Below are 144,179 nucleotides of genomic sequence, written 5' to 3' on the forward strand. Positions count from 1 at the left end.
AACTCACACAGCAGAAGTAATTATTTCTCAATTTACCATGGAATAGAAACTCACTTCCTGTTCTAGTACCCTTTTCCTTTTCCCCTTTCAGAGGAATTTACCTTAGATTTCTCAAATGTGACTCAAGACTGTTGAAAGCTGCGATAGCAGTTTCCCTTCATACTGTTAGGCTTTCATCAACAGTGGGCCACTTGTGAGCATCCTTTTTTTATATACATCAAATGGGCATATGTAATTCTCACATCCCCTAGGTCATAAAACTCTTTGAGGGGTGTAGTGCCCACATGTTTTCCTACGTCCTTAGTCTTGGCACACAGTGAATCTATAAGGTATTTTGATCAACTTAATCAGGCCAGCTACTAGCCCATAGTTCAGAACAGCTCGGGCATGGAAAGGGCACTAGGCCGCTCTGTTACATTTTACTTTTCTGAATGTATTATACCCCTGAGAGTGGTGTTGCAGGGGGTTGTAAGCCACAGTGTGAGTGACGGGAACTGAGTCCAGGTCCCCTGCAAGGGAAGGTGCACCTAACACACTCAGCAGAGCCTTTCTTCCAGTCTCCCACCCTGAGTTTTCAAAATTGGAATTCTCTTCTCATTTTCTATGATTGTCTAATCATTGACACGTAAACCAACCACACACACACAAAAAAAAAGGGATGTGCTAAGTGCCATCAGTGGTGGTCTTCAATTATTCTATATCTATTGTTATTTACAGAGAGAAGTGTAGTTTAAAAATTCCTGCGACTTATCAAATGAAATATTTATTTATATTTTAAACAGCATACTTGTAGCTTAATACATCCAGTGTACAGACAGGCAACTAACGCAAAAATCCTCAGAAATGTGATTTCTGTCCCTCCAGAAACAGGCAGAGATTTCTTTAGAAGAAAGCTCTACCTCTCTTTCCCTAAACCCTGTGGGCTTCATCCCCATGTCCACTGGTGAATAAGAATTACAGTTTTACTTTGCTACTTTATTCCTTTCTTGATTTTTTTAAATTTATTTTGTTTTTTAATTAAAATCATTTTCCCATTCCCTCTCCTCTCTGCAATACTTCCTATGTAAACTTTCAACCAATTGATGTGTCTCAAACCTGTAGTTTAGGGCCTCCTACTTTTAGTTGTTATTTCTACAGAGTCACACACACACACACACACACACACACACACACACACACACACGGGCACGCACGCATGTACACATTCACGCAAGCGAAGCATACACCTAAATATAGAAAAACAACCTGTTCAGGCTGTATACCCAACTCTCAGCATTCCTTGCTGTCTTATTTTTTTTTTCTTTTTTTTAAATTTTTATTTTTTTAAATATTAATCACAGGTTATTTACTTTGTATCTCATCCCTTCCCTCATTCCCTCCCAATCCCATCCTCCCTCCCTCATCTCCTCCCTTAGTTTCTTAAAGTTCTTTTTTTAATGCTGAGGACAAAGAGATTTTTAACATGGCGGTTGTGTTTTCCTTGCTTTGATCTTGTTTAAGAGGGGTTATTGTTGAGACTTCATCATTGTAAATTCACTGCCTTTCTGCCCTCCTTCCTGTCTCTTTCTCCTTCCTTCTCCCCTCCCCCTTCTTTTATCCTTCCTTCCTCATCCCTTTTCTCTTCCTCCCTCTCTCCCTTTCTTTCTTTCTTTTTTCTTTCTTTTTTAAGTCTTACAAGTCATTGCTAGACCTCAGACTTGCTATGTAGGTCAAGCTGACCTGCATAGACTCATAGACATCTATCTGCCTCTGTTTCCTGAGTGCTTAAAGGTATAAACCTCCAAGCCTGGACCAGCCATGACATTTTTAGAAGAAATAGACATTCTTCACCTACTTCTTAAACTCCTTCTACCACGTAACTGAGAGGGCCCTTGAGCTTTAGTTGCAGAACTTGTATTGCACATGGATCAGTTGGGCCTAAGAACACATGGCCACTTTTCTGTACATTAGTACTCATAGTAAGTAATTTTTTTTTTGACGGTTGGCTTTTAAGCTTAAGTTGGAGTTCAGAATTTTCATAAGTGATTATAAAATTTTAATGTTTCTCTTCTGCATGCAACAATACCTTTTCCTATTGATTGTAGCCAAAAGAAAAGCTGTTAAGTATTCAAAATGTGTGTGCAATATTTGATATCATGACAATGGAATATTCATTGAGTCTATACATGTCATTAGGCTTCAAAGAAGGGAAAGAAAATCTAGAAAATACTGAACTGATAATTTTTTCCATGAACAAATAAAAATTCTAAAATTTTTCTCAAATAAATTCTCACTCTTTTGGTGTTCCTAAATTAATATTTTCTGATATATTTGATTTTAAAAATACATTTATATTTATATAAATTTATATTATATTAAATTTATATTTATATTATACAATATATTTATAAAATATAATGCAACTAATTCAATTATCAAAGTGAATCTTTTTTTTTAAAAGATATTTATTATGTATATAGTGTTCTGCCTGCACGTACGCCTGCGACCCAGAAAAAAGGCACTAGAGCTCGTTATAGATGGTTGTGAGCCATGATGTAGTTCCTGGGAATTGATTTAAGGACCTCTGGAAGAGAAGCCGGTGTTCTGAGACCTCTGTCCATCACTAAAATGAATCTTTTACCTGGTTTATAAAATAATGATGCCTTAATATGATTTTGATATTTTCCTTTTAATAGTAGACATTATAGTCAACTTAAAAATGTTGCTGGCTAGAGTCTTTCAGATGCACTCAGTAGACTCCTGTCATACGTTCAATGCACATCCCATCTGTCTTTCTAAACGAGGATTGATCATCTTGCCCCATGTCCGCTCAATTAATTATCTTTTTTAGGTGTATAGATTTCATTATGTTTATCATATATAGGTCTATATAAGTGAGTATATCCCATGTTTGTCTTTCTCCTTCTGGGATATTTCACTCAGAATGATATTTTCTAGATCCCACCATTTGCCCGCAAATTTCACGATTCCCTCATTTTTGATTGCTGAGTATTATTCCATTGTGTAAAAATACCACAATTTCTGTACCCATTCCTCCGTTGATGGACATCTGGGTTGTTTCCAGGTTCTGGCTATTACAAATAAAGCTGCTATAGACATGGTTGAGCAAGTATCCCTTTTGTGTACTTGAACGAACTTTGGACTCTAACTAGCAGTGTTTTCAAAGCAAAGACTCATGACCAAACCTTTGGCAGATTACAGGGAATCATAAGAAAGAAGGGGAGTTAGTCTGATGGGGAAAGGATAGGAGCTCCACAGGGACCAAATATATCTGGGCACAGGGTCTTTTCTGAGACTGACATTCAACCAAGGACCATGTATGGTTATAACCTAGAACCTCCACTCAGATGTAGCCTGTGGTAGCTCAGTAACCAATTGGTTTCCCAAAGTGAGGGGAACAAGGACTATTTCTAACAGGAACTCAATGACTGGCTCTTTGGCCTCCCCACCCCCGAAGGGAAGAGCAGTCCTGTTAGGCCACAGAGGAGAGCTTTGCAGCCAGTCCTGAAGATACCTGATAAAACAAGATCAGATGAATGGGGAGGAGGTCCCCCCCATCAGTGGACTTGGAAAGGGGCACGGTGGAGATGAGGGAGGGAGGGAGGGACTGGGAGGGAATGAGGGATGGGGACATGGCTGGGATACAGAGTTAATAAAATGTAACTGATAAAAAAATAAAAAATAAAAAAAATAAAAATAAAAATAAAAAAGAATGTTGCTGGCTTATATTTTCTGAGAATGAAACAAATTTTTCCACCATTCCAGTGTCTTTTTAAGTCAATTTTAAAAATTTAAACATTGCTTTTCTTATTTACTTTTTCCTTTCCTCTAGTAGTTTTCTTAGTTTCTCTCTATTTTCCTTCCCATCCTGACCCACCCCCTTTCTGTCTCTCTCTTAAAAACGAATAGGCTTCTGAGAGATTATAATAAATATGATACATACAATGATAAGACAAAAGAAAAACTAATACATCAGAATAGACAAAACAAAATTACTGAAGGATAAGAGCCAAGAAAAAGAGGCAATAATTCAGCAGATACAAAAAAAAAAAAAAAAACTGTAATAATCACTTGTATTCTATCTAACCACAATGGACTAAAGCTGGACCTCAACAACAACAGAAATAGCAAAAAGCCTACACACACATGAAAACTGAACAACTCTCTACTCAGTGAGAGCTGGGTTAGGGAACAAATAAATTAAAAAAAAATAAATACTTCCTAGAATTCAATAAAAATGAAGGCACAACATACCCAAATGTATGGAACACAATGAAAACAGTGCTAAGAGGAAAATTCATAGCACTGAGTGCCTTCAAGAAGAAAGTTGAAACATCTCATACAAGCAACTTAATGGCCCATCTGAAAGCCCTAGGGGGAAAAAAAAGCAGACACATGCAAGAGGAATAGATGGCAAGAAATAATCAAACTCAGGTATGAAATCAATAAATTAGGATAAAATAAAACTGTTCAAAGAATCAATGAAACCAAGAGCTGGTTCTTTGAGAAACTTAGCAAAATAGACAAACCCTTAGGCAAACTAACTATAAGACAGGGAAGAACTATCCAAATCATCAAAATCAGAAACGAAAAGGGGGACATACAATATTTCAATTTCTTAATTTAAAACTTTTGTTTATGTTATGAAAATTCCACCCATCTGTTTCATGTATCTTGATCATATTCTTTCCTAACTACCACTTTCCAAACCTATCCATCCTTAACTCTAACACATTATCCTTCCAACTTCAAACAGTCTTTGCTTTTCATGATCCACTGAGTCCAATTAGTTTATATGAACTTGGGGATTAAAACATCCAGTGTGACCACTGTGATGCCGCAACCTGTGAATGGCCATATCCTTAGGGTTAAAAAAGAATTCTAACTGAGCTTGACTTTCTTACACAGAAAAATTGAGAAAAATATGTAAATATGTGAGTCAACAATCAAGCCTTCTAAAATACCATTTTGAGATGAACTATAATGATAACATGCATAATTAAGGTACTATAAAAACACAAATCTAAAATTTTTTTATCTGATTTACAAATTCTTCCTCACAGAATAATTTATTTGAAAGTAAGTGACTAGCAAGATGCTTTGCATACAATATGTTTAAACAAATATGTCTGATTTCCAACCAGCATTCTCAGATATACTAATCTATGATTCTATAGAGAGAACAAACATATTACAATCTAAATGCATGCTTGTCATACTATATTACAATTACAGTTGTAATATTGGACTTTGACAATATGTTAACTTTTAATCTTTTTACTTTGTTTTGTTCTTTTTTATGTAATACTTTATTTGAAACAGTGTCTTGATAAATAAATACATATAATATATTTGAAACTTTATTTTAATTATTTAATTATTTTTATCTTGTTACTACAGAGGTAACAGCAGTTAATTTCTCATAGGTTGTTACACATAGTGATTTAAGTTATATTATTATTATTATTATTATTAATGTTACTAATTACACTTTATTCACTTTGTATCCTCCCATAAGCCCCGGTCCCACCCTCCTCTCCTCCTTCTTCACGCATGCCCCTCCCCAATCCCACTGATAAGGGAGGTCCTTCTCTCCTTCCTTCTGATCTTAGCCTATCAGATCATAAGGAATGGCTGCATTGTCATCTTCTGTGGCCTGGTGAGGCTGCTCCCCCCTCAGGGGGAAGTGATTAAAGAGCAGGGCAATCAGACTATGTCAGAGGCAGTCCCTCTTCCCATTACTATGTAACCCACTAGGATACTGAACTGCCATGTGCTACATCTGTGCAGGGGTTCTAGGTTATCTCCATGCCTGGTACTTGGTTGGAGTATGAGTCTCTGGGAAGATTCCTGTGTTCAAATTTTCTGGTTCTGTTGCTCTCCTTGTGGGGTTCCTGTCCTCTCCAGATTTGACTGTTTCCCACTTCTTACATAAGATTCCATGCACTCTGCCCAGCAGTTGGCCATAAGTCTCAGCCTCTGCTTTGATAATCTGCAGGGCAGAGCCTTTCAGAGGCCCTCTGTGGCAGGTTCCTAGGTTGTTTCCTGTTTTCTTCTTCTTCTGATGTCCAAGCTCTTTGCCTTTCAGGATGGGGATTGGACATTTTAGTCAGGGTCCTCTCTCTTGATTAGTTTCTTTAGATGTACAGATTTTAGTAGGATTATCCTAAGTTATAATGTCTATATGAGTGAGTATATACTGTGTTTTTCTTTCTGCTTCTGGGACAGCTCACTCAGGATTTTTTTTATTATTTTTATTATTAGTTACATTTTATTAACTCTGTATCTCAGCTGTATCCTCCTCCCTCATTCCATCCCAAGCCCTCCCTCCCTCCCTCATCTCTTCCCTGCCCCTTTCCAAATCCACTGTTTGGGGAGGACCTCCTCCCTTTTATCTGATCTGTTTAGAGGGCCTCTGAAACACTACCTAACAGTGTATCAAAGCAGGTACTAAGACTCATAACCAAACCTTCAGCAGAGTGCAGGGAATCATATGAAAGAAGGGGCAGTTAGTATGACGTAGAGAGGATAGGAGCTCCACAAGGACCAAATATATCTGGGCACAGGGGTCTTTTCTGAGACTGATACTTGACCAAGGACCATGTATGGATATTTGAAAGTTTTAAGAAGCCTAAAATTTAAAATAAAACATTTTAATTTAATATTTCAAGGAATACATTTTAAAGTGCATTTGTAATTGTTCATAGGTTCATCTTTAAATTTAGTCTTGTTCAAATTTAGTCTTCATAAATAACAAGATTCTTTAGTTACATATTTAGCATGTGTCCTTAAAAAATGCAATATACATGTTTGTTTTTATGTGAAACAACCCCAATAGGCTTATGGGTTTGGACATGTGGTCCCAGATAAGGGTGTTAGGTTATGGCTTGGGTTTATGGCTTGTCTAGAACAGAGGATGTGTGCACCTTGACTGTAAGAACAGTGACTGTAACATCAGTTTGTCATTACAACACATCTGGCCGCTTCCACATTTGTTATGATGTAGCAAGCCACACTGCAAGCTTCTGCCACCAAAAGCAGTTGTTCCTATCATAATGCCTTCTTTGACATGATAGAATATATTCTCAAACTGTGAGTTAGAATAATTTCTTTATTCTTCAGTTACTTTTGTCAGGCTCTTTGTCAACGTGACGAGGAAAGCAATTACTATAGTCTGAATAGTCAAATAACAAAATAGTTAAAATGTGTAAAAATTTCTTATTTTTAAAATATCAAAATGAGTCATTTAAAATTATATAATTTATCATTCATGATAGTATTATATCAGAAAAAAATGGGGCAATTTTCCACAGATTTTTCACCATGCTGAATGGCTGTATAATTTTTGACATACGTTTGTCAGAAAAGAATTGGAATAGTACATACTTTCAGCTCCAGAATTGAAGAAATTGTGAGAACTCCTTTTCTCCTTGGTCTTCTGTCAGAAATTGGTCTGTGTTAAAAGAGGGCACTAAAATGAGTACATTTCTAAGGTGTCATCTTCCCAAGACCTTCATCCTGGGTGATGTGCTGCATATTGAAATACACAGAGGGTTCTTCCCCAGGGAAAGTGACATTTAATCCCCTGCTGGCATTATGAGCAAATGCTGTCACTGCTGCACTCGCAGGAACACAAGTCTATTTCTTCTCAACCGATTCTACTAATAGATATGAAAGGCACTGGCACTCTCCCTGTGAGAAATATTGTCTCTCTAAAACACTCAGAAGGTGGCACAGTGGGTGATCTTTTCAAAATCACACTGACTGTTAAGAAAACAATCAGAAAATCCTCCTTGGGGGCTTGCCTTAGCATTCCTTTCATGTAAACATATAGTACCTCACTTTAGTCAGGTTTCAGGCCAAATGATAAATTGGTAAATTTGTCAAGAGATTATTATAATTTTTCTGAAAGATTTATTAATATTTTAGAAGTTATTTAGCCATAAACAATATATATACATAATATATACACACATATATATACATACATATATACATAGCCATAAACAATATATATGTATAGCCATAAAAAATATATATATAAATATATATATAAATGGTTTTCCTAAAAGTAATTTATACTTATCTGAAAATCTGCTGTGCATACATGTAGTAAATATAACTTAACAATATATATGCAGTTATTTATTCATGTTATTTTATGAAATATAATGACCATATTTCACAATCTAGGAGCCAATGAAAATTGCCTCAAGAAGTGCTTTTTATCTCAGTTGTCATTTGATGTGTATTTGTGTATATGGGCACACACATATGTGCATACATCTAAACACAGATTTTATAAGACAAGCAATTCAGTTTTCACTGGTATGCATTTAATAAATTACTATTCATACTAAAATAATTTGAATAACTTGTTATGTGAGTCTGATTGATATTAAAGATTATATTTTTTTCCATTGAAGCTTTAAAATATCTCTGTGGACTTGAAAAATTAGGTACATTTCTAGAAAATAGTATTTTCTTTGTAATGAGATGAGATGAAAAAGAAAAAAAAATCGCTTGGAGTGAGGAAATGATTTTTAAAAAGTTGCTTCGGTGTGTAGGATGCACTCTGTTAGAAGAATAAGAAATGATCAGTTTGCCCATGATAGTCAGGGTTGAGCTGAAATGTCTTCTCCAGGCTTTTTGCTAAATAGTGGTACTGTAAGCTGTGTGCTGTTAAGATACCAGATCTCCTCATGAAAGACCAGTTCCTGTTTGGAGTGAGCCCTGTCAGACAGTATCTTTCAAATCAGAGACTTTTGAAGATTGTTTCCACTGCAGGTAGCCGTCTTGTTCAAGGTCACATTACCACTGAAAAATCAATGGAGGAAAATAATAGCAGTCCATCTTGCTGCCATTTTGGACAACTTTTAAGAGGCCATTCTAAGTTCTGAAGCTTTCCATGTTGCAGTTCTAGCATCTTTTATGTGTGTGTTATAGCCTGAGCCTTCTCTGCTCCTTGCAGAATTATCCTCCTATACTTTGGGCTAATCAAACTTATAATTTAGTATAAATAAGTTTCATCAACTTGCATACTACAGTGAGAGAGCTACTTCATTTGGGGTTCCAACTTTCAAGAAATTGGAAAGAGAAGCTGTTTTTGAGAAAATTTTCGAGTACATTTTTATCTTGTCTTTGTGATAGGCAACTTTATTTAACAATAAGAAATATTGTTGACCAAAGATAATAGAATGAACCATTGAAATAGAAAGATGTTCATTCTTTTCCAGTTCCATTAAACTTTGGGAGAGAATATAATTTGTCCATTAGAAAAACTTTCTTTTTCATGATAATTTTTCTCAAAATAGATTTCCCATTTGAAAATCAGTAAGTCAACCTCAATCGCCTTTATTTCAAAATCACTGAATAGTTCACACTGCTGTGGCTGCAGGATCTTGGGAAGGTAATCACTTATTTCTTGTCTGTGTGTGTAATACTGCAGCAAAAGCACAGTGTTTTACAAAATAGTTCCTATGTTTAAACACAAGCCTTTTCCTTATTATCATTTCGTGAAGTGGTTAGAGATGTTGAAAGAAAATAAAACAATTCCAAATATCAAAATAATCATTCTAGAGTTAAGAAACATGGGCTCAAAGACAGATAATTCTACTGATTAGCTATTTTCCATTTACAAAGTCTCTGTTATTATGTTTTAATGTTTATTGAAGATTAGTTTCTTTCAAAGCATCTCATTTGATTTTTATTAATGTATGTATGCGGATTTGGCTGAACATGTGCATGTGTGTATAGTTGTCCCAGAATGCTGGACGATTGTGTCACATTCCCTGAAGCCTGAGTTACACGAGGTTGTGTTTTATCCCATGTTGGTGCTGGAAGCCAAACTTGGGACCCCCGCAAGACTAACAAATACCCTCCGCCACTGCTTCATTTCCCAAGCACTATCGTCTGTGATGATTTACTGACACGTAGCTTATGCAAGTATTCAAAGATTTCACAGACCACAGCAATAGAAAACTATATTTCCAAGGACTTTCAATATTATTTATTAGTGTTCTGAAATTGTAGTCAATGAATTTAAAACAGTTTCATTCATAGATATATATCTCTCCAAATCTCTCTAGTTTCCCTTCCCCATCTTTAGACCCAGTTTCATGTCCCTTTACTTTTATTTTTGTTATTAATAAACCAGTGTGCTTGATTATTGCATTACACATGTGCACGGGTTTGTGACTCTTTACTGTGGCATGAGCAACCATTAGCTGCCACCAACTGCCAACAGCTTCTCTGAGAGGAGTAGCGCCTCAGAGCCACTCTCCTGTGCATGCGTTAATCTCAACGGGCTGTGTTCTGTGCAGGGAACCATTTTTGCTGTGAGGCTCATATAGGCAACAACCCTGTCATGTCCAAGCACCAGCATTTCACAGTTCTCTTCTTTATCTACAGGTGTTTTTTTCTATCCACCCACTTTTTTCTCCAATTTAACTTTGTATCTACTGATAGAAGAGGTTGCTTATTTAAGACCCTTTCTGAATTTGTGCTTGCATTTACTTTCCTATTTTTTACACAGCAAATAAACTGTAATTTATTAAAAAATAAATAAATACAAAATTTAAAAAATGATAAGGGCAATGATCATGAATACTATACTGAGCAATACAAAACAGACAAAGCATACATTGTTTATTTTAAATAACCATTTACAAATTTAAATATATAGTGAAAGACATACATATTTACCACAAGCCACGATTTTTTTTTGAATCAGTAAAAAAAAAAAAAAATGTCAGAGATAGTGAAGCTTTATATTTTGTGGTGTTTGTATGTCTATACATCTTGATCAATTACACCTTGAATTAATTGAATTCATACAATATAAAAATGTCAGAGATAGTGAAACGGTATATCTAGTCATTGCTACATGCTTGCATACCTTAGTAAAATTAATTGAACTCAAAGAATACACAGTCCTGAGAAATACATCTTAAGTAATAATATATTATAAGGAAAAAATGTATCAAATGGAGTTCTTATGGATAAACTAGCTTAGGAATAAGCCATTGTTGAGTTTTGGTAGCTGAAGGGAAGAAAAACTTGTCGTTCTTCTTCAGCCTTTTAAGAGAAGATAGTACAACATACTATTTGGGCAGGAAAAGAACAATACGTACAACTAAGTGTATATAACTGTATCATCCAAAGAAGGTCTAGCCATCTCAATAGCTAACTTAAATACAATTGCATTTACTTTCACATTAAAAATTTTAAACAAAAATATTATATTGTATCACTGGTTTCTGTATATTTACAAGAGACAGGTATTAATAATCAGTGATTTTATGTCGCAGACATTAAACCTAGGCATTACAGAAAATAAATTCCATGAAATGTAATTAAATATATTATTTAATACACTATATAAACAATTTTATATTGCTTTTCATGATATTGCATGTTAAAATACATACATTTAAATTTCATTTATACAAAGTTCAAAGTACACAATTGCTTTCATTCTAATTATTTTATTACATCTTAATAATAGTTATATTGTTGATATTGCATCTATTGAATCTTTTCAACAGAATTTGGGATAGCAATCATTTTTTTTTTTTCAAATCAGTTCTTAAGGGCAACTTACTCCTAAGGTCTAATCATGAGAACAGCAAGGTGGCTCCGTGTGTAAAAGTATTTGCCACCAAGCCTGAGGACCTGTGCTGATCCCTGACCTACATGGTAGAAGTAGAGAACTGACTCCGCCAAGTTACTCTCCCACATCCACACTCATGTCATGGCACACATGCAACCCTCCCCACATACCACACACACATAAATGCAGAGGCACAGGGTTATTAGTGTGACGACATTGTGAAGAAGTCAGAAAATAAAGAGTCATTGTGTCACATGGTAGTTCTTTCACTACTGTATGTAACAATGCAATACTTGAAATCGGATACAATAAGGATTTTACACAACAGAAATCAGGAAACATTTTAAATCAAGGCTAATCCTCATCTTCTTCAACCAGACACAATTTTTAAATGTTTACTAGAACACCAACATAAACCTTTTACTTTGTTCCTTGTATTACCCCGAAGGAATCATACTTACTGCTATACTTAGGTGATGGAAATGCACAACAAAATGCTTCCTCTTTTGATGACTGCACTTTAAGTCTATACATTCTAGGTGTTGGAGACATTTACCAAAAGGCAAGTTTTGCTTCACAGGTCTCTCTTGAATTCTACTTTGTTTTCTATATTGTAGTTTATGGACATACTTACTATCGAAAAGGAACTAAAAGTTGTTACAGTTACCTCAAATATGGATAAGTTCCATGTACAACTTGTTTTTTTCCTCCTGACCTGTAAGAAAAATGAATAGATCTTTGGCTGTCTGAGACTCAAAATAGGATGAAAAACTATTGTTATTTTCTATGATGCTTGAACTTCTCTCCTACTTACTTTCTTATTACTTCATTGTATCAAGTATGAAACCTCTCTTATGAAACTATAGTATTTGCAGAGAAATAGAAATTTCATTACAAAGTCACAACACAAGTTAGACCAAGAAAATGACATTGAGGGAGAAGAAACGTACTAGTCTGAGAAAAAAAAAAAGAAGACAGTATGAGAGAAAGAAATGTGTACTTAGAACACAAAATGACGTTCTGTGTTAACTTCCCTCTCCCTGTTAAACTAAATGATGTCTTTGTCCAGATGTGTGTGTAATATCTTTCTTAGGAGACTCTGATGAATACAAAAGTAGGAATTTTATGTCCTCTCAAATTTTTATGACTATTCATAAGTTCTTTGCATGGGATTAAAATTTGAGAATAGATAGGCACAGATCACAAATGTTATAAAAAGTATTTAGGAAATATGTTTTGTCTAAATGGATTTTATGGTTTTGATACCTAGAAACAAGAGATGAGTACCTAATTGATCACATATTTATGCTTGAAAAACGTCTTTTAGTTTTGTTAGTATAGACTGGCCTAGAACTCCTTTTGTAATGCAAGGTAATTTAGAATTCTTTTTTTAATTTATTTTTATTTTTATTAATTACAGTTTTTCACTTTGTATACCCCTCGTACCTCCCTCCCTCTTCTACTCCCACCCTCCCTACCTCTTCTTCACCCATGCCCATCCCCCAGCCCACAAATAGGGGAGGTCTTCCTCCCCTTCTTTCTGATCCTAGTCTATCAGGTCTCATCAGGAGTGGCTGCATTGTCTTCCTCTGTGGCCTGGTAAGGCTGCACCCCCCTGAGGGGGCAGTGATCAAAGAGCAGGCCAATCAATTCATGTCAGAGACAGTCCCTGTTTCCAATACTAGGGAGCCCACATAGACAATGAATGCCATGAGCTACATCTGTGCAGGGAGGGGTTCTAGGTTATCTCCATGAATTGTCCTTGGTTAGAGTATCATTCTCAGAAAAGACCCCTGTGCCCAGACATTTTGGTTCTGTTGCTCTCCTTGTAGAACTCCTGTCATCTCCAGATCTTACTATTTCCCACTTCTTTCATAAGATTCCCTGCACTCTGCACAAAGTTTGGCTATGAGTCTCAGCATCTGCTTTCATATCCTGCAGGGTAGAGTCTTTCAGAGGCCCTCTGTGGGAGGCTGCTCTCCTGTTACCTGTTTTCTCCCTCTTCTGATGGCCATCTTCTTTGCCTTTCTGAATGAGGATTGAGCATCTTGTCAGAGTTCTCCTTGATTAGTTACTTTAGGTATACAGATTTTAGTACTTTTATCCTCTTTTATATGTCTAATGTCCACTTATGAGTGAGTATATACCCTGTGTGTCTTTCTGCTTCTGGGATACCTCTCTCGGGATGATCTTTTCCAGTTTCCACCATTTGCATGCAATTTTTAGGATTTCCTTGTTTTTTATTGCTGAGTAATAGTCCATTGTGTAAGTTTACCACAATTTCTGTATCCATTCCTCAACTGAGTGGCATCTGGACTGTTTCCAGCTTCTGGCTATTACAAATAAAGCTGCTACAAACATGGTTGAGCTAATGTGCTTGTAGAATTCTTATCAATGCTCATGTCTCAGCATCATGAGCATACTTGTTTTTTCCATCCATAGGAGGAGTTTGAATTGGAAATTAGGCAAGAGAATATGAACCACTAAAAACTGACCTAGGACACATGACAGCCATTTTTTTTATACCCAAAACTGTATATCTAGCATCTGATCTTCTGGGGTTTTATCGTTGTGGAAAACAGGTGCCAGGTTTTGGGTAGAAGATTATAGAAATAAAGCAAATGTTCTATCCTGGTTAGGAGTTTGTTGTTTTTGTTTATTGGTTTGTTTTGTCAATTTGATATAGGCTAAGAGTAATCTGAGAGAAGAGAGTTCAAGTTACAAAGTGACCACATCAAACTGGCCTGTGGGGAAAGCCAATCAGGTATTTCCTTATGAATAACTGATTTGGAAAGGTCATGATCTAAGAACCTCTCAATAGTACTTTAAGTTGTGCCCCTGTTTTTCAGCACATTAATTTTTAGGAAAAGATTTTACATAACAACCAGCAATCCCTATTCCAAAATTCATTTTCCTTGTTTCATGGTGAGTAATGTTCCCATTCCCAACGGTAATGTATTTTGTGTGGTTTTTTTGTTTGTTTTGTTTGTGGAGAAACCTATATGCACTTCACTTCTGAGGCTTTTATTTTCCACTGTGCTTGGTAGCACTTATACCAGGTTTCATGTGTACTAGATCCTAAGTAAAAATGCAGCTGGTCAATTTTATCCTGTTTTTTTTTTTGTTTGTTTGTTTGTTTGTTTGTTTTCTAATGAGTCAGACTTAAAAGAGCCAAGATTCTAAATGGAGAGGAGGGGGCCTTCGGATGTTATGCTTGTTATTGCTCAATATTTCTGGATGGCAGAAAAATTTATCAGTTAGAAAGTCTGTGGATAGCTGGTTTTAGACTCAGTGTCTCTCCCTCCAATTCTAACTGCTAATTCATGTGTAAATACTAAGCCACCTCAAGAAGTGGCAATGAATGTCATTTGATATCATGTGCACCATGTGTGGTGAACTAAACTCTGTGATACATGCAAAGATCAGCTGTGGCTCGCTCTGTGTTCCTGCATTTCCCTCCTCTATTAAGAGAAAAGAAAACCAGCTGAGGATGGCTGCTATGGTTCATTGGCTTTTTATAATTTGCACTTATATCTTTCTGTCAGCATTATTTCCCTTGGTCTATCATTTGCAGCAAACAGATTAGTAAACACCATTAGCTAGAGTCTAGTAACTACAGTCAAATTATCTTTGACCAGAGAAATCACTGCACCAGAGATCCTTTACTAATAATGTGATCTAACTGTTCTGCTGAAGAGAAAAACTGGGTTATAATTACTGAATTACCAAGAATTCGTCAAATAAGTTTCTAAATAGCAACATCTCATAAAATGTATATACCACTTAATTACAAAAATGTGTTCAGGCAATGTTTGGATAACAGAGGTCTTTATGCCTAGTAAACAGAACCTGAGGATAAGTGGTTAGGAAAGTCATCATCAGTTCATGAGCCCTGCACTCTGTGTGGATATGCAAAAGTTCTGAATATTAGGAAGTACCTAAAGTCTATAACTGTATTTCCAAGATGTAGAATTGAACTTAATTCCTCCTTCATTTGCAAATTTATACTCTAAAGCACAGAGTCTAATTCATCGGAAATACTTAAACAAACAAACAAACAAACAAACAGAAAACCACTTTCCCCAATACAAATATGTAACAGAAATAATTCAGAATTTTCCATTCATTAGGTAGCTTCAAATGAGATTCCTCTAAAAGTTTATCCCAGTACATCTTAAGAAGGAAGTAAGGACTATGTGTGGAGAGGACCTAGAACCCCTGTTCAAAGGAAGCCCATTGGCTAATCACTTCCCAAGTGGGTTCCCTAGTAAGGAGTACAGGGGCTGCCTGTGACATGAAATAGGTGGCTGGCTCTTTAATTGCTTCCCCCTGGGAGGTGCAGCCTTGCCAGGTCACAGAGGAAGATGATGCAGCCAGCTTTGATGAGACCTGTTCGGGTCAGATAGAAGGGAGGTGGCCCTTCCCTATCACGGGACTAGGGAAAGCACATAGGGGGAGAAGAGGGAGGATGGGTGGAACTGAGAGGAGACAAGGGATGGGGCTGCAGTGGCGATACAAAGTGAATAAATACATTGTAAGAAATAAAAATGTAAATAAATTTTTTAAGTAAAATTTTTAAAATTGTAAAAAAAAGGAAAAGAAGAAAAAAAGTAGATCAGAAGGCAGTCATTCATGTTTTGGGAAACAGCGCTATTCTGTGAAAACTACTTACAAATGTGAGGTCAAAATAGACTTAAGCGAATAAGATACTTTAAAAAGCAGCATTTGATCTCCTCCCCACCCCTGAGGGAGGAGCAGCCTTGCTAGGCCACAGAGAAGGACATTGCAACCAGTCCTGATGAGACTTGATAAGTTAGGGTCAGATGGAAGGAGAGGAGGGCCTCCCCTATCAGTGGACTTAGAGAGGGGCAGGGAGGAGATGAGGGAGGGCATGTGGGAGGGAGAGGGCTACAGCTGGAATACAAAGTAAATATACTGTAATTAATATAAAAAATTAATTTAAGAGAGCAGCATTTGGGGCTAATAGCATAATTGTTGGTTACCTCATACACAGTGTTTAATTACACAATTCAAGACTGAGAGTTAAAAACTAATTGAATAAAGTATATTTAAAACAATTTTCTACTTTTGATAATGTCAGTTGCTTACAAGGAAGAAAAGAGCTTTAGAATGAGCCCAGTGATATGTCCTTTAGGCTTTTGAGATAAAATAAAACTTTTTGACAATTTTGTTTTATCTTAAATAAGGGGCCTGAATGATGTTTTTTACATTCATTTTACAGAGAAAGATAAATTTGCAAGAAACAGAAGTTTGATAAAAAAAATCAGATATATATTTTTACTTAATTACTTGGATTTCTTAAAGTTTGAATTACAATTTTTCAGGATGTTGGCTTATGCCCAATCTTGGAGACTCAACTTACCCTGAAACATTCAGGGTATTATACTTAATAGATCTATATGTCAATCATTTTGTTGGCCAATGTGTCCACAGGGATAGACATTTGAGAGAGAAAATTGAACTTTGTACAAGCGTTTCATTAGTTTATTGGAGATTCTTTATATTTACTCTCATCAGCACAAAACAAAAGGAACTATGCATTATTGATGCTTCAACAACTGCAGGCTGAGGTAGCTCAATTGTTCCCACTCTTCCTTTTTTTGTGACAGTTGTGTTCAAGGCTTCCCATTTTCCCAAGTACTACTTTAGCTGTATCACACAATTTTTGATGTGGAGTGCTTTCGTTGTTATTAAATTCTAAGTATTGTGCAATGTTCCTGGCTTCTTGATATGTAACTCAGAATTCAGTTGCAAATAGAAACCATTTTCAAATAGCTGTTATAAATAACCGAAATAATACTATTGCCATAGCACCTCAAGTATATTGAGTTTAAATAAGGTTTGTGCTGCTGTCTGCAATCCCAAACACTAATCTACCCAGGAGTTTTATGGAACAATGAACCCTAACTTTAAAAGCAAGCCTTTGTAACAATGATTTTTTAGACTAAATGAACATTTTAACGTTGATGTCTGCCTGTATTGGTAATAACTATTTTTATTGAATATAACTGTAGCATACTGACTCCCAAAGAAAATTCAAGATGCTGATTCTAGTCCTTTCTATAAATATTTTATTTATATAGCTATATGGAGATATCTTAACAGAAAACATATTCCAAAATTCCTATGCCAGGGCTTTCCTAGGCAAATTTCTCTGCCTGCATCTGTCCCAGGCTCCTCACTTGATGTACAAATGTAAAGGGACAGTGCCTATAGTTAATTCAGTGGCCTTAAACCCTGGACCAGCACTTTCAATTTTAGTTTGAAAGACTAGTGGGTGGCAGAAAAATGATGAATTTGAGCAGATAACCTGTTATCTCATAACTGGGTATATTCTGTTGGTCATATCTATTCTTTCTTATGGAACAAAATTGCACTAGGAGGCAGGTCACCCAAGTACTGAAACACAAATGAGAATACAATCAGATATCTTTTAGTTAATAAATGTGTCATCGTCAAGATTGTTATGGTTTAATTCCCTAACTACTAAATCAGATCAGAATATAAGTACACATTGTTTATCAGTGCATATTTTTTTGTATTTTTTAGCTTTATTTTGTTATTTAATTTTTTAATTTTTTTTAATTACAGTTTATTCATTTTGTATCCCCCCTGTACCTCCCTTCCTCTTCCCCTCTCAATCTCACCCTTCCTCTTCCCCAACTGTGTCCCTCTCCTAGTCCACTGACAAGGGAAGTCCTCCTCCCTTTCCCTCTGAACCTAGTCTATCAGGTCTCATCAGGAGCAGCTGCATTGTCATCTTATCTGACCTGGTAAGACTGCTCCCCTCTCAGGGGGAGGTGATCAAAGAGTAGGCCAATCAGTTCCTCTCAGAGACAGTCCCTGTTCTCATTACTATGGAGCCCACTTAGACACTGAACTGCCATGGGCTACCTCTGTGCAAGAGTTCCAGGCCATTTCCATGAGTGGTCCTTGACTGGAGTATCAGTTTCAGAAAAAGAACCCTGTGCCCAGACTGTTAGGACCTGTTGCTCTCCTTGTGGAGTTCCTGCCCTCTCCAGGTCTTACTATCTCCCACTTCTTTCATAAGATTCCCTGCACTTTGCCCAAAGTTTTGTTATGAGTCTCAGCATCTGGCTCAATACCCTACAAGGTAGAGCCTTTCAAAGGGTAAGCTCCTGTCCTGTTCCCTGTTTTCTCCCTCTTCTGATGGCCATCCTCTTTGCCTTTCTGAATGGGAATTGAGCATCTTAGCCAGAGTCCTCCTTCTTGATTAGCTTCCTTATTGTGTAAAATACAGATTTTAGTATATTTATCCTTTATTATAAGTCTAATATCCACTTAAGAGTGAGTATATACCCTGTGTGTCTTTCTGCTTCTGGGATACTTCACTCAAGATGATCTTTTCCAGTTCCCACCATTTGCCTGAAATCTTCATGATTTCCTTGTTTTTTTATTGCTAAGTAATATTCCATTGTGTAAGTTTACCACAATTTCTGTATCCATTCCTCAACTGAGTGGCATCTGGGCTGTTTCTAGCTTCTGGCTATTACAAATAAAGCTGCTACAAACATGGTTGAGCAGATGTACTTGTATACTTGAGCATCTTCTGGATATGTGCCTAAGAGTGGTATAGCTGGAACTTGAGGAAGCGCTATTCCTAATTGTCTGAGAAAGCTAGCACAGGAGACAACTTCCTGAACAGAACACCAACAGCACAGGCTCTAAGGGCAACAATCAATAAATGGGACCTCATGAAAATGAAAAGCTTCTGTAAAGCAAAGGACACTGTTATCAAAACAAAATGACTGCTTACAGATTGGGAAAGTATCTTCACCAACCCTCTATCTGATAGAAGGCTAATATCCAGTATATATAAAGAACTCAATAAGTTAACCAGCAACAAATCAAGTAATCCAATTGAAAAATGGGGTACAGAGCTAAAAGGAAATTGTCAATGGAGGAATATTGAATGGCAGAGAAACACTTAAAGAAATGTTCAACATCCTTAGTCATCAGGGAAATACAAATCAAAAGGACCCTGAGATTTCACCTTACAACCATCAGAATGGCTAAGATGAATAATTCAAGTGACAGCACATGCTGGAGAGGATGTGGAAAAAAGGGGAACCCTCCTCCACTGCTGGTGGGAATGTAAAATTATACAACCACTTTAGAAATCAATCAGTACATATTTTAATTCTATCATTTCATGCTGAAGGTATATACTGTTCTTTTTCACTCAAATCAAGTCTTTTCATTCCTTTCCTGTACCTTTAATAAAACACCATGATCAGGGTAACTTACAGAAAAAAGGGTTTTTGGTGTTTATGGTTTCAGGAGGATAAGTCAATTAGTGAAGGTATGTATGGTGCAGATACAGTAGCTGGAAGCTGATAGATAACATCTTCAACCAAGAGTATAAATACAGAGAGAAAGAGAGCCAACTAGAAGCCGTTATAAACTCATATAAGCGAGACGAGCATTTCTTCTTAGAGCACAGACTTCTGAAAACTTCTTTACTGAATGCAGTCTTAATGTGTTGAAATTAATTCAAATTCAGCTGGAAATTCAGCCCACCTCCTCTCTTCTATGATGGAATTTTCTCACTTATGAGCACTTCACCTTTCTGGAAATTTGGTTGAGCACTGCAGAGTTCCTTATTCTCTTCACAGTGACAAGTTGGGGGTTGCTCTGTTAAATGGCATCAACTACAAGAATAAGCTGATTTGATGAAGCTGGAGAGATACATTCATATATGGATACTGTACTAAGTAATTGGGAGGAATTTAAATACCATGTCCATCTCGTAGAATCATAGTGATAGGTTGTCCTCTAGGGCCTACGATCTGTCTGACCACATGTTCTTGGCCCCGCTGGGGTTTCATTTTAACGAGTGAGTTTTAGTTCCAAGCAAAAATGATTACGGTTACTCCACTTAATATTAATTTGACTATTGTACCAATGGGCATATCTTGCTAAACAGCCATTGTTTTAGTTTGTAAGGTTCACAGATGGGTAAGACTGTTGATGAATTTTGTTTTTCTGTGTCATGAACAGTTCCTTCCAACATGATGAAAGTTAGACAGTAGGGTTGGCAATTGTTAACGAATGCCAATTTGATGCTTCCCCATGATGGTCTATGGTATTTCATGTCTCAAGTATTTGGTGTCTTCAGCTTTTCTCTGAATACCATTGCTTCTAAAGCATTCCAAAAACTGCCTCTTTTATTCTTCTGGCCCTAGATGAGTTTATTGATGCTTAAAATAGATTGATTCTTAGAAGTTTGTTATCTTTTTATGTTGGAGACAGAATTAGTGCAATATTTTGTGTTAAGTATCAATTAAATGAGGGTCTCATGCTTTCATAATAGCAAATTTATATTAACTAAATGATCCCGAATGTTTTAAAGCTACACATCTCATGCAGCTAATACAAGGTGGTAACTAAAATGAAGTCTTAACACAGCTCTTACTAGATAAGAGTGTTGGGTTGTGTTTTTACACTCTAGTTTTATTGTCCTAAAGCAGTGTCTTTTCCAATTACAAGCCACCATTAGAGGCAATTATTCAAAGAGAAAATGATTAGAACTGAATGTCATGCTAGTGTGCCCCAGAGTTAAAGAGGTAAACATTAACTTGTTTCTATTTACGAGCACAGAAAAGGAGAAAATAAAACTGAACTCGGAGTCATTTTTTCTGGATAGTTACTTTGTTTTGTCTGTGTGTATGTATGTAAGTGTGTGGAGGGGAGCATGTTACAGTCTTCTGCTGGGAATTTACTTTTGGGATGTATTTTCTAGTAGACAATATCAAGACTAATGTTATCTTTTAGATATATCACAAAAGAAGACAAGAGATACAATGAGCTATACATAAACTTTAAGTCACCATACTGAGCATTTGACATCTGCCAGGAACTTGATTATACAGTGAACAAAAGTATGAATTCTAAAAAAAGCAATAATTATCTGTGAATATTCATATGTTAATATTTGGAAGAGAAAGTTTGAAACTTCCATTGAGGTAGTTCTATTTTTAATAAACTACTTGATTATTTCTACTGAAGACCTTTTATGTCTCATAATCAGACATCTATATCATAGGCACTAGCAACATATGCTCTATGTAACTTGTTATCTGAAAGAATTCTAGTAACAAGATACAAAGTACCTCCATCACCCATCACATCATAAAAGTAAGAACTTCACCATATTTTATGTAGTTTTATAGGAGCATCTACATTAACTTTTATATCTGACTTGGAAAAAAACTGATAGAAATATTAGCAAATGTATAGTTCATATTCATTTCCTTATCAGACACTTGATAAGAAAAAGCCATATTCTCTGATCTCCAGAGTTATTAAAAAATAAAATAAAAATGAAACTTCAAAGTGAGCACTTCAAGTTACTTTTTATTGTCCAGAGATAAAAATGAAACTCTAAGCATAAATTCAATGCATCTACTGCCTAAAATGTAACTTTTGGGATCTCCATTATAAAGCTAATAAAATAGTAAAACAGGGAAGCAATTCTGATCAATACAGTAAAGATAAAAGAGTGACATCAAAGAAAATGGTGGACCATAGGCTTTCAAACATACTCCCATGGTAAAGCAAGGAAAACAAGGGCAGACAGTTTCAGAACTAACTTCATTGGATTTCATTACATTGACTAAAAACATATTGCATTCCAGGAAGCATTGATTAAATATATGAAAAGACTGAATCTTAATAAGAATGAGTAACTCTATGGTCTTTGCTTCAATTCTGTTCTCCTATGTTCTATTATGGCCATCGAAACCAAACTGAACAATGGCTATAAACTGAGCAAACATTTGCGTGAACAAATAGGTTGGAATTCTAATATTCTCAGGAAGGCCTGTGCTATTGCATCTCTCTGCTTCCTCCATAGACCAACAAAGCTTGACCTGATACAGAACTTCTTTTCCTTAGTGATGAATGTAACAATTAATTGTTAGTCATGACTGAGAGTACATACAACCTTGGAAAACAATGAGCTAAAAATGACCCAACCTAAAAAAAAAAAAAAGCTAAAAAATATAAATTCTTGAGGATTGTCCAGAGCAGAGATATTTATAAAATGACCATAAAAGGTCTTGGAAAACTGTCATGTATGGTACAAGCTGCACCTCTGCCCTGTCTTGTGTTCATGATTGCCAAGGGTGTTCTAGCAGTGTTAATCTGAGGCTGTGTAAGCATTAGTTTAAGACAAAAATACACGTTTTAATTAAAAAATTTATCTGTTCATTCAATTTACATAGTGATTGTAGTCCCCTCCCTCCTCTTCTCCTGGTCTGTCTCACCTTCCTTCCTCTTCCCCCATCTCCCCTAAGCAACGGGGGGGGGGGAATCCCCTCCTACCCACCCACCCCAGCTCATCAAGTTGCATCTGGACCAACAGCATCCTCTTCCCCTGTGGCTTGGTGAAGCAGCTCTGTCAGGAGGTAGTGATCAAAAAGCAAGCAACAGAGTTCATTTCAGAGACAGTCCCACTTCCCTTACTAGGGAACCCACATAAAGCTTGATTTCATCATCTACTGCATCTGTGTAGGGGGATTAGGTCCAGTCCATGCATGGTCCTTGGTTGGTGCTTTAGTCTCTGAAAGCTACTCTGGACCCTGGTTAGTTGGCCCTGTTGGTCTATTTGTGGAGATCCTGTCCCCTCTGGGTCCTTCCATCCCCAACTTTTGCACAAGATTCACTATGTTTCACCCCTTGTTTGGCTGTGAGTCTCAGCATCTGTCTGAATCTGCTGCTAAATAAGTCCTCTCAGAAGACAGCTGTGCTTTTAAATTTCCTGATTGAATATAGGAGATAATACCCAATATATACATCTAACCATTTGTCCACACTATGGAATTCTGTCCAATCATCATTTGACTACCAATCTAAATGGTGTGTGTATATATACAACAAACAACTGGCCCAACTGACCCTATTTAAATGTCTGTTTTGATCTCTATTCTATTATTTTGATCAAAACATTCAGACCATTTAGCATGCTTATTTTGAGTTACTTTTTAATGTTGCTATTAGGTAGTTGGAATTCTTCTTCAATATTGTTATTTTATAGTATTATTTCTACTTTCCTATTCACTTACATTTCTATAAATATCTGAAAGTGTTTATTACTGTTTCAAGGATTTGCTGATATTCTTATCAAGACTGCATTTGCTGAGTACCTCATAAGAATCATCTTCACTTATAAGATTTTCTTACCTACAGCTATTGTTTAATTTATTGTTATTCTAATGTTTTCTCATCATTGTTTCATAAATTTTTATATAGATGGTTCACATATTAGCACACATTGATACTTCATATTTCTTTGATTCTATACATATCAATAAATATTACTGATGAATAATTTCTGACAATTTAAAAATATGAACAGTTTTGTATGCTGATACGGAATCTTACACCATTTTAAGCTTAGTCAGTATTTGAAAGAATATTTTAATAGATTCTTTGAGATTCTTCTGTGTAAAGATTCATGATATTTATAGTTTAAGTTCCTCTAACTTCTGCTTTCTAATGCTTTGTTGTTAATTCACTAGAACTTCTCAAACAATATGCTCCTGCTCCATGTGTGATTTGAAAAACAGTCTCTAACAGAAGAGGAAAAAAAACACTGAAAACGATTTGGTGAGTCTAATTCACACACCTGTCTTGTGAAGTTTTTGCTGTCCAACTGTTGCTGGTTTGTTTGTTCTTTACCTTTTTATTGATTCTTTGTGAATTTCATATTATGCACCTCAAACGCACTCATCTCCCCACCCATTTGTAACTTCCCTCCACTGTTGAAACATTTCCTCTCTACCTGTTCCAAGTGGCAAGTATCAAGAAAGGAAGACCAGCTCTCCCAAGTTCTCACACTCAGGTGGCTAACCCATGCCCTCTGTCACCAGGATCAGCTTTACTGTGCTGCCTATGGCAAGTTCTTGCTTTTAAGATCAGCTTTTTCTTGTAGTTTAAATTGCCCGTTGCTTCTGCCAAGACTTTTAATGTTTTTAATGTATTACAATATATTTACTTTGTATCCCAGCATTAGCCCCTCCCCTTCTTCCCTCCTAATCCTACCCTTCCTCCCTCTTCTCCAATGCCCCTCCCCAGCACACTGAGAAGGGGGGGTGGTCCTCACCTTCCATCTGACCCTAGCCTATCAGGTCTCAACAGGAATGGCTGCACTGTCTTTCTCTGTGGCCTTTTAAGGCTGCCCCCACCCCCTTCAGGAAGAGGAAATCAAAGAAGAATCCACTGAGTTCATGTCAGAGACAGCCCCTGTTCCCCTTACTCCCTAGTATCTACTTGGATACTGACCTGCCATGGGCTACATCTGAGCTAGGGTCTTCCTTACATCCATGAAAGGTCCTTAGTTGGAGTATCAGTCTCAGAAGAAACCCCTATGCCGAGATTTCTTGGTTCTTTTGCTTTCCTGTGGGGCTCCTGTCCCCTCCAGGCCTTTCTATCACCCACTTCTTCCATAAGATTCCCTGTACTCTGCTCAAAGTTTGGCTATGAGTCTCAGCATCTGCTTTCTGCTGAGTAGGGTCTTTCAGTAGTCCTCTGTGGTAGGCTCCTGTCCTGTTTCCTATTTTCTCCATCTTCTGAGGTCTATCCCGTTTGCCTTTCTGAATGAGGGTTTAACATCTTACCCAGGGTTCTCCTTCTTGCTTAGCTTCTTTAGGTATATAAATTCTGGCCAAACTTAAGGTCTAGGTTTTCATTTGATGTTACAGATAGAACATAGAAAAGAAGACAATACAGCACTTATACCTGTACTCAAGCCTTCAGGTGGCTAAAGATGGTGATTTGTCCTTTAAGTTATTGGTGTTCATGCTTAATATTAGCACCGAGCCTTGTTCTTAACTTCAGATCAAAATATTAAGAGAACTATATTAGAAAACAAAAATATTAAGGACCACCAACAAAACTAAGCAAACAAACTCTTTATAAATTCTCTGTGCATTTGGTAAATTGTGACATCTTTCCTAAGTCTACCTGCTTCAGAATTCTTCAGCAGTTGAATTTCATTTCTAGTCTATTTTTTTTTTTAGAGTAGTAGCAGGAAGGCTACAATAAACTTATTCTTTTACAAAGCACAAGTCATATATTTACATAAAAATACATATAAACCCTGAAGACAAAAATAAACAAATCCTTTAACAGAATAAAGACAAAGTATTATCCACTTTTTTTATATAAATCTAATGTACTTTGCACAGAAAATCAGAAAAGGCGCTTAGAAAAATGAAGATTCAACTTCTATACAGTTTATGAAGTTCAGTGGTTTTATGAACATGTAGCAATAAGGCTGTATATTTTAGTCATTAAACTGAAGAACTAGTTGTTGACTGGAAAATGTTATTAATAACTTTTTATGAATAGGAACATGGCATGAGACTTAAAACAATATAATACTTTAATTAATTGAGGTATGAATCTGAAAGACTTCCGTTCCAATAAATAAAATATATTATTATTTTTGCTCCAGGCCCTCTCAATCACAGATCACATGATTTCGTTGTTTTTCTTCAATTCTCCTAAATTTCTAGCCCTTATCATCTCTGCTTCCTCATCCAAGGTAGTCCCTGAGCCTTGGGAGTACAGTATTCTGGGTGATGGACATCTCCCTTTTGTAACTAAGCACGTCCTGACACATTTCATGCATTTTGATCCTGTACTGACTGGTTTTGTGTCCATTTGACACAAGTTAGAGTCACCAGAGAGGAAGGAGCTTCAATTGAGGAAATTCCTCCCTGAGATCCAGCTGTAAGGCATTTTCTCAAATAGCGATCAATGGGGAAGGGCCCAGCCCTTTGTGGGTGGTGCCATCCCTGAGCAGGTGGTCCTGGGTTCTACAAGAAAGCAGGCTGAAGCCAGTCCTGATGATACCTGATAGACTAAGGTCAGATGGAAGGTGAGGAGGATCTCCCCTATCAGTGGACTCAGGGAGGGGGATGGGAGGAGAAGAGGGAGGACAGGACGGGTGGGATTGGGCAGGGATGATGGAGGGGGCTAAACTGGGATACAAAGTGAATAAACTGTAATTAATAAATAAAAGTAAATAAATTTAAATGAAAAAGAAAGCAGGCTAAGCAAGCCATGGGAAGCAAGCTAGTAAGCTACACCTCTCCATGGCCTCTTCGTCAGCTCATGTTTCCAGATCCCTGCCCTTTTTAAATTTTTATCCCAACTGCCTTTGGTGATGAGCAGTGATGTGGAAGTGTAATGAGAATAAGACCTTTCCTCCCCAATTTGCTTTTCAGTCATGCTGTTTCACCGCAGCTCAACGGTAACCCTAACTAGGACAGATCAGTTGTGAATTTCTCTATTAAACACCCTGCACTGTGCAGATAATCTCTGATGAGGTCTGACAGTTGCAGTAGTCTATGGAAAGAGAGGTAAAAATTTAGACGAGAGTTTGATGCTATGTCATTTAGTGAAGTGATAATAAACTCATTCCTGTGGCTTGTGAGGTCCTGAAGTATGGGTCCCTGGTCAGGCTTCCATTTCTAGGTATGCATTTCCTCCGGTGGAGTGAGCCTTAAATACAATCAGGAAACTGTGCTTATTCCATGCATTCCTGTTAACGTCACATCCATGGATCTATCTTGACACACCAATCTTTCTTATAGTTGAGAGTATTCACAGCTGAGTAAGACTTTTCCCCGCTTCAGACTCTCTATCATAATCTGGTCATAGGAAAGCCAGAAAATAGGGAGAAAGCATGTGTGTGTATTAATATATGTGTGTGTATTAGCTCGTGTGCATGTTGTATGCAAACATGTTCATAACCTCCTGAATCCATTTAGCTTTGATCATATGTGCAAGTGTCCAGAGTTGACTACTTGAGACTGGACAATCCAGGAAGCAGCTAATTTATTTGTTTCTACAGCCATTTTCCACCTGTAGCACTTTAGCTAATATTAAGACCATGTAGAATTTCTCCTGTCAACACTGAAATATCAACTGTTGTCATTATGTTCTTGTTCAGATAATTACATTGCTGGAAGTTCATTAGTGCATTTCTCCTGTCCTGACAAAAAGACAATATCTAACAACAGTTTTCCTAGATCTCTGGCTCTTATAGTGATTTCTCCCTATTCTCTTTGATTTTTCCTGAACCTTAAATTTATTGGTTGTTGCATGGAGAAGGGAGAGGAAAGGAGGGATTGGGAGGGGAGGCAGGAGAGAGCTACAGGAGAAATACAAAGTGAATAAAGTGTAATTAGTAAAAAAAATTAAAAAAATAAAGTTATCTTTCTAAAACATTTTGTTTCTCATTTTCTCTCTTAAACCAGCTATCATCCAAAAAAAGTGAGACTTAATTGTATTATTATTTTTTTTCTTTATTTATTTTTTTTCTCCCTCCCTCATCTCCACCGTGCCCCTTTCCAAGTCCAATGATAGGGGGAACTTCCTCCCCATTCGTCTGATCCTGTTTTATTAGGTATCTTCAGGACTGGCTGCAAAGCCCTCCTCTGTGGCCTAACAGGAATGCTCCTCCCTTCGGGGGTGGGGAGACCAAAGAGCCAGTCATTGAGTTCCTGTTAGAAATAGTCCTTGTTCCCCTCACTTTGGGAAACCAATTGGTTACTGAGCTACCACAGGCTACATCTGAGTGGAGGTTCTAGGTTATATCCATACATGGTCCTTGGTTGAATGTCAGTCTCAAAAAAGACCCTGTGCCCAGATATATTTGGCCCTTGTGGAGCTCCTATCCTTTCTGTATCAGACTAACTCCCCTTCTTTCTTATGATTCCCTGTACTCTGCCAAAGGTTTGGTCATGAGTCTTTGCTTTGAAAACACTGCTAGTTAGAGTCTTTCAGATGCGCTCAGTAGACTCCTGTCATACATTCAATGCACCTTCCATCTGTCTTTCTAAACGAGGATTGATCATCTTTTTTAGGTATATAGATTTCATTATGTTTATCATATCTTATAGGTCTATATAAGTGAGTATATCCCATGTTTGTCTTTCTCCTTCTGGGATATTTCACTCAGAATGATCTTTTCTAGATCCCACCATTTGCCTGCAAATTTCATGATTTCCTCCTTTTTGATTGCTGAGTAGTATTCCACTGTGTAAAAATACCACAGTTTCTGTATCCATTCCTCCATCGATGGACATCTGGGTTGTTTCCAGGTTCTGGCTATTACAAATAAAGCTGCTATAAACATGGTAGAGCAAGTATCCCTTTTGTGTACTTGAACGAACTTTGGGTATATACCTAGCAGTGGTATAGCTGGGTCTGGAGGAAGCACTATTCCAAATTGTCTTAGAAAGCGCCAGATAGCTTTCCAGAGTGGTTGTACCAGTTTACATTCCCACCAGCAGTGGAGGAGGGTTCCCCTTTCCCCACAACCTCTCCAGCATGTGGTATCGCTTGAGTTTTTCATCTTGGCCATTCTGATGGGTGTAAGGTGATATCTCAGGGTCGTTTTGATTTGCATTTCCCTGATGGCTAATGACGTTGAGCATTTCTTTAAGTGTTTTTCTGCCATTCGATATTCCTCTGTCGAGAATTCTCTGTTTAACTCTGTTCCCCATTTTTTAATTGGATTACTTGGTTTGCTGCTTTTCAGCTTCTTTAGTTCTTTGTATATACTGGATATTAGTCCTCTGTCAGATAAAGGGTTAGTGAAGATTCTTTCCCAATCTGTAGGCAGTCGTTTTGTTTTGATGACAGTGTCCTTTGCTTTACAGAAACTTTTCAGTTTCATGAGGTCCCATTTATTGATTTTTGCTCTTAGAGCCTGTGCTGTTGGTGTTCTCTTCAGGAAGTTGTCTCCTGTGCCAATGAGTTCTAGGCTGTTCCCCACTTTTTTTTTTCCAATTGATTTAGGGTATCTGGTTTTATGTTGAGGTCCTTGATCCACTTTGACTTTAGTTTTGTGCAGGGTGATAAATATGGATCTATTTTCATTTTTCTGCATGTAGACATCCAGTTGGTCCAGCACCATTTGTTGAAGATGCTGTCTTTTTTCCATTGAATGGATTTGACTTCTTTGTCAAATATCGAGTATTCATAGGTGTGTGGATTTATTTCTGGGTCTTCTATGCGGTTCCATTGATCCTCCTTTCTGTTTCTATGCCAATACCACGCAGTTTTTATTACTGTTGCCCTGTAGTACAGCTTGAGATCAGGGATGGAGATACCTCCAGATGATCTGTTGTTGTACAGGATCGTTTTGGAGATTCTGGGTTTTTTGTTTCTCCATATGAAGCTGAGAATCTTTTTTTCAATGTCTGTAAAGAATTGAGTTGGTATTTTGATGGGAATTGCATTGAATCTGTAGATTGCTTTTGGGAGTATGGCCATTTTCACAATGTTAATCCTACCAATCCATGAGCACGGGAGATCTTTCCATCTTCTGATATCTTCTTCGATTTCTTTCTTCAGAGACTTGAAGTTTTTCTCAAACAGGTCTTTTACTTGCTTGGTTAGAGTCACAACAAGGTACTTTATGTTATTAGTGGCTATTGTGAAGGGTGTTGTTTCCCTAATTTCTTTCTCAGCCTTTTTGTCTTTGGTATATAGGAGGGCTTCTGATTTTTTTTAGTTGATTTTGTATCCAGCCACTTTGCTGAAGGTGTTTATCAGCTGAAGGAGTTCTCTGGTTGAATTTTTGGGGTCGCTCATGTATACTATCATATCATCTGCAAATAGTGACACTGACCTCTTCCTTTCCCATTTGTATCCCCTTGATCTCCTTTAGTTGTCTTATTGCTCTGGCTAGGACTTCAAGTACTATGTTGAAGAGATATGGGGACAATGGGCAGCCTTGTCTTGTCCCTGATTTCAGTGGGATTGATTTAAGTTTCTCTCCATTGAGTTTGATGTTAGCTATAGGCTTGCTGTATATTGCCTTTACTATCTTTAGGTATGTGCCTTGTATCCCTGATCTCTCCAAGACTTTAAACATGAATGGGTGTTGGACTTTGTCAAATGCTTTTTCAGCATCTAAGGAGATGATCATGTGGTTTTTCTCCTCCAGATTGTTTATGTAGTGGATTACATTGATGCATTTCCATATGTTGAACCACCCTTGCATGCCTGGGATGAAGCCTACTTGGTCATGGTGGATGATATCTTTGATATGTTCTTGGATTTGGTTTGCAAGTACTTTATTGAGTATTTTTGTGTCAATGTTCATAAGAGAGATAGGCCTGAAGTTCTCTTTTTTTGTTGGGTCTTTGTGTGGTTTAGGTATTAAGGTGACTGTGGCTTCATAGAATGAGTTTGGTAGTGTTCCTTCTGTTTCTATTTTGTGGAATAGCTTGTGGAGAATTGGAGTTAGCACTCCTTTGAAGGTCTTGTAGAATTCTGCGCTGAAGCCATCTGGTCCAGGGCTTTTTTTGGAGGGGAGACTGTTAATGACTACTTTGATATCCTTGGGAGATATAGGGCTATTCAGACTTTCTACCTGATCTTGACTTAGTTTTCGTAGATGGAATCTTTCAAGAAAATTATCCATTTCATTATTTTCAAATTTTGTGGCATATAGGCTTTTGTAGTATAACCTAAAATTGTTTGGATTTCCTCAGTGTCTGTGGTTATGTCCCCATTTTCATTTCTGATTTTGCTGATCTGGATAGTTTCTCTCTGCTTTTTAGTTAGTTTCGCTAAGGGTTTGTCTATCTTGTTGATTTTCTCAAAGAACCAGCTTTTTGTTTCATTGATTCTTTGGATAGTTTTATTTGTTTCTAGTTGATTGATTTCAGCCCTTAGTTTGATTATTTCCAGCAGTTTGCTCCTCTTGGGTGTATCTGCTTCTTTTTTTTCTAGGGTTTTCAGTTGGGCCATTAAGTTGTTTGTATGTGATGTTACAAATTTCTTCTTGCAGGCACTTAGTGCTATAAATTTTCCTATGAGCACTACTTTCAATGTGTCCCATAAATTTGGGTATGTTGTGCCTTCCTTTTCATTGAATTCTAGGAAGTCTTTAATTTCTTTCTTTATTTCTTCCTTAACCCAGCTGTCATTGAGTAGTAAGTTGTTCAGTTTCCATGTTCGTGTCGTTTTTTTGTTGTTTCTGTTGTTGTTGATGTCTAGCTTTAATCCATGGTGGTCAGATAGTATACAAGGGATTATTTCAATCCTTTTGTATCTGTTGAGGCTTGCTTTGTGACCCACTATATGGTCTATTTTGGAGACTGTTCCATGCGGTGCTGAAAAGAAGGTGTACTCTTTTGAGTTTGGGTGAAACGATTTGTAGACGTCTATTAGGTCCATTTGATTTAGGGATTCTGTGAGTGCTTTTATTTCCCTATTTGGTATCCGTCTAGTTGATCTGTCCCTTGGTGAGAGTGGAGTGTTGAAGTCTTCCACTATTAAGGTATTAAGATCAATGTATGATTTAAGCTTTAATAATGTTTCATTTACGATTGTCGGTGCTCTTGTATTTGGGGCATAGATATTCAAGATTGTGATGTCCTCTTGGTGGATTTTTCCTTTGATGAGAATATAGTGGCCCTCCTTATCTTTTTTGATTAACTTGGGTTGAAAGTCTATTTTGTTAGATATTAGGATGGCTACTCCAGCTTGTTTTCTGGAACCATTTGCTTGAAAAACAGTTTTCCAGCCCTTTACTCTGAGGTAGTGTTTATCTTTGTTGCTTAGGTGTGTTTCTTGGATGCAACAGAATGTTGGATCCTGTTTCCTTAACCATTCTGTTAGCCTGTGTCTTTTTATTGGTGAGTTGAGTCCATTGATATTGATAGATAATAGTGACCAATGCATGTTAGTTCCTTTTGTAATGGAGTCGGTGATCTAACCCTGTTTCATTGCTTGTTTTCTTTTCATTTTTGTTGGGATCTTATCTGTATGCCCTGTTTTCTTGGGTGAATTTGTTTTCATTGGATTGGAGTTTTCCTTCTAGTATCTTCTGTAGGGATGGTTTGCTGTGCAGATATTGTGTAAATTTAGTTTTGTCATGGAATATTTTGTTTTCTCCATCTATGTTGATTGAAAGCTTTGCAGGGTATAGTAGTCTGGGTTGACATTTGTGATCTCTTACAGTCTCCATGATACTTGCCCAGGCCCTTCTGGCTTTCATAGTTTCTGATAAGAAGTCTGGTGTGATTCTGATAGGTCTACCTTCATATGTTACTTGGCCTTTTTCCCTTGCTGCTTTTAATATATTTTCTTTGTTCTGTAGATTTAGTGTTTTGACTATGATGTGACGTGATGTGTTTCTTTTCTGGTCTAGTCTATTTGGAGTTCTGTAGGCCTCTTGTATATTTATGGACATCTCTTTCTTTAAGTTGGAAAAATTTTTCTTCTATGATTTTCTTGAAAATATTTTCTGGACCTTGGAGTCTGGAGTCTTCTTTTTCATGAATTCCTATTATTCTTAGATTTTGTCTTTTCATAGCATCCTTGATTTCTTGGATATTTTGTGATTGGAACTTTTCTGATTTTACTTTTTCTTTGAGAGAAGTATCCATTTCTGCAAGTGTGTCTTCAGCTCCAGAGATTCTCTCTTCCATCTCTTGTATTCTGTTGGTGATGCTTACTTTTGTGGTTCCTGATCTTTTCTCCAAGTTCTCCAGCTCAAGGGTTTTCTCATTTTGTGTTTTCTTTATTGATTCTAATTCTGTTTTCATGCCTTGCACCATTTCTTTCATGTGTTTGAATATGGATTCCTGTCTCTCTACGATGGCCTCTATTTCTTTTTTCATTTCCTTTTTATATGCCACTCATTTTTCCTCTACTTGTGTATCTATTTGTTTGGCTATGTTTGCCTGTGTTTCTTTAAGGATATTGCCTATTTCTTCTTTCTTTGCCTCCATTTGACTGGCCATCTCTTTGAAAGACTTGTTCATTTCCTCCTTATGAGCCTCAAATAATTGGGCAAGCATGGCTTTAAAATCATTTTCCTGTGCTTCTGCTGAATTGGTTCCATCGATTTTGGGGTTTACTGGTGAAGTCATGATGTCCTGATTTATGTTGGAAGTGTTCTTTCGCCTACCCCTGGCCATTGGCTTATCTGAAACCTTCCCTGTTTGTTTTTGGATTCTGCAGATCAGACTGGTGCTGTCTCTCTCTGGTGTCTGGAGAGTTCTTCAGGAAGCTGAGCACTCTCAGTGTGTGCTGAGAACTAGCTGTACAGGCAGGTCTCTTGGCAGAGATCTTGGTATCCGGGGCTCTCTGCTCTCTGGTTTGGCCCTGCTTCTTTGATGTGCTCCACCAGTTCTGTGCTGCTGTCACTGCCAGGTTCTGAGGTCTTGCTGCAGCTGGAGATTTCAGGGTGGTCACTTCAGCAGGGATGGAGTAACCAGGCTCTCTGTTCTCTGGTTTGGCCCTGGTTAGTCTTAAACTGGAGGGCTGTAGTGCCCTGCCTGATCAGTGCTGCTCCGTCGCCAAGTCCCGCTGTAACTGGAGACTGGGTCGCTAGTCCAGATGCTTTCTGGGAAGTCCTGGGGTCTCTTTGTTGTGCTCTAGAAGCTTCGGAGGCCCAGCGCCTGGTGTGTCCAGGTTGTATGACGTTTCTGCCTGGTTTTGGTGAGTATATAGTGTATTCTCGGTCACTGTGGGATTGGGCGGGCCATACTGTCAGTGATGGCGATCCTGTGAAGCTAATATGGTGTCTAGCAGATTTCATGCCCTGGGAGGATGGTGCAGCAGCTGCTTGAATCTAGGACTCCGGGACACGTACTTCTGGCTTTTGTCTGCCGCTAAAGGGCTTGGGGCTCTGTCTCAGTGGCTGTATACCCCAGGCAGTTAGGTCTGTGCTGAGAAAGATGAGTCCGCTCTGCCGCTGTGCCAAGGAGAAAGGAGGTCTGGGGGAAGGGAGTGCCGCAAGATCAAAGGATCATTTCTCTCCTTCCCCAAACATGTCCCCGTGTGACCGGAGACCAAAGTTTTCACCTCCTGCGATGTTCCCTGTTGTTCAGAAAGCCTCACCGTGGTTTTCCTGGGTTAGGGGTCCTTCCAATATCCAACTCAGAAGTTCAGGTATCCCACCACTCAGAAACTGTGTGTGCTAGTCGCCATCTTGGCTCCGCCCTCCCAATTGTATTATTTAACAAGCTTCACAGCACAAGAACTGAGCAGTTATTACCCTATTCTTAACCCTCTAATCTAATTTGGCCTCCTCCCTGCATACATCCCAGAAATACCTTTGTAGCTTTCCTGTTCCTGCTGTCTCCTGGACTTCTACCCTTGGCTAAATTCTCTCTTTTTTCCACTAACTCCTCCACCCCTGGCTGGGAGGAGGATCTTCAGTACAATTAGACAGCTGTTAGTTACCTCAATATAAAAGTGGTACTATTTCACAATTGTAGATATATTGCTGTTATTGTCATTATTGTGATTCATAAGCTTTACTACATAATCCACTTCATAAGCAAGGTGATTGATCCTCTTGCTTGAACGCTTGTGTAGTATCATCTTCAGACACGTAGAGTGTTACTTATCCATCTTTTATGTCCGTCTGTGTCCTACTGTCCCATTTGTCTCTCCATCAAAACCTTCCTCTTCATAACTCTGCTTTCCCATTCATATCACCCATGCTTTAATGTCTATGACCCTTGCATATGATCTTTTTGCTCCCTCCGCTTTCCCCTTTCTAGTGTTCTCTGGCTTCTACATGCATGTAGCACTCGTTTATAAACTATTTTATTTAGGGCGTTTAGCTCTTAACGTCCTTTCCAACGTCCTACCCCTAGTAGTAGGTTAACAGAGAGAGAGGGTCCCGTTATTTCTCCTTGCTGTTTAGGGTTAAAAGGTCTTTGGAGACTATATCAATCTCTGCCAACATCAGATACAACCAGCAAGCAGCCTTCTCCAAACCACTGTACCCTGACATGTCTCTCTCCATATGTCTGCTCCAAATAGCCACATCCTCCATCTCTCTAGTCTCTCCAAACTGCAATATGCCACATACCAAAACTGCCTGCATCACCTTCTCTTTCTCACCTCTCAATTTAAATCCTCAGAGCCCCAAAACACACCCTTCTCCTTGATGAACATAAAAGGCCATTACCAACTTGCAAAAGCCACGCTCTGCTTGAGACAGTTAACATCTGTGGACAGACTATAGCATAACCAAAATGTCACACTTAAAATGAAACATGTTTACATAATATAAACTGAGTTTACAAAGAAACCAAAACTTCTATTACACAACTGCTCCAAGTTAATCAGAAAGTTCTAAGGATGGTACACTAAGACATTTTAAAATAAAAGTTCATTTCATGGGTGTTTTCAGGAACATAGGGCAGGATCAGATAGAGGGCCAGTGTCCAGTCTCTCTACAAGCCTTTAGGCTCAAGTAGTGATCTTTTGTTTCTACTCTGCATGACCATAGGCTTGCTTCCAATTCTGTGTTATCTGATATGATGGCAGGTTCACCATCAAGTCATTTTTCTTGTTCAACTTAATAGCAACACATCAGTGTTGGAAAAATTGACAGGTGTGAATGCCTCTGAGAGACACAAATGTGACTAGAAGTTAGAAGTCAAATGCTAACTTAATTTTCATTGCACAGTCCATGGCTATTTTGGATCTCACATAGTGTATGTATTCTCCTTTAATATGCCGTATGTTTCAAAAAGCTGAAAGTGTTTTCAATGTGTTTACCCTAAAACAATAATGCTGTTTAAGTTCGCTTTCTTAACCTGATTCAAAATTATGTGGTGATTATTTATTAAATTACCATATAATGATGCATAAGTAGATACAATTTATGCCCAAATAAATGTATTTGAATATTGAAATTTCAACCAAAAATTATATGAATTTAAACCAGTAAGTATTTAGGAGCTGGTAAAATCTAGGAAAAAAAAAAGGAAAACATAAAATTAATTTGAGAATGAACTGAGTAAGTCTTCATGGAAGAATTAAAGAAGGGCTAAAATAATATTGAATAACTTTAAAAGCTGTAGATATCTGGTTTACGTGATGTGAGGGCCAGACTGGAAATGAGAATGCTTTCTAAAACCTCTCCATCTTCCTCTCCCTTTCTTCCTCCTTTTCCTCTCTCTTTTTCCCTTCCTCTCCCCTCCCTTCCCTCTCTCTGAATACGTAATTATACGTAAATGAAGAGCAATAATTTCTTTTTCATGGAATTTTGGAGTCTTAATTAAATGAGTGTACTTATGTAAACTTTTGATGGTGATGAAACTCTGACCTTAGCAATCATTACTGTTATCCTTACTATAAACACACTGTAACGGTTATTTATAATGGTCCATTTGGTTAGACTGATATGAGAGATTAATGAAGCACACTTCAGAGTGGTCTGTGAGAGTTACAGGGATATAGCTTGAAATGATAATGTTATGAGGATTCTATCTTCATAAATGAATCAATCATGTGATCAGTCTATAATATGATAGCTTATTGGGAGAGGATGAAAATAGTGTTGCCTATTTAGAAGTAAGGCATTGGGATAGTCCCTGGAACTGTATCATGCCTTGATATCTTTCTGAATCCTCCTTTCTCTGCTTTTTTATAGTTGTGATGTGCCCTCTGTATTTGAATATGCCTTGCTTACAATATTGGCTTGAATTTTCTAAAAATGAGTCCCAAAATAAGTAATTCTTCTGTTTAAGTTTTTTAATTCAGACATTTAGTAACAGTGATGAAAAAATTATTAACTCAAATATTATTAAATAATATTTTATTCATATATATATATATATATATATATATTGAGAATTCATCATCTTCATCTTGTTCTGTGGTAGCTTCATGTCTTCATGTTACATATTTCTCTCTGGTCAACACTCACAAAAAGTTGTTAAATTAAGATTTCTTCCAAAGCAAGAAATATTTTCTTTTGTGATTTTTTCATTAATAGTGCACTACAAGAAAAATGTATATGTGACAAATAAACTATACTTCACAGTTAAGAAAAACTATACATAGTCAAGACACAAAAGTAATCTTATATTTTAAACTTCCTGACATACTGAGATACCTATTAAACACTGCACAAATATTTCAAGATGTTTCCTTGTTTACATTTTTTCAAAAGTTGAAGGCTTCTCTCTGTTTTGGTGTCCTGCTGATAACAATGTAGATGCTTCAACTCCCTCTGTAGCACTCTGTCTGTCTTCATGCTGCCATGATTGCCTCCATGGAGATAATAGACTAAACCTCTGAAATGTAAGCAAGCCACAAATAAATGTTTTCCTTATAAAAAAAAAATTGGGGAGGCAAATTTCGAACTGAAAACATGGATTCCACTACCTAGAAGTGTAATACATTTGATAGTGCCTCTGTTATTAATATTATTGGAGTTTTAGTGTGTCAGTAATCCTATTAGATTTGGCTACTTCTTCCAAGTTGAAAAAATAAACAAACAAATAAAAAGAACCTTTTCATTTTGGTTCCCAGAAAAGAAGCAAAGAACTCTTAGTACTGATTTTTAATGATTATGTTTACTGATATTCTAGAAAAAGGCAAAGCCTTCTCCAGATATTTCATATGGTAATTGAAGGGTATTAACTCTTTAATTTGTCCACAGTGGGATCATCCAGGACACATCTCCAACCTTTTTCCAAATGATTATAGTGTAATTTTGGTCTCTACACACAATGTGAGCTAAAATTTACTAGAAAATAGTACAACCTTCTGATTTTAAATATATCCTAAGAGTTTGGCATCATGAGAGTCAAAGTGAGGGTGTGTACATTATGCCCTAACTATTCATTTTCCGCTAATTTTGCCTTGGGAAAGCACATAATAATGTAGATCAATAGGATCATGGACATGGAATAAGAAGTTATACTTTTTATGGTACAAAAACTTGGGACTTGTCTTGGCTTTGATTCTTCATGCTGTATTCACTTTGAGACACGGACAAAGTGTTTCTGGTTTAACAACTTCCAGCCTAAATAGATTTATTTAAACAACAAGACTTTTTAAATATATTGTTATAAAAATCAGTAGTTTGATCATTCAATATTAAATGTTGAAGATTGAAATTGCTTCATTAAACACCACTATTATATTCGGCTGTTATTCTATGATCCATAATCAAAGATAAATAAAAATACTCTTATATCTTTAAAAAGCTATAACAATTACATCTTTTCTATCCTCCAGCCCTTCGCTTCTGCCTCTTCATTTGCTCTCAAACTGCTGTTCTTTTTTTTTTTTATTTTAAGGATAATTTTTTTTAAGGAACCTACAATTTATTTGAGGTTAATTTTTCCTATTAAAATTTTGTGTGATTATGTTTTTTCTTTTTTTTCTTTTCCATAATTTTATTTTTCTCATTAGTTACATTTTGTAATTCTGTATCCCAGCTGTATCCCTCATTCCCTCCCCATTCCCACCCTCCCTCCCTCATCTCTTCCCTGCCCCTTTCCAAGTCCACTAGTAGGGGAGGACCTCCTCCCCTTTCATATGACTCCCTTTTGTCAGGTATTTTCAAGACTGGCTGCAAAGTCCTCCTCTGTGGCCTAACAGTACTGCTCCTCTCTTGGGAGGTGGGGAGGTCAAAGAGCCAGTCATTGAGTTCCTGTTAGTAATAGTCCTTGTTCCCCTTACTATGGGAAACCAATTGATTACTGAGCTATCACGGGTAACATCTGAGCAGAGGTTCTAGGTTTTATCCTCTCATGGACTTTGGTTGAGTGTCCATCTCAGAAAAGACCCTGTGCCCAGATACGTTTGGGCCTTGTGGAGCTCCTATCCTTTCCACATCAAACTCCCCTTCTTTCATATGATTCCCTGCACTCTGCCGAAGGTTTGGTTGTGAGTCTTAGTATCTATTTTTGAGCACTGCTAGGTAGAGTCTTTCAGATGCTTTCTGTGGTAGACTCCTGTCATACATTCAATGCATATCCCATTTGTCTTTCTAAATGAGGATAGATCATCATACCCTGTGTCTGCTTTTTTGATTATCTTCTTTAGGTATATAGATTTCATTATGTTTATCCTATCTTTTAGGTCTATATAAGCGAGTATATTCCATGTTTGTCTTTCTCCTTCTGGGATACTTCACTCAGAATGATCTTTTCTAGATCCCACCATTTGCCTGCAAATTTCATGATTTCCTCCTTTTTGATTGCTGAGTAGTATTCCATTGTGTAAAAATACCACAGTTTCTGTATCCATTCCTCCGTTGATGGACATCTGGGTTGTTTCCAGGTTCTGGCTATTACAAATAAAGCTGCTACAAACATGGGTGAGCAAATGTCCTTATTGTATACTTGAGCAAATTTTGGGTATATGTCTAGCAGTGGTATAGCTGGGTCTTGAGGAAGCGCTATTCCTAATTGTCTGAGAAAGCGCCAGATTTATTTCCAAAGTGGTTGTACCAGTTTACATTCCCATCAGCAATGGAGGAGGGTTCCCCTTTCTCCACAACCTCTCCAACATGTATTTTCATTTGTGTTTTTCATCTTGGCCATTCTGATGGGTGTAAGGTGAAATCTTAGGGTCGTTTTGATTTGCATTTCCCTAATGGCTAATGACATTGAGCATTTCTTTAAGTGTTTCTCTGCCATTCTATATTCCTCTACAGAGAATTCTCTGTTTAGCTCTGTTCCCCATTTTTTAAGTGGATTACTTGTTTTGCTGCTTTTCAGCTTCTTTAGTTCTTTATATATACTGGATATTAGCCCTCTGTCAGATAGAGGGTTGGTGAAGATTCTTTCCCAATCTGTAGGCAGTCGTTTTGTTTTGATGACAGTATCCTTTGCTTTACAGAAGCTTTTCAGTTTCATGAGGTCCCATTTGTTGATTGTTGCTCTTAAAGCCTGTGCTGTTGGAGTTCTGTTCAGGAAGTTGTCTCCTGTGCCAATGAGTTCTAAGCTGTTCCCTACTTTTTCTTCTAATAGATTTAGCGTGTCTGGTTTTATGTTGAGGTCTTTGATCCATTTGGACTTTAGTTTTGTGCAGGGTGATAAATGTGGATCTATTTTCATTTTTCTGCATGTAGACATCCAATTAGACCAGCACCATCTGTTGAAGATGCTATCTTTTTTCCATTGAATGGTTTTGGCTGCTTTGTCACAAATTGAGTATTCATAAGTACATGGGTTTATTTCTGGGTCTTCAGTTCGGTTCCATTGATCCTCCTTTCTGTTTCTATGCCAATACCATGCCGTTTTTATTACTATTGCACTGTAGTACAGCTTGAGATTGGGAATGGAGATACCTCCAGATGATCTGTTGTTGTATAGGGTTGTTTTGGAGATTCTAGGTTTTTTGTTTCTCCATATGAAGCTGAGAATCTTTTTTTCAAGGTCTGAAAAGAATTGAGTTGTTATTTTGATGGGAATTGCATTGAATCTGTAGATTGCTTTTGGCAGGATCGCCATTTTCACAATGTTAATCCTACCAATCCATGAGCACGGGAGATCTTTCCATCTTCTGAGATCTTCTTCAATTTCTTTCTTCAGAGATTTGAAGTTTTTCTCAAACAGGTCTTTCACTTGCTTGGTTAGTGTCACCCCAAGGTACTTTATGTTATTAGTGGCTATTGTGAAGGGTGTTGTTTCCCTAATTTCTTTCTCGGCCCTTTTGTATACAGGAGGGCTTCTGATTTTTTTGAGTTGATTTTGTATCCAGCCACTTTGCTGAAGGTGTTTATCAGCTGAAGGAGTTCTCTGGTTGAATTTTTGGGGTCACTCATATATACTATCGTATCATCTGCAAATAGTGACACTTTGACCTCTTCCTTTCCAATTTGTATCCCCTTGATCTCCTTTAGTTGTCTTATTGCTCTGGCTAAGACTTCAAGTACTATGTTGAAGAGATATGGAGAGAGTGGGAAGCCTTGTCTTGTCCCTGATTTCAGTGGGATTGATTTAAGTTTTTCTCCATTGAGTTTGATGTTGGCTGTAGGCTTGCTGTATATTGCCTTTACTATGTTTAAGTATGTGCCTTGTATCCCTGATCTCTCCAATACTTTAAACATAAATGGGTGTTGGACTTTGTCAAATGCTTTTTCGGCATCTAAGGAGATGATCATGTGGTTTTTCTCCTTCAGTTTGTTTATGTGGTGGATTACATTGATGGATTTCCATATGTTGAACCACCCTTGCATGCCTGGGATGAAGCCTACTTGGTCATGATGGATGATATCTTTGATGTGTTCTTGGATTCGGTTTGCAAGTATTTTATTTAGTATTTTTGCATCAATATTCATAAGAGAGATAGGTCTGAAGTCCTCTTTTTTTGTTGGGTCTTTGTGTGGTTTGGGTATCAAGGTAACTGTCGCTTCATAGAATGAGTTTGGTAATGTTCCTTCTGTTTCTATTTTGTGAAATAGTTTGAGGAGAATTGGTATTAGCACTTCTTTGAAGGTCTGGTAGAATTCTGTGCTGAAACCATCAGGCCCAGGGCTTTTTTTGGAGGGGAGGCTGTTGATGACTGCCTCAATTTCCTTGGGGGATATAGGGTTATTCAGTCTTTCTATCTGATCTTGACTTAATGTTGGTAGATGGAATCTATCTAGAAAATTGTCCATTTCATTTAAATTTTCAAATTTTGTGGCGTATAGGCTTTTGTAGTATGACCTAATGATTGTCTGGATTTCTTCAGTGTCTGTAGTTATGTCCCCCTTTTCATTTCTGATTTTGCTGATTTGGATAGATTCTTTCTGCTTTTTAGTTAGCTTGGCTAAGGGTTTGTCTATCTTGTTGATTTTCTCAAAGAACCAGCTTTTTGTTTCATTGATTCTTTGGATAGTTTTATTTGTTTACAATTGATTGATTTCAGCACTGAGTTTGATTATTTCCAGCCTTCTGCTCCTCTTGGGTGTATCTGCTTCTTTTTTTCCTAGGGTTTCAGTTGGGCCATTAAGTTACTTGCATGTGATGTTATAAATTTCTTCTTGAAGGCACTTAGTGCTATAAATTTTCCTCTGAGCACCACTTTCAATGTGTCCCATTTATTTGGGTATGTTGTGCCTTCCTTTTCATTGAATTCTAGGAAGTCTTTAATTTCTTTCTTTATTTCTTCCTTAACCCAGCTGTCATTGAGTAACAAGTTGTTCAGTTTCCATGTGCGTGTCGGCTTTTTGTTGTTTCCATTGTTGTTGATGTCCAGCTTTAGTCCATGGTGGTCCGATAGAATACAAGGGATTATCTCAATCTTTTTATATCTGTTGAGGCTTGCTTTGTGACCAACTATATGGTCTATTTTGGAGAAGGTTCCATGAGGTGCTGAAAAGAAGGTATACTATTTTGAGTTTGGGTGGAAAGATCTGTAGACGTCTATTAGGTCCATTTGATTTAGGGACTCTGTAAGTGCTTTTATTTCCCTATTTGGTTTCTGTCTAGTTGATCTGTCCTTTGGTGAGAGTGGGGTGTTGAAGTCACCCACTATTAGGGTATTGTCATCAATGTGTGGTTTAAACTTTAATAATGTTTCATTTATGAATGTGGGTGCTCTTGTATTTGGGGCATAGATGTTTAGAATTGTGATGTATTCTTGGTGAATTTTTCCTTTGATGAAAATGTAGTGCCCCTCTATGTCTTTTTTGATTAGTTTTGGTTGAAAATCTATTTTATTAGATATTAGGATAGCCACTCCTGCTTGTTTTTTGGGTCCATTTGCTTGAAAAACTGTTTTCCAGCCTTTTACTCTGAGGTAATGTTTATCTTTGTTGCTTAGGTGTGTTTCTTGGATGCAGCAGAATGTTGGTTCCTATTTCCGCACCCATTCTGTTAGTCTGTGTCTTTTTATTGGAGAGTTGAGTCCATTGATGTTGATAGATAATAATGACCATTGAATGTTATTTCCTATTATTGTGGAGTTGGCGATGTTACTGTGAATCATTGCTTGTTTGCTTTTGACTTTTGTTGGAAATTATCTTTAACCTATGTTTTCTTGGGTGTATTTGTTTTCATTGGATTGGAATTTTCCTTCTAGTATCTTCTGTAGGGCTGGATTGCCGTTCAAATATTGCTTAAATATAGTTTTGTCGTGGAATATTTTATTTTCTCCTTCTATGTTGATTGAAAGCTTTGCTGGGTAAAGTAGTCTAGGTTGGCACCTGTGGTCCCTTAGAGCACACATGATCTCTCCCCAGGCTCTTCTGGCTTTCATAGTTTCTGATGAGAAGTCCGGTGTGATTCTGATAGGTTTGCCTTTATATGTTATTTGGCCTTTTTCCCTTGCCGCTTTTAGTATCTTTTCTTTGTTCTGTAGATTAAATGTTTTGACTATGATGTGGCGTGAGGAGTTTCTTCTCTGGTCTAGTCTATTTGGTGTTCTGTAGGCTTCTTGTATGTTTGTGGACATCTCTTTCTTTAGGTTGGGAAAATTTTCTTCTATGATTTTCTTGAAAATATTTTCTGGACCTTGTAACCTGGACTCCTCTTCTTCTTCAATTCCTATTATTCTTATATTTTGCCTTTTCATGGCATCCTTGATTTCTTGGATGGTTTGTGTTTGGGATTTTTCTGATTTTATTTTTGCTTTGAGAGAAGTATCAATTTCTGTGAGTGTATCTTCAGCACCTGAGATTCTCTCTTCCATCTCTTGAATTCTATTAGTGATGCTTACCTTTGAGATTCCTTCTCTTTTCTCTAAGTTCTTCAGTTCCAGGGTTTTCTCAGTTTGTGTTTTCTTTATTGATTCTAATTCTGTTTTCATGTCTTACAACATTTCCTTCATCTGTTTGAGTGTGGATTCCTGTGTCTCCAAGATGGACCCTATTTTTTTGTTTGTTTCCTCTCTTAGTGCCTCTGCTTCTGCCTCCAATTGTTTGGCTGTATTTGCATGTGTTTCTTTAAGAGCTTCTTCGTTCACCTCGTTTGTCTTTGTTTCTATTTGGGAGGCCAAATCGTTAAGGGATTTTTTTGTATCCTCTTTAACTGTTTGAATCTCTATGACTATTTCTCTGAGAGATTTTTTGGTTTCCTCTTTATGTGCCTCAAATAACTGGATAATCATAGCTTTAAAATCATTTTCTTTTTCTGTTTCTGCTGAGTTGGAGTGTCCAATAATTTTGGGGGTTGCCGGTGCAGCCATGATATCTTGATTTGCGTTGGTTGTGTTCTTTCGCTGACCTCTGGCCATTTGGTTATCTGTCGTGTTCACTGTTCCTGGATTCTGCAGGTCAGACTGGGTTTTCTCTGCTATCTGGAGAATTCTTCAGAAGAATGAAGGTCTTGTGAGGTCTAGTGGTTTCAGTGTGTGCGTTGGTTATTCAGCTATACCTGTAGAAGGAAAGTTCGCAGGCGCAGAAGGGAAAATGCGGGGTAGCGTGTGTTTGAGCGTGTGCTTGTGGGTGTGTCCTAAGGGACAGGGTGTTGGTGAATGAAGAGGCCTTCAGTGTGTGAGAGGGGTGCTTTGCAGGCACTGAAGTTTTTGCAGGAGCTAAAGGATCGCAAGCGCTGTTGTATAATGCGTGCGTGTATTGATTTTACCGGTCTGCTGGTCTTTGGTGTCTATTCAGCTGGTTTTCTGCCACTGAGGGGTTGGATGTCCCATACAGTCACTGGCTGGGCCGCCCAGTGTAGTCTGTGCTGCCACTTGCAGGCTTGGGATCTGGGAAGGGTTGTACTGTGGGTCTGAGTCTCTGTGGCTAGCACCGTATTGGGCATGCGCTCTGGCAGGATGGAGTTTCCCCAGTGTGTGCACTCCTGCAGAGCCGGGTGGTGGTGGTAGTGGGGAGTGTGTTCAGCGGGTCAAGAGCTAGGCGAGAGGGCTCTAGGTCGGGTGTGTTCTCCTCTGAGTGGTGGCGTTCAGCAGGCCGTTACTGCTCTCCGCTGCGGCTGCTGGGTCTGGAGCCCTGCCTCCGCCCGTCTTGGGTCCCAGGCACTGAGCTTTGCGGTTTTGATATCCAGGAAGAATTGTATTGTGGACCTGAGTCTCTGTGGTTAGGGCTCAGTGGTTGGAGCTCTGTGATTGGGCCTGCGCTCCTCCTGTGAGGAGGTTTCTGGGGTTACTGCGCTCTGGCCGCTTGGGGCGTGAGCTCCACTGCACTTCCTGCTGTGGTCTAAGCTGAGGGATCACGTCAGCGGGATGGGGGAGGGGACTATCCTCGGGACCAGAGGGCCCCAAGCGGGACATGTCCCAGGAGGGGGCGGGTGTTCAATGGGTGGTTACAGCAGACCGCTGCTGTAAGGGGCCCGGAGCACTGTCTCTGCTGCCTTGATCTCCTGGATGTGAGTTTTGTGCTCAGCTGCCTGGTGCTGTGTGCGGGTTTCCCCTCGGGAGGCCCGGACAAGGGAAGCGCCCTATTTCCTTCCCGGAGAAGTCCGCGCCCGATCTAAATCTACTAGCACTCCACACTTCTGTGGTGGCTCCTCTCCTTTAGAAAGCCCCACAGTCCAAATTCTAGCTTTGATTGACTCTCCACTCACCAATTACGGAGATTCATGTCTTCTGCCTCTCCAAAACAGTGCGCTCTGCTCGCCGCCATCTTGGAGTCAGGATCACTGCTGTTCTTTTATGTTTCACATACACACACGTGTGTGTGTGAGTGTGTGCATGTGTGAATATATATATATATATATATATATATATATATATATATTAGGACTCCAAAATTCCACGAAAAAGAAATTATTGCTCTTCATTTACATATAATTATGTATTCAGAGAGAGGGAAGGGAGGGGAGAGGAAGGGAAAAAAGATAAAGGAAAAAGGGGAGAGGAAGATGGAGAGGTTATAGAAAGCATTCTCATTTTCAGTCTGGCCTCAATTTCTGAATAAAGTAGAATGTTTTCCATCCACCTCATTAAAAGCTGTCGTATACATGAGTTTGCCAGGAGTCTGGCATACTCATTATTAGCTATGTCATTCATCTTTAAATAGTAATCATTGGTTATCAAAAAATTACTCACAACGCTTCTACGTAAATGATCTCCCGTTTTCCCAAATGTTTCTGAGTATGGTGCAAACAAAATAATGATGTAAATACTATTGAGGAATGATTTTAGTTTATGACAATTTAGATATTGACTAAACATATTCAATCTTTCAGGCACTGCATCAATGAATAAGGAGGAAAAGCCTGTAAAAAGGAAACCTTTGGAATTTTTTATTAAATTATTTTGGGTAGTAAGATATATTATGAATATCTTTGAACATGTTCAGCAAAGCTATGCACTTGAAACTTTGATTTTTTACCTCTGTAAAAACAACAGGGAACACCCTAAAACTGAAATCTTTCATGCTAGTTTTACCAAAGATATATTCTTGGAAGGCAAATTTGCTTCTAGAAGTCTGCCAATTTCTAAGACATTGTATTTTTGTATTTCATCCAGTAAGGACACAATTTGGTTCAATTTTCATTGAGGAACATTTGACAATATCTACACTATCTCTACTACCTTTTACAATAATCTATCATTCTTTATGTATGTCACATTTTCAAATTCAGGTACTGGGATCTAGGTCAACCTTTGTTTGACAAAAAGTCATTTAAAAAATTTTTGTCAAACTCATAAAATGTTTGGATAGGTGGTCAATGAAACAGATTTTTATTTTCTTTCATGACTATTCATTGCAAGGTTTCATCACAGTTGCACCAATTGTGTCAATAGTATGAAATTAGTAGGAGCTCTGTCAAGACAAAGATTACATTAGGCAGTTTGTGTTCTTTATTTCTGAACAAATGGACATGAAAAAACACCTTCTGTCAACAGAGTAACAGCCAAAGACATAGGACATACAGAACACAAAAGCCAGTGTCACTGCTATTATTGGATGTTTCATTTTTCTCATAAGAGTAGTGATTTGATTCTATTATTAATACAGCAAAACAATGTTTTAAGATAATTCTGTCAGATCTTATGCAGCCAAAATCCTCAGGAAATAAAATTGCAAATCCCTATAACAATCAAAAAAGTTAGAATGGTAGTATGTTTTATCCCCCAAAATAATATATCTGGATTTACTTAAATCTAAAATAAAACATTGAGGAATGGGCTGAGGGATAACTCAGTCAGTAAAGTGCTTGCTATGCAAGTGTCAGGAACCCGAGTCCAATTCCCAGGACTCCTGAAAAAAAGCTGTAGACATCAGTGAACATCTGTAATGTGATAAGCAATATCTCAAAAAATAAGATGGAGAGTGAATAATAAAGACACCTTTGGCATTGAAACTTCTGTCTGTCTGTTTCTCTGTCTTTCTCTTTCTACACACACACACACACACATACACACACACACACTCACACTACTTTTAGGACACAGAATACCATTGTTACCTACAAACAAAATAAAGATTTTAAATATTTAAAACTAGTACAACGTCTCATGCAAAACTATGCAATGTAGTTTTCCCCAAAGTGTATTTCAGCTGAAAAAAAGTGGGATGTAGATGATGAAAACATTCTAGCTCTTCTTTCTTAAATAAAGCCACATATTGTCCATTACTGGCAACTGGAATCATAAATATCAGCACTTGGACATGCACTGTACTAAAGAGTTAATTGAAACAGCAACTACAAAACCAAAACCATACCAAGAATATTTGTTTTAGTTTGCATTTTTTGTTAAAAAAAATTTAAATGCAATGTGATTAGTGCCTTACTGACACATGATTGTCTAAATTCAAATTCCAAATTCCAAGCCTTTAAAACTAAAGCCATCTGTTAGTCATTAGCCTTTTAACTACTGACTTGTAAGTTCATCTATAAAATCCAGCCAATATCCATGTAATCTCATTCTGAGCTGGCTGAAATGCCTCCTAATCTGGAGACAGATTGGGTAACTATTCACATCAAGTTGAATTGAATTTGGAAGATACAAATTTTGCTGAAGTAATAGGGAAAAAAATACATCTAAATTTCAACCTTCATTCTCAACACAGTAAGTCAATTAAAGCAAAGTATAACCTCAAGTGATATTTCCTCTCATCATTTGTCACAAGATAACTGGAGAAAGAACAATGCAAAAAGGCTTTACTTGGACTCATAATATGAAGGGTGAAGTCCAACAAGGGGGCAAAGCCATGACGAGTTTATGGCAGCTGAATGTATTACTAATTCCTGATTGAGAAGTAGAATGCTCTAGTCAGAAACAAAGGTGTTCAACCTATTCTTCTCAAAGAACTTCCCCCAGTCATCCACACCTGCAGTCCATGCCTCCTTCCCTAAAGCATTCATCACCCAAAGCATCACATCGTTCAAGAATCAATCAACCATACAAACACATGAGCCTGTATGGGAAAGTTCCTATAGACCACTATCTAATAGTTAATGTTTTCTATGCTGTGGTGTGTGTGTGTGTGTGTGTGTGTGTGTGTGTGTGCTGGGGAGTGCATTCATATTTATGATTAGTACATATGAAGTTTCAAAACTTTATAAGTGTAATAGGTATAGAAGAAAGTTGAAATTTTATTTTTAAATTTATCAGAAAGAACAAAAAATACATACCCTCTCTATACTCCTTTTCAAATTTAATGAAAAAAAATAGTCACACATAATATATCTAAAAGGAAAGTGGGTCTCTTAAACAATATTAAAATAATCAAACTTATTTTCAAATTTAACTAATATACAGAATTAGAACATATGGCTATGTACATATAAGGAAAGAATAAATGTGAAAGTACAAACAAAATCTCATTAATATTATGAATAAAAATTACATATATTTAACAAGTTAAGTACTTATAAAGTATTGAAAATGTAGGTGGCACACACTTTTAATACCAGCACTCAGGAAGAGAGGCAGGTGTATCTCTGTGCATTTGAAATCAGCCTGGTCTACAACAAACAGACAAATAAAATAAAACAAAACCACAAGACAAATTAAACTAGTTTATGCTTAAATGTTGCTGTATGAAACACTGTTCCTAAAGAAGGAAAATTTCTCACACATTTGAACTCAAATAATAAGAGACAGACAGCAATTTAAAACAAGTAAATCATGAAATTTCCTGGTAAATGGTGGGAACTAGAAAAGATCATCCTCCCTGAGGTCTCCCAGAAGCAGAAAGACACACGTGGTGTATACTCACTTATAAGTGGGCATTAGACATATAATATATGATAAACATACTAAAATCTGTACACCTAAAGAAGCTAATCAAGAAGGAGAACGCTGGATGATCAATCCTCATTAAGAAAGCCAAATAGATTGGACATCAGAAGACAGAGAAAAGAGGGAATAGGCCAGGAGCCTACCCCAGAGGGCCTCCAAAAGACTACCCAGCAGGTATTGAAGCAAATGCTGGGCTCATAGCCACACTTTGGGCAGAATGCAGGGAATCTTATGAAAAAGGGGGAGATAGAAAGACCTGGAGGAGCTGCACAAGGAGAGCAACAGAACCAAAAAGTCTGAGCCCAAGAATCTTTTCTGAGACTGATACTCAAAACAAGGACCATGCATGGAGATAAACTAGAACACCTGCGCAGATGTAGGCCATAGCAGCTCAGTCTCCAAGACTGTAGCCTAGTAAGGGGAACAGAGGCTGTCTCTGACATGAACTCAGTGTCATGCTCTTTGATCACCTCCCTCTGAAGAGGTGGTGCGGGACATCCTTACCAGGCCACAGAGAAAGACAATGCAGCCACTCCTGATGAGACCTGATAAGCTAGGGTCAGATGGAAGGGGAGGAGGACCTCCCCTATCAGTGGACTGCGGGCAGGGCATGGGAGAATAAGAGGGATGGAGGGCAGGATTAGGAGGGGATAAGGAAGCTAGCTACATCTGGGCTAGAAAGTGAATGAATGAATTGTAATAAAAATAAATTGTAATAAAAATAAATTGTAATAAAAATAAATAAATACATGTAAAAAATGAATGCAATAATAATAAGAGAAAGGAAAAGTAAAATCTATTTACCAAACTTACAGCTTAAAATTCATACAAAATGGAAGTAGTGAATAATAAAATATATTGTTTTATCTTAGTATATTAGTAGAATAATAATTTTATTATATAAAAATTATAATAAATCATTTGTAGAAAAAAAAACACTATTACTGTAAGCTGTGTTGAGTGATCATGGTGAGCAATGCTGTGTCACTCAGCAGCAGGCCGGAGAATAACTCCCATAACCTGGGGCTTGCAGAAAGTTCCATAAATAAGCACATTGTCTAACCAGTTATAATATAATAAAAAGGGGCTGGAGAGTTGGCTCAGTGTTTACGAGCACTTTCTGCTCCTCCAAGGACCTGGGTTCAATTTCCAGCACCCACATGGCAGCTCACAACTGTCTATAATGACAATTCCAAGGAGTCTGACACCTTCATACCAGTGCACATCACATAAAATTAAATAAATTATTTAAAAAGATATTAAAAATAAAAATATAGTATTGGCCAAAAATGAAAGATTAATGAAACAATGCAAAGTACAAAAATAGGCTTATGTGAATATGCTTGCCTCACCTTTGACAAAACATTAAAACACCTAAAATTAAAAATGTAAATAATTTCAATAACTAGTTCTAGAACTATATTTTGAAACTAGATACATACTCCTCATAAAATTTTCTAAAATTATCATAGGCACACAACTATATTATAAAGCTATAAATAGCCTACATTTAGAAAATGTGAAAATCAAAACTAATCCTATATTTGATGAAAGACAAGGTTCCTGGAAGAAATAAATAACAAAATGGATCTATAAAATGAAATTATGTGATCAATGAATGATACAAAAATGAGGAAATATTCATGTTTTCAAAGAAAACATTTATGAATTTTACATTTGATAAATGACTGTCTTCTTTTTTATTTATTATTTTTATATTAATTACAGTTTATTTACTTTGTATCCCAGCTGTAGCCCCCTCCCTTCCAATCCTCCCTCTCTCATCTCTTCCCTGCCCCTCTCTAAGTCCACTGATAGGGGAGGTCCTCCTGCCCTTCCATCTGATCCTAGCTTATCAGGTCTCTTCAGGGTTGGCTGCAATGTCCTCCTCTGTGGCTTAGCAAGGCTGCTCCTCCCTCGGGGGGAGAGGGAGAAGGTCAAAGTGCCAGCCATTGAGTTCATGTCTGAGACAGTCCCTGTTCCTCTAACTAGGGAACCCACTTGGATACTGAGCTGCCATGGGCTATATCTGGGCAGGGGTTCTAGGTTATATCCATTCATGGTTCTTGGTTGGAGAATCAGTCTCAGAAAAGAACCCTGTGCTCAGATATATTTGGTCCTTGTGGATCTTCTGTCCTCTCCAGGTATACTAACTCCCCCTTCTTTCATATGATTCCCTGCACTCTGCCCAAGGTTTGGTTACGAGTCACAGCATCTTTTTTGATACACAGCTAGGTAGAGTCTTTCAGGGGCTCCCTGTGGTTGGCTTCTGTCCTGTTACTTGTTTTCTCCTATTTTCAATGTCCATCCCATTTTTCTTTCTAAGTGAGGATTGATTATCTTACCCTGGATATTCTTTCTTGTTTGTCTTCTTTAGGTGTACACATTTTAGTATGTTTATCCTATCTTATAGGTCAAGTACCCACTTATATGTGAGTATATACCATGTGTGTCTTTCTTCTTCTGGGATACCTCATTCAGGATGATCTTTTTCCTAAAATATACAAACAACTCTTAGATTTGGAAATAAGAAAATCAAAATATGTTGGAAAATAAGCACAAATTGGGAACATTTTTTCTTTCAAATAAATGAAGAGTATGCTACACCATCCTGTAATAGGGGATTGTAACTGACACAGAATATTACTTCATGCCTATTCTAATGGTAAAAAGCCCAGCATATAATCAAGATCAAATGCTTGCCAGAATATGCAGTTGCTGGTTGAAGTAATACAAACAAACAAACAAGATGCTTTGGGAAACATTTGACAGTTTCTTACAAAACTGAGAAAATCATGGTCCGATGCCCACTCTTCGACACTTACTCACGTGAGTTAAAAACACATCCACAAAACAAACCTATTACAAAGGTTACACATTTTATTCAGAATTTCCAAAGCTTAGGAACAACTAGATTGCTCTTCAGTAAATGAACTTTTAAATAAACTCTGGCAAAAACAGAGCATGTTATTGAGGTGCCAGGGTGAATTGGCACCCCTTAAAGGTCCCCTCCTCTTTGAGAAAGAGAGAGGGGGATTTTTTGGGGTGGGAGAATAGAAGAGAGAGGATTGATCAGTCTGTAAAGTAATTAAATTAATATTTTTTATAAAAGGACCTAGTTACAGTACATTAAAATATAATATATATATATTATTTTTTTAATGTGAAATGACTGTTTTATGGTTTCCCGCTTCAGATATTCTAAATGCTCAAAATGATGAGGAGTAAAACAGTTTCCATTTGTTGGGGATTAGGAAAATTGGAGGGGCAGATGGTTTTAGGGCAGTGATTCTCTGTGATGCTGTACTGGAGATAAATAGCATTGTACACTTATTTAAACCACAGAAGACATAGTACCAGGTATGACCAAAGCAAAGTCTAAATGACTTTTTTTTTTCAACTTAGTTCCTTCAACTGAAACACATTTCCTTCTATTCTGTGGAATGCTGCTGTTTAGGAAGCTTGTGAATATATTTAAGGCCATCAGCTACATTTTTATGTGAATCTTAAACTCCTTCTACAATATAGTCTGTTTACCTAAATTAAACAAAAGAAAATAATTTTTAACTCTCCCTAACCATTTATTGAAATTGTAGAACTAAAACCATTGTTAGTCTAAATCTTTAAATCTTCAGTTAAATCATTTAAGTAACAATTTTTCTATTTAAGGACAACTAAAAACGTGTCCTAGAAAAGTCTTATGTAAACACTACACAAAACAGTTTTAACTTTTATTGATGTTCTAAGATCCCTAGGGATAGAATAGTTCCGCATTACTTTACTGTATTCCAAACCGAACACGTAATCACTTGAACATGAGATGTCTTCCGGGCACATGCTTTGAATGTCTGACCCACAGCCAGCAGCGAGTCTTAGAAGGTTGTAGAAGCGATGGGAGGTGTCTAGCCCGTGAACGAGGTCACAGTGAGACAAGCTGTGGGAGGCTGCACGCCATTCATCCCCATCTACTCCTCCTGCCCTCCGTCCTGGAAGCCAAGGTGTGAACTACACTCCATTACCCGTCCCTGACTCCCTAGGCAGACGTTTCTGAAATCCTCATCCAAAATAAATCCATTCAGCGCTAAATTCTTTTTTCAAAGATACTTTACATATAGTGACTATAAGGCTAACTAAAATACAGACCTAATGGGGACTTGGAAAGAATGATGGCTGGATCTATTGATTTCCTGCCATCCTCTAAGGATTGTATACTTTTTCTAATGACATGGTTAGAAAGTGTCTGTGTGCATTTCTTATAATTCAAGTTTGGTTTTAGTTATTCAAATGTCCTGTAAGCTGTAGAGATATATCCATGAGTAGATTACTCTAGAGTAAAACATAAATGACTAATTTTGATGAATTAAATACTCAATATTTGAAAATAAAACATTTGCTTTCTCACAACTCATGATGGAGTCTTCAAAAAGCATTTGAGTTCAAATGAAATCATAAGTATTTACATCTTGAATCATTATATTAATCCGGAAACTACACAATATAAATTAAAATGAAAAATCTGTATTTCTGGCTTATAGGCAAAAAATTATTTTCAGTGGCACACATGAACTTGATAGTTGTATATAATTGTACAAATCTTGGAACCAAATGAGACACAATCAGTCTTACTTGTGTCTCATATATATTTTTTTATTTTTAAAAATTTATTTATATTTTTATATATTACTGTTTACTGTAATATATAAAATATAAAATATATAGCTGTAAGCCCCCTCCCTCCTCCCCTCCAAATCCCACCCACTTTCTCTCATCTCCTCTCATGCCCACCCCATAGTCCACTGATAGGGAAGATCCTCCTCCCCTTCCTTCTGACCCTAGTCTACCCTATCAGGTCTCATCAGGATTAGATGCATAGTCTTTCTCTCTGTGGTCTGGTAAAGCTGCTCCCCGTCAGAGAGAGGTGATAAAAGAGCCAGCTACTGAGTTCATGTCAGAGACAGTCTCTGTTCCCATTACAAGGGAACCCACTTGGAGAATGAGCTGCCAGGGGCTATATCTGTGCAGGGGTTCTAGGTTATCTCCATGCATGGTCCTTGTTTAGAGTATCAGTCTCAGGAAAGACCCCTGGGCCCAGATATTTTGGATCTGTTGCTCTCTTTGTGGGGCTCCTGTCCTCTCCAAGTCTTCCTATCTTCTCCTTCTTTCATAAGATTCCCTGCAATCTGCCCAAAGTTTGGCTATGAGTCTCAGCATCTGCTTTGATATCTTGCTGGGGAGAGTCTTTCAGAGGCCCTCTGTGGGAGGCTTCTGTCCTGATTTTTTTTTCATGATATTACTCACAAACACCACATAATATCAAAATTATTACCTATAGGATATAATTAAAGAAATGTAACTTGGTTTCACATTGGAGAATCATAAACTACTCTGCATGAATTCTCAAAAAATTCCAAATTTGTTTTGTTTCCCTTCAAAATGTAAATATCAAGCAAAAGTTAGGGTTCTGAAGTAGACCATTTTAGATTGAAGACCAAACAGTCTTTACAAACCTTCCTAATATTAACAGATGTCACATTTGCTTATGAAATCTGGAAGCAGATGGAGGCATCTTATTGTAAAAAGTAATTCATTTACTATCTACTTAGTTGATTCTAATTTACAAGTATTCCCACTATTTTTTGTACTCCTACTTAGAACAAAATATGCTATTTTCTGATTATTGAAACATATGTCTAATGTTTGCATTTATCTTTGCTTTTGAGTTTAACTCTTTCTAGAATATTAAGCCAATGGTGGTAATAAAACAATAGAGGCACATAAAACACATCTTGTATTCTAAGAAAAAAAAATGAAACAAAATAGTAAAACTTCAAGTCACTGCTTTCCAGTAGAAAAATCACCCCCACTTCTGCCTTGTAATTATTAAACATTTTTAGTTTTCCTTCAGTCTCAGGTGATGGCTAAGGGTCCAATGCTAGACAGGTTTTTTTAATTTTAATTTTTTTCTTATCAGTTACATTTTATTAACTCTGCATCCCAGCCTTGTCCCGATCCCTCATTCCCTCCCAGTCCCTCCCTCCCTCCCTCATCTCCACTGTGCCCCTTTCCAAGTCCACTGATAGGGGCGGCCCTCCTCCCCATTCATCCTATCCAGTTTTATCAGTTATCTTCAGGACTGGCTGCAAAGCCCTCCTCTGTGGCCTAACAGGACTGCTCCTCCCTTCGGGGGTGGGGAGGTCAAAGAGCCAGTCATTGAGTTCCTGTTACATATAGTCCTTGTTCCCCTCACTATGGGAAACCAATTGGTTACTGAGCTACCACAGGCTACATCTGAGCAGAGGTTCTAGGTTATATCCATACATGGACCTTGGTTGAATGCTAGACAGTTTTTTAAATATTCAAAGGATTCTTTTTAAAAATCAAAATTTTGTTTATATATGTATATATGCATTCATATATTCTTTATATGTAAATATATATTCTATATATGTGTATATATGTAAACAATTTATATATATATACACATATATATGGTCAGTTGCATTCAAGTCTGCTGGCTAAATGATCCAGAGAAGTCATGCATGCATGATCTTAAAGTAAAGGAGTTCTACATGGGGAGGGGACTTCCTGTGCCATAGTTGTCATTCCATTCTTAGTTTTGCTGGCATGTAGGGTAAAGGCTGGCCTGGTTGCCTATGCTGGAATTAGATCTGATTACAAATGACCATGTTTCATTGTGACCTTATGTTTTTGAAAAGTTGTGAAGAATGTAATAAATTTGAAAACCTTCTCAAGTACCCTGTAGGCTCCCATCGGTGCAATTCACAGAACTGAGGAATTGTTCAGGATAGGCAAGGCAGCCCTAATGACTTCTGTGAATAGCCCGATATTGTCTGATTGACAGTTCCAGATGGAATCGTGTCTTCTGGTTAATGCAATGAGGAAGAGACAAAGATACAAAGTCTCTGATGTGATAATAATAAAGTGTTGTTGATTTTTTGAACATATCACCAGGTGTGGGGCTACCATTACTATGATTCAAACAGTATTGAATGTCAGAAGATAACACATCAGCAAATTACCTTTAAACCACTAAGAAGAATGAAAATAAGTTCTGTTATTTGTTTGTAGCTATTATTAGAACACTGAGAAAATAAACTAAATGAAATTATATGTTTTAGGCTAGTTTGCAAGTAACGTTATCAGAAACCACTAACTTTCTGCCCTCTTATTAATATAAAACTCATTAACTCCACATTATTAAAACACACAATAAAGTATATAGAATAAGTAGTAATTGAGTAGAAAGTATTTTGTTTTAGAAACTGTAACCTCATAAGTTTATTTACCATTGTCCTATAGCATAATGATTTGCTACTCTAATTTGGTCTTAATATAAACCCAAAGGCTTCCTAATTTATATTTCTTTGTGAATAACAAAATAATAAATATTAATAAACAATCTGTACTATTTTATTTTTTTCTAGTCCATCACTAATATTGCCATATTTAAAAACAAAAACAATCCATTCCCTTGCATGCAGCCTTTGTGTAGAGTAAGACGATGTAATGAAGATGACAAACTACATTAGAGATACCATCTTCTCAGAATTTGGAATTACCTACGGATTCTTTTGAGAGTCTCCTGTCTTTTGAAGTTTGCACCCTGGTGCCCTTTTCTGTTTATCACCTTATCTTCTAAAGACACCCATACTTCTTGTTTATTCCCTAGCCTGCAACCTTGGAGTGTTGGCTTCTAAGAACTGCATTCTTGTTCTGGTGACATGACTAGAAAATGGTCTGTGTGCATTTCTCATAGACTCAAATTTAGATTTTAGGGATTTTAATATCCTCTACGCTCTTAAAAGAGTTCTCTGAGTGGTTTATCTTCTTTCTGAGTTAGAAGAGAAATGGCTATTCTTGATAAGGTAAATACCTACTGAAAGAAAATAAAATATTTATTTACTTTTTACAGCCCAAGAATTATAAGGCCCACTTGAACTAAATTTATTTGAGCACTGATGACAGGACAGTATTTTATCCTATCACAATTTCCATGCTATTTTATACTTTGACAGATCCATCATGCATTCATTTTATGTATATATGATACTTTGACTAAATTTCCATGCATGTGTGACAATCACATCAGCCAAATGTTATGTATTCTGTACAAACACCACAATACAGGTTTTCTTTTCTTTCTGTTTTGAGGGAGTGGTATTAGATTTTGTTTGTATGTTTAGTTTTTGGTTTGGGATTTGTTTATTTATTTTTTTTGAGGCAGATTTTCTCTAATAGAGTTGGCTGTCTTGAAACTTACTTTTTCTATGAGTTGGGGACTTCTTGTTTAACAATGTCATTTGCTTTAAATCCTTTCTCTGCCAATATCCCTCCTGTTTCCATGCACAGGTTATCTTCTGAGTCACCTGCTTTGCCATCTCACAGAGCCCTGTACCACCGCAAGCAATAATGAGCAAAGATAGTGTAGGAGGTTTGAACTATGGACACTTTAAGGGAAATAAAAGAGGTTTCTATTTCTGTTCAGTGTTGGGATATATTTTTAAGCATGTCTTTAACATTTTGTATTTCTTAAAGACCTTGACAACACCTCATTGGAATGATCTTACTACAATATTTACCCATGCCTTTGTTCTCATATAATATAAAATTTTAAAAATAATATAGTCATTTGTGCTTTTGCAGAGACCAATAAACAGTGTTAAATTCAGTGGATGTCTTTGGTCTTTACTTCAAAGGTACATTAGAAAAATAAAACAAAATAAATATTGAAATAAATACTGGTATTGATTATATAAATGTGGAAGGAAGGATACTAGGGGCCAGATGAGTTGAGGACAGCAGGAGGGCTTGTCCCACAGGGTAAACCAAGGAAGGCTCATAGGGGCTTACAGAGACTGGTGGCAATCGGGGAGGCTGCATGGGTCTGTGCCAGGTCCTCTGCAGGTACATTATGGTTGTATAGCTTCATGTTCCCGTGGCATTACCAGTGGTAGGGATGGGGTGTGTCTGACTCTTTCGCCTGATCTTGGGGACACTTTTCCTCTTCCTGGGTTGCCTCGTCCAGCCTTGACGAGGTTTGTGCCTAGTCTCACCACATCGTGTTATGCAGTTCTTATGCCTGGCAAACCTACACTTTTCTGAAAGAAAACAGAGCAGCAGTGGATCTGGGGAAATGGAGAGGTGTGGATGTGGGGGACTGGAAGGAGTGGAAGGAAGGAACGTGGAATCAATATGTCTTGTATTAAAAAAAGAATAAATTTAAAAAGGAAAGAAAAAAATATTTTTAAATCAATTGTGAATGGCATGTTATGCAGCAATAGGGAAACAAACAACCACAAACACCCTTTCTGGAATGTACACATGTTTACAGTAATAGCACCTACATTTTCCTGGAATGTACACATGTTTACAGTAATAGCACCTACATTTTTCAATTAAGTCCTAAAACGGTATTCACTATGAGATATATAATTGATTTAATATAACATTTGGGTAAATATAATTTAATTCATGCCTTGATTGCATTCTTCAACGACATTAGAAAATGAATGTGATTTAAAATAAGGTCAGTTTTAATAAAATATTTAGTGTTGATTTCGTGAGTGTTAAAACCACCTCTTTTATTTGTAGTGGAAATTGTTGAAGTTCAAAAGGATGATGAAAGGAGACAGAAAGTTTCAGCAAAACCTCAGAGAGAGCTGTCATATTTTTAAATAATTTAAAGATGGCATTTTCAAGGAATACAATAGAGATTTAAAAGCAGTACATTTTTGAATTGTATTATATTTTATTTGCCCTTTGTTTCTTATTTGTGGCTAATAAAATTCTTCACATTTCTTTTTTTATTTTTTTAAATAATTTTTATATTAATTACAGGTTATTTATTCTGTATCCCAGCTGTAGCCCCCTCCCTCATTCCCTCCCAGTCCCACCTTCCCTCCCTCATCTCCTCCCTGCCCCTCTCTAAGTCCACTGATAGGGAAGGTCTTCATCTTCCATCTGACCCTAACTTATCAGGTCTCATCAGGACTGGCTGCAATGTTGCACTGTCCTCCTCTGTGCTCTAGCAAGGATATTCCTCCTTCGTGGTGGGGGTGGGGAGGTCAAAGAGCCAGCCACTGAGTTCATGTCAGAGACAGTCCCTGTTCCCCTTACTCTGGAACTCACTTGGATAATGAGCTGCCATGGGCTACTTCTGAGCATGGGTTATAGATTATATCCATGTATCGTCCTTGGTTGGAGAGTCAGTTTCAGAAAAGACACATGTGCCCAGATGTATTTGGTCTTTGTGGAGCTCCTGTCTTCAGGTCTTACTAACTTCCCCTTCTTTCATAGGATTCCCTGCACTCTGCCCGAGGTTTGGTCATGAGCTTCAGGTTTATTTTTAAAAGTGTTTGGAAAAAGTTACGTTCATAAAACAGAGAAAACACAAGTTTTTAAAATGATTGATTATAGCAGGAATCTAAAGATGAAGATTTTATATTATTAATTACAATTATCACAGTGTTATAATTTTTGAATAAACTGAATTAAAGTTTATTATACTAATTCTGAGATTTAATAAATTAAATAAAATTAAATTTTAGTTTTATTTAAATTTCATCATGCATTTCCCATTGTTAACTTTATTATTCTAACTCATTTAATAATAATTTTAATAAACATAGAAGTCCTGTTTACTGCTTACAGGTTCGGTTGTCTTAAACAGTTTAATAGATATCTAGGCAAGACTCACAGGGGCTCACAGAGAATAAAGTGATAATTATGGAACCTGCATTGGTCTGTGCTAGGTCTTCTGCATATACATTACGGTTTTATAGCTTTGTGTTCCAAGAAAAACTTAACAATTGAAATATTAAGTATAACCTAACATGCTTGACAAGTAATAAGAAAATTTTCATTTCATCTGTGCAGGGGTTCTGGGTTATCTCCATGAATAGTCCTTGATTGGAGTATGAGTCTCTGGGAAGTTCCCTGTGTTCAAATTTTCTTGTTCTGTTGCTCTCCTTGTGGAGACCCTGTCCTCTCCAGCTCTTACTATTTCCCAGTTCTTACCTAAAATTCCATTCACTCTGCCCAACAGTTGCCCATCAGGCTCAGCATCTGCTTTGATAGTCTGAAGGGCAGAGGCTTTCAGAGGCCCTCTGTGGTAGGTTCCTAGGTTGTTAGTTCAGAGTCCAATTGGGTTACATAGTAATGTGAAGAGGGACTGCCTCTGACATAATCTGATTGGCCTGCTCTTTGATCACCTCCCTCTGGGGGGGAGCAGCCTTACCAGGCCATAGTAGAGGACAATGCAGCCACTTTTGATGTGAACTGACAGACTAAGATCAGAAAGGAGAGGAGAACCTCCCCTATTAGTGGACTTGGGGAGTGGCATGCAAGCAGAGGGAGGAGGGAGGGTGGGATTGGGAGGGGAGGAGGGAGGGGCTTATGGGGGGAATGAATAAAGTGTAATTGATGTAAAAAAATATATAAAAAAATAAAAATAAATATTTAAAAAATTTTCATTTCATGCTATGGATAATAAAATTAAATATCTCTAAGTTAATATAAGAACTTAAGCTTTTCGTTACTTAATTGGCTGAAGTCCTCAGAAAACTTTTTTTGTTACTGTTCTAAAAAAGTAAAAAAAAAAAAACATCATGATGAAGGTAACTTATAAAAGAAAACATTTAACTAGGGAATTGCTTACAGGTTTAGAGGGTGAGTCCACAGCCATTGTGGTGGGGAGGCATGACACTCAAACAGTAGCTTAGTGCCTACATTTTGGTCCATGTGCTGTAGGCAGCAGGGGAGGAGGAGGTAGAGAAAGAGAGAGAGAAAGTCTGGTTCTGTCATGGGCCTTTGTAGCCTCAAAGATCACCCAAGTGATTCACCTTCTCCAACAAGGGCATACTGCCTAAACCATTCTAAACAGTTCCACCCAATAGTAAATAAGCATTTAATTATGAGTCTATGTGTCCATTCTCACTCAAACCAGCATGATTACAAAGTTATTCTCAATCTATTTTCTAGAAGTTGCCTAAACAACCTTATCTCTCTCACATGCCAGAATTTCAGTATAATGATGTAAAGTATATGAAAGTGTACATAAAACAAATCATTGATGCTAATGTAATACAAAGGTCTAGTAAGCTAGACATAGATGGGAACAGGACAAAATCATCCACGATATTATTTCAAAGAATGTTGTTGCAAATTCTAGGCTTCCACCCTAAGAATATCTGGACAGGGGTGGGGTTTAAGAATGAATGTGTTTTCCATGTAACCAGACTATATTTCAGTGTCATATTTTAGGAAAAGATATTCAAAGGGTTCCCAGTTAATATGTAAATAACATTCACAAACAAATATTAAATCGTGATGGTTAGTTGGAGACAATTATTTCCAAGCCTGTATTAGCAAAGGGAAATTTTCCACAAAAGCAACACTAATCATGAAGCTCAAGTTTCAGACATTGGGCACCCTGTATACTGGTTGTCAAACTGACAGATACAAAATGCAGACAATTTGCTATACTCCACACAGATGGAAGAAACAGACAAGAACACCCAAGAGTCTCATCTAAAGCTTTGATTAAAATAACCTGCCCAATAGAATAGTAGACTATTCTGAAAACTTTCAAAAATAATTTTGCACCATAAAAGCAGTAGAAATTATATAAACCAACAATATAAGTAGAAGGAGAAGAAAAGGAACATAAAAAGGGAGAGGGAGAGGAAGAGAAAGGGAGGAAGAAGTTGGTTTTTAGTAGATAATAAATACAATTTTTGAAGTCTTAATAGAGACCTTGAGTAGCTGAAGTATTATATTCTTATACTTGATTGGAAAAGATCAAAATTATACTCATTCTGATTCCATAAATCAGTAAATGATTTTTAGAACTTCTTTAATAAAAATGTGTCAGAATTTATAAACACATCATGTAGTTTAAAAATTTTAATCACTACTGCAATAAAATTATATTATAGTGCAATGGTTAGTACAGAATACAATATGAGTATATCAGAGTCAGTTTTGTATAGTGTCCCATCCAGCGGGAGTTCAATGGGTTCCTAAGGAGGGGCAAAAAGAATGGGATGGGACGAGAGACACAAAGAATGAGAACAAGTCTATAATCTGATGCAGCTCTCGTTTATTTGAAAAATTTCACACAACTTTATAGGGAAAAGGCAGGAAGGGAAAATGTGTCAGCCAAATAGTTTACAAAAAATAACAGGGTGGTTGATGATGACGCAGAATACCACAAGAATGTTTACTAAAAGAGATACTAGAAGAAGGTCAGCTAAGATATCTCAAAATGTCTAGCCTGATGGACAGATGTCTCATAAGTTCGGGAAATTTAAATCTCTCACCCACAACCTTGTTGCAGCTGTCTGTAACTTTCCACTAGCTGGCCTCGGCTGCCAGCAGTATAGTTGGCAAAAGCAAGGTATAATTTAATGTGACATTTTGGATAAATAAGTTAAAATAAATGTACTAGTTGATTATATATCTTAAAAATAATAAATATAGATTGTTATCACCAATATCTCAAATCATTCAAAGCAACATAAATCACATTAATGTATATTATAATATATATTATAGGAATACATAGTGTAGTTAGTTAGTGTCTTGTATTAGGCAAGACATTATTTTCTAAAAACAGAAAAAGGTGAAAATAAAATGTAGCCTGTTAGATAACGGAGTACCTCCATTGTAGAAGTCTAAGAATCTCACTGCAGCCAACCAGTAATCTAGCCAATAGAGATAATAATAATAATAATAATAATAATAATAATAATAATAATAAATGGTTAATAAGTATTAGAAAATTAATTATAACAATTTAATGATAATAAACGGAAGCTAATAATAATAAATGGTAGGTGTTAATAATAATAATAATATTGATAATAATAAATGGAAGATGTTTCATTCCATTGTTCATTATAATTTGTTACAGAGCAGTATAAAAATTAATGCTACTTGAGGAAGAGAATTTCTATATTGACCTGTCCAAATGCACAGATATGGACGTTCCCATCTGTTAACAGCAGCATTTCATTTGCTAAGATCTATGATTTCACTTCATCTCCTATTTATTCCCCAGGAATCCTGATAACTCCTTTACTTGCAAATTACTTCTCAGCCTTGCCATCTCATCTGCATATGAGTTATTTCAGAACTTTCAATTTTAATCGTCCACATTCATGATCTGATCCTTCCTCCATCTACCGTCCTCTTCCATTTTTCATTCTCGTCATTATTCTTGCAGCACTACCACTTCGATTACAGACCTATGCATCACGTTCCTGACAGAAGAGCTCTTTTTTGGATGTCCAACAGGTATCCCTAGGGCAATAGATCCCTAACAGTTGTCATCCATTCCTGATGTTTCCTCATCTCAGAAAATGGTAGCAACATCCATTCAGTTGATCAAAAGGGAGCCAGTCCAACACATCATCTTCCATCCAATAACTTACCGTCCTACATATACTATAAATCTCCTACCTGCCTTCATTTTTCTCTTCACATCTTCCAACACTAGTATTTTCAAAATATCACCTATTACCTCAATAATTAAAAGAGCCTGAATGTTTTCACCACTTTGTAACTACAATAAAACTTCTGAGTAGTTATATAGAGCATGCATTTAATACCAAGAACATTGAAAGTGACTAATGTTTTAATTTAATTCTTACAATTCGACCTAGCTCATAGATGTGGAACTGAATCCTGAAGAGGTCAAGTTACCCACAGCAAACGCAGACAATGCTAGAGCAATTTGCCAGATTTCAGCACTATGGCTGTTGCTATTAGCTGGTAATTATATTGTTGCTTTATTTTCCTGCTGTAGGACCCGGAGCTCTGAAGGTAATGTTGAAAACTTTTTTTTTAATAGTTTAAAAAATGGTATTGACAGAAGCTAACTAACTGCCTCAAACAAGTTTTGAATGACTAAACTTAAGAGCTCAGGTTAGCATTCACTATAATCTTTGAGCATCGCTTTAAACTTAGTCAAATCATGAAAGAAAAATGAATACTGAAGAGTTCACTTTGTTTCTACTACAGTGTTGCTGAAATAGCACTCAATTCCCTAAATCCAAGCCACTTATTAACGTTTTAAATGACCGCTCAAATATTTATCTAACACTGGTTATGAAGAAAATACTGCACTAAAGAAGTATAATAGGAAACCACAGGGGCATCTTTCTACCACTTGGTGTATTACTTTTATTGGAGGGAAGGGGAGACAGTATGATGTTTTGGTTACTATTGATTTAATTTTAAGAGAAGAGTGTCATGACCTAAGCTGAGAACGCTTCCAATGTAAACGATGATTGGGTTATTTTTGACCACAGTTAGGGAATGAGTCATTTAATTTAAAAACTGCCAGTACCAAGATCTGTGTTGCTTGTCCATTGTGTGTGAATTCTGAGGAGAGCCTGTGTAAACATCTCATATAAAACACACCTCATTTCAGAACAATGAGTGGGGTGTCTTAATACCTAAATTTTCCTGGTTGGTGAAAGAATAGATTTTGAAATGCATGCTCTCCTTTACTGTCCAAATAAATAACTACCTGGCAGGAGAGATGCCATGGTCAAATAAATCTGGAAGGAACTGCTAACTAGTTATGAGGTTTGGGCCTTGCCCTACAGAAATGTTTATGCTCTTTGTGGAGGTAAGGTGAACATAGGTTAAACAATGAAACAATTTAGAAGCAACAATTTATAAGGTGAACAATTATATACAAGGTGACACACGAGAGATTCAATACTCCCGTGTGGCACACTGCCTTGTTAAATAGTTTCCCACACCAGCTAGCTTACTATCTTCTTTCTTTCATCAGACACTGCCTCTCTTAACATTGACTGACTCATGATCTATTCTCATATCCTGTTCTGTTACTGTCAGCGGCTCTCAGCAACTTAGAAGGAAAACTCAGCTGAAGAAATCCTATCATGTGGGATGTTTCTGAGCTCTTTTCAGTTTTATTTAGTCTCGAAATAACTCCAGCCTTTGTGTGACTACTTAGAGCTGTTCAGTCCCTCCCTTACAAGGTTATGCATTGAATCACTGGACAGTTCAAGCTTCTTTATTTTTAATCTCATTCCTTTGAGTTAAATTTGCCATCAGAGCATACAATGATAGATTTCAGCATCATTTTCCATTTCTTCTCATTTTAACTACAAGTTCAGAAAACATTGAAATAACTTGTGGCTTTTGTTTTACGTAGAAGATAAGAATCACAGTTCACTAATTCGTAAATTGTTGAGGCAGTGTCTGGCCTAATTCCTACCTTAAATATTTTTTCATGAAATTTCAAACAGATAATACAGATGTGAACCGAAAATGTGTTCAGAAGTGAATTGTCAAATGTAAAGATTTATGATTTCTTAAGATTAACATAGACTAAAAACATAGATTTTATAACTGAGAGAATTGATAACACTTCTCTTCACCCCAGTTTTTGTGTTCAAAATGGGTCAAAATAGATCATGTTAGGTTTAGCATGAATGTCCTCACACTAAATGCTTCATTTCTAAGCCCTGTAGATTTTCTAGTATTCTTTTATTTTCTTTTATTTTTCTCTCGCATATACATCCCAACCACAGTTTTCCTTCCCTCCTGTAGGCTTAGATTTTTAAAAAAACCTACTTCATTTGGGTTCTTAAACATTTTACATCCCTGCCAACCCACTGACCAGATGTAGGAGACAAAGAAGGATATTAGGAAAAGGGGTTGTAAACTTTTCAGACGGAGTTCCTTGGGGTGATTTCACTCATTGTTTTCTGGATACCATCAATCCTGTCAAATGGCAAGCACCAAACATCAACACATATCAACAGCAGCAACACAATTCAGCAGAAATAGCAAAACTCAGTGAATTGCCAGGAGTGGGCGAAAGCCACAAGAACCGGCCTGTGTCTGGAGCATTTATCTCTCCGAAATGAAGTGTACAAAAACAAAGACCAGGAAAATGATATCAACTCTTGCAAAGCGTATCGATGCAAAAGCATTGTTTACTGTCTGTGGCTTCTATTTATCTCTTCTCAGTGTACACACAAAAACCCCTCTCCTCTCACAGGAAAGTTTCCAGCAAAACATCTCAAGTCCTCTCAGAAGTCTGTTTTTAGCTAACAAAGATCACCAGTCTGTTTTCTGCAGCAGAAAAACACTCCCACATTCTACACTTGGGACCAAAACAAACAAACAAACAAACAAACAAAATAAATACATTCATGTGACACAACTGAGTCTTCAAAGGAACCAGAAATGCCCATCTCACCCTCTACTCCTTCCAGTTCCTTCTCCTTCCACTCTCCCCCAGATTCAATCTCGTTTTTCTCTTAAAAAAATGACAGGCCTCCCAGTTCTAAAACAATATATATCTTTAAAATATGTATTTATGCATTTATAAATGTATGTATAAATGTATTTAGTTTATTCAATGAGAGTGAGTGGACAAATGCATAGTTAATACATGGACATGAAAAACACCTTACTTTTATCTCATTCCACGATGTGAATTCTGGGGATTGAAATAAGATCATCTCACTTTGACAGCAAACACTATTAAGCCTTCATCCATGTCACAGATCTAGGGCTCTTGATTTTTATTTCTTCCCCATCTCAGCCTTCATCATTTTAACAGATGAATGAAAGCTGACCCTCCTGGCTACACTGACTCCATAGAGCAATCTTGTATGACACCATATTTTCCATTCCTGGAAGCATCAAAACCTAGTGCATATTTACGGTAAATGTGTCTTTGATGAACAAATAGAACAGTGAGTTTTAAACCTTTTTTTGTGGTATGAGCTAGGCATGGTCATGCAAGCCTGTAATCCTAGCACTTGGGAAGGCAGAGGCATGTGGAACTTTGTGAGTCTGAGGCCAGCTGGTCTACAAAGCAAGAGCAGGACATATACATATGGCTATACATGCATGCTTATATGCAAAGATTTGGGTATAGTGATAATGATCATATCATATAATATGTTATAATTATCATATAAATTATTGCTTTTAAAGGGAAAAGAATTATGTTATTTTTGTTTTTATAACTTTTTTTTGCTTTTTTTCTATAATTTTATTTTTCTCATTAATTACATTTTGTTAATTTTGTATCCCAGCTGTATCCCTCATTCCCTCCCCAATCCCACCCTCCCTCCCTCATCTCCTCCCTGCCCCTTTCCAAGTCCACTAATAGGGGAGGAGGACCTCCTCCCCTTTCAGGTGATTCCCTTTTGTCAGGTATTTTCAGGACTGGCTTCAAAGTCCTCCTCTGTGGCCTAACAGTATTGCTCCTCCCTTGGGAGGTGGGGAGGTCAAAGAGCCAGTCATTGAGTTCATGTTAGAAATAGTCCTGTTCCCCTTCCTATGGGAAACCAATTGATTACTGAGCTATCACGGGTCACATCCGAGCAGAGGTTCTAGGTTTTATCCTCTCATGGACTTTGGTTGAGTGTCAATCTCAGAAAAGACCCTGTGCCCAGATACATTTGGTCCTTGTCGAGCTCCTATCCTTTCCACATCAAACTCCCCTTCTGTTTTTATAACTTTAATCTTTTTTTTTTTTAAATTCAAAACAGGAAAATTTCAGGTGTGAAAATTCCACTGTGGCATTCCTTTGTAATGTGTGAAGTTCACAAAACTCAAACAAGGCTCTAAGAGCAACAATCAAAAAATGGGACCTCATGAAACTGAAAAGCTTCTGTAAAGCAAAGGACACAGTCACCAATACAAAGCGACTGCCTACAGATTGGGAAAGAATCATCACCATCCCTTTATCTGACAGAGGACTCATATCCAGTATATATAAAGAACTAAAGAAGCTGAAAAGCAACAAACCAAGTAATCCACTTAAAAAATGGGGAACAGAGCTAAACAGAGAATTCTCTGTAGAGGAATATTGAATGACAGAGAGGCACTTAAAGAAATGCTCAACCTCACTAGCCATTAGGGAAATGCAAATCAAAGCAACCCTGAGATTTCACCTTACACCCATCAGAATGGCCAAGATGAAAAACTCAAGTGACAACACATGCTGGAGAGGTTGTGGAGAAAGGGGAACCCTTCTCCACTGCTGGTGGGAGTGTAAACTTGTACAACCACTCTGGAAATCAATCTGGCGCTTTCTCAGACAACTAGGAATAGCTCTTCCTCAAGATCCAGCCATACCACCCAAAAGAGGCTGAAGTACACAAAAAGGACAATTGCTCAACCATGTTTGTAGCAGCTTTATTTGTAATAGCCAGAAGCTGTAAACAGCCCAGATGCCCCTCAACTGAAGAATGGATGCAGAAACTGTGGTACATCTATACAATGGAATATTACTCAGCAATGAAAAAATAAGGAAATCATGAAATTTGCAGGTAAATGGTGGGACCTGGAAAAGATCATCCTGAGTGAGTTGTCCCAGAAGCAAAAAGACACACATGGTATATACTCACTCATATAAACATACAACCCACTAAATAAACCCACTAAAATCTGTACATCTAAACATACTAAGTAAAAGAGAGGACCCTAATTAAAATGTTCAATCCCCATTCTGAAAGGCAAAGAGGATGGGACATCAGAAGAAAAAGAAAACAGGAAACAACCTAGGAACCTGCCACAGAGGGCCTCTGAAAGCCTCTGCCCTGCAGACTGTGAAAGCAGATGCTGAGCCTAATGGCCAACTGACAGGCAGAGTGAATGGAATTTTATGTAAGAAGTGGGAAATAGTAAGAGCTGGAGAGGACAGGGTCTCCACAAGGAGAGCAACAGAACAAGAAAATTTGAACACAGGGAACTTCCCAGAGACTCATACTCCAACCAAGGACTATTCATGGAGATAACCTAGAACCCTGACAATGCATCCACTTCTGATGAGAACTGATAGACTAAGACCAGAAAGAAGGAGAGAAGGACCTCCCCAATCAGTGGACATGGGGAGGGGCATGCATGCAGAAAGGAGGGGAGAGGGTGGGGCCGGGAGGGGAGGAGGGAGGGGCTTATGGGTGATACAAAATGAATAAAGTGTAATTAATAAGAGTTAAATAAACTCAAACAAACTGGTGGTAGCAGTATGTAAACATGAATGCTAACCTTGGTAAACAAGAGAGTTGGAAAAGAGAGATTAGTGTACTCTCTGCTTGGAGTATCCACGTGAAATAAATTAAAAATCATAACTGCTATTAAATTTCCCTTTTAGACTATTTCATAAATGCTCAACAGGAAGAAAGCACCCCATGATTAAATATAAGCTCAATAGATACATTTATTCCCCCAAATTTTCAAGGCACAAAATTATAGATTAATTGTCAAGGGCTGTGACCTTAGCAATGAGAAGATCCAACAGCATTTTTTCAAAGGAGTTTATAAAGATGTTATTTTTAATGTGCTAACAAGGAAAGAGCAAGGATATATGTTGTTTATTTTTTATCATTTTTTTTGCATAAAATTCTATATACTAGTTTAGAGTCACACAGATAAGAGACATGCATCTCTGAATAATTTAAATTTTTAAACTGTTAAACTAAGTAAAATTTTGTAAGATATCTGGAGTAGATACTTTTCAACTTTGATAAATACTTTTTTCAAAAATAATAACTTTCATGAGTTGTAGTTTTTTGGGGTTTTTTGTTTTGTTTTGTTTTGTTTTGTTTTTTTCTACTGTTTGTAATTATCCATCCATGTTCTGCCTTAAAGTATTGTATATGCAAGAAAATTACAATATGTAACCTAACAGGATAAATCTTGTAAATTCTGGTTTAGAGCTGGTCTTGTGTGTGTGTGTGTGCACATGTGTATGTGTGTGTATGTCTGTGAAGAAACCACACATGAACTTAGCAAAGTGCCTCTTTGTTTCCCAATATAAACTGCACTGGACCCAGCTACACTAGCTACTTAAGTGTCAGAACTGAATTTAAGTTTTGCCTCCTTCTCTGAGTGCTCTGGAGGAGATAAGTGGACTATATATATGTCTATCAGCACTAAGGAGTTTTCCACTGTATGCACTGTAGAATTCACTTTTCATTTAATGTTTCTGAGTAGTATGAGTTTGTCTATGGTACCTAACTGGGGGGTTAGCAAATACAAAATTTTCTACCTTATCACAGAATTTTGAGGTAAAATTTCTCAAATATTGGAGAATTAAGTCCATTGATATTGAGAGAGAATAATGACCAGTGGCTGTTACATCTATTGAATTTGATGTTGGCTGTGGTCATATGGTTGTGTGCTTGGTTGCTTTTTGTTTTACTGTAGTGGGGTTATTTATTTCCTGTGTTTTCTTGAATGTAGCTAGCTTTCTTGGGTTGTATTTTCCCTTCCAGTGTCTTCTGTAATGCTGGATTTGTTTGAAGATATTGTTGAAATTTTTTTTTTGTCATTGAATATCTTGTTTTCTCCGTCTATGAGGACTGAGAGTTTTGCAGGGTATAGTAGCCTGGGCTGACATCTGTGTTCTCTTAGGGTCTGCATGATATCTGTCCAGGCCCTTCTGGCTTTCATAGTCTCTGTTGAAAAGTCAGGTGTGATTCTAATGGGTTTGCCATTATATGTTACTTGGACTTTTTCTCTTGCAGCTTTTAGTATTTTTTCTTTGTTCTGTATACTTACAGTTTTGATTATTATGTGGCGGGAGGATTTTCTTTTCTGGTCTAATTTATTGGGTGTTCTATAGGCCTCTTGTATTCTTATTGGCCTCTCCTTTAAGTTGGGGAAATTTTCTTCAATGATTTTGTTGAAAATATTTTCTGGGTCTTGGTGCAGGGAATCTTCTTTTTCCTCTATTCCTACGATTCTTAGGTTTTGTCGTTTTATGTTGTCTTGAATTTCTTGGACGGTCTGTGTCAGGAATTTTTTAGATTTAACATGAATCAAATGGACCTAACAGACATTTACAGAACCTTACACCCAAACACAAAAGAATTTACCTTCTTCTCAACACCTCATGGAACCTTCTCCAAAATAGACCACATACTTGGTCACAAAGCAAGCCTCAACAAATACAGGAAGATTGAAATAATCCCTTGTATCCTGTCTGATCACCATGGAATAAAGCTGGACCTCAGTAACAACAGAAATAGCAAAAAGCCTACACATACATGGAAACTGAACAACTTGCTACTAAAAGACAGCTGGGCCAGGGAAGAAATAAAGAAAGAAATTAAAATCTTCCTAGAACTCAATGAAAATGAAGACACAACATACCCAAACTTGTGAGACACAATGAAAGCAGTGCTAAGAGGAAAGTTCATAGCACTAAGTGCCTTCAAGAAGAAATTTGAGACAGCGCATGCAAGCAACTTAATGGCTCACTTAAAAACCCTAGAAAAAGAAGAAGCAGACACACCAAGAAGGAGCAGACAGCTGGAAATAATCAAACTCAGGGCTGAAATTAATCAATTAGAAACAAATAAAACAATTCAAAGAATCAATGAAACCAAGAGCTGGTTCTTTGAGAAAATCAACAAGATAGACAAACCCTTAGCCAAGCTAACTAAAAGGCAGCGAGACACCATCCAAATCAACAAAATCAGAATGGAAAAGGGGGATATAACTACAGACACTGAGGAAATCCAAGCAATCATTAAGACTTACTTCAAAAGTCTATATGGAACAAAATTTGAAATTTTAAATGAAATGGACAATTTTCTTGATTGATTCCACTTACCAAAGCTAAATCAGGACCAGGTAAATCAATTAAATAGTCCTATATCCCCCAAGGAAATAAAAGCAGTCATCGAAAGTCTCCCATCCAAAAAAAGCACAGGAACTGATGGTTTCAGCGCAGAATTCTACCAGACATTCAAAGAAGAGATAACACCAATTCTCTTCAAACTATTCCACAAAATAGAAACAGAAGGAACATTACCAAACTCATTCTATGAAGCCACAGTCACCTTGGTACCTAAACATCACAAAGACTCAACAATGAAAGAGAATTTCAGGCCAATCTCCCTTATGAACATTGATGCAAAAATACTCAACAAAATACTCGCAAACCGAATACAAGAACACATCAAAGATATCATCCACCATGACAAAGTAGGCTTCATCCCAGGTATGCAGCGGTGGTTCAATATACGGAAATCCATCAATGTGATCCACCATATTAACAAATTGAAAGAAAAAAAACCACATGATAATATCCCTAGATGCTGAAAAAGCCTTTGACAAAATCCAACATCCATTCATGTTTAAAGTATTGGAGAGATCAGGGATACAAGGCACATATCTAAACATAGTAAAGGCAATATACAGCAAACCTATAACCAACATCAAACTGAACGGAGAGAAACTTAAAGCAATCTCACTGAAATCAGGGACAAGACAAGGCTGCCCACTCCCTCCATATCTCTTCAACATAGTGCTGGAAGTCCTTGCTAGAGCAATAAGACAGTTGAAGGAGATCAAGGGGATACAAATTGGAAAGGAAGAAGTCAAATTATCACTATTTTCAGATGATATGATAGTATACGTGAGTGACCCCAAAAACTCTACCAGGGAACTCCTACAGGTGATAAACACCTTCGGCAAAGTGGCCGGATACAAAATTAACTCAAAAAAATCAGTAGCCCTCCTGTATACAAAAGACAAAAGGGCTGAGAAAGAAATTAGGGAAACAACACCCTTCACAATAGCCACAAATGACATACGGTACCTCGGAGTAACCCTAACCAAGGAAGTCAAAGACTTGTATGAAAAAAATTCAAATCTCTGAAGAAAGAACTAGAAGAAGATATCAGAAGATGGAAAGATCTCCCATGCTCATGGCTTGGTAGGATTAACATAGTAAAAATGGCCATCTTACCAAAAGCAATCTACAGATTCAATGCAATGCCCATCAAATTACCAACACAATTCTTTACAGACCTGGAAAGAAAAATTCTCAACTTCATATGGAATAACAAGAAACCCAGAATTGCTAAAACAATCCTCTACAATAAAAGATCTTCTGGAGGTATCTCCATCCCTGATCTTAAGTTGTACTATAGAGCAACAGTTTTAAAAACTGCATGGTACTGGCATAGAAACAGAATGGTGGATCAATGGAACCGAACAGAGGACCCAGAAATAAACCCACACACTTATGGACACCTAATATTTGACAAAGACGCCAAAACCATACAATGGAAAAAAGATAGCATCTTCAACAAATGGTGCTGGTCCAACTGGATGTCTACATGTAGAAAAATGAAAATAGATCCATACTTATCACCCTGCACAAAACTGAAGTCCAAGTGGATCAAAGACCTCAACATAAAACCAGACACATTAAATCGGCTTGAAATAAAAGTGGGGAATACCCTAGAACTCATTGGTACAGGGGAAAACTTCCTGAACAGAACTCCAACAGCACAGGCTCTAAGAGCAACAATCAATAAATGGGACCTCATGAAACTGAAAAGCTTCTGCAAAGCAAAGGTCACCGTCATCAAAACAAAGCGACCTCCTACAGATTGGGAAAGAATCTTCACCAACCCTTTATCTGACAGAGGAGTCATATCAAGTGTATATAAAGAACTAAAGAAGCTGAAAAGCAGCAAACCAAGTAATCCACTTAAAAAATGGGGAACAGAGCTAAACAGAGAATTCTCTGTAGAGGAATACCGAATGGCAGAGAAGCACTTAAAGAAATGCTCAACCTCACTAGCCATTAGGGAAATGCAAATCAAAACAACCCTGAGATTTCACCTTACACCCATGAGAATGGCCAAGATCAAAAACTCAAGTGACAACACATGCTGGAGAGGTTGTGGAGAAAGAGGTACCCTTCTCCACTGCTGGTGGGAAAGTAAACTGGTACAACCACTCTGGAAATCAATCTGGTGTTTTCGCAGACAAGTAGGAATAGTGCTTCCCCAAGATCCAGCCATAACACTCCTAGGCATATATCCAAAAGAGGCTCAATCACACAAAAAGGAAATTTGCTCAACCATGTTTGTAGCAGCTTTATTTGTAATAGCCAGAAGCTGGAAACAACCCAGATGCCCCTCAACTGAAAGATGGATGAAGAAATTGTGGTACATCTACACAATGGAATATTACTCAGCAATGAAAAATAAGGAAATCATGAAATTTGCAGGTAAATGGTGGGATCTGGAAAGGATCATCCTGAGTGAGTTGTCCCAGAAGCAAAAAGACACACATGGTATATACTCACTCATATAGACATACAACATAGGACAAACCCACTAAAACCTGTGCATCTAAAGAAACTAAGCAAGAGAGAGGACCCTAACTAAAATGTCCAATCTCCATCTGAAAAGGCAAAGAGGATGGACATCAGAAGAAAAAGAAAACAGCAAAAAAACTTAGAAACCTACCACAGAGGGCCTCTGAAAGCCTCTGCCCTGCAGACTGTGAAAGCAGATGCTGAGCCTAATGGCCAACTGATGGGCAGAGTGAATGGAATTTTATGTAAGAACTGGGAAATAGTAAGAGCTGGAGAGGACAGGGTCTCCACAAGGAGAGCAACAGAACAAGAAAATTTGAACACAGGGAACTTCCCAGAGACTCATACTCCAACCAAGGACTATTCATAGAGATAACCCAGAACCCCTGCACAGATGTAGCCCAGGGCAGTTCAGAGTCCAATTGGGTTACATAGTAATGTGAAGAGGGACTGTCTCTGACATGAACTGACTGGCCTGCTCTTTAGTCACCTCCTCCTGAGGGGGAGCAGCCTTACCAGGCCATAGTAGAGGACAATGCATCCACTTTTGATGTGAACTGATGGACTATGATCAGAAAGGTGAGGAGAACCCCCCCTATCAGTGGACTTAGGGAGTGGCATGCATGCAGAGGGAGGAAGGAGGGTGGGATTGGGAGGGGAGGAGGGAGGGGCTTATGGGGGGATGCAGAATGAATAAGGTGTAATTGATGGAAATTTAAAAAAAAGGGAAAAAATAATTTAAGAACCTTAAATGACTTTCAAAAGTGGAGAAAAACATGGAGTTAGTCAATTTACATGGAGCACGTCTCGCCCCTGGGGGCAATGGTCTCCTGAACCTACTCAGACCTCGGACACCACCACTGCTAGTTCTAGAACTGATGCAGGATGTTACAACGAGGGGGTTAAGGCTTCTCATAATATTTCCTATAAGCCCACACCTGTTTGTTTATATCCCCCATTTTTATTCATTATTAGCCAGATAGAGCCAAGTAATTGTGGTGATGATACTTGCTTTTTTGCCCAATGCAGCAATGCTAGTGAATTTAGGTATGCCCTGGTTACCTGGCACCTCGCATGCCTCACTGGGTGCCTGTGCCCGTTGATGCCCCTCATGCTATGACTCTTCAGACAGAAAAGGGATCTTGGAACTATAGCCGCCATTGTTACTGCCGTCTCGTTGGCGGCTGTTGGAGCTACCACTGGGGCATTAACCATGAGTCATACTGTGCAGACTGCTTAGACCCTGAATAACCTTTTAGCCAATGTAGCTCATGCCTTAGATGTACAAAAAGGAATTAATGCTCAACTAAAAGGAGGCTTGATGGTGTTCAATCAGAGGATTGACCTCGTGCAGGAGCAAATTGATACCCTATGTCAAATCGCTCAACTTGGCTGACAAGGAAAGTATGCTGGACTTTGAGTCACTAGCATACAACATGTGAATTTTCCCTGTGCTGCAAATCTGTCTAAACAATTGTCTAGCTATATTTTGGTAATTGGACTGGAGAATTCGATACTACGATGGAGCAGCTGAGAGTGGCCATTGTCATGGCAAATTCTACCAGAGTGGACACAGGACTAGCCACAGGATTATCATCATGGATTGCTGCAGCCATGAATCATCTGAAGGAATGGGCAGGCATGGGAGCATTAGCAGGCCTTCTGGTGTTGGTCTCCTTGGTTTGCCTGTGGTATATATGCAAGATTAGAGTCTCACAACAGCGTAATGCAGCCATGACCATTCAGGCCTTTATAGCCATTGAAGCAGGACAGTCTCCCCAAGCATGGTTGGCTACCATAAAAAGCCAAAATGTTATGCTCAGGATGGGAGGCTGAGCACTGCACTCAGGGTCAGCTGCTTTGGACCCAGAGAAGAGCATGTCTGATTGCATGCGGGTTGATGCCCCAGGTCCCGCCTCTGAGAAAAAGGTATCAGACGGGTCTGATGCTCTTTGGGTGGATGACACCTAAATGAACATCAGTACAAAGTCCCAATTTCTTTCTAATATCAGAGATCAGACCTCTACTCTTGCCTGATGCGTCTAAAACAAAAAGGGGGAACTGTAGAGAGCTGCGTAATGCCGCGCCTTATAGATGGAGCTGGTTTCTGCCTTCCACCTTCCCGATGGTGAGTGCTCTCTGTCACGAACAACTCCACATTTGGCTAAGGCTGAGGATCTGGCTTGCTTCCATGTATGTGGACCTATCTGCATTGCCCAAGTGGCATGCTGGGGTTGGCTACCCAGAGGCTATTTAAGCTGTGGGCTGGCTTTCCCCAGGGTTCCGAGGATTGTTCAAGGTTCCTGAATAAACTGCATTGAAAAAATTTTTTTTTCTCAAATACATAGCAAGAAAAATAACAATCATTTTATCTGAACATTGTTGGCACACACTAAAGTTCCAATAAAATACAGAACCATTATGACCACTGTTCTTCTTTCTAGTCTACATTTGTCTTCTAATCAATATAGATTATAAGAATCAAGCCTCATTTTGACCTTGATATCTTAAAGCAACTTATTCTAAAGCCGGCTTGTCCCTTTATTGATGCTGAAAATCTCTTTTCCTTTGACCCATATCACTTACTCAAAGAACCCTCTCTCTGATGTCATTCAAATCAAAGGCTGGAGAGGTCTAGCATACGTAAAATGACTTTACCTGGCATGTATAAGAACCACAGCTTTTGGAAAACAACCAGAATAGTATAAAGAAATGTGTTTTTTTTTTTTTTTCACATGGAGCTTTTATACTTCAAGGAAAAAAAAAGAATATTATAGTTGGTGCAACTTGTTTTCAAAACTTCCATATAAATCTAAGGTTTTACTTTTAAAACAGGGAAACCCACAAATTGTAGGTGTTATGTTAAGAATTAACAGGGTGTTGAGTTACTGGACAATCTGAATTATTTTTAATGTGAAATTAATAAAAATAAACGGTTTTGAGTTTTCAAATAAATATTTACTACCTACATGTTTGACCTGTGTTGGAGTAAAGAGTTGCAATTTCTTCTTATTCATCAATTAACCACAGGCAAAAGTCATAAGGTTCATTTCAATTTGTTCATTTGAGTATAATTTAATTAAGGCCTATTACAAAGCTGAAGTTCATGACAGGGTGCATCAAATCCAGAGAGCGCATGCCAACAAGGTAGATGATAGCAAAGGGCAAGGCAATGCATTCTAACCCTCTGGTTACCAACTATAATGTAACAACTCTAATGTTCTTTCTCTTCTTGAAGTATAAAAGCGTCATATGAAAAAAATATTTCTTTATACTCTTCTGATTTTGCTTTCATTGTTTTCCAATTGCTGTGGTCATTATACATGCCAGAGGGCACGACAGGTGTCTAGAGCTCATTGGGCAGAACAGTCTACTTGCAGCTATTAGCTTATTTACAGAAAAAAAAAAAGGACCTAAGAACACTCTAAAATGAATGATCCAGAGACATGACTGTGTGGGCTTACTGGCCCTCTCACGGAGTCTGTGATCCTCAAAACAGAGCCTAAACAGGAAGCAGAATCCAAGAAAAATCCCTTGTACAGAAAGACAGTGTGGTACCCAGTTAGCGAGACCCCAAAAGACCAGCGACCATAACAGGAGTCAGAAATAGTCTGCAAAAGCAAAGAGCCTTTATTTCAGGCTTAAGCTTGGACTCCCAGCATGAACTGATACAGCAGTCAGAGGCCAGGAGCCTCTAGCTTAGAAAGAAGCTGATTTTTTATAGGATTTTAGCAAGCAGAAGGGGCTTCCAGACTTGGCGGTTAAATGATTGGGTGAGATTTAAGAAGAGCAGGCTTGTTACATAGTGATTGGCTAAAGGACTATTTTGGCAACCACAGGGAAAACATATTTTTTTATTTTTATTTTTTTTTTATTTTTTTTATTTTTTTTATTTTTTAGTAAAACACAGTTGTTTTAGTCATTTCAACCTGTTTCCTGATTGCCTAGTGTCAGGGTGGGCACACTGTGTCTTCTGGAATATTATGGTTTCCTGCAAGTACAAACACTTTTTTCAGGTTCTGGGAGTGAGATTACAAGATGGAGGCTAGAACCAAAATGAATCCGTTGTGCTCAGATTCTTCAACAGCGGGTAGCCATCCAAGGACAAATGGAGGACAGACAGGGCAATGCTAATGATTGTAGTTGAAAATAGTTTTCTATAAACCAGTACACCAAATGATGCACTTTAAAACATTAGATGAATACAAATTTAGATAATAGTCTAAGAGGATGTGCAGAAAAAGGAAAATGTTACTACTTATTGGAAAAACATTGTTTAAGATATATCATAGTGTTGAAAACAAATATTAAATATATAACCGAATTATTAAACAAGTTAGGAAACCTGAAATTGTTAAAATATGTGCCAAACATTAATGTTATTTATGAAAATGTACTTGCAACTTTGTTTCTGATCCAACACAAGGAGCTGCTCCCTAGAAACACCCTTGACACACTTGTTAGTATTTAGGCAGCCTGCTTCTGGGTTGCCCAGCAACCTATGATGTCATCATGTGTCACCTGCCAAGTAGCTATACCTAGCAGTTTCTCTTTAAAAGGATCAACCTGCCACTTTGTGGCTCTCTTGCCCTCTTGCCCTCTTCATCTCTCTCTCCTTTCTCTGTCAGGGCACTCCCTCCCTTCCCCCTATCACGTCGTTCTCCCTCTCTCTCTCTCTCTCTCTCTCTCTCTCTCTCTCTCTCTCTCTCTCTCTCTTAATTTCTCTTTCTCTTCATCTTCAGCTAATAAACCTCTTTAATACAAAACTTGTTGTGCACATCATCATTTCACTGGTCCTAACAAATCCAGCCAGGGAATCAAGTAGGCCATCTTCACTTCCCTTACTTTCCTCCTATATCAGTTTCATGTTCTTATCACCAGCTTTTCAGTAAACCATGTTCTGTCCACCTCTTTCCCAGGGGACAGACTACCTCTCTGCCCCCATTTCCTGGGCTCTATGCAGATCTCTTGGAGCTTTTCTCTTTCTCTCCATCTCATTGTCTCAGCTACAGACACTTGGAGGGATTCTCTATTGGGAGCCACCCTGAGTAGGCTAAGGCCAGCAGGGAATCAGGTAGGTGATCTTTACTTTCCTTCTTGTTTTATGCTTTCAATTCCCAGCCTAATCCCAATCCCTGTAGCAGAGCACCTGCAGAGGCCTGCTTTCCTTCTCTGCTACTACTCCCTGGGGACTCCACAGAGCCTCATGCTTTGTACCCTCCTGTGGACATTTGCAATGCCCCATTCCAGGGTCCAACTCCATTCCTTCTTGTCAGCCCCCAATACCTGAAAACACAGTCGACCCAGGACCCTCCTGTGGCCACACCTGGCAAGGACTCAGAAGCACTTTCTACCAGGCAACCCACAACCACAACAGTCACCTAGAATCCAAAGAGTGCATCACATACCTAGGAATGGGGCAGAAACATAAGAAAGACAGGACCATATATTAACACCTAGAATTACAACCACCCCAGGTCCACATACCTACTTACAAATGTAAAAACACATTCAAGAATTTCCCAAACAATGTTTCCTCTATATTCAACAAAATAGTTGAGAATCCATCTGTTCTCCTGTAAGTGGAGTGCTTTCCTGGGGCTGGTGACATAGCATTGTATAGTATGCAGGTGACTGAATCGAGATTGTAACAATCAAAGATTGTTACTGTATTACATAATTATGAATGTGTGGCTCTGCTGTTCCCTGGTGCTTTGGATGCTGCAATTGATAAGCTGGGCAAACATGATTCTAAAATCATAGAAGTTTAGGATTAGCTGACATAGGTCACTTTTCCATGGATGAGGGAATGCCCAGGGACAAGGAGAAAGAAAACGGGAAAAGGCACTGTGATTATTTTTGCCATGACAAAATTTCCATGGAAATAATTGTAGGGATATGCTCAGAAAGACACCCCTCCCCCAGCAGCCACTTTATTGAAGAGATACCTGATACACATGCAACATTACAATAAACTGTAACTCCCAAAATATCGTTTGGCAGTATATACTTAATCTTGTTGCATCAATAGAGGCAGCCTTCTGAGCACTTTTTCTGGGAATGATGGAAAACAAGGTATGATCCTACTCATTTGACAGCTAGGAACTATGACAGAGAATCTAAGCCATCCCATACAAGGCACACAGTTGCTATGTAGAGCTGATAAATAGATCAATATAAGATAGATAGACAATAGATAGATAGATAGATAGATAGATAGATAGATAGATAATAGCTCACTCTATTTTATAGGGATTATTATTATACTTGTATTATTATATTATCTAAATTATAAATAGCATAAATATAATTTTTCATATATATACTATGTAGAGATGATTGGATAAAATTATGAACATATTTATGCACACATGAGTGCAAACAAGAATGATCACATTGAGAAATAAATGTTCCCTGGATCCAGTGATATACTATGGAGATTCTAACATTCAGGAGGTGGGAACAGAAGGATGGGGAGTTTAATGTCAGCCTTGCATTCAGAGCACAATCCTATCTCAAAATGACCTAGGGGTTGACAAAGCAGCTCAGTGACTAAAATTCACAAGGCCTAGGTTTGATCTCTAAGAGTGCAAAAATAAAAGTACTGGGCTTTTCAGAACAAATAAAAATTTGTCAATGAAGATCAGCTAAATTAAATTTTAGTTTGGGTGGGGATGTATAGCTTTGGTTATAAATTGTAACTAATGAAAATGTAACATGCTGTATCGTTTCCATTTGACTGAGAATAACTATTATTTATTAATATGAACCCATTGCACACTAGTTCTTCTGAACAACCACCTTATCCTATGTTTTACCAGCTCTAAGTTAAAAACTATTTTCTGACTTTTTTTTTTAAGATGAAGCAGTTAAGGTACAGGCATACAGAATAACTTATCTCAGACTGCAGGGCTAAATGAATATAGCTTTCAAGTCCAGATTAATCAACTCTAGAAGACTTCCACATTGGCTTCTAAAATGGATTGGATCCAATTTGCCAGTTTGATACCTGGATAGAAAGGAGAAGCCAAGTCGAATTGATCCATATGTTTTCTTGGGAAATGATCAAAGTACTCAGGGAAAGGCCAGGACACGAACTTCGCAGGTGACCACCATGTAATAACTTGACTTTTCTAGCCTCCGCAGTACAGAGATAGTGTCAAAAATAAGTCTCAAACTCATTTTTAAAGTTACCAAAGGCTTCCAAAGTTCAACACAAAAGTTGTGTATTTGGCTTTAGGGTCAACAATTCGCAGAGCAGACAAGTCTCAGTGGGTTCTGTTCACTATTTCTCTGCCTCGCCCTTTTTCTTAATGAAAGAAATGAGATGGTTGTTCGGAGAGATCATTCTCCTATAACACTCAGTATACGAAGTAAAAAAAAAAAAATCTGTGGTGGTGTGTAGACATTTCCTGTCTTCAGATTGAACCTAGCCCAGTATTTGCTCTGGTGGTTGAGAAAGAATAAAAATAAAGTGACATTTGCAAGAAGTTGAAGAGAGTTATTTCACTTTAGTATTACAAGTAAGAATAAGAAAATTCTGACAACTGGTTCAATATTTAGCTTAAGGCCAAAATACAATGTGATATCCTCAAACTCCTTTCTAATGCATGGGTCTTAGATGGCTATGTCATGGAGTGTGGCCATCAAATGCAGGCTTGGTCAAAGGAGTTACCTCTGCAGGTATAAACATTTTTATCCACATGGGTTAATTTTCCATTAATATATGAACAGTTTTCTAATTTTTTTGTATATAATGACTTTAAATGTACCAAGAGAAAAGAAGTATCACAATCATATTGTAGGCACTCAATAAATGGAAGATAAAGCTTACTCTTCCAAATCATTGTTCAAGTTAATTATGAGTGGGAGTTGTTAAATGTGTGTGACAATGGGTGGATATGACACATCAGTTAGTAGTGAGTAGTTATAAAAATAGACAGTTTTTATTGATCTAGATCAGTATTACCAACAATAGTAACTATAGGTGATACTTAATGTTTGTGCTATGATCCTACAGAGAATTTTTTAATGTTTTCCCTATAAAGAGGAGTCTCTTTATTCTCTTGCTGTGAACAGAAAAAAATGCTTCAATTTCATCATTGTTTATGATTTTCTACCAGCCAGATATAGGTTGTGTAACAAAGGCTGACATGGAGTTATTGGCTGGACCCAGGACTCTGGTGAGAATAGTTCTGAGGACTCTTTATCAACTTCTCTCCATAGACATAGCCTGCATGACTATCTATAGTAACTGAGCCCATTTCATCTCTTTTATTATTTCATTTATGTATTATCTCTCATCTTTCCCCCGGGTAAGTTCAGTAATGTAACACATTCTCATTTAATCCTGTCTGGTGTGTGTTCTAGGAGAGTTGAACTAACAGATTTTTTTTTCTTGCTCTTTAATGAGAATGAGAGAAAGTGTGATTCATCAGTGTTTGCCAATGAGAATGTCCATTATGTTATGGCATAATATTTCATTTAAGGTTTCTGATTTCAGAATCTATATTAGTAACCTGGGAACATGATAAAAGGTACTTCTTTTTATGCAAACAAAGTCTTGGAATCCTTATGACTTTATCAGGACTGTAGTAAACCTTTCTTTTATTAAGGGGAAAAATAGTATGTTGTATTCACTCTACAATGGCTGTTCCATAGGAAGAGATTGGAAACTCTCATTGCCTACAAATGGGGCTCTATCTTCCCTGTTTGTTTTTTTTAATGAACCTGTCCCTAATTCTTCCCAGGAAATTATATGGAAAATTGTTGAAATATATATCTGAAACCTGAAACCTAAGGAACTAGTATAAAGTGATAGTTAGATATAAGATACCACAAGCCATGACAAGAGCTATAGCTCAGTTGGTGAAGTGTTTCCATGGTATCTAAGAAGTACTGTATTTGATCCCTAGCACTACATAAACTTTGTGTGAGTGTATGTCCATAACTCTAGCACAAAGTAGTGGATTCAGGATGATCAGAAATTCAAGATCATTTTTGAAACTACACAGTGAATTAGATATATAAAATCGTTTCAAAAGACAGAAGCAAAATGAGAAGCCATGACAACATTTACAGATTTCATTCAGACAGACACTTTCTCAACCATGCTCACAATACCCATCTACTTGTGAACTTATCTTCCTCCCCACAAATCCACCATTATAATCCTTTATCCTATATTTTTCTGTTTAATAACTGTAAGTTCTTTTATAATTTCTTTCTTAAACTCTGAGACTGATTTTCTAACTCAAAGGTTGACTGAAGTATTTTTAATGCCAAGGACTGCTTCAATCCATTCATTTACACAGAGCTCACATTTCTCTGTAATGCCACGTGCATATAACTGTCATGTTTATGGGCACAGTCACCAAAACGTCTTTTGGTATGATCACTGAAAATTTATACTTTTAACATTCAGTGAATTATTTTATTTACAGCATTTTAAAATGAAATATCAGGCTTTCAGACTCTAAAATAACCACTACTTTCTCATAACCCTTCACATTTTTTTTCATTGCCAGTGAGAAAAATAAAAGGGCTTTAAACTAAAGTAAAATATTGGAATTTCTGATTAAAAGCCGTCTTCTGATATGCTCTTTCAGTGAAATCATTGCAGAGGTCATACTTCAAGGCTATAATAAAACTAATGAAATGAAGCCATCCCAGAATCTAAAGTTGTCACAAATCCTAGGTTTTATTCACCAGTGAAGAACTAAAGTCTAAAGAGAACAACAGGGTGTAGTTACCCCAAGGTGGACGGTTGTAACTTAAAAGTGATGTAGTTAGGTTGTCAAATCCTTCCCCAAGGTCTGTATGCATCAAGTATTGTCTCTGCTTCTTATTTTGAACAATAGAAGAGATTTTAGGAGGTAGAACTCAGAAAGAGATCATTAGTTTATTAAAAGTTTGTCTTCAAAGAGAACTGTTGGACCCTGGGACCTTCTTCTCTTTTGTTTCCTGCCCATGATTGGAAATATTTTTTCCATCTTTGGTTTCCATAGCCCTTGTAAAAACCATGTCAACCACATGCAAAAAGGAATGGACCCATGGGTTGGAGGCAGGATCCAATAAAACTGAAAGCTCATTGTTTTGTTATGTAAATTAGTTATATTAGACATTTTGCTACATTGGTAGAAAAAATTACCCATCATGTAGGTCTCATCTTTTCAAACGTTAAGAGAGGTGAGGCGATTTGGTCATGCTTCAACTCACTAATTAAGTCTGAATACCACAAATATTTTCTTTTGTTATCTTCCTTTTATCAACTATCTTTAAGGCAGAGTTTGATATGTATCTTGATCTTTTTGAAAATCCTCTCTAACTTGGCTCCATAAAATTATTTTCAAATTACTGTCCATTGCACTATGAGCATACCCAGGGTGTGAAGTCACTGTTCAAGCACAGACACATTCTTTTTTTTTTTTTTTTTTTTTTGATCTATTTGGAATCTTTTGTGCATTTCACCTATCTGGTGACCCAACATCATCTCCTTTTTCGCTAACAAAAATCTTTACTATCATTTATTTGGGGAGAATAAATATGTTCTCTGACCTGTTTGAGGTGTCACATATTGCTTCTAACACTTGTGAAGATCTATGTTAGCATATTGATGCAAGGAAACAAGAGATAGCACAGTAGCTTTCCAGATTCTGTCAAAGAGGATTAAAAGATTAATAGGGGAAACAATGACAGTTACATTCTCCTGGTGTCCTTTTATATATTTTTGTAACTTTTAATGAAAAAAGATGTGATAATACTTGTCATCGATAATACCTATCAAGGAAATGCCTCCAAACTGGATTTATCTTACATCCATCACTACAGCTTTATTTATATATTAATATTTTTTCTATACAAACATAGTTTAATAAAAGAGGGAACTAACAAACCTTTTCAGGGAATGTCTGGTCAATTGTTTACAGTTAAATATCTCTAAAAACAAAAGCCAAGAAATATTTTAAGAAGCTTGGTTTAGAACAAAGTAAGTGGTGATATCATTATTTATTTGGAATAATTTTTGTCTAAAAGTAGCTTTTCTCTGATTTTTGTGCTTTCAATTAGCACTAAAACATATTGTAGGAAATAGATACAGAATGAGACCTATAGTCATTAGGTCAACTATGAAAGAAAAGGTTTCTGTACTAAACTTCGTTTATTAAGTCTGTTTTCTGTGAATACTCTGAATGTTTTTCACTCCTTGAAGCTAGGCTGATAGAGAGGGTTATCCCATTCCTGAAAACATAGATGCTTCAGGTGGCCAGAAGTCTGGTGGCCTGAGGTTGAGATCTGACCACTCCCATTGCATTAAAGGCCCCAGATGCTTCTCACTCATTACAGTTTGCCTGCATAAGCTTCCTTGCCTTCATCTTGTTTGCATTCATAATTCTGCTTGCCCATGGTTTTCAAAGGGCAAAATGAACTCTGGTGTCAGAGACACATCAGGGATAGATGTGCTAACCATGTAAAGTCCTAATTAGCCAGTTGTCTAAATGGGAAGGATTAAAATCAGGTTTCCATTCAGCTGGGATGAGATTCAGTAAAATTCTATAAAAGAGCATGAAAAAAAAAGAACTTCATGTGAAAAATTACAGAATATTTTATCATTAAATATTTTGAGAATGATTAATTATAGAGTCCACAATGCAACCTAAAAACAGACATTTCCTTCCTTATCCATTTTCAAAAACTGAAAAATCATTTCATAATAAATTTTTAGTTTTCCTTTTTATTTACTATTCATTTTCAATTTGTGTTTTGCATATCTAGCCTTTATTTTCTTATCTTTTTTATTTTTGAGAATTAACATCAAGTGTCACACATTTTAGATAATATATGTGTGTGTGTGTGTGTGTGTGTGTGTGTGTGTGTTTGTGTGTGTGTGTCTTTAGTTTGGCTTATAAGATTTATATGTGACATGGTAAAGATCTACCTCCACTTACTGAATACCAGCATTACTGTGACTAGACTCTTCATTATTTTTTTTTTCAATGCAGTTTATTCAGGAACATTGAACAATCCTCGGACCCCGGGGAAAGCCAGCCCACAGCTTAAATAGCCTCTGGGTAGCCAACCCAGGCGTGCCACGGGGGCAATGCAGATAGGTCCACATACATGGAAGCAAGCCAGATCCTCGGCCTTAGCCAAATGTGGAGTTGTTCGTGACAGAGAGCACTCACCATCGGGAAGGTGGAAGGCGGAAACCAGCTCCATCTTTAAGGCATAGCATTCCGCAGCTCTCTACAGTTCCCCCTTTTTGTTTTAGACGCATCAGGCAAGAGTAGAGGTCTGATCTCTGATATTAGAAATAAATTGGGACTTTGTACAGATGTTCATTTAGGTGTCATCCACCCAAAGAGCATCAGACCGTCCGATACCTTTTTCTCAGAGGCGGGACCTGGGGCATCAACCTGCATGCAATCAGACATGCTCTTCTCTGGGTCCGAAGCGGCTGACCCTGAGTGCAGTGCTTAGCCTCGCATCCTGAGCGTATCATTTTAGCTTTTTAGATCTTCATTATTTTTAATGGCAACAATATTTAATTTACATGATCAGAGCAGAACAAAAGGAAATGTAAAATAGAGATCATTATAGCAAAGGTACTTCATACTATTCTCACAAACACAATGGGAAATAAGTAATAGATAATAAAGAGGTTTTAGTTTGGGGAAAATAAGAAGTTAGTGTTCTGAGTTAACACTATATTCCCAGATAACAGGTGCCCAAGGTAAGAAAAGAACAAGATGGTAGTAGTAGGATTATCTTGATATAGTAATTCATGTTCTTTCTCCTCAGGGGTTGTTTTTATAACATTTTAAAATTCATTTTCAATAGTTATCTCTCAGTTTCAGGTACTACATGAAATTTAAACTGCTTTTCTGTTTAGTGTGTATCCATGAAATATTTGAGGTACTTAACACTTAATGGAATAAATTACATAAATCTTTTTTTTTAAATATTAGTTACAGTTTGTTAACTTTGTATCTCTGCTGTATCCCACTCCCTCTTTCCTTCCCAATCCCACCCTCCCACTCTCATCTCCTCCTGCCCCTTTCCAAGTCCCCTGATAAGGGAGACTCTCCTCCCCTTACATCTGATACTGGTTTATCAGATATCTTCAGGACTAGGAATGCGAAGTCCTCCTCTGTGGCCTAGCAAGGCTGCTACTTCCTGGGGGGAGAGGGAGGAGGAGAGTGTCGGGGGCGGGGGTCAAAGAGTCTGCCATAGAGTTAATGTCAGAAACAGTCCCTGTTCCCCTTATTAGGGTACCCATTTGGATACTGAGCTACCAAGGGCTACATCTGAGTAGAGGCTCTAGGTTGCATCCATACATGGTCCTTGTTTGGAGAAGCAGTATCATAAAAGACCCCTGTGCCCAGATATATTTGGTCCTTGTGGAAATTCTGTCCTTTCCAGGTAGTATTAACTCCTCTCCTCCCCCACCCCCCCTTTTTTTGAATTCCTGCATTCTGCCGGTGGTTGGGTTATGAGTCTTAATATCTGTTTTGATACACTGCTAGGTAGAGTTTTTCAGAGGCCCTCTGTGGTAGGCTCCTTTCCTGTTACGTGTTTGCTCCTACATCCAATGTCCATCCCAGTTGTCTTTCTAGGTGGGGATTGATCATCGTACCCTGGGTCCTCTTTCTTGTTTATCATCTTTAGGTGGATAGATTTCAGTATATTTATCCTATCTTATAGGTCTATATAAGTGAGTATATACCATGTGTGTCTTTCTGCTTTTGGGATACCTCATTCAGGATGATCATTTCTAGGTCCCACCATTTGCCTGTAAATTTCATGATTTCCTCATTTTTAATTGCTGAGTAGTATTCCATTGTGTAAAAGTACCACAATTTCTGTATCCATTCCTCAACTGAGGGACATCTGGGTTGTTTCCAGGTTCTGGCTATTACAAATAAAGCTGCTACAAACATGGTTGAGCAAATGTCCTTGTTGTGTACTTGAGCCTCTTTTGGATATATGCCTAGGAGTGGTATAGGTGGATCTTGAGAAAGCACTATTCCTATTTGTCTGAGAAAGCACCAGATTGATTTCCAAAGTGGTTGTACAAGGTTGCATTCCCACCAGCAATTGAGGAGGGTTCCCCTTTCTCCACAACCTTTCCAGCATGTGCTGTCACTTGAGTTTTTGATCTTAGCCATTCTGGTGGGTGTCAGGTGAAAGCTCAGGGTCATTTTGATTTGCATCTTTCTGATGGCTAAGGAGGTTGAGCATTTCTTTAGGTGCTTCTCTGCCACTCTTATTTCTCTACTGAGAATTCTCTGTTTAGCTCTGTACCCCATTTTTTAATCGAATTGCTTGATTTGCTGCTTTTTAACTTCTTTAGCTCTTTATATATTCTGGATATCAGCCCTTTGTCAGATGTAGGGTTGGTGAAGATCTTTTCCCAGTCTGTAGGCTGTCGTTTTGTTTTGATGACTATGACCTTTGCTTTACAAAAGCTTTTCAGCTTCATAAGGTCCCATTTGTCAATTGTTGCTCTTAGGGCCTGTGCTGTTGGCATTCTGTTCAGGAAGTTGTCTTCTGTGCCAATGAGTTCCAATGTCTTACCCACTTTTTTTTCTAACTGATTTAGTGTATCTGGTTTTATGTTGATATCTTTGATCCGCTTGGACTTTAGTTTTGTGCATGGTATATTCTAGCCTTCTTTACTTTTATAGTATAGAGTACTAGAGTATGGAATAAAGTAAGCTAATTCATTACTGAGGTATTGTGACTATTTAAAATGTTGGAGTTTAGTTTTCATGTCAATGCTATGAAGTACAATGTGTATTTTCACAGCCACCTCGATATTTCAAAAAATGAGAGTTTAGTTGTTTGTTTGTTTTGTTTGTTTGTTTGTTTTGTTGTTCTTTTGTTTTTTTTATCATCAGGAGCCTTTATTTTTTGGATGGATCACTTCTTTATTAAATAGAAAAAAGTACAAGTCAGATAACAGATAGATCCTGATATGTGAAATGAGCTGTGTAATGACCCAACTTTTACAAGTAAGAAATAATTGACAGTGTATCAGATCTTGACGTCTGTGGAGCCTGACGCTAGAGAGGTAACTGAAACAAACAACACGGGAGTTTAGTTTTTAAAACTTAAATTATTATTTAATAATGTTGATAAAATTGAAGTTCTGTAAAATACAGTCTGACTATAATCATAATGGCCATTCATCTGCAAAGAACTCTTTTAAGTTACTTCTCTGAGAAAAGGATCATTGAATGAATATTTGACTCAAAGGTAAAAATGAACTAAAAACATCAATTTAATGATTGTCAGTTATCTGCAGAGTAGAAATACTGAGACTTCTATGTTCTATATATTTTTATATGTAAAATATTTCTACAGTAGAATTATAAACAACAGAAAATTCAGCGAGTGAATAAATTTGTGTCATAACCAATGATGTTCAAAGCAATGTGGGTAAGAGTTAAAGAGACAAACTACAAGCATGAGACAGCACATCACTCCCATTTTTATTTTATTTTAAGGCATGTTTATCAATCTTAATTTATGTGTATTTGTATATGACTGTGTGTGTAATTCTTCATGTTTTTATTTGAACTACATACATGTAGATCCATATAAGGATCAGCAAATGACTCCAGATCCCTTAAGTGTGTAGTTGTAGCTGTTGTGACCTGCCTGATAGAAGGGCTTTTGAGCCCTGAGACATCTTTCCAGACCAACTTTTCCATTCTAAAATGTCTTCTTGTAAACAAACCTACACGCACGTGCATGTGCCTTTGTTTAGTGTCAAAACCCTGTAAAAATATTTTAAAAGAGGGTAACAAGTTTAAATTTGAGACTTAAAAACGTAGTTTAATTTTGTTCCTAAACAGGACGTTGTAGTCAGCTAAGTGTGTCATTCTTACATAAAAGATAATCTGTGCATCTAAAGAAACTACGCAAGAGAGAAGACCCTAACTAAAACAGTCAATCCCCATCCTGAAAGGCAAAGAGGATGGACATCAGAAGAAGAAGAAAACAGGAAACAACCTAGGAACCTACCACAGAGGGCTTCTGAAAGCCTCTGCCCTGCAGACTATCAAAGCAGATGCTGAGCCTGATGGCCAACTGTTGGGCAGAGTGAATGGAATTGTAAGAAGTGGGAAATAGTATGAGCTGGAGAGGACAGGGTCTCCACAAGAAGAGCAACAGAACAAGGAAATTTGAATACAGGGAACTTCCCAGAGACTCATACTCCAACCAAGGACTATTCATGGAGATAACCTAGAACCCCTGCACAGATGTAGCCCATGGCAGTTGAGTGTCCAAGTGGGTTACATAGTAATGGGAAGAGGGACTGCCTCTGACATAATCTGATTGGCCTGCTCTTTGATCACCTCCCCCTGAGGGGGGAGCAGCCTTACCAGGCCACAGTAGAGGACAATGCAGCCACTTTTGATGAGAACTGATGGACCAAGATCAGAAAGGAGAGGAGAACCTCCCCTATCAGTGGACTTGGGGAGTGACATACATGCAGAAAGGGGAGGGTGGGTGGGATTGGGAGGGGAGGAGGGAGGGGCAGAGGGAGGGGCTTATGGGGGATACAAAATGAATAAAGTGTAATTAATAAAAAATTTAAAAAAAAGATAGAATCTATATTTATTTGCTTAAGAAACACTTATAAAGCCGTAAGACTGACCTTAATAATATGAAAAAGTAGTTATACTCTGAGTCTTACATGCACCACCTTAGACTTTTGGCACATTTCATCATTGGTGTCTTTTCATGGAAATGGAAACCCAGTAAAGAAAGAAGCGAATATATTTCCTAACGGCTAGATCAATAGCAAGTATCCCCAAACAAGAAGCCATTTTAGGCTAAGAAGCAACTTCCTCAGTGAACTGTTTTCTATGTAGATCTAACTTCAGTCAACTGCCAGTATCTGCTGTAACCTGAGGTGGGTATGTGAGCATGCTTGCTGTTATCAGACTGAACTAAAGACACTGGCTGGGAGACACAGGCAGAAGACTTCATAGGACGATGTCCTAAGCAAGTCAGCAAAAAGTCAACCAGAGGATCTCTGGTTATTTCAGAATGGAAGGAGATCACTGCTGTCATGAAACCTGCCAAAGTAGGCTAAGCAAGCAAACAAATCAAAACTGTTAAAAAAAAAAAGTTTAATAATTCATGAAACATGATTTGAAAAATTCAACCTAAATTCCTAACTCAATTCTTTCTTAGGCAAGTTATTAAATAATCAGAAACATATTTTATTGCTATCAAATTTAAATAAGTGAGTTTATTAAACACTGCTTACTAAAGTTCCTTTAAAGACAGATTAATGCTGAAACAAACTTTTATGAATTCTATGTTTTTCTTTGGTTTCTTCATTTGCTACAACATTACAACTCTATTTTAACAATCATCACAGGCAAGAAGTTATAATGATCAAGAGAGAAACAGATTTTATTCACATGTAGTTTAGAGCCTAGATGGGAAAAAACAAACAAACAAACAAACAAAAACACTATGAAGTTCCTCGACAAATTATTACATGAAAGTGACCCAAGAAGTAACTACAAACTGAGATGAATGTTTGTTAAGGACAACTAACTTTAAGAAAAGCTTGTAAAAATGGCTAGTTGTCCTATCATAACATCTATAATACCAGCATCTATAATACCAGAGAGGTGGAAGCCGAAGGGTCTGGAGTTCAAAGTCATCTTCTGCTACATAGAAAATTAAATTTTCACAGTAGTCTAAGGTACATGAGAATTTCCCCCTCCCCCAAATATTAAGGAAATGAGAACAGGAAGATGAAGAAAAAATTAAAAAGGAGAGAGAGAAGGACACACACACAAAAGAAGAGGAAGGGAGAGAAGGAGAGAGAAAGGGGGAGAGCAGAGAAAGAGAGAGAGACAGACAGAATTCCTAAGAGTAAAACAAAACAAAATTTTAAGAAGTCCCTAGGGAACACACATTTGAGCAATCACAGGTAGTTAACATACATGACTTAAACAAGCAAGGAATAATAGAAAGAAACAACTGGAGATAAACACAAGTGAAATTTTATGATGCAAAAATAAGACTTGAAAAAGAAGGCCTGAGTAAAGACAGGTTAATCGCCTATCCAAGGTGCAGAGAGGCGATGAGGAAGGGAGGGTGGGATTGGGGAGGGGATGCAGCTGGGATACAAAGTGAATAAACTGTAATTAATATAAACAATAAAAATGTAATTAAAAAGCACAGTATAAGGGGAAATATAATTGTATAATATGTGATAGAAACACAGTGAATGGTATGTTCCCTGTGTTATCAGTAATGCATAATTTTGGTAGTTAGAAACAGGAATTCAGCCAATCCTTCCTCTCTTCTTCTTTAAAACAAGTATGAGCATGAAGAGCTATGAAAGGAGCCTTGGAGAAAAGATCTCTGAGATGAACAGAATGTGCTATAAACAAGCTCAGCGCTTTTGTGTGTGTGTGTGCATGTGTTATGTGACATAAAGAATGTGAACACACAATGAACACATATACAATGAGGAAACATTCAGCTTCCTGCCCTCTTAGGATACGAGGATAACATAAATCCTTCTACTAAATTAAATTTGTAGCTTCTTGTGGTAGCACAGACCTGTAACTATTCTAGAGACAGAGGAAGGAGGAATCTCCCCCCAGTCCTCAGACACTGTGCTAAACAGTAAGACTCTCTCTCCCAAACAAAACAAAATTCTTTAAGAACTGGTATGTTTTATGTTATTCAGTAGTGTGCCAGGCAACATACTACATTCTGTGAATACATGTTTTGATATAAACCAACCAAAACAAAGCAAAAGCTATCACACAGACAAACCAAGAATATTATTTAATATGTGACTTAACACTAGAGCAACAGGTCCATTTCAAAACTGAGAAAACTCTCTGCCACCAACTTCAACTTGCCAAGTTTTTATTAGGTTTGATGTACATGCTTCTTAATCTCTTATGCTTTTCTTTAAATTACTGTCCTTGATTGAAAACAACTAATTGTGGTATAAAATTAATAGCTTAAAACAGATTTAAAATCACAGTGCAACTTTCTTATTTTAATTTAGACCTCCTTAATGATTTCTGGATATTCAAATATTTATACAATAAGCAATTAAGAAGCATTCTTTTTTTTTTAATCATGGAAATGGTGGATATTTGGAGGGAAATACAATCATTTCTGTGTTTCAGGAAAGGAGTGATGAACAGCACACCAACAGCACAGGCTCTAAGATCAATAATAAATAAATGGGACCTCATGAAACTGAAAAGCTTCTGTAATGCAAAGGACTCTGTCATCAGACCAAAACTATGGCCTTTAGAGTGAAAAAAGATCTTCACCAACCCTATATCTGACAGAGGGCTACTATCTAGAATATATAAAGAACTCAAGAAGTGAAAAAGCAACAAATCAAGTAACCCAATTAAAAAAAAAATGGGATGCAGAGGCAAATAGAGAATTCTCTGTAGAGGAATAAAGAATGGCAGAGAAATACTTAAAGAAATGTTCAACATCCTTAGTTATCAGGGAAACACAAATCAAAATGACCTTGAGATTTCACCTTATACCCATCAGAATGGCTAAGATAAAAAACTCAAGTAGCACATGCTGGCGAGGATGTGGAGAAAGGGGAACCCTCCTCCACTGCTGGCTGGAATGTAAATGTGTACAACCACTCTGGAAATCAATCTGGTGCTTTCTCAGACAAATAGAAATAGTGCTACCTCAAGACCCAGCCATACCACTCCTATGCATATATCCAAAAAATGCTCAAGTACACAACAAGGACATTTGCTCAACCATGTTTGTGCAGCTTTATTTGTAATAGCCAGACTCTGGAAACAACCCAGATGTCCTGTATCAATAGATAAAGGAGTTGTGGTACATTTACGTAATGGAATACTACTCAGCAATTAAAAACAAGGAAATCATGACATTTGCAGGGAAATCGTGGAAACTAGAAAAGATTATCCTGAGTGAGGTATCCCAGAAGCAGAAAGACAGACATGGTATATACTCACTTATATGTGGATATTTGAAATATAATATAGGATAAACATAGCAAAATCTGTACACCTAAAGAATATAAGCAAGAAGAAGGACCCTATGTAAGATGATCAATCCTCATTCAGAAAGGCAAACAAGGATGGACATTGGAAGAGGGAGAAAACAGGGAGCAGAACAGGAGTGTATCACAGAGGGCCTCTGAAAGGCTCTACTCAGCAGTGTATCGAAGCAGATGCTGAGACTCATAGCTAAACTTTGGGGAGTGCAGGAAATCTTATCAAATAAAGGGAAGATAGAAAGACCTGAAGGGGACAGGATCTCCGCAAGCAGAGCAACAGAACCAAAATATCTGGGCCCAGGAGTTTTTTTTTTTTTTTTTCTGGGACAGATACTCCAACCAAGGACCATTCATGGCGATATCCTAGAACCTCTGCTCAGATGTAGCCCATGGCAACTCAGTCTCCAAGTGTGTACCCTAGTAAGGGAACAGGGACTGTCTTTGACGTGAACTCAGTGGCTCTTTGATCACCTCCCTCTAAGGGGAAAACAGCTTTACTAGACCACAGAAGAAGACCATACAGCCAGCCTTGATGAGACCTGATAGGCTAGGGTAAGATAGTCCCCTTTCGGTGGACTTGGGGAGGAGCAAGGGAGGAGAATAGGAAATGAGGGTGAGATTGGGAGGGGATAAATGAGGGGGCTACAGCTGGGATAAAAAATGAATAAATTGTAATCAATAACAAATAAATTAATAAAAATAAATAAATTTCAAAAAAGGAAAAAAGAAAGTTTCATGAGTAATTAAGCTAAATGTGAGAGAGATAGATGCTCTAGCAGCTTCCTGAAGCAGGGATGTGCTGCTGAATTGCATTTAGCATCATTTTGGCCCAGAAATAAACCACTCACCACTTGGGAAAACTGTGATATACAAAAATCTACAACTCCTCTGTTGTAAAAAAACAAAACAAAACAAAACAGAAACAAAAAAGTGGGATACAAATTAAATAAATTGTTATAAATGATAATAATAAAAAAGAAAAAAAACAAACATAAAAATGTAACTAAAACAAACAACAAAGAACAACAACAACAACAAAAACCCAAAAACCAATGAATTACAAATCAATTAATTGAAACTTTCAGTTTTTCAGAAACATTAATGTTTATATAGAATGCTCGCGGTTTATGAAGAAAATGGTGGGAGAACCAAAATCTGTGTTTCTGAATGAAGAAGTTTCTAGTGGAGTAGCCCAGCAGATTTCATGCCTTGTAGATGGTCAAGATAAGATGGGTCAACCACCTCTCTGAGACAAATAGTACAAAGAGAAGTAATTTGCCTAAAAATCTATCTAAATATAAAAGTCACTTCCTTTTTTTTCTCCATTAGTTTATTTGTTCATTTTTTTACAGCAATCATAACCCTACTCTCTCCTGTCCTCCTAGTCTCACCCTCTCACCCACTTCCCTCCCCCACCACACCCCCTACCAGGCACCCACCCACCCTGGCACATCAGGGTACATCAGGACTAAGTGTCTCCTCTTTCACTGAGACATGACAACGCAGCCCTGCTAGGGAAATGGGATACAGAAGGAATCAACATGGTCTAAGTGAGAGATAGCCCCTGCTCCAATTTTTAGGGGATCCACTTGAGGACCAAGTAGCCCATCAGATTCATATGTGCAGGGCCCCTAGGCCCAGTCCATGCACCTTTTTGGTTAATGGTTCAATCTCTATGAACCCTCATGGGCCCACTCTAGCTGGCTATGTATGTTTTCTTGTGGTGTCCTTGTCCCCCCCCAGCTGCCACAATCCATCCTGTAACTCATCCGCAAGGCTCCATGAGTACCGCCTCACGTTTCGCTATGGGTCTCCACATCTGTTTTCACTATCTTCTGGAGGAAGCCTCTCATATGACAGTTACCCTGGGTTCCTGTCTGCTAGGTTAGCAGAGTATCATTAATACAGTCATTGGCTGGGTCTCTCCCATGGGCTAGGTCTCAAGTTGAGCCAGTTATTGGTTGGTCATTCCCTCAATCTCTTTTTGTTTTGTTTTGTTTTGTTTTGTTTTAAGCCTGAACATTTTGTAGACGGGACAAATTTTGGGTTGAGGGTTTGGTGGGTGGGTTGGTGACCCCCTCCCTCCACTGGAAGACCTGCTAGGCTACAGGATGTGTCCAATTCAGTCTCAGTATTCTCTGCTCCTGGGAGTCACAGCTGGGGTCACCCACATATTTTAACAGGATCCTCCTCCATCTCAGGTCTCCAGATGGTCTCAGAAATTCCCCAACCCCAAATTCCCTTCTCTCTCCAAGCCCTCTCACCTCCATCTCTGCTTTCACCACAACTGATATTCCCCTTCCCACTAAGCTCTCTCACATGGTGGTTCCCTCTATCCCTCCACTTCTGTTACCTATGCTGTCTATCTTATTTCACCTTCTTAGTGGGATTCAAGCATCTCCCTTGAACCAGCCTTGTTATTTAGTTTTTTGGGAGGTTTTACTCTATGGCTAATATACACTTATAAGTGAATGCATACCAGGTGTGTCTATCTGGGTCTGCTTCAGTCAGGATGATCTTTCGGAGTTCCATCTATTTGCCTGCAAATTTCATGATGTCCTTGTTTTTAATAGCTGAGTAGTATTCCATTGTGTAAATGTACCACCATTTCTTTATCCATTCTTCTGTTGAGGGAAATCTGGAGGTTTCTCAGAAAATAGCTGAACAATAGGACATTCCTTACAATGAATTAGAGATATAAGTAAGGTGAGAATATAAAAGTTGAAACATTGAGCTTTAATATAAAAAAATAATAAAAGAAAGGATTATATAAGAAAAAGTTAATGTGCTATCAGAAAATGAATTTTGTTATTTGAATTAAAATATTTTCTTTTAGCCCCCTTTTTTATTTTCTTGTAAAGGTTACTTTAAACATTCAAGAATAATAATTTAAAGAACAGGAGCAAATTGATACCCTATGGCAAATCGCTCAACTTGGCTGTCAATGGAAGTATGCTGGACTTTGAGTCACTAGCATACAACATGAGAATTTTTCCTGTGCTGAAAATCTGTCTAAACAATTGTCTAGCTATATTTTAGGTAATTGGACTGGAGAATTCGATACTACGATGGAGCAGCTGAGAGTGGCCATTGTCATGGTAAATTCTACCAGAGTAGACACAGGACTAGCCACAGGATTATCATCATGGATTGCTGCAGCCATGAATCATCTGAAGGAATGGGCGGGCATGGGAGCATTAGCAGGCCTTCAGGTATTGGTCTCCTTGGTTTGCCTGTGGTGTATATGCAAGATTAGAGTCTCATAACAGAGTAATGCAGCCACGACCATTCAGGCCTTTACAGCCATTGAAGCAGGACAGTCTCCCCAAGCATGGTTGGCTACCATAAAAGGCTAAAATGTTATGCTCAGGATGCGAGGCTAAGCACTGCACTCAGGGTCAGCCGCTTTTGACCCAGAGAAGAGCATGTCTGATTGCATGCGGGTTGATGCCCCAGGTCCCGCCTCTGAGAAAAAGGTATTGGACGGGTCTGATGCTCTTTGGGTGGATGACACCTAAATGAACATCAGTACAAAGTCCCAATTTATTTCTAATAAATAATATCAGAGATCAAAGTCCCAATTTATTTCTAATAAATAATATCAGAGATCAAAGTCCCAATTTATTTCTAATAAATAATATCAGAGATCAGACCTCTACTCTTGCCTGATGCGTCTAAAACAAAAAGGGGGAACTGCAGAGAGCTGCGTAATGCCGCGCCTTATAGATGGAGCTGGTTTCTGCCTTCCACCTTCGCGATGGTGAGTGCTCTCTGTCAGGAACAACTCCACATTTGGCTAAGGCCAAGGATCTGGCTTGCTTCCATGTATGTGGACCTATCTGCATTGCCAACGTGGCACGCTGGGGTTGGCTACCCAGAGGCTATTTAAGCTGTGGGCTGGCTTTCCCCAGGGTCAGATGATTGTTCAAAGGTTCCTGAATAAACTGCATTAAAAAAAAAAGAACAGTGATATATTTTCTAATTAAATGAGTAGATGATTATATATTTGTGTTCAAATATGGCAGAGCATGTTTCTGATCTGTAACAAACTCTGCTGTTTCTATGCCCTATGTTCTTTTAGAAAGTCTACTAGCTACATATACATACAAGGAGATTGGTGAACGCAGATAGACAAGCACTGGCACAAACATGCAGGCAGGCTTATGAATGCTGTTCAATGGTAGAAAGCTCACCTAGTAGGCACAGAGTCCTGGTTCCCATTCCCTGTGCTGAGAAACACAATCACATGTATGTATCTTTCATTTACTAATACCTGTGTGAAACAGCCTCTGGGAAAAAAATGTTAATTATATTTAATTATTCAATTATGATGTAGTAATTGCTTCTAAGTAAGAACACTGCTTCTACCAGCCACAGTTTTAAAAACATCTCATTTTTCATTATTTCCCAAACTAACATTTCATTGAGGAGATATGTTTTTTCAGGAAACTGTACCATGAGAAACTTCTGTCAGGCTTAAAGAAGTTATTCTAAAACACATCTTGCTCTCAGTGCTTGTATTGTGTGTCTTTTGTTTTTCAGGGAAAAGATGTATTCCTTACTCAGACATTTGGCTTCTAGCAGTATTGTTGCTATTTTCTATTATAAAAATCAGTCTCTTGTTTAGAAATGTATTTTTTGGAACACACGTGGAAAGATTCAATAGGTTGAGCTGTATGGATCATAGTGTCTCATTCAGTGTCCAATTTGTTAACAGACATTTCCTGCTTTTAACTTATCTTGGTTGTAATTAGCCCCACAAATCTCAAACATCTTTTAAAGGTATTATGGAAAATGTTTGGTGCAAGAGTCTTCATCATGGCAAGACCGACTTGAATCATCAGTCAGCTCATGCATGTAATAAATCAGCAAAGAGAATCATGAATACAAAACACAGCTCAAAAATCCAGTATACTCCTGAATTCCTCCCATCTCTACCACTGACTCACTATTCTTTTGGTTTCTTTGTCATTATTGGTTTCCAGATTTGGTCATGAAACGAAAATGAATATTTAATTAAAAATATTTTAAGTCATTTCATAAAACAATGGATTCAACAACTGGTTAACCAATCTTTTATAAGAAAAAATGAATTTGTTTCCCAGAAAATTTGAAGTGACTGTATGTAAATTAAGAAAACTTAATCAAAATGTCTCAACATACCTCATATTAATCTACTTATTTCTCAACTTGGAACAGTTAAATACAATTAATACTTTACAGTATGTATATGACACAAAAGCATAAGAAATGCCTATTCTTAGCACGTAGTAGGTATTCAAAATCAACAGCGATAATAATGCATGTAGGATTTTTCTTAATAGAAATGAGTTTTAAAATAAGTTTCTTGTTTCCTATTTTTAGCAGGCCAAATATTAACGCATGATTTGAGGAAGCGAAGGAAGTGTGTCAAAAATACTTTAAATTTAAGTTTTGCAAAAGTGTTGGAAATAGCGATGAACTTATGCATAGCTGATGGGTAAAATTAGTTATGTCTATGTAATTAGGTTGAGAAAGCTGGTATCTATCAAAATATTTCCTCCATCTCAGCTGAACATACTGCTACTTTTCTGCAAACATACACAATATATCTGTGATGGAAATTAGAGTATTTTCAGCATCCAAGAAGAGATAAGAGCAGTTAGAAGATAGAAAGGTAATCAGTCTTTAGCCTTATTTCAATTTCAAAAACTTGCCCTCTTTATTTTATTTTTGCTAAGTTTTCAACATGATTTGAATGTGAGACTTAACTAAGTAAAATAGCTATAAATACATACTGGGTCACAGTACAAAGGATTTCTTTTAGATGGGAAATTAGCAAATGTGGGTAAGTTGTAGGAAAAATGTTAAAGTTAGGGAGAGATCAGAAAGAAGAAAGAATGACTGTGTCCAGGTTAGAGACAAGGTCATTTAGTGACATGGGTATTAGGAGCAATTAGAGATGTTTTATCTGATAGATGGTAAAAGTAAGAACAGGCAGAGATACCGTCTCATCTTTCACAGAAAGTTATGAATATTTGTAATGATCATAAGTTGTGCTTTTTACTGTGCTTTTTTCTATGTGTGCCATAGTGCCCGAAGGTCTCTTCATTCCTTCATACTCTTCAAATAAATAACCACACATTTTCTTCTTACATTAATTTCAGTAGTTTCTGTTCTCTTCATTATATGTATCACTATGGATATTTATAACCATATATAACATGCTGTCTATACATCTACACAGAAGCTTATATACAAGCATGTTGGAGTACATTTGTCTATATATACCTGAGTATGTCTGATTTTCCTTCCTTGAATATCGATGTGAAACTACATCCTTCATGAAAAATATACTTTGGTCTTTGTTTTTTCTTCTTCACTGTTACTCTCCATAGCTAGAAGACCAACACAGCCCAGCAAATATTTTTTAAACAAATGAAGTGTAAAGAATGAGAACAAGGGTGTTTCTGAGTGGTATTAATAACAGTTAATGTTTTTTACCACTGAGAGAAGTGAGTTATTTAACTCTCTGTCCTTTATTCTTTCTTCCTATGAAATCTTGTTTATGTCATATGTTTCAAAGATTGTTAGGAAAACAGATTCCACTTCACAAGTTAGTCTAATCAAACAAAGTGACAGAATGGAGGTGTGATGGAAGGAGTGCATTCTAATTCATATTTTCAATACTGTTGAAAAAATAGATAATGATAAAATAATACTGATATGGAAGTTTAAAGCGCCAAGAGAGGAAGACATCTGAGAACTGACCCTCATTTTATCATGTCATTCAGAGAAAAAAATGTTAGATGGATAAACACACAAACATATGTACAAAAAATAAATTGATCAAAGACAGAAACAGAACCAGAGAGAGAAAGAGAGACAGATACAGAAAGAGAGACAGAGAGACAGGAGAGAAACATGTAGTGAGAGTATAATTTTTGAATTACAAGAGGAATATCAGTATCCGTACATGCGTGCATGCATGTGTGACTGTGTGTGTGATGAAGAGCAAAGAAATGTAAACACTAAACAAGAACATCAAAATGCATTGATTTACCTATTTTAAATGCATTGCCATTCAACATCATTTTAACTTAGGGATAAACGTGGCTATTTCACAAATAAAAACAACACAAACAATGAGCACGTATAGGAAGGCATATGCTGATGACAGTTGGACTAAGAACACAGACAGAAAGTAAACAAGGTCCATATAAAAACTGGAAGACTGTGGCTAACTATCTTAGGTTTTGTAGATACTTTTGGTACCCTGACTGTATTGCTGGGACTTTTTCACTCAGGTGTTCTAGCCATATACAGTTGTTATATCCATGGCTGCCTACTGAACGATAGTGTGATCAAAATCAGCTGAGTGGCAAAATGCTATCAAGTGAACATTCCCTAGTGAGAGACAGATGACTGAAGTCAATTAGTGGATAAATGGCCCTCTCCTTTACCTTCAGTTAAGGTGTGTGTACATTTGACATTTAACACCATTTCACAGTTTTCTTGCAAGATTAAGTTCTAGTTGCTGTCAGGGTTAACTAACTTGATAAGAATCCTATAGGTGTCACTTAACTCTCCCCCACCTTCGGTGTTTTCTGAAACACTGACAGTAAGTACAGGCATTCTTGTGTGTCTGGAATGCATGGCTTCATTTTAACCCTCTATTTTGAGCATCTTCTCTATTAACATCTACACACATGTGAACATACATACACACATCTATATATCAAAATTAACTTTCAAATATTATTAAATCCTCCATTCATGCCTCATCACAGCATCTAGTAGTACATAAATTTAACTACAGCAAGACAAAAACTTTATGTCAATTCTTCCATTCGTACTTGTTTCAATTTTCTTTGCCTATAAAGGGGATATCATTATGGTTGGTATAAAGTACTTATGATATAATCTGGCCCTAAATATAAACTCTCATTTTCACCTTCCAAGAATATCCCACTTGTCACTCAGGTAGAAGAAATGAGTTGGTCATGCAAGGACATTTTAGAACTTATTGTTGTTAGTTTCAAATAGAAAAAAAAAAAAAAAAAAAACATGCCTTTCTTCTTTGTCTTTCTTGGAAACTTGAAGTATTCCTTCAAAACTTATCTACAAATCTCCAATTTTGTGTAATTCCACTGGAATTTGGAGTCCCATAGGTTCTGTTCCTCCTATCAGGACATCACCTGCCTCATATGAGTCCATCTGCAAGCTGCTGAACATTTCAGGAACTGTGCATTGCCGTGTCTCCTTGGAAAATGACAATGATGACTGATTTAATTCCCTTGGACTAAAACCATATCACCACAGCAATTACCCAAGGATCCAAAAGATACATCATATATGCCTCCCTAACACTTTGACATCCAAATACTACTCAATAAATAACATATGCAAGTATTGTACGATATACTAGATAATGCATGTGACATTCGAGGCCATTTTCCTTACATTTTATCTTGAGAATAAGAAAATAGCCTTCTTTTGAAGGGAAGAATCATCCTCAGCCAGTTTCCTTTCTTACACAGAACCTTCCAGAAATCGGGAAGAAGCTAAAAGTAACTTAACCTATTTCACAATTTTGCCTCAGGCCACCCCTAAGTGGAGGTACTACCAATGGAAAGGAATTTTACTTGAATCAACACAAAATCAGGTTGTACATCTGTATGCTCTATGCTTAACTACAAGATTCTTGGTTAACATATTAGCAACTAGTTTTTATCAGTAAGAAAAAGATCACTTTAAGGAACAATTAAATTAAATCCATAGTGTAGAGAAAAGAGGGGAGAGGAGGAGTGTGCATATGTGATTTACAGAACCTCCTGTCCAAATAACCAAGCAAACAGATGAAACTGGATTTGTCAGCAAAGGCAGGAGTTTTCTAGCTCCAAATTCACCAGGCTTATTATAGGGAGCCTGTGCCTATGAAACTGTGGGATTTGTATAAAATACCATGCAAACCTAAGTGGAAAAAGTGTAACATTTTGCATTACGTCTTTTATAGGACTGAGGTTTGAAATTGTGGTATTTTAAAAGGTCCTTCAGAAAGTTTCAGTTTGGTTCATGTCAAATTTGGTTAAATGGTTAAAAGTTCAGGCTGACAGGTAAGCCTGTAGCCAAGGCTTTAATTATTTCCAAGGACCTCTAGGGAATGGAGATACTGTCACCTAATTAAAATGAACATTTCTTTCTTTCTTTCTTTCTTTCTTTCTTTCTTTCTTTCTTTCTTTCTTTCTTTCTTTCTTTCTTTTTTTTCCTAAGGAAATCATGTTTAAGACAGTAATTCTAAAGATTTCATAGGCTGTATCTCATGGGTAAGGTCTGCAATTTGAGCTCTTTAGGTGGCTGAGGCAGGAGAATAACAAGTTCAAGACCAAACTCAGTAGTTTAGTAAGACCCTGTCACAAAATAAAAGCGCAAATTAAAAAGAAGACAGAATGTAACAGTATAGTGCTTGAAAGGCAATGCAAAACCAAAATTATAATCCCCGGCTCCGCAAGACAACAGTGGCAACCAAATACATCCTCACCTTTGACAAACTATTCAGTCACTTTTCATGTCTGAATTTCCAGGTGACCTGAAGTGCTGAGGGCTCTTGTGCTCCTCTACAAAGCATGCTGGTTGTCTAGTGAGCTGGTTTCCAGCACAGCATGTCCTGTTAAAGAGATTCTCCATGAACAGTAGTGCCATCACACCCCACACCCAGGAAGCTGGAGCCCAACAATCATCATGATTCTGAAAACAAATATCAAGATCAGAAGTAATGTGTACATTTGTTGATGATGCCATTGAAAATACACACTTCATTCTTTTCTTCACTTAATCATACCACAACTAAATACGTACATGAACTCAGATGGGTTTTACTTCATCAAAACAGACATTTGAAAGTGATGATGTTTTCTTCAAATCTTAAATTACAAAATCCCAAATAGCCATAATTCACCATATCAAGGTATATTACTATAATTGAAAAGAAATTTCAGTAATGATTGATTATTATAATAAATTATGTGTTTGGTGAATGAATGTGAACATTACCCTGAGTTCTATGTGATGATAAATTCTAGAGAATGATTCCAGAATTATTGGGTGTGTAAAACTTGCCTCATATAGATGGCTACATTAGCAGCTGGAAAAAAAACCTATTTATGCATATATAATGATCATGAAGGACATAAGAGATCAGATTATTTCTAAAAATATTTAGTGACTGCAATAGAGGTTGTAAAAGGGTCAAATACAGTGAGGCAGAGAGGCACAATTTCATAGATATGAAGGTCTATAGGAAACTGGAGTCTTTGGTTACATTAGTCTTATTTTAAATATGATAATTTTGTACCCTAACAAGAAAGTGGGTGGAATCACCGTCATTAAAGAAAAAAAAAAATGAAACAAATGCCACAGATAATAAGTCTCTTCCATAAAGTTCATGTGTTTGCAGGTAAGAAAGGCATGTCTTCTATGTACTTTAAGCTATTTCTATGTGCTTATATATCATAGGTCATGTAAATATGTGCTTTTCTGTGCTTTTTAGAACATTCTGACAGGAAGATAAACTTGAATGTGCTCCATACAAATATCTTCTAAATATCTTTCATATCAGTGGACTGGTGGACGGGCATGGGAGGGCAGGAGGGAGGGAGGATGGGATTGGGAAGGGATGAGGGAGGGGGTCAGAGTTACAAAATGAAGAAACTGTAATAATAAAAAAATAATTAATTAAGAAAAGAAGTTAGTCAAAACTGAGGATTGGAAACCAACAGCTACTGAAAAATGACTGTATTTTTATCATTGTTTTATTAGTGAAATTATGTATACCAATGTATTCAATGCAGCCAATATTACATTCAAATTTTTTCTTTCCCTAACTTCACCTTCCTGACACCACATTTCCTTATGATTTTTAAATAGATTATTTTTCTCATCAACATGTGATGATCTTGTCAATGGGTATTTATGGCTCACACAGCTAAAATAGCACACCTCTTCTCCCTCTGACTCAACAACTCATTTCACTTGTCAGGGAAAGAATGTGGATTTCTTTTTTTTTTATTAACACAGCTATATTTCACTTAGAAAAGTTTGCTTTTTGACTCATGTAACTGAGTAATTATCTCCAAATGTCTTCCAATGTATTAAGAAAATAACCTGGGCCTGTTCTTATTTTATTTTTGACATTATTTGGTAAGATGGGAAAGAATACCTCACAGATTTGCAGAAATATTTTTAAAAGAATTGAAACAAAATATTTTTTAATTATTTATTATTTTATAAATTGCAGTTTATTCACTTTGTATCCCAGCTGTAGCTCCCTTTCTGTTCCCTTCCAATCCACCCTCCTTCCCTCTTCTCTTCCCATGCCCCTTCCCCAGTCCACTGATAGGGGAGGTCCTCCTCCCCTTCCCTCTGACCATAGCCTATCATATCTCATCAGGACTGGCTGCATTGTTTTTCTCTGTGGCCTGGTAAGCCTGCTCCCCAAACTTTGGGCAGAGTGCAGAAAAACAAAATTTCTTAATCTTCAACTTGAAAATATAACTTGAGAAATATGATATAGTACAAATTTTTGCAAAAAACTGTGTGTGGGCAGTGGCACAAAATTTTAAGGATAGTTTGATAAAAATATTTTTTGTGTGCTTCCAGGAAAACATTTACTATTATTATTATTGTTGTTGTTGTTATTATTATTATTATCATTATTATTATTAATTAAATTTATATATTTTGTATTCTGGCTGTAGCCTCCTCCCACATCCCCTCCTGGTCATACCCTGCCTCTTTCTCCTCTAGCATGCACCTCTGCTAGTACACTGAAAAGGGAGGTCCTTCTCCCCTATTCTCTAACCTAAGAAGACCAACAGAGCCAAAAAAATATAGGCCTAGGGATATCTTCAGAGACTGATCAATCAACCTAGGACCATGCATGGAGAGGACCTATACCCCCTACTGAGATGTAGCACATGAGCAGCTTAGTCTCCATGGGGGTTCCCTAGTAAGGGGATCGGGGCAATCTCTAGCAGGAATTCAGTTGTCTGCTCTTTGATCACCATCCACTGGTGAGGTGGCCTTACTAGGCCACAGAGAAAGGGGATCCAGACAGTTCTAAATGATAAAAATATTTTAGAAATTTATATATATATAAGCAATTTGTAAACATTAAGTTTATTTCTACTATCCCTTAATTATTCATTATATAGATATATATGTGTGTGTGATATATATATATATATACATACATACATATATATATATATATATTCTCATCAATAATTGATAAGGCTTTTAATTTCACTAATGAAGAAAATCAAGGAACATTCTACCCAAAGCATTGCCATTCTGTCCCCTGGTCCTACTTTGTCTTCCTATGAGGTATCACTGAAATTGTGGCTTGATATTTTAGTTCAGTTGACTATAGAAAGACAAAAGAAAAGCATGTTATCTTCATGGTGATTTAAATGAGAAACTTCACTCACAGGATTCAAAATTGAAGCATTTCACCCTGATTGGTAGTTCTGCTTGAGGAGGGTATGATTTGCCACCTTGCTAAAGAAAATATATTACTGAGGTGTATGTTAAGAGTTAATAGCCTTTTCTAGATTCATACATTTTCCTGCAAATTTCATGATTTCTTTGTTTTTATTATTTGAGTAAGTACTCCATTGTGTAAATGTATGACATTTTCTGTATCCATTTTTTGTTGAGGGATATCTAGATTGTTTCCAGATTCTGACTATTAGGAGTGAAACTGCTATGAACATAGTTAAGCAAAAGTCTTTGTATATGGTTGAGCATCTTTTAGGTATATGCCCAGGAGTGTATAGCTGGGTCTTGAAGTAGCACTATTCCCAATTGTCTGAGAAAGCACCACATTGCTTTCCAAAGTGGTTATACAAGTTTGTACTCCCAACCCGCAATGGAAAAATGTTTGTTCCCCTTTCTCCAAATCACGACTACCATGTGCTGTCACTTGAGTTTTTGATCTTATACATGCATGCCCCTCCCCAATCCACTGATAGGGGAGATCTTCTTTTCCTTCCTTCTGATCCTAGTCAATTAGGTCTCATCAGGATTGTCTGTATTGTCTCCTTCTATGGTCTGGTAATGCTTCTTCCCTCTCAGGGGCGAGGTAATTAAAGAGCAGGCCAATCAGTTCATGTCAGAGACAGTCCCTGGGTATATGGTGGAATTTCAGAGTAATATTGATTTGCATTTTCTTGATGACTAAGGATGTTGAGCATTTCTTTAAATTTTTCTTCTCCATTCAATATTCCTCTGTTGAGAATTCTGTTTAATTCCAAATTTTTAATTGGATTATGAGGTTTGTGGGGCTTTAATTTCTTTTTTTATTAATTGCACTTTATTAACTTTGTAAAACCCCTCCATCCTTCCCTCCCGATCCCACCCTCCCTCCTCCTTCTTCATGCATGACCCTCCCAAGTCCACAGATAGGGGAGGTCTTCTTTTCCTTCCTTCTGATCTTAGCCAATTAGGTCTCATCAGGAGTGGCTGCATTGTCCTCTACTGTGGCCTGGTAAGGCTGCTCCCCCCTCAGGGGGAGGTGATCAGAGAGCAGGCCAATCATATTAAGTCAGAGGAAGTCCCTCTTCCAATTACTATGGAACCCACCTGGACACTAAACTGCCATAGGCTACATCTGTGCAGGGGTTCATTCTAGGTTATCTCCATGCATGGTACTTGGATGGAGTGTGAGTCTCTAGGAAAACCCCTGTGTTCAAATTTTCTGGTTCTGTTGCTCTCCTTGTGGGGTTCCTGTCCTCTTCAGATCTTACTATTTCCCACTTCTTACATAAGATTCCATGCACTCTGCCCAACAGTTGGCCATAAGTCTCAGCATCTGCTTTGATAGTCTACAGGGCAGATTCTTTCAGAGGACTTTCTGTGGCAGGTTCCTATTTTGTTTCCTGTTTTCTTCTTCTTCTGATGTCCAGCCTCTTTGCCTTTTGAAATAGGGATTGAACATTTTAGTCAGGGTCCTCTCTCTTGCTTAGTTTGTTTAGATGTACAGATTTTAGTAGGTTTATCCTATATTATATGTCTATATGAGTGTGTATATGCCATATGTGTCTTTCTGCTTCTGGGACAGCTCACTCCGGATGATCCTTTCCAGGTCCCACCATTTACCTGCAAATTTCATGATTTCCTTATTTTTAATTGCTGAGTAATATTCCACTGTGTAGATATACCACAATTTCTGAATCCATTCATCAGTTGAGGGGCATCTGGGCTGTTTACAGCTTCTGGCTAATACAAATAAAGCTGCTACAAACATGGTTGAGCAAATGTCCTTATTGTGTACTTGAGCCTCTTTTGGATATATGCCTAAGAGTGATATGGCTGGATCTTGAGGAGGCGCTATTCCTAGTTGTCTGAGAAAGTGCCAGATTGCTTTCCAGAGTGGTTGTACAAGTTTACATTCCCACCAGCAGTGGAGTAGGGTTCCCCTTTCTCCACAGCCTCTCCAGCATGTGTTGTCACTTGAGTTTTTCATCTTGGCCTTTGTGATGGGTGTAAGGTGAAATCTCAGAGTAGTTTTGATTTGCATTTCCCTGACGGCTAATGATGTTGAGCATTTCTTTAAGTGTTTCTCTGCCATTCTATATTCCTGTACAGAGTATTCTCTGTTTAGCTCTGTACCCCAGATCGTTTCAATGCAGAATTCTACCAGACCTTCAAAGAAAACCTAACTCCAGTTCTTTTCAAACTATTCCACAAAATAGAAACAGAAGGAACACTACCACACTCATTCTATGAAGCCACAGTCCCTTTGGTAGTTAAACCTCACAAAGACCCAACAAAGAAAGAATTTCAGGCCAATCTTCCTTATGAACATTGATGCAAAATAATCAATAAAATATTTGCAAACTGAATACAAGAACACATTAAAGATATCATTCACTATGATCAAGTAGGCTTCATCCCAGGTATGCAGGGGTGGTTCAATATATGGAAATCCATAAATGTGCTCCACCCATATAAACAAACTGAAAGAAAAAGACCACATGATAATCTCCTTAGATGCTGAAAAAGCATTTGACAAAATCCAACATCCATTCATGTTTAAAGTATTGGAGAGATCAGAGATACAAGACACATATCTAAACATAGTAAAGGCAATATACAGCAAGCCTATAGCTGACATCAAACTACAGGGAAACTTAAAGCAATCCCACTGAAATCAGGGACAAGGCAAGGCTGCCCACTCTCTCCATATCTTTTCAACATGTGCTCTGTTGACTCTCTTTTGTATCTTCCCTCTGGTGGTGGAAGTGATGGTCGTGGGCCTAGCCAGCCCACAGAGGAATAGGGTGCAAGCAGTCCTAATTAAACTTGATAGGTTGGTATCAAATGGGAGGGGGGAGGGCTCTCCTTTCTTCGAAATTCTGGAGGGGAATACAGGATAAAAAGGAGGGCTGGTAGGACCAGAAAGAGACGAAGGAGATGTCAACAATCAGGAGGTAAAGGAAATAAATTACAAAAAATAAAGTTAAATTTAAATTAAAGAAAGTTAATAGCCTTGCCCCAACTCTACTTGCCTTCTCTTGCTGTCATTTCTTCCCCCTATAATGACCTATTCTTCCTCTGGAACCCTACAATAAACTCAACTTTTCTCTTACATAATTTGGCTTAGTCATGGTATTTTTAACAGAGTAGTAGAAAGGTACTTATTCAGTGAAACCTGAATAAGAATTTCATATTTAATAGACACTGAAAATACAAATTTTATTTACTAACAGAGGTTCTAAAAAACAGATACAATTTTCTAAATGTATTAGGTGTCCTGGATATAGAGAGATGTATGATAAACTTTAACTATTCCATTGATTATATGTAGTCAACATTTATGTAGCATATATAAAACTTTCGGCATATATGTGCCGGATAAAGCACATCCTAATAAAGCACATATTAGGCTTTACAATGGGTTATAGACACATGAACTTATGGAAGAGAGGACGTCTCTACTTGCTATAATCAACTGGAGGAACAAGAGCCTCTAGAAAACAGTACATGGGAGAACTAAGCATGTCATACAGCCCAAGGGCAAGAGCAAGTGGGATTAGAGGTCACTGTTACTTTCCCCTTCGTCTTTCTTTTTGTTAATAGAAATGCTTATCTCAGTACCAATGCAGATGCTCATTTCTATTGGAAAGACTTTCACAGAAACCACGTTTTCCTGTTATTTCAGGATATCTTGGCTGATTAGAACCAAATTAACTATCACATTAATTATTAGTTAGTAGTAGTTAGTGCATCAACTCATATATGTTTTGTTTTTTTCTTATTTAAACACCATGTTTCCATTCTACATTTCCCCATTATTAGGTATAAACTTGCAAATGCCTAGGAATGTAAAAATCAGTAAATGTGTTGTATCACTTTTTAAGTAGCTAAGGTGAATACTACAATTTTTATGCAAGTTAACCTAAAGTCTGCATTTTATTTTACAGATATAATAGCATAGTTATTTGTTGGATCTTTGTGGTTAAGATAGGGATGATACTGTGGAAAGTTTCAGACCTATCTGTTTCTCTTTTATGTTTTATAGTGATTATTCCACAATGTCTAGGAGTAAATTTGTTTGCTCTGATTTGTATTACATGCTTTCTGATAGACTTATTCTGTCTAGGGTTACATTCATTTGCTTAAAATTAGAAACAGTTACAGTCAGTTGTAGATTTTGTTTTGTTTCTCCCTTAGTCCTAAATCAACTGCCTTAAGTATGCTCAACACTTGTTCTACCTGTAAGTTCTGCCTTGGCAATTCATACTATTACCCTTTTCCTGTATGTGGGTCATCTACTGAAAAGAAAATAGGGGGTATCTCTTTTCCATACCTCAATCCCTAACTTATACTTGTATATTATAAATCTGTTTTACTATTTTTAAGTAATCTCTTCAATTATACTAAACAACTTGTTTACTCTCCTAGTGAGGTAGAATCTGATGTTTATTGATTTTTTTAGTCATGTAAACAATCTTTTATTTATTCCTACAGTTAAAAATATTTTTTCTTTAAAGAAATATTTTTTCCATTTGACCATAGTTTTTTTCTCATTTAATACATAACCCAACATGTACACACATCTGTGACGCTGCTCCTCAGCCTTTAGAGATTATTACATGTGTATGCCTCTGACCAGCTCCATTTTTTAAATTACATTTGTTTTGAAATATGTACAGTAATAAAATATCTTTATGTTTATAGCATTGTTATTATAGTATTGATATTTTTCTCTGTAAGGATATCAATTCTTAAATTTCACTCCTCAGAGTTGTTGATGGAATCCAATCATTTGACATTCTGAAGTAGCTTTAATGCTTATTTCTAACTGTGGATTCACAGTGCTATATTGATAATGTCAATTAAAATACAGTTGTTTATGGAACATATTTAGATAATTTTTCCTAGGTATGAATTCCCATTCTGACTAAAGTACCACCTGGAGTATGGTTTCTTTGTCTAATATAAACCAGTGTATGAATTCTTTCCTATGTTTTGGGTGGATAGGAATGATTTCTGAAGTTCCAGTCTCTTCTAATAAAAAGGGATAAATCAGTTTCTCACGTATGGGTTAATACTGTGTCTCCTAGAGTGTGAAATAGCATTGTATTCTGGCCAACCTTCTAATTTATCTATCTATCTATCTATCTATCTATCTATCTATCTATCTATCTCTCTCTCTCTCTCTCTCTCTATCTATCTATCTATCTACATGAAAGTAAATTATGTGGACATTGAGTGAATACATGGTAGATGCTTTCATTATTTAACTAATACATCTGGAAATCTTTCAACTAACTCAAAGGTGAAAATAAGAAGAAAATTCAGTTACAATAATGTATTGTTAACATGGCTTACAAGTATAAAATTAGCTCATTCCATGGGATGAGAAGAGTCAATTTAACCTCTACTACATGAAAAAACTAGCATGTCTTAGATGATAGGTATTTTTCACTGCCATTTTTATACTGTATATAACTTTAGAATAGGAATTGAAAATTTAGAACCACAGTCTATAAAGAAAACTTTGCTTCAACAATGAACATATTTCCTTCAGAGACATCCAATAACCTTTTTGCTATCCTACATTTCCTTACATCTTAAGTTTGAGTTTCTTCTAAACTGTGTTAATTTGGAAACCTTTTTTCTTCATTTCCAGGTTTCACTGTGCATTTTTTTAAATATATATTTTCTAGTATGACTGGTGTTTGGGACCTGGAGAAAGAGGTCTGAAGTCATTTTACCACTTTGACTAGACTCGATCTTTCCTCCACCTTAGATGTTCAAGTCTTTTGTTTTGTTTTGTTTTGCTTTGCTTTTAAATTATGTATCAACTATGGATTCAGATATGGCTTTCTTCAATTGTTCTGAAAATGTGAGTGGTGATAAATGTTAGAGAATCTGACAGTTATTACAAGTCCTGGTTATGTGGGGGGAATACTTCAAGTGCTATTATTTGGCTTTCCATATGGCTTGTTGAAGATACCAGTTTGAATTCTGTAATAGTGGCTTCAGAAAAGTGGTTGTCTTTCTCATCTGGTTGGTGAAGATTACAAATCAAAGCACAATGTTACATGTAATTAGAATATTTTTTTTTTGTCTTGAGTGCTTTTTTATTGTAGAAAAAAATGTATTTCTATGACTTACCACTAGTTTTGGATTAAAATATATATGTTAATTTGAAATGTTCTAAAATTTTATCTTACATAAGAATTCAATTTTCATTTAAATGTCTTTTGACACATGACGAGACAGCTGATAGCAATTCTTATAATATAAGTGTAATAGTTATAATAAACGGTGAGGTCAGATGAAAGCAGTAAGGAAAATACTAATCATAAATGCTAATTCATGGCTGTTACTAAGCATGCAATTTGATTTTCTGATTCCTGGAAGTGGAGGCACAGGAAGAAAATCACTGATTACAAAACACAACGTTCCAATGAAGATTTATATTTCTGGCATCAAGTTTAAACATCCTTTAACAACTAATTATTTGGTATTAAAAGATGACTTATGTGTTAAGAGCATTTAGTGTTCTTGTAAAAGACCTGCTTTCATTTTCCAGATGAACTGGAACCCACACTGGGAGGATAACCAAAGATTCTAACTCCAACTCCATGGGCTCCCTTCTGGCTTCCTGCAGAATATGCACATTTGAAGCATATATCCACACAGACACACAAAAACACAAACCACATAAGTACCTAAATTAAAATAGCATAAATAAAAAAATAAAAATAAATTCTGAAAAAAAATATAATATCCAATCCAAATTTTATCTTTCCATTTTTAACATGGTTACTTTTCTGTAGTGGTTACACATCCATGAATATTTAAATACTTATGCTTTGGAATCCATAAATGTTTTAAAACAAATAACTCTTAGCATTGAACAGTTCATGATGTATAGTTGAGAAACTGCATTTTTACTAGTAAATTTATGCTTGCTGACATTAATATTTTTCTTCCACATAAGAACACGTGCAAATGAAAAAAAATGAATTAAATCTTTGTAAGTAACACCTTTATTACATGGCAAATATTGCCAATTATTAACATTTTAGCAGGGAATTAGATGTTGTTTTGTTAGTAACCATGTTATTTTCTTTGCTTATAAACTTAATGATTTACTGTTATATCAGTTTTCGAGTACCCCTGTAACTACCACAAACAGTATTTGTTAATATAACCTAAATATGTTTTCTGAAATTTCTGGAGCCTCTTAGTTAAAAATCCAAGAAAGAGTCTTATTTGCCTCTTTCAGTTTCTGGTGGTTACTAACAAATATCTGCATATTTAACCTGTAATGCTATCCCTCAGATGCCCTACTCTGTTCTTAGGGGGCCTGTATTTTTAGAGCGATCCTAGAAATGGCTTCTAGATGGAGAACAGGTGTTCTGTTCCTTTTGGGGTAGCTAGAGTGCTTTAGAGCGAGACCCATGTGTTAGACTGGGGTGTGGAAAAGGTTTTCCACAGAGTGTTAACAGTTTCTCTATTTTAGCATGAGGTCGTCAGCAGCAGTGGAAACTTGGGTTTTCCAGTGCCTGTGGAGATAGCAAAGTCTTAGCGCTCTTGGTTAAGCTGCTGTGCTGAGCACCGCAGAGGTACAGTGGGAAGCCCATGCCTGCTCTGCTTTCAGCTGGACACAGGCCCGGTGAGGCCCACACCAGCAAGATGCAGCATGTGGGGGATGAGGGAGGAATCTCAGATGGTCATGATGGAAGGTTGATGGTATCACACGGCCAGTTAGGAGTGTATACCCCCAGCTGCCGGTTCATTTGGAATCAGAGATTTATGAACCTTTGGGCAGTGGGAGGGATTACCAGGGTGATTGTGTTTGCTTGGCCAAGCTCAGAGGATCAGAGATAATTGATTTGCATGCAGTGGTAGTTTTCCATCCAGTGGAAGATCACTGCTTAAGACTAAGAATCTTTCTTTAAGTGGTTCTCTGCCATTCGATATTCCTCTATTAAGAATTCTCTGTTTAGCTCTGTATCCCATTTTAAAATTGGATTATTTAATTTTTTTTGCTTTTTAACTTCTTTAGTTATTTATATATTTTGGATATTAACCCTCTGTCAGATATAGGGTTGGTGAAGACCCTTCCCCCATATGTAAGCTGTCATTTTGTTCTGACAACAGTGTTCTTTGCTTTACAGAAGCTTTTCAGTTTCATGAGGTCCCCTTTATTGATGGTTGATCTTAGAGTCTGTGCTGTTGCTGTTCTGTTCAGGAAGTTGTCTCCTGTGCCAATGAGTTCTAGGTGTTTCCCCACTTTTTCTTCTAACCGATTTAGTGTCTGGTTTTATGCTGAGGTCTTTGATTCCCTTTGACTTTAGTTTTGTGCAGGGTGATAAATACGGATCTATTTGCATTTTTCTACATGTAGGCATCCAGTTAGACCAGCACCATGTGTTGAAGATGGTGCCTTCTTTCTATTGTATGGTTTTGGCTTCTTTGTCAAAAATCAAGTATCCTTAGGAGTGTGGGGTTTTTTTGGGGGGGTACTCTATTTGATTCCATTGGTCCACCATTCTCTTTCTATGCCAGTACCATGCAGCTTTTGTTACTGTTGCTCTACAGTACAGTTTGAGGTCAGGGACAGAGATTTTCAGATGATCTGTTGTATAAGATTGTTTTAGCAGTTCTGGGTTTTTTTGTTTGTTTGTTTTTGTTTTTCTATATGAAGTTGAGAATTTTTCTTTCAAAGGTCTGTAAAGAAATGTGTTGGTATTTTAATGGGAATTGCATTGAATCTGTAGATTGCTTTTGGTAGGATGGCCATTTTCAGTATGTTAATCCTACCGATCCATGAACATGGGATATCTTTCCATCTTCTGATATCATCTTCAATTTCTCTCTTCAAAGTTTTAGTCATCAGGGAAATGGAAATCAAAACAACACAGAGATTTCACTTTACACCCATCAGAATGGCTAAGATCAAAAACTCAAGTGACAACACATACTGGGGAGATTGTGGAGAAAGGTGCTGGTGGGAATAGAACCTTGTAAAACCCTTTGGAAATCAATCTGGCGCTTTCTCAGACAACTAGGAATAGTACTTCCTCAAGATCCAGCTATACCACTACTAGACATATATCCAAAATATGCTCAAGTATACAATAAGGACATTTGTTCAACCATGTTCATAGCAGCTTTATTCATAATAGCCAGAATCTGGAAACAACTCAGATGTCCCTCAGCAGAGGAATGGATACAGAAACTGTGCTACATTTACAGAAGAGTATACTACTCAACAATTAAAAATGAGGAAATCATGAAATTTGCACGTAAATGGTGAGAATAAGAAAGACCATCCTGAGTGAGGTATCTCAGAAGCAGAAAGAAACACATGGTATATATTCACTTATAAGTAGATTAGAAATATAATATAGAAATATAAAATAGGATAATCATACTATAATCTATTAACCTAAAGAAGCTAAGCAAGAAAGACGACCCTTGGTAAGATGATCAATCCTCATTCAGAAAGGCAAATGGGAGGGACATTGGAAGAGGGATAAAACAGGGAACAGGACAGAAGCCTACCAGAGAGGGCCTCTGGCACACTCTACACAGCAAGGTAAAAAAATCAGAGACTGAGACTTATAGACCAACTTTGGGCAGAGTGCAGGGAAACTTATGAAAGAAAGAGGAGATAGAAAGACCTGGAGGAAACAGAAGCTCCACAAAGAGAGCAACAGAACCAAGAAATCTTGGTCCAGGGTTCTTTTCTGGGACTGATACTCCAACCAAGGACCATGCATGGAGATAACCTAGAACCTCTGTTCAGATGTAGCCCATGGCAGCCGAGTCTCCAAGTGGATTCCTTAGCAAGGGGCACAGGGACTGTCTCTGAATTGAACCCAGTGGCCTGCTTTTTGATCTCCTCCTCCTGGGGGTGGTAGAGGGCATCTTTACCAGGCCACAGAGGAAGACAATGCAGCCAGTCCTGATGAGACTTGATAGGGTAGGGTGAGAGGGAAGAGGAGGTGGACCTCCTCTACCAGTGGACTTGGGGAGGGGCATTGGAGAAGATGAGGTAGGCACAGTGGGATTGGGAGGGCCTGAGGAAGGAGGCTATAGCTGGGATAGAAAGTCAATAAACATTAATTAATAAAAATAAATTAATTAAAAATAATGCTAATATAAAGAAGAAAAAAGACAAATATCCTAAGCAGGGTGAACATTTCTATGAATAGATAACTAGCTGAACTGATTTCCTTATCATTAATGAATCCAGCCTGAAATCTGCCCTGAGGGTTATGTGACAAGACCTAGGGTCACCCAGTTCAGAGAGACTTTTAGAAGCCAGCTAAGAAAAGGGATTCTGTCATCATTTTGCTCATTTTGCTACAGTCTTCAACTGTCTGATGATGAAACGCAGAAGTTACAGTCCCAGCTATTGGCTGATGGAAAATATAAATAACTTTCACATTGATTGTTTCCACGTTTTTTTTTAAGGTGTTACTCATAGTGGACCAAAACTGTAAACAAACCAATGACACTCAATTAGAAAATTACTGGATACATATGTTATGTAAAAAATGGAGAAATACTCTTTAATCATAATAATGTATAACTAGGTAACATTTGCACACATATAACAATATGATAATTAAAAGGCAACATATCTATTATATATACATATATATGTTAATAAAGTATAAATGTGTTTTCCTGAAGTCCTGGGACCTCTTAATTCAAAATCCAAGGAAGAGTCTTTATTTGTCTCTTTCAGTGTCTGATGGTTACTGAGAAATATCTGCATTTGTTATCCTGCAATTCCATTACTATATCTAGATCTAGATATAAATAAATCTAGATATAAGAATATATAGAGATCTAGATATAGCTAGGGAGAGAAAGAGAGAAGCTCTGAAGGAGAAAAACTGCTCAAAAAGAAAAGTGGGTTATTGAAAATTAGCATCAGCTCTTGAGGGTCATGAAAAAGACACTCAAACCTTGATATTTCATGGTTGTTGAATGGTTTGTGTACTGACCATCACTTCTTAAATCTTCTTATTATGATTCACTTTGGGTATGTATAAAATGCAGTATTGTGAAGCAATAAAAATATAACTGTATGAAATATTTCATATATTATATTTAATACCAAATTTTCTTAATAATCCTGAAAGGTTTGGTGCTATTGTTTCACATGCCCCTTTTGCTTTTCATCTACTGCAACAAGACATTTTCTTTCAAATCCTATAAATTGTCCTTTCCCTCAAAGATAATGCTCATTTTATCCCTACTCTGAGATCCACCACTTATATATTGTCAAAATTGGGGCATATAAATTCATTTAATCAGAACGTGCTTTACTCTTGTTGCATTTGGGAAATGTTCAACCACTTAATTTCCAACAATCCTTCCTATTCCTTTCCTAATAAAGACTAGAGGGTTAGACGAATCAATCTTGAAAAATATTTTTTACCTTTATTTTTATTTTTATTAATTACAGTTTATTCACTTTGTACCCCCGTTCCTCCCTCTCTCCTTCCCTCCCAATCCTATCCTTCCTCTTTCCCACCCATGTTCCTCTCCCACTGAAAAGGGAGGTCCTCCCCTTCCCTCTGATCCTAGTCTATCAGGTCTCCTCAGGAGTGGCTGCACTGTCTTCTTCTGTGCCCTGGTAAGGGTGCTCCCCACTCAGGAGGAGGTGATCAAAGAGCTGGCCAATCAGTTCATGTCAGAGACTATGGAGGACATTTGGAAACAGAACTGCCATTGGCTACCTCTGTGCAGAGGTTCCAGGGCATCTCCATGAGTGGTCCTTGGCTGGAGAATCAGTTTCAGAAAAAACGCCTGTGCCCAGACTTTTAGGATCTGTCGCTGTCCTTGTGGTGCTCCTGTCCTCTCTAGGTCTTACTATTTCCCACTTATTTCATAAGATTCCTTGTACTCTGCCCAAAGATTGGCTATGAGTCTCAACATCTGTCTTCATACCCTGCAGGGTAGAGCCTTTCAGAGGCCCTCTGTAGTAGGCTCCTGTCCTGTTCCCTGTTTGAAACATATTTTAAGAGTAAAACCATTCCAAGTTTAAAGGGAGGTTCATTGTAGAGAGAGATATCCTCTTCTTTTGTAAGCAGTATGTCCCTGTTTCTCTTTCATTTGCACAGACAGACCTAGTGTTAGTTGTTTTTTGTTTGTTTGTTTGTTTGTTTGCTTTGTTTTGTTTTGTTTTGTTTTAATGCAGGAAGTGAGCTTGCACATCAGATGCATCAGCACTGTCACTGAATGTACCAAAAAAAAATCACATTTCTTCTTTCAATAAACATTAAATGTGATCACCATCAGGAACAAAGAAATGGAAAAGAGATTTCAGCATAAGTCACAATCAGTCCTTTTCACTTAGAATTAAATTGTCACACTGGCTCTGAGCACAAAGCCCAATCAGGAAAACACTTACCACACATACCTAAGGATTTTGGCTCATTAGCCTACACATAAAATACTGTATATGGGTAATAGTGGGGCAGAGAGAGGAACACATCTGGGCACATAGGTATATGCAGATAGTTGGTGAAATTCAAGTCCAGACAAAGACACTGTCACATAAAGTAAATTAAAAAAGGTAACTGAGGAACACATTTAACATTGACCTATGGCCTCTTCATACATGTGTATGTATTCTACCAGCACACACACACACATACACACACACACACACACACACATCACTAAAGACCATTCTCATTACATTACCAGGAAATACTGTTAATCTCCCACATTTCGTGTGTCATGCAGATCACTGTCCTTTAAAAGAGGCAGTTTACATGTTAGATTTTTAAATTACTTTACATTTAATTATTTATTGTTAATTAAGGTTTATTCACTTTGTATCCCAACTGCTGCCCCCTCCCTCATTCTCTCTTAGCCCTACCCTCCCTTCCTCATCTCCTCCCATGCCTCTCCCCAAGTCACACTTTAATTTTTAGGACCTTTCCTAATCTGACCATAGCATCTCTGTCACTGTGTCATTGCATCTGTTCAAATTTACCCATTTTCCTTTTAACTAGCATCTGTAGATCCAACTGACTTTTCCTTTTCTGTATGGCAGTACCTGATTATTTCAGCAGAATGTACCCTTATTTTTCTTGTGCAACTTTTGTAGCTATGTTTTCATAGTATTTTTTTTTTGTTCTCTGAGATATTAGTAAACAATCTTTCTAATAGCAATTGTTTGACTATCTCATATCTTTACTACTTGCAACTTTTTCTCAACTCTGTTAATTTTTTTTACTAAGAGAGCTAAGATAATGTATTATCAATATTTTTATATGTATATAACCAAAAAGTATTGCATAACATTCAGTAAATATTTGCTGAGTAATTGGGTCATTATCATGTACTTTCCCTAAATCTGATGTCAATGAATTGCTTCCAATATTTTCTCTCATAATTTTGTGATTTATCAGTATTTCATTGAGTGCTGACAATGTGTACACAGCCTGCTAGGTGTTTGAAATATACAATTTTTAATTGCATAAATTCACTTCTTTCTCAAGAGAACATAATGACAAAAAAATTGTTACCTGCAATTAATAAAACTTATAGCTGATCAGAAAGGGATAGTTTGTCCTAGGATGTTGTATACTTTTAATCCTAGTACACTCTAGGTTAAAGCAAGAGACACAACAGTTTGAGGGCAAGCTAAGCTACACAGTGAGTTTCATGCTAATCTTACCTACATAATCCCTGTAGAAGGATATAAAACACCCAACTGACAAGAGCAAAAGAAACGAACAGGTTAAATGAAGAGAAAGTGATATAGTGGTGAAAAAAAATAAAAATAAACAATTAAAACCACATAAGAGGATTAGAAGGGCTTTGGAGGGAGACTGATATAAATTAAGTAGTCAGATCAGGGTAAACATGATTTAATGAGCATCACTTGATCCAGAAATTACAAATGGCAAAGGATGTTTAACATTCAGATCTGTAGGAACAAACTGAAAAGTAGAGAACACATATCACACAGAAATGTCTTTTCTATGTTTAAATATCTCAGGAAGGACAATTCAAAGTCTGGTGACAGAATTTTTATCTAGCTAAAAAAATAAAATAAAATAAAACTGAAATTCTGGAGAATAAATAGGTGAAGGAAAATTTGATTCTATGCACTTTCATGCCTTTGATATTTTAAATATTTAGAGTACATTGTTTGTTTATAATAGACAAATATTCCATTGAGAAGGCTCTGCAGCCTTGCTTAAATGCCTTTAAATATTACAATGCTACTGAATCTGGGAGTGATAGCTCATTAAACTTGAACATTTAATATGGACTAATTATATTGGCTAACATCTGCATAAAATTTGAAAACATAGAAATCTCAAAATTAAGAACTGAAACTAGATTTCCACTCATACAGCTCAAGACCTCGTGACCTCCCAATTTAGTTTGATACTAGCTGGGCAGCTCTTTGTCCTGGATCAGCATGGTTGGTGCTATGTTGTTACATTTGTAGTCAGGAAGGTTTCCTGCAGGCAGGATGTGTGTGATGGATCTAGGGTGGAAGACCTGATTTGACTGTAACCTATCTAACTGTTCTCCTAGCCTGAAATGTTCCTCATTTGTCCATCCAAGAGAACCAAGAATGGAAGTATGGATTTCAGGTTTCTTTTGAACAGGAGTGGAAAATTCTCACATGAGGGACAGGAGACACTGATAAGCAGGTAAAGAGACCTAACACAACTTCCTAGGTCACCTAGTTCAACCCCAAAAACTTATGTAAAAGTACAAGGAGAGAACTGTCTCCACTATTTTATACTTCGACTGTCATGTGCATGTCATGGCGCACAGACACTCTCACACATGCAAAGTAATAAATACATTAAATATTTTTATAAAAATGTATCCTATGTGATTAGAGCCCACAATCCCAGCCAATATTTAAAGGGTGAGGAAGCAGACTACAACTCTTGGGAGAAAGAGATAAAATATTGTAGCTATTTAAAAATTTTCCATGAGTGCAAAGTGAAAATTAAGAATATTAATGTTGAATTACTCCCAGATTGGAGGTGGAAACCAGATAATTGTTTCCTGGTTGTGTTGCAAATGTTTCATTAGTAGAGAGTTGAGAGTTATAATAAAGATCATTTTAATTATGAGTTTGATTTCAAAGCAAGTCTGTGCTTCTAAATTTGGAATACTGAGTATATGGTCTGTGTCCCTTTGAGGTAGCCTTCTATTACGGAAATCAGGCTGTTTCTTCTTGAGATTTTATTTTTTCCTATGACAACTCATGAGATGATATGACATCATTAAGTGCTTTGTAAATTCACTTTTTCTTTTGTTATATTAAAAAATAAGTGTTTTTAATTTGGGTCTGGTCAATATCAAATATCCTCAAAAGATTAATTTCCTACTCCTGTATGCCAGTCTCAGTTTCTCTAATTTTATGGTAAAGTGAGGCATTCTGGTTTCTGGTGTCTTTTGGCAAATGACACTTTTAGCTTGCACATATCATATTACTTCCCTGTATTCATGTTGAATCATTTCTTAAATATTTATCTTAACTTGATTCTATTTCAGGGATTCTTCAAATAAGGTTCAGTATGTTTAGATTGTACACTTAATCTCACCATCCGTAAGATTTATTAATTCTAAGATTTATTGCCCTTTATATGCTTTAGATTATTTAAGCTCTAAGTAGAAACGTTATCTTTATTCAGAATTTTTAGTGAAGACAAGTAGAAAAGAATGGAAACTCTTGGTGTCTCAAATGGGCAGTGATCCCATTCATAAGCCATTCTCACTTTTGCTTCTTTGTTCTGGATCAACCACTTTCTCACTTGTAACCCAGGTTAGGAATGTGCAGAAGTTTAAGGCATCTCTTGCTGTTTACGGATAAACTCTGATCAATGACCCAAACACTCCACCATGCATAAGCAGATGAATTACTAATGTTGCATTGAAGGAACCCTAGATATGAACTTATCCTGAGTACTGTGTGGGCAGAGTATTCTGCATGAAAGTAGCTATATGTAATATAGATATAATAATGTCTAGTAGTGGTAGTAGTAGCAGAAGTATAGCTGACACTATTTTATATTCGATTTAACCAACCACCATGGAAGCCAGTGTGTGTGTGTGTTTGAGAAAGGAAGAGAGAGAGTTGCACTGTGAGGCTGAACTTAATTAAACCTCATTCATGCTAGTAAACACTGTATATCCAACTATCTGACTATTGTACACTATTCTTCCTTAAATTTTAGTGCCTAACCACTGAGCCTCAGAAAAGCTCACTCATGGAAGTTTACCAACTTTTGATATATGGAAAAAGACTTCAGTAAGGTCACTTCTGCTCTCTACTATTTACTCTTATCTCTGAACTGTATAAATAGAGTTATTGTTTTTTCACTGACATTAATTCTGTCATTGGTCAAATGTATTACTCTTTTTTAAATTTAATTTTTTAATAATTTATTCAATTTACATACAGATTTTAGCCTGTTCCCTTGTCTCCTCCTGGTCTCACCCACCACCCACCATCCCCCCATCCCTCTCCTCTAGTCCTCAGAAAGGGGAAGTCTTCCTCCCTTACCATCTGACCCCAGCCTATCAAATCTCATCAGGACTGCCAGCATCCTCTTCCTCTGTGCCCTGGCAAGAACATCCTGCCAGGGGAAAGTGATCAAAAAGCAGGCAACAAAGTCCACGTTAGAGATAGCCCCTGCTCCCCTTACTAGGAAACCCATATGGAGACCAAGCTGCCTATTGGCTACATCTGAGAGGGGTTCTAGGTCCTCTCCATGCATGGTCCTTGGATGATGCATTAGTCTCTACAGGCTCCATGTGCCCTGTTGTGTTGGTTTGTTTTTCTCTTTGTAGAGCTCCTGACCTCTGTCTGTAATTTGATTCCCCCACTCCTCCATAAGATTCCCTGAGCACTGCCCAAGTTTGGCTGTGAGTCTGAGCATCTGCTTTGATCCCCTGATGGCTGTAGTCTTTCAAAGGACATCTATGGTAGGCTCCCATCCTATTCCCTCTCTTCAGCCGCTTCAGGTATCTATTCTAGTTACCCTTCTGAATGAGAAGCATCCTCTCTAGGGTGCTCTTGTTATTTAGTTTTTTTAGTTCTGTGAATTGTACATGGTTATCATTTTTGCTATAGGTCTAATATCTGCTTATCAGTGAGTATATACCATGTGTGTCTTTCTGGTTCTGGAATACCTCACTCAGGGTCATCTTGTCAGTTTCATCCATTTGAGTGGAAATTTCATGATTTTCTTGTTAAATTTTTAGAAAATTGTGTAGAGTCTTGTGGTATTAAGACACAACTGAAAACACGAATTTCACATGAATTATAGCAGCCATTCTTGTTTCAGATATAAATTAGACCTAATTATGAGGCGCTATGAAGATGGGGCTGTGGACCCGCAGTGTTGCTAATGGGATTCTGTGGAGGTATGTTCAGAGCTATGGAGAATGAGGTGATAGGTGGCAATTATCATTAGTGACTTTTGAATAAAGATGTTGTAGTCTTCTCACTCATTAGACCAAACAGTTCAGCGGTCATTACAAGTGGCTGTAAAAAGGCACTGAAATGCTGTCTGAGAGGGAGTATTGCTTATTATTGCAAAAACCTATTATTTCCGTAATGGTGGTGTGATTAAGCAGTCAGCATCAGGCATCATCCCCCATCAGCTGTGTGGGATTTAAAAGCTTGTGGCAGTGGTCACAAATCAAACTTGCAATAGTTTCTGTACTTTCAATAGGACGAGCATGACACATACTATTTTCTTTTCCAGCTGTGACTTTAATTTGAATATTATCAGGGACAGGTCAAAACACATCTGCTATAAATCACTCCAAAAGTTTTGTGAGAGTTGGAGGCCCACAAACAGCATCCTTTATGAAAAGGAGGCAATGGCTTTACAGTCACAGTTCGTTACAAATCTCTCCGGAACTAGAACAGGAATATGGTTGTCATTTTCCTCCCTTACACACTGGTTGTAAATAAAAGACATGAGGCTTTGTTGAAAAGTAATACATCATTTCATGAGGAAAAAAAAAAAAAACAGCATCCAAATTCAATGCCAGGAGAAGAAACTGCATAGACCATAGACCACACTGTAAATTAAAAGATATAAAAGTTGTCCTAGAGGACATTCTGCTTAAGGAAAAAAATTCTCATTATTCTGAGTAAGACATTGAATTTTACAGTCTGACCTAAACGACAATTATAATTGGATATTTACAATGAAAAATATGTAGAAAACCTACAAGCAATAAGTCAGTGATTATGCACTTGCGAAAACATGTGCTCGGCATTTTTTTAATTCCCTAATTAAATCTTAATTAGGATGTGCGGTGGAGTGTTAATTTTTGCTAGCTATACCTCCGGGGCACTTTTTTTTTTTTTACACCTTCAGGAGCGTAAGCCTCTTCAGATATGTAAAAGATAATTATCAATAAAAAAATGAATGGCCACATTGTTGGCTTGGAGAGTTGCTTATGAGCGGTTTCTTTCTTCTTCTGCCAAAACAAGCCACAGAGACCTTTGGATTCTCATGACATGTTAAGTCTTCCTTAGCTGCAATAACTGTTCCATTGGCTATTGTATATGCAAAACATGGCTGTATCATCCTGTTGAGACACCCCTCGTATAAGGAGTCAGCACTGTATCTAGCACACTTAAGAAGTGGGTGAACTTCCAAGCAAGGTCTTCAAATTAATTCTCCATAAGAACTAAGAAAACTACAGAGAAATCTAACTTGGGCCCATGGGGGCTCGCAGAGACTGAACCACCAACCAAATAGCTTACATGCACTGAGCTTAAACCCTCTACATGCATGTAGCAAATGTACAGCTTGGACATCAAGTACATCCCTTAACAACAGAAGTAGGGGCCGTCTATGCATCTCTTCCCTGCCCTGGGTCACTGTCCCCTAGGTGGGCCTCCCTGTCAGTCTCAGGTGGGGGAGCATGTGCTCAGTCTCTCAGTCTTACCATGACTCAAGACACCGGAGTGGTATCAAATGGGGGTCTCCTATTCTCTGGAAAGCAGGAGGGGGGAATGAGCTGAGGGGCTTGGAGGTGTTGCAGGGAGGAGAGAAGATGTAAAGTGATGAGATAGATAGATAGATAGATAGATAGATAGATAGATAGATAGATAGATAAATGGAGGGGGGAAACCTAAGATTCCAATGTGAAACCAATTTCTCTGTCTCTGAATCTAGCTTTTATACTTCAGTTTGATGTGTTAGGGTTCACCTTAAACAAACGTGCTTGTGATTAGCAATGCATTATTTTTAACCACTGTGTCAAGATTTTATTGGAGGAACGCTAACTGGTTTCCCACCTGAATTTCAGCCTTGTGACATCACTTTGTTTCAGATGGTTAACAGGTTTCCTCTTTTTCTCTTCGGGGTGATAAGATTTTTAATTGTCTTAGATGTTATAAACTCAAGCTCCAATGATAAGCATGCAGTCTAGAAATGGAAGGAGCCATAGTTTTAGAATGGGTAATGATTAGTTTCTTTAGATGTACAGATTTTAGTAGCTTTATCTTATATCATATGTCTATATGAGTGAGTATATACCGGGTGTGTCTTTCTGCTTCTGGGACAGCTCACTCAGGATGATCCTTTCTAGGTCCCACCATTTACCTGCAAATTTCATGATTTCCTTATTTTTCATTGCAGAATAATACTCCATTGTGTAGATGTACCACAATTTCTGCATCCATTCTTCAGTTTAGGGGCATCTGTGCTGTTTTCAGCTTCTGGCTATCACAAATAAAACTGCTACAAACATGGTTGAGCAAATGTCCTTATTGTGTACTTGAGCCTCTTTTGGATATATGTCTAGGAGTGGTATGGCTGGATCTTGAGGAAGCGCTATTCCTATTTGTCTGAAAATCAAGAGGGAGGGTCCTGACTAAAATGCTCAATCCCATCCTGAAAGTAAAAGAGGATGGACATCAGAAGAAGAAAACAGGAAACAAGCTAGGAACCTGCCACAGAGGGACTCTGAAAGGCTCTGCGCTGCAAACTATCAAAGCAGATGCTGAGACTTATGGCCAAGAGTTGGTTAGAGTGCATGAAATCTTATGAAAGAATAAGGAAATAGTAAGATCTGGAGAGGTCAAGAACTCCATAAGGAGAGCAACAGGACCAGAAAATTTGGACACAGGGGTCTTCCCAGAGACTCATACTCCAAACCATTACCATGCTTGGAGATAGCCTAGAACCTACCCTGCACAGATGTAGCCCATGGCAGTTCAGTGTCCAAGTGGGTTCCATTGTAATAGGAACAGGGACTGCCTCTGACATAAACTGATTGGCCTGCTCTTTGTTTACCTTCCCCTGAGGCGGGGAGCAGCCTTACCAGGCCACAGAAGGTGATAATGCAGCCACTCCTGATGAGATCTGATAGACTAAGATCAGAAGGAAAGAGAGGGGGATCTCCCTTATCAGTGGACTGGGGGATGGGCATGCGTGAAGAAGGAGGAGGGAAGGTGGGATTAGGAGGGGAGGAGGGAGGGATTTGTGGGGGGTGATACAAAGTGAATAAAGTGTAATTAAAATAAAAAATTAAAATTAAAAAAAGAAAAGATAATGATAAGGCTCTGACAATATTAGCAATAGGAGTGATAAACAACATGTATTAATTTCTAGACATTTCCCTTTCCCATCTTTCCCCAAACCACTGTCTGAAACAAAAGGCAGCAGAGTCAACGAAACCACAGTGGTTGTTGCTTTCAATGAAATCCATGTATAAAAAATGATGGGGAAAGGATAGGAGCTCCACAAGGACCAAATATATCTGGGCACAGGGTCTTTTCTGAGACTGGCATTCAACCAAGGACCATGTATGGATATAACCTAGAACCTCCACTCAGATGTAGCCTGTGGTAGCTCAGTAAGCAATTGGTTTCCCAAAGTGAGGGGAACAAGGACTATTTCTAACAGGAACTCAATGACTGGCTCTTTGGTCTCCCCACCCCCGAAGGGAGGAGCAGTCCTGTTAGGCCACAGAGGAGGGCTTTGCAGCCAGTCCTGAAGATACCTGATAAAACAGGATCAGATGAATGGGGAGGAGGCACCCCCCTATCAGTGGACTTGGAAAGGGGCACGGTGGAGATGAGGGAGGGAGGGAGGGACTGGGAGGGAATGAGGGATCAGGACACGGCTGGGATACAGAGTTAATAAAATGTAACTGATAAAAAAAATAATAATAAAATAAAAAAAACCTAGACAAGGTAACATTTTTTTCTTATAATATCTAACTTCATTTTCATTGTATATTTATTGTTCATAGTATTAGTTTTAAAGCATAATCTCATAATAATATTTGACACAATTTATTTCCTACACATGGATGGCTAAAATCCATTTTCTTTATCTTGGGTGAACTCACTTTTTTATTTTTTTCTTTATTATTATTATTATTATTAATTACACTTTATTCATTTTGTACCCCCATAAGCCCCTCCCTCCTCCCCTCCCGACCCCACCCTTCCTACCATTTCTTCATGCATGCCCCTCCCCAAGTCCACTGATAGGGGAGGTCTTCCTCTCCTTCTTTCTGATCTTAGACTATCAGTTCTCATCAGAATTGGCTTCATTGTCATCTTCTGTGGCCTGGTAAGGCTGTTTCCTCCTCAGGGGGAGGTGATCAAAGAGCAGGCCAATCAGATTATGGGGACTTCAATACTACTTCTGTACATGTTTTCATAGTGCTTGTAAGGTATTGTGCAAGCTGCTGGGAGAAAAAAAATCATCAATGGGCTCAGGTAGCTCTAAACTATGAATTTTATACTACCAACATTGAAGAAAATTCATACGCACTTGAGCACTGGTGTTGTAAGCATTACAAGGCTACCAAATACTTTTCCATTGGATTTGGGGCCCTTTATCCAGGAGGAATTTCAGTTCTGGTACAATAAACTTGATGAAAAAAAATCCATGAATAAGAGAATCATAGGCTTTGTGACAAGGGCCCTTCCAGTGATGTTTCACTAGCTGCTGATGTTGTTAAACTACATTTTAAATACCTATTTTTAAAGTCATACATGTGTGTTACTCTCACAAAGAAATCCCTCTTTGTCAAGAGTAATTGTTAATGCATAAGTGCTACAAGTAAGTAGTTGTGATTGCTCAGCTGTAGACGGGTCATATGTATCTACATACCTCTACTGAAGGTTCAGAGAATATCAAAAAAGTAAAGGTGTAAAGTCTTTCTGAGCTGAAGGTAGATAGAAAGCTGTAAAATGCTGTCATCTGCCAAAGGCATGGATGTTGTGCTGGTCAAATCATAGCAACTTCATGCAAAAGACCTGTCAAAATCAAGACGGTCAAAATTTTAAAATGAATACTGAAGGCTTCCAGGGTGCATGCTGAGAAGCTATTGACAGTTTACATTTGCTGAGAGAGGTCATCAGTTTGCAGATATGGCCATTGATATATTTCTCATAACCCACAGGATGACCCCATACTGACAATTATATGAAAAATATTAATGAGACTAAACAGATAAATGGTGATAATAATAATAGTAACAGAGGAAATTCAATAGGGAAGGTTAAATATTATGGATTCCTGGAGATATTTGAAGGAAGTATTAAAGGGTGAATAGGATTAAAATATTGTATATATGTATAAATTTTTACAGAATAAAAATAAATACAATTGCTGTATATATAAAATAAAACAAAATAAGATAATGCCATGATGAAGAGAGAAAAGGGTGAGGACCATGAACAATTTCTAAGAAAAAAAATTTCCAGTGCAAACGCAAAGAGCCTATACCTAAAAAAATATTGAATTTGCTGGGCTAGAGCCATGAGTCAGTAGAACAGAGCTACTTGCTACTTTTTCAGCAGACTCACATTTAGTTCCCACCACTAGAAATCAGCTCATGATGGAGGTATCAAAAGAATAACATCTACTGTCTTAACTTATGGCACCCTGCTTTAGGGAGATAACTTAATCTGTTGGCTAAGTTGTCTCCTTATGAGCTATATGACCCTGTGCAGCAGGATCTACGAAAATAAACCCATTTGTATATTTTTCTAAGAATCACTTTTTTAAAAAAGGATATAATCGATTTCTCATGGAGTGAAGGTATTCTTGCAAAAATGCTCACTGAGTGGAATACACAGATCCGTGAGTAGTTATATCCCAATGTGACAGACGGAAACTTTTGTGTTCATGGATGCTAAGAGACTCAGCACAGTTTCCACGGCATCACAGTCATGATTTGAATATAGTTATGAGACTGAATCTTTGCCTATCTAATATCCAGTGAAAACAATAAAAGGGCCTTGCCAAAGTGACACTTCCACAGCTATCTGAAGTATACTCATCATTCATAATTTTGGCAAGCCCTTCAGTAAACTCAATTTAAACTTCACACTTCTCTCTCATTTTGCTCTGTCTGATAATGGCCAAGAACAACTGTCAACAGATGTGAAGGTTTACAGATCATTAGATTTTCCTCTGCAGTTGACTCTCAGAAATGCCCTGTGTCAAAGGACCTCTTCTTTTTCATTTGGAAAGATTGGTTTTAGGGTAGTTTTGCTCCAAAAGAGCTAGTCAATTTTCTCCAATGAGCAATTAACCTGAACAATTGTGGAGAATGGGGCCATGGTGAGATCAATTACACTTCTGCTTGTCTTTGCATCTGTATCTAGCACTCTTACCTACTAGGCTGTCTGGGTCACCTCAAAACTCTGAGACAGATGGCTTAGCAACAAACTTTTAGGAGCAAACCTTTTGTTTGAAGTAAGTCAATGAGAAATATTCCTACCAGTCCATACATTTGTCCTTCACAGTTTCACATATGGGCATGGACAGACATATGCATCACAACTGAGAATACACATGCCATTCGATATTTGCATTGCTTCTTTTTTATTACCTTTATTTTTTATTATTTTTATTTTTTTATTGTTAGTTACATTTTATTAACTCTGTATCCCAGCTGTATCCTGCTCCCTCATTCCCTCCCAATCCTCCCTCCCTCCCTCATGTCCTCTCTGCCCCTTTCCAAGTCCACTGACTGCTTCTTTATTGTTTCTGAATATAGACATGGGACATGATGAATCTTCCCCCTCTTTATGTGAGTAATCATAGTCATGAGAAATTCTAGCGTGATGTGTTTAGTAAAATTAACCCGGCTATCTTTTAATATTCTCTGCATCATATCCATATCATGATCACTATTGGATGAACAAGCTTAAGTGCATACTCTTATTTCTTTCTCAAACCAGTCTATTACTTGTTTTATTTCATGCTTCAGAAACAAAAACAGATATTATTACAAACCAAATATCCCTTCAATGAAGTGCAATCTGGCATCCTTGCTGATTAGTACATGCTTTTTTATTTATTTAGTTCCATATCTCTGCAAAGATATTCAACATTGACCCTGGGAGTTTGAAATGCCAATTTCAGTTATGACTGTCAGGGATTTGTATTTATTGGCATTTATGCCCTGTATATTTTCTATGCTACCCTTGGAGATATACAATAGAAATAATGTGGCTTTTTTCCATTATTCGATTACAATATGATGAGAAGTCTATCTTATATAAGGGAACACTCTTTTTCCTTTCTTCTTTGCCCTGAACAGTCAAATTGTATGTTGGAGAATCTCAGATGGCAAATAAAATTGTTATATGTCCAAAAATCACCCTGAATATTTCCAACAATAATTGGAAGAGAGGAGATCCAAGATGGCGGCACTGGGAGGACCCTGTGTCTGAGTAGCAGAACAGCAGTGTTGGCACAGTGACCAAGATCTTGAACTCTGGGCCCTAAAATACCAGCAATTGCAATTCCCAGGTGAAAGGAAACCTTGAGGTGTGGGAAGCAATTGGTTCCACTCTCAGATCACTCAGCTAAAACCATGAAGAGTTCCTGAGACCCAGCAGGCACTAGGTTGTCAGCCCAGAGCCACATGCCTGCATGTCATGATCACCTTCCCAGGCTGAACTGTGGGCACCAAAACAGCAGAGACTGGGATTACCAGTCGCAAGAAAACCCCACAAGGAAAGAAGCCAATGGGACTGACCTCAAGTCACCCAGTGTATCCTTGGTATAGGTCCCAGAGACTGGCAAACACATAGCCACCAGCCCACAGGGGGGCACCAGCCGCCAACCCGGAGTCCTGCTGCAAACCTGACTCTTTGTCACAGACAGAACTGTGCGGTCCAGGGCATCAGGGACTGGTTTTCTGTGTTGGAAGAAAACCCCACAAAGAGGGAAACAGTAGATCAAAGCTTAGAGCACTCAACTGATCCCCCCCCCCGCCACACACACACATATACACATGGAAAAGTTCCTGGATCCCTACAGGCACCAATTCCCCAGCTTAGAGCCGCCAGCCACCAGCATTTCCTTTCTCTGTGTGTGACAAATGGAACTGTGGACCTCAAAACACCACAGAGTAGGACCCCAGTCAGGAGGAAGCCGTATGATGAGAAGAAACACCTGGCCATACCTCAATTCACCCAGCCCCTGAAAAGTTTCTGGGTCCCTGCAGGCTCCTGGCTCTAGACTCCAGTGTAAAAGCTCAACCTACAAAAAGACAGAGCAATATGGCATCTCCAGAACCCAGTTCTGGAAAGGAAGCCCTGGACACCCCAGAATAATTGAAATTCAAGAAGATGACCTTAAATCTATGCTTATGAAGAGGATAAGTGAGGAAACAAATAAGGTGAGCAAAGAATTAGAAGATAAAGTAAAACAGATTATGGCAATCAGTAAAGAAATGGAGGAAGATAAAGAAAAAAAGATAATGTCATACATAAAGAAATATGGGAAGATGCACCCAAACAGTTTGTGGCCTTTAGAGAGGAAATACTTAAATCACTGAAGAAATAAAAGAAACAGAGGAATGTTCAAACAAGCAGCTGAAGGAATTGAAGGAAAATACAGTCAGACAGGTGAAAGAAATCAACAAAACGGCTCAAGATCTGAAGAGAGAATTGGAAAAATTAAAGAAAACACAAACAGAAAAGCTCATGGAGAGAAAGAACTTAGGAAAGAAAACAGAAACTATAGAAATAAGCATAACCAACAGACTAAAAGAGATAGAAGAAAGAATCTCAGGTGTGGAAGTTACAATGGAAGAAATCCATGTATCTATCGAAGATAATAATAAATCTAAAAAATTCCTGACACAGACCATCCAACATAAAAACATAAAAAGACAACATAAAAAGACAAAACCTAAGAATAATAGGAATAGAGGAAAAATAAGATTCCCTCCTCCAAACCCCAGAAAATATTTTCAACAAAATCATAGATGAAAATTTTCTCAACTTAAAGAAGAGGCCTATAAAAATACTAGAGACCAACAGAACACCTAATAAATTAGACCAGAAAAGAAAATCCTCCTGCCACATAATAATAAAAACAGTAGTTGTACAGAACAAATAAAAACTACTAAAACCTGCAAGGGAAAAAGGTTAAGTAACATATAATGGCAAACCCATCAGAATCACACCTGACTTCTAAACAGAGACTATGAAAGCCAGAAGGATATCAGGCATACCCTAAGAGAACACAGATGTAAGCCCAGGCTATTATACCCAGCAAAACTCTCAGTCATCCAACATATGCTGGAGAGGTTGTGGAGAAAGGGGAACCATCATCCACTGCTGGAGGGAATGTAAACTAGTACAACTACTCTGGAAATCAGTCTGGCACTTTATCAGACAATTAGGAATAGTGCTTTCTCAAGATCCAGCTATATCAATCCTAGGCATATACCCAAAAGATGCTCAAGTATACAACAAGGACATTTGCTCAACCATGTTTGTAGCAGCTTTATTTGTAATAGCAAGAACCTGGAAACAACCCAGATGTCCTCACTTGAGGAATGGATACAGAAATTGTGATACATCTATAAAATGGAATATTACTAAGCAAAAAAAAAAAAAAAGCAAGGAAATCATGAAATTTGCAGGCAAATGGTGGGAACTGGAAGTGATCATCCTGAGTGAGGTATCTCAGAAGCAAAAGAACACTCAGGATATATACTCACTCATAAGTGGATATTAGACATATGATACAGAATAAACATACTAAAATCTGTACAGCTTAAGAAACTAATCAAGAAGGAGAACTCTGGCTAAGATGCTCAATCCCTATTCAGAAAGGCAATGAGGATGGACAGAAAAGGGAGAAAACAGAAACAGGAGAGAAGACTGTTACAGATGGCCTCTGAAAGGCTCTACTCTTCAGAACATCAAAGGAGATGCTAAAACTTATGGCCAAACTTTGGTCAGAGTGCAGAGAATCTTATGAAAGAAATAGTAAGACATGGAGAGGAGAGGAGGTCCACAAGGAGAACAACAGAACCAAAAAATCTGGGCACAAAGGTCTTTTCTGAGACTGATACACCAACCAATGACCATTCATGGAGATAGCCTAGAACCCCTGCACAGATGTAGCCCATGGCAGTTCAGTGTCCAAGTGGGTTCCATAGTAATGGGAACAGGGACTGTCTCTGACATGAACTCAGTGGCTGGCTCTTTGATCACTTCCCCCTGAGGGAGGGTGCAGCCTTACCAGTCCACAGGTGAAGACAATGCAGCCACTCATGATGAGACCTAATAGACTAGGATCAGAAGAAAAGGGAGGATGACCTCCCTTATCATTGGACTGGGGGAGAGGCATGTGTGGAGTAGGAGGAGGGAAGGTGAGATTGGGAAGGGAAGAGGGAGTGCAATACAGGTGGGATTCAAAGTGAATAATTTGTAATTAATAAAAATTAAAATTAAAAAAATCTCTCAGTCCTCATAGATGGAGAAAACAAGATATTCAACGACCAAAACAAATTAAAAAAAAAAATACCTACCCACAAATCCAGTGTTACAGAAGATACTAGAAGGAAAAATACAACCAAGGAAAGCTAACTACATTCAGGAAAACACAGGAAATAAATAACCTCACTACATCAAAACTAAAAGTAACCAAGCACACAAACATACTACCACAGTCAATGTCAATAACAAAAGTTCTAACAGTCACTGGTCATTAATCTCCCTCAACATCAATGGACTCAACTCTCCAATAAAAAGACACAGACTATCAACTAACAAAATGGATACATAAACAAGACCCAACAATCTGTTGCATACAAGAAACACACCTAAGTAAAAAAGATAAATGTTAACAGGGAGTAAAGGGCTGGAAGACGGTTTTCTAAGGAAAAGGACCTAGGAAGCAAGCAGGAGTAGCCATTCTAACATGTAGTAAAATAGACTTTCAACCAAAATTAATCAGAAGAGATGGGGAAGGTCATATCATACTAATCAAATGAAAATTCCTCTTAGAAGACACCACAATTCTGAACATCTACCCTCCAAATACAAGAACACCCACATTTGTAAAAGAAACATTAACAAAACTGAAATCACACATAGCTTCCCACATATTACTAGTGCGAGACTTCATCACCCCGTTCCCAATAAAGGACAGGTCACCAAAATAGAAATGAAATAAAGAAACAATGACTCTGACAGAGTCATGAATCAAATGACCTAACAGACATCTACAGAACATTTCAACCAAACACAAAAGAATTTAACTTCTTCTTAGCACCTCATGGAACCTTCTCCAAAATAGACCATATATTTGGTCACAAAGCGAGCCTCAAGAGATACAAAAAGATTGAAATAATCCCTTTTATCCTATCTGACCACCATGGACCACAGCTGGACCTCAACAACAACAGAAATAGCAGAAAAGCCTACACACACATGAAAACTGAACAACTAGCTACTCAATGACATCTGTGTTGGGGGAGAAATAAAGAAAGAAATGGAAGACTTCCTAAAATCCAATGAAAATGAAGGCACAATGTTCCCAAACTGATGGGACACGATAAAAGCAGTGCTAAGAGGAAAATTTATAGCACTAAGTGCTATAAATTTGCTTCAAGAAGAAATTTGAAACATCTCAAAAAAGCAACTTAAAGGCTCACCTGAAAGCCCTTAAAAAAAAAAAGCATACATATCCAATAGGAGTAGATGGTTGGAAATAATCAAATTCAGAGCTAAAATCAATAACCTCGGAACCTGCCACAGAGGGCCTCTGAAAGCCTCTGCCCTGCAGACTGTGAAAGCAGATGCTGAGCCTAATGGCCAACTGATGGGCAGAGTGATGGAATTTTATGTAAGAAGTGGGAAATAGTAAGAGCTGGAGAGGACAGGGTCTCCACAAGGAGAGCAACAGAACAAGAAAATTTGAACGCAGGGAACTTCCCAGAGACTCATACTCCAACCAAGGACTATTCATGGAGATAACCTAGAACCCTGACAACGCAGCCACTTCTGATGAGAACTGATAGACTAAGATCAGAAAGAAGGAGAGGAGGACCTCCCCAATCAGTGGACATAGGGAGGGGCATGCATGCAGAAAGGGGGGGGGAGGGTGGTACCGGGAGGGGAGGAGGGAGGGGCTTATGGGTGGATACAAAATGAATAAAGTGTAATTAATAAAAGTTAAATAAAAAATAAATAAATGGACACAATAACCTGTTAGAAGAAAATGTGGGGAAGATCCTTGAACTTACTTGGCACTGGAGACAACTTCCTGAACAGAACACTAACAGCACAAGCTCTTAGATTAATAATCAATAAATAGCACCTCATGAAACTGAAAAGTTTCTGTAATGCAAAGGACACTGTCATCAGAACAAAATGACAGCCTACAGGTTTGGAATGGATCTTCACCATCCCTATATCAGACAGAGGCCTATATCCAGAATATATAAAGAACTTCAGAATTTAAACAGCAACAATTTATGTAACCCAATTAAAAATGGGGTTCAGAGTTAAACAAAGATTTCTCAATAGAGGAACATTGAATGGCAGAGAAACATTTAAAGTAATGCTCAACATCCTAAGGCATTAGGGAAATGTAAATCAAAACGACCCTGTGATTTTACCTTACACCCATCAGAATGGCAAAGATCAAAAACTCAAGTGACACATGCTGGATAGGATGTGGAGAAAGAGGAACCCTACTCCATTGCTGGCTGGAATGTAAACTTGTACAACCACTTTGGAAATCAATCTGGTGCTTTCTCAGACAAATAGGAATGGTGCTACCTCAAGTCCCAGCTATACCACTCCTATGTATATATCCAAAAGATGCTCAAGTATACATGAAGAACATGCTCAGCCATGTTTGTAGCAGCTTTATTTGTATTAGCCAGCAGCTGTAAGCAACCCACATGCCCCTCAGTTGAGGAATTGTGGTGCATCTACACAATGGAATATTACTCAGCAATAAGAAAACAAAGAAATCATGAAATTTGCAGGCAAATGGTGGGAACTGGAAATAATCATCCTGAGTGAGGTATCCCAGAAGCATAAAAACACACAGGGTATATACTCACTCATAAGTGGATATTAGACATATAATCTAGAATAATCATACTAAAATCTGCACACCTAACTAAGCTAATCAAGAAGGAGGACTCTGGCTAAGAAGATCAATCCCCATTCAGAAATGCAAAGAGAATGGACATCAGAAGAGGAAGAAAACAGAGAACAGGGCAGGAGCCTACCACAGATGGTCCCTGGAGAGGACAGCAGTTCCACAAGTGGAACTACAGAAACAAAACCCTGGGCACAGGGATCTTTTCTGAGACTGATACTCCAAACATGAACCATCCATGGAGATAACTTAGAACCCAGAGGAAGACAATGCAGCCACTTCTGATGAGACCTGATAAACTTGGATCAGAGGGAAGGGGAGGAGGACCTCCCTATCAGTGGACTGGGGGTGGGGCATGGGTGGAAAGAGGGAGGGAGGGTGAGATTGGAAGGGAACTACAAGGGAGATAAAAAGTGAATAAACTGTAATTAATAAAAAAAATTAAAAAAATAATTAGAAGAAATTTAAAATCATGTCTTTCTTCATTGGAAAGTCCAATCAAAACCACAATACTTCCTAATAATGTGATGGTTGCATATTCTTACATTGGTTCTAGATCAGAGGATCCAGATAACTTAGGCTACAATTTCTAAAGAGATACAGCTATGACATAATAATTGCCTCATCCACCATGTTTGAGCGTCATTTGTTATGGGGTGAGTTGCAATACACAGCTGATATTTTACCAAATGCTAGTAGCATAATCATGATACAGACTTAGAGATGTATTTTTCTTCTTTTCTCACAGAGTAGAAACCAAATAAGAATTATTAGGTTATTATATTAAATACTTTCTATTGCTGTCATGAAATATCATGAACAGGATAACCTACAGAAGAAAGAGTTTAGACAAGCTTGTAATTCCAGAATGGTTATGGGTGCTGGATGGCAGAGGGACCTATGGAGGCTGGAGCAGAAAGCTGAGAACTTACCTCTTGGACCACAAGCACAAGCAGATCATACAGCATGGAAATTATATGTGGCTGTAAATACACCCTCCACACACACACATATATCATAAACTGTCTTCAGCAAAGTCACATTTTCTAAACTACCCACTCATCACCACAAATGGGTAGCAAGGAGTAGAATATGAGCAGATGAAGCAATTCCTAAATAGAAAAAAAAAGTTAACAATAAAACAAACAAACAGAAAGAGATTACCTTAAATGTAAATAAAGTTGGCATTAAAACAAATCCAGATTATTTTAAATCCAAGTCATATTATTTGTCTGTACAAATGGTCATTTTATTATTGTGAACATTAAAACATTCAAAATGTCCTAAAACCATGGCCTACCATCCTAAGTCATTGTACATACAACTACATAATCTCTCTGTCTCTGTCACTCTTTTCTTCTCTCCCTCCCTCCCCACTATTTCTCTTCTGAACACTTCAGGATGAAATATTTTGACATCAAATTAATTAGAAACTTTTTATTTTCAAATTACGTCAGAATATACCAACCATTTGATGGCTTTCTGCTATTAAATACAGAATAAATAAGTTATCTCCTAGTGGGTAGAATCAAGTGATTTAGACTACTAGTTTTATAATAGTTTGCTTTCATCAGAACAAGGAAAATATGTGAAAATTCAAATTAAATAAATTCCTAATTTTTAGTCTTTATTGGGATTATCTTTTCTGGTTGAAATTATTTTTGCTGTATATGTTCTGTCTTGAAATAAGCTGAAAGAGACGAAAGGGATGGATCAGCACAAAAGGTTTCACTATGCAAGTAAATGCTTCTGATTTTTCAAGCCTGGATTAATGTAATTCTTATTTTCTGGAGCTTTTTCTCATGATGCTTTCTCAGATAAAGCTCTCTGAGAATGCAAAAGTTGAATCTTAATAAAAATGCACCTGCCTTGGTAAATTATTCCTATTTTGATATCCATGCACATGATCCTATCTAGTCTCCAATAAATGGATTCATATTTAAGAACTTGAGGAATAGTGGCAGTCTGCCTTCAGCTAATGTCATGCTGGCTGTTTTTCTTATGGTCTGAATCAACATAACTTCATTGAAAAGCTGATGTCAAAAATTACTTTCTCAACTAGAAGAATTGTGCTAATCATTAAAGAAATATATCCCACATATCTAGTTGACAACATTTAAGAGATAGTAATCACCTGCTACTTTTATTGTAATATCGATTTCATTAAATTTCCACAAAAGCATTTCTTCTTTAGAGTTTTTCTGTCTGCTCAGTAGTGCACTTTGTAAATCACAATTTTCATTAAAATATACTGTGCTCTTGTAAAACCTTATTATGTGTTCAGAGGTGTAAGATATAGGCATAAAAACCTTTTAAGAACCAATTCTATCATTTATTTAATCCCCATGAGGAAGTAAAATGTTTCTTTCAATCAAATATTGCTTATTTTTGTGTAAAATGGGAATTTTATCTGAAGGAAAATTATTTTATAAACTACATAAGTTGCTATAAAGGACACTTACAAAGCATAAGATTTCTGTATGATAATTATTGAAACTATTCCTTTCTGAACGCATCTATGCATCACTATTATTTATGTCCTGATGGTCGTTTTAGCTTGGCTGTGACATGCTGTCATAGTTTCCTTTATTTTTCAGATAGAATGTACAATATTAAAAGCTTTCCAGACAATCACACCAAAATCATTCTTCATTAGAAATATAAATAAACTTTTTCTGTCTTAGGAAAGCATTTTAATTTAATTAAAATTCATTTCAGTTAATTTGAAAACGTCAGTTAAGAAGATTAATTATGTGTGGTGGTTATTTCTCTAAGCAGAGCATTTGAGAGGCCGAGGCAGGAAATCTCAGTGAGTGTGAGGCCTGCGTAGGCTACATTACAAGAGGTTATATAAAAAAAAAAAAAAAAACAGAAATTCAAAAAATATGAATCTCAGGGAAAAAATAACCTTGAGAATCACAAATGAAACACATATTGGGAGGAGTAATGGAAAACACATCCTCTATAGTGCTATCAGAATTAATTTCTGCTTAAATTTTTAACTAGAGGGAAGTAAGATACACATTTTCAAAAATTATGAAAGGTAAATTTTAAACAAAATATTCATTATCAATTGGTCAGCCTTAAAAACACACATGAGTGCAACATTTTAGAGACTGAGATGGTTATATTTATATATTTAGGAGTATTTCTATGCATATGACAGCCCAGTGAAGGACAACATACTTGTTAGTAACATTATATATTGAACAATGTCGAATTGAGAGTATATATGTATGTGCATATATATATATATGTTATATATATAAATATAAATATATATCTATTTTAGAAGAGATAAAGTACAGGTACATGGAAGGGCTGGAGGAAAAAAGACAAGAGGAAAATAATGTAATTAGTAATCATCTCAAAAAATAAATGAAATAAAAACAAAGAAAATTAAAGATTATGTTTTAAATAGGTAAAACTCCCATGTCAAAAGTACATCTGAAATACATATTTAATTTAGTCAAAGCCCAAATAAAACAATTGTTAAACTTTTTTTTTTTCAATTTTTAAATCTCAAAATGAAGAGAACAAGTAAAAGACAGATTTTGAAGGCTCATCAGAGAGCTTCTTGTCCTCTTGACTTCATAGTGTATCTTATTACTGACAAGTTTGACTCATATAATAAGGCATGCTGTGCCCTCACTAACAAACACGAAAAGACCTTCAGAGCTTGCAAAGGAAGACATTTGAAGAAAAGCCAGAAATATTTTTGAAAGGTCAAGATCTGTAAGCAAATGAATCTCAAGGATAATCTACATTGGATACTATTGAGAGTAAGATGCCACAGGGTTTTTGTTGTTGTTTTGAGACCAAAATAAAGGGGAAAAATCATGGTTGTTTCTCTGTTACTCAGGCTGCTCTTAAAGTTCTGTTAAATAGTTGAAATTAATTAATCCATCATACTATCTAAGATAGACAGATTTAGTGTGCTTCACTTAAATGCTCCAAGTCTGGACATCATAGGTACAATAATAAAAATGAATAACTGTGGAAGAGAAAGAAGACTATGGGGCTCTAATGCTCTAGGTCTTGTTCAAATCTTACTTTGGAGCAAGAAAACAACCCATTTTGAAACATAGTAAAGAGCCAAATATTCACTATAAACTTATTATGGCCCCCTATATATCTTAGAATTTACTGTACCTAGGTCCTAAAAATAACAGGCATCTACCCTTCTGTATCCCAGAACCTTATCCTCAGAGCCTTTCTAAACAATGGGGAGCCAGACGGAAGTGCTCTGTCATCAATGTCCATGAGGCCAACAGCTCACACATTCCATAGATGCCTGCTATCTTAAATGTTTTCCTACAGGAATTATTTCTTATTTGTAATGTTGTTACTACTTTACTTAATGGCTCCTAGAAGGGCCGGGGAGATGGCTTAGTCAGCAGTGCTCTTGCCTTGCAAACAGGAGGACCTGAGCTCAATCCCTGGCACCCATGTGAAAAGCCAGGTGTGGTGGAGTGTTCTTGTGATCAAGCACAAGGATAGTGGTTTCTTGGGACTTGCTGACCAGACAGGCTGGATTATTTGTGAATCCTAGGCCAAAGAGAGACCCTGTTTCAAAAACAAGATGGATGGGTTCTATCTGATGAAGTGGACCTTAAATCATATTAGATGTTGGTGCTTAGTACCAGAAGATGTTGGTGCTACTGCATCAGCTACCTTACAAGCAAGTTACCATTTCAGATGAAAGGGTTTATAGATTGCTGATGTTTACCTTTCCCCTTGGCCAGAATGAGAGTACTTTGCAGGAGTGCGTACTTGCAGTACTTGCAGTACTTGCAGGAGTGAGGGATGCAGATAGGCACCAGCCCATCTTCTCTATGTCCATGAGTTATAGAGTTGTCTTCAGCAACAGGGTAGTACAGTCAATTTGATAGAACCCATATATGACACTGCTTGTTGGCTGATAACCTGAAATGGAAAAGACAGGTATCATTTACTTCTCTTCTGCCCAAGAAATATAGCAACAAATGACTGCTAAAGATATTCTACTGTACTCATAGATCAGCTCCTTGCTCAGACAACAACAGAGAAGCTTCTTCCTGCAGCAGATAGGAACACATATAAAAATCTACAAGACAATACTCAGAAAATGAGAGACCTTGGAACACTCAGTTCTAAATGAGATGTCTTCATCAAAAAACTCTCCTAGGGGCTCAGGAAACTGCAGAAGAGGAGGCAGAAACAGCATAAGAGACAGAAATTATGAACAACACAAAGAAAGCAAGGCCTAAACACAGCAGGAATGATGCACATATGAACTCATGGAGACTGACAGCATGTATAAGACTTTCATGATTCTGTTGAGATGGGTCCTACAGCTGAGGTAAGAAACGGACACTACCCCCATCCCTAACCAAAAACCTAATTGAAACCGATAACCACTTGCTAATGACAACTTTGTTTTCTCCAACAGAATCTCACTGGGAAAACAAACCATTCTTCAGCTAAGCCTCAGGCCTAGCAATAAATGCCTAGTGCACAATGAATTCAGTGGCATCTTTGGAAGTTCTTTGTCTTTTTAAAAAAAAATGCATGTTTTTTTGATATATATTTTGGCTTCCATTTGGTGCTTTTCTGGAATTCTTGTGTGTGCAAACATATGGGTTTCTGCATCTATATGTGTTTGTTATTTTTTCTTTGACTTTTTCTTCTGTTTTGTCTTATTTAGTTATATTTGGTTTTGCCTTATCTTATCTAATTTTATTTTATTATTATTATTTAAACGCTTGTATGTTTTCTCTGGAGAGACATAAACAATGCGAATATGGATGGGAGGGAAAGGAATTGTGAGGATATAAAAAGAAAATACTAATATCACTATACTGAATAGAATAATATCTATTTTCACTCAAGGTAAATAATAATGATAAAATGTGATGGCATGTGAAGAATGACACCTGAGGCTATCCACTGACCTCCACACGCACATAGTCACACAATCATATTCACACTTACACACACATCAAATAGAGTCACCATCTATAATCTGGTTCCTCCTTCGTGCTGACTTGTTTCTATGGTCCTTTCAAATCAATTTCTACTGGAATTTCACTCCATTGTCTTTGGATGGGCCCTGAGAAAACTGTCTCAAGGGGTGTCTGTAAACACAAAATCAACTTCGCCTTTCATTAAAATGGCTTATCCACCAAAGATAAGTAAGCAAGTAAACTTTGCTTTCTGTTGTAAGTCTGTAGGTATATGGATAATCAATGTTTCAAGTTGTAGCTATATTTGTAGAAAAGTAGATGAAACATGCAAGATGAGCATAGGTGATATATAGGTAGATAGATAATAGGTGAACATAAATATAGACTATTAATGGGTAAATACAAAGATACATAGATATAGATAAACAAATAGGAAGCAGACAATACCTGAAAGGCTACCGAGGGAATAATGCCCACTTTTAATCAGTATAAAATCTCTTCTAAACACCAGGGCCAGCTAGGTGAGATAAGTGAAACAGAATCCATGTACAATATTCAGAAAACA

Source organism: Meriones unguiculatus, chromosome 10, assembly GCF_030254825.1.
Source record: "Meriones unguiculatus strain TT.TT164.6M chromosome 10, Bangor_MerUng_6.1, whole genome shotgun sequence".
NCBI lineage: Eukaryota > Metazoa > Chordata > Mammalia > Rodentia > Muridae > Meriones > Meriones unguiculatus.